At 52.8% G+C, this 144,179-nt stretch overlaps 1 protein-coding gene across 1 annotated transcript; it reads right to left on the bottom strand.

Annotated features, from left to right (window-relative positions):
* Window positions 1-46,100: 46,100 nt before the first annotated feature.
* FAM221B (family with sequence similarity 221 member B) lies at window positions 46,101-128,770 on the bottom strand (the record flags this gene model as incomplete). Its single annotated transcript, XM_075585090.1, has 6 exons — window positions 46,101-46,662; window positions 62,866-62,985; window positions 65,397-65,600; window positions 101,692-101,802; window positions 123,750-123,895; window positions 128,523-128,770. Coding segments are annotated over 6 exons (1,023 nt in total), but the record flags the coding sequence as incomplete, so codon positions are not given.
* Window positions 128,771-144,179: the final 15,409 nt, after the last annotated feature.

The following is a 144,179-nucleotide window of genomic DNA, read 5'->3' as shown; positions in this document are numbered from 1 at the left end:
CTATGTTACTGTAGCGAGCGCTGTAATAACGTCACACCCGCTATGTTACTGTAGCGAGCGCTGTAATAACGTCACACCCGCTATGTTACTGTAGCGAGCGCTGTAATAACGTCACACCCGCTATGTTACTGTAGCGAGCGCTGTAATAACGTCACACCCGCTATGTTACTGTAGCGAGCGCTGTAATAACGTCACACCCGCTATGTTACTGTAGCGAGCGCTGTAATAACGTCACAGCCCGCTATGTTACTGTAGCGAGCGCTGTAATAACGTCACACCCGCTATGTTACTGTAGCGAGCGCTGTAATAACGTCACACCCGCTATGTTACTGTAGCGAGCGCTGTAATAACGTCACACCCGCTATGTTACTGTAGCGAACGCTGTAATAACGTCACACCCGCTATGTTACTGTAGCGAGCGCTGTAATAACGTCACACCCGCTATGTTACTGTAGCGAGCGCTGTAATAACGTCACACCCGCTATGTTACTGTAGCGAGCGCTGTAATAACGTCACACCCGCTATGTTACTGTAGCGAGCGCTGTAATAACGTCACACCCGCTATGTTACTGTAGCGAGCGCTGTAATAACGTCACACCCGCTATGTTACTGTAGCGAGCGCTGTAATAACGTCACACCCGCTATGTTACTGTAGCGAGCGCTGTAATAACGTCACACCCGCTATGTTACTGTAGCGAGCGCTGTAATAACGTCACACCCGCTATGTTACTGTAGCGAGCGCTGTAATAACGTCACACCCGCTATGTTACTGTAGCGAGCGCTGTAATAACGTCACACCCGCTATGTTACTGTAGCGAGCGCTGTAATAACGTCACACCCGCTATGTTACTGTAGCGAGCGCTGTAATAACGTCACACCCGCTATGTTACTGTAGCGAGCGCTGTAATAACGTCACACCCGCTATGTTACTGTAGCGAGCGCTGTAATAACGTCACACCCGCTATGTTACTGTAGCGAGCGCTGTAATAACGTCACACCCGCTATGTTACTGTAGCGAGCGCTGTAATAACGTCACACCCGCTATGTTACTGTAGCGAGCGCTGTAATAACGTCACACCCGCTATGTTACTGTAGCGAGCGCTGTAATAACGTCACACCCGCTATGTTACTGTAGCGAGCGCTGTAATAACGTCACACCCGCTATGTTACTGTAGCGAGCGCTGTAATAACGTCACACCCGCTATGTTACTGTAGCGAGCGCTGTAATAACTTCACACCCGCTATGTTACTGTAGCGAGCGCTGTAATAACTTCACACCCGCTATGTTACTGTAGCGAGCGCTGTAATAACGTCACACCCGCTATGTTACTGTAGCGAGCGCTGTAATAACGTCACACCCGCTATGTTACTGTAGCGAGCGCTGTAATAACGTCACACCCGCTATGTTACTGTAGCGAATGCTGTAATAACGTCACACCCGCTATGTTACTGTAGCGAGCGCTGTAATAACGTCACACCCGCTATGTTACTGTAGCGAGCGCTGTAATAACGTCACACCCGCTATGTTACTGTAGCGAACGCTGTAATAACGTCACACCCGCTATGTTACTGTAGCGAGCGCTGTAATAACATCACACCCGCTATGTTACTGTAGCGAGCGCTGTAATAACGTCACACCCGCTATGTTACTGTAGCGAGCGCTGTAATAACGTCACACCCGCTATGTTACTGTAGCGAGCGCTGTAATAACTTCACACCCGCTATGTTACTGTAGCGAGCGCTGTAATAACGTCACACCCGCTATGTTACTGTAGCGAGCGCTGTAATAACGTCACACCCGCTATGTTACTGTAGCGAGCGCTGTAATAACGTCACACCCGCTATGTTACTGTAGCGAATGCTGTAATAACGTCACACCCGCTATGTTACTGTAGCGAGCGCTGTAATAACGTCACACCCGCTATGTTACTGTAGCGAGCGCTGTAATAACTTCACACCCGCTATGTTACTGTAGCGAGCGCTGTAATAACGTCACACCCGCTATGTTACTGTAGCGAGCGCTGTAATAACGTCACACCCGCTATGTTACTGTAGCGAGCGCTGTAATAACGTCACACCCGCTATGTTACTGTAGCGAGCGCTGTAATAACTTCACACCCGCTATGTTACTGTAGCGAGCGCTGTAATAACTTCACACCCGCTATGTTACTGTAGCGAGCGCTGTAATAACTTCACACCCGCTATGTTACTGTAGCGAGCGCTGTAATAACGTCACACCCGCTATGTTACTGTAGCGAGCGCTGTAATAACGTCACACCCGCTATGTTACTGTAGCGAGCGCTGTAATAACGTCACACCCGCTATGTTACTGTAGCGAGCGCTGTAATAACGTCACACCCGCTATGTTACTGTAGCGAATGCTGTAATAACGTCACACCCGCTATGTTACTGTAGCGAGCGCTGTAATAACTTCACACCCGCTATGTTACTGTAGCGAGCGCTGTAATAACGTCACACCCGCTATGTTACTGTAGCGAGCGCTGTAATAACGTCACACCCGCTATGTTACTGTAGCGAGCGCTGTAATAACTTCACACCCGCTATGTTACTGTAGCGAGCGCTGTAATAACGTCACACCCGCTATGTTACTGTAGCGAGCGCTGTAATAACTTCACACCCGCTATGTTACTGTAGCGAGCGCTGTAATAACGTCACACTCCCGCTATGTTACTGTAGCGAGCGCTGTAATAACGTCACACTCGCTATGTTACTGTAGCGAGCGCTGTAATAACGTCACACCCGCTATGTTACTGTAGCGAGCGCTGTAATAACGTCACACTCGCTATGTTACTGTAGCGAGCGCTGTAATAACGTCACACCCGCTATGTTACTGTAGCGAGCGCTGTAATAACTTCACACCCGCTATGTTACTGTAGCGAGCGCTGTAATAACGTCACACCCGCTATGTTACTGTAGCGAGCGCTGTAATAACGTCACACCCGCTATGTTACTGTAGCGACGCTGTAATAACGTCACACCCGCTATGTTACTGTAGCGAGCGCTGTAATAACGTCACACCCGCTATGTTACTGTAGCGAATGCTGTAATAACGTCACACCCGCTATGTTACTGTAGCGAGCGCTGTAATAACGTCACACCCGCTATGTTACTGTAGCGAGCGCTGTAATAACGTCACACCCGCTATGTTACTGTAGCGAGCGCTGTAATAACGTCACACCCGCTATGTTACTGTAGCGAGCGCTGTAATAACGTCACACCCGCTATGTTACTGTAGCGAGCGCTGTAATAACATCACACCCGCTATGTTACTGTAGCGAGCGCTGTAATAACGTCACAGCCGCTATGTTACTGTAGCGAGCGCTGTAATAACGTCACACCCGCTATGTTACTGTAGCGAGCGCTGTAATAACTTCACACCCGCTATGTTACTGTAGCGAGCGCTGTAATAACGTCACACCCGCTATGTTACTGTAGCGAATGCTGTAATAACGTCACACCCGCTATGTTACTGTAGCGAACGCTGTAATAACGTCACACCCGCTATGTTACTGTAGCGAGCGCTGTAATAACGTCACACCCGCTATGTTACTGTAGCGAACGCTGTAATAACGTCACACCCGCTATGTTACTGTAGCGAGCGCTGTAATAACGTCACACCCGCTATGTTACTGTAGCGAGCGCTGTAATAACGTCACACCCGCTATGTTACTGTAGCGAGCGCTGTAATAACGTCACACCCGCTATGTTACTGTAGCGAGCGCTGTAATAACGTCACACCCGCTATGTTACTGTAGCGAGCGCTGTAATAACGTCACACCCGCTATGTTACTGTAGCGAGCGCTGTAATAACTTCACACCCGCTATGTTACTGTAGCGAGCGCTGTAATAACGTCACACCCGCTATGTTACTGTAGCGAGCGCTGTAATAACGTCACACCCGCTATGTTACTGTAGCGAGCGCTGTAATAACGTCACAGCCGCTATGTTACTGTAGCGAGCGCTGTAATAACGTCACACCCGCTATGTTACTGTAGCGAGCGCTGTAATAACTTCACACCCGCTATGTTACTGTAGCGAGCGCTGTAATAACGTCACACCCGCTATGTTACTGTAGCGAATGCTGTAATAACGTCACACCCGCTATGTTACTGTAGCGAACGCTGTAATAACGTCACACCCGCTATGTTACTGTAGCGAGCGCTGTAATAACGTCACACCCGCTATGTTACTGTAGCGAACGTTGTAATAACGTCACACCCGCTATGTTACTGTAGCGAGCGCTGTAATAACGTCACACCCGCTATGTTACTGTAGCGAGCGCTGTAATAACGTCACACCCGCTATGTTACTGTAGCGAGCGCTGTAATAACGTCACACCCGCTATGTTACTGTAGCGAACGCTGTAATAACGTCACACCCGCTATGTTACTGTAGCGAGCGCTGTAATAACTTCACACCCGCTATGTTACTGTAGCGAGCGCTGTAATAACTTCACACCCGCTATGTTACTGTAGCGAGCGCTGTAATAACGTCACACCCGCTATGTTACTGTAGCGAGCGCTGTAATAACGTCACACCCGCTATGTTACTGTAGCGAGCGCTGTAATAACGTCACACCCGCTATGTTACTGTAGCGAGCGCTGTAATAACGTTACACCCGCTATGTTACTGTAGCGAGCGCTGTAATAACGTCACTACCCGCTATGTTACTGTAGCGAGCGCTGTAATAACGTCACACCCGCTATGTTACTGTAGCGAGCGCTGTAATAACGTCACACCCGCTATGTTACTGTAGCGAGCGCTGTAATAACGTCACACCCGCTATGTTACTGTAGCGAGCGCTGTAATAACGTCACACCCGCTATGTTACTGTAGCGAGTGCTGTAATAACGTCACACCCGCTATGTTACTGTAGCGAGCGCTGTAATAACGTCACACCCGCTATGTTACTGTAGCGAGCGCTGTAATAACGTCACACCCGCTATGTTACTGTAGCGAGCGCTGTAATAACGTCACACCCGCTATGTTACTGTAGCGAGCGCTGTAATAACTTCACACCCGCTATGTTACTGTAGCGAGCGCTGTAATAACGTCACACCCGCTATGTTACTGTAGCGAGCGCTGTAATAACGTCACACCCGCTATGTTACTGTAGCGAGCGCTGTAATAACGTCACACCCGCTATGTTACTGTAGCGAGCGCTGTAATAACGTCACACCCGCTATGTTACTGTAGCGAGCGCTGTAATAACGTCACACCCGCTATGTTACTGTAGCGAGCGCTGTAATAACGTCACACCCGCTATGTTACTGTAGCGAACGCTGTAATAACGTCACACCCGCTATGTTACTGTAGCGAGCGCTGTAATAACGTCACACCCGCTATGTTACTGTAGCGAGCGCTGTAATAACGTCACACCCGCTATGTTACTGTAGCGAGCGCTGTAATAACGTCACACCCGCTATGTTACTGTAGCGAGCGCTGTAATAACGTCACACCCGCTATGTTACTGTAGCGAGCGCTGTAATAACGTCACACCCGCTATGTTACTGTAGCGAGCGCTGTAATAACTTCACACCCGCTATGTTACTGTAGCGAGCGCTGTAATAACTTCACACCCGCTATGTTACTGTAGCGAACGCTGTAATAACGTCACACCCGCTATGTTACTGTAGCGAACGCTGTAATAACGTCACACCCGCTATGTTACTGTAGCGAGCGCTGTAATAACGTCACACCCGCTATGTTACTGTAGCGAGCGCTGTAATAACGTCACACCCGCTATGTTACTGTAGCGAACGCTGTAATAACGTCACACCCGCTATGTTACTGTAGCGAGCGCTGTAATAACGTCACACCCGCTATGTTACTGTAGCGAACGCTGTAATAACGTCACACCCGCTATGTTACTGTAGCGAGCGCTGTAATAACTTCACACCCGCTATGTTACTGTAGCGAGCGCTGTAATAACGTCACACCCGCTATGTTACTGTAGCGAGCGCTGTAATAACGTCACACCCGCTATGTTACTGTAGCGAGCGCTGTAATAACGTCACACCCGCTATGTTACTGTAGCGAGCGCTGTAATAACGTCACACTCGCTATGTTACTGTAGCGAGCGCTGTAATAACGTCACACCCGCTATGTTACTGTAGCGAGCGCTGTAATAACGTCACACCCGCTATGTTACTGTAGCGAGCGCTGTAATAACGTCACAGCCGCTATGTTACTGTAGCGAGCGCTGTAATAACGTCACACCCGCTATGTTACTGTAGCGAGCGCTGTAATAACTTCACACCCGCTATGTTACTGTAGCGAATGCTGTAATAACTTCACACCCGCTATGTTACTGTAGCGATGCTGTAATAACTTCACACCCGCTATGTTACTGTAGCGAGCGCTGTAATAACTTCACACCCGCTATGTTACTGTAGCGAGCGCTGTAATAACGTCACACCCGCTATGTTACTGTAGCGAGCGCTGTAATAACGTCACACCCGCTATGTTACTGTAGCGAGCGCTGTAATAACGTCACACCCGCTATGTTACTGTAGCGAGCGCTGTAATAACGTCACACCCGCTATGTTACTGTAGCGAGCGCTGTAATAACGTCACACCCGCTATGTTACTGTAGCGAGCGCTGTAATAACTTCACACCCGCTATGTTACTGTAGCGAACGCTGTAATAACGTCACACCCGCTATGTTACTGTAGCGAGCGCTGTAATAACGTCACACCCGCTATGTTACTGTAGCGAGCGCTGTAATAACGTCACACCCGCTATGTTACTGTAGCGAGCGCTGTAATAACGTCACACCCGCTATGTTACTGTAGCGAGCGCTGTAATAACGTCACACCCGCTATGTTACTGTAGCGAGCGCTGTAATAACGTCACACCCGCTATGTTACTGTAGCGAGCGCTGTAATAACGTCACACCCGCTATGTTACTGTAGCGAGCGCTGTAATAACTTCACACCCGCTATGTTACTGTAGCGAACGCTGTAATAACGTCACACTCGCTATGTTACTGTAGCGAGCGCTGTAATAACGTCACACCCGCTATGTTACTGTAGCGAGCGCTGTAATAACGTCACACCCGCTATGTTACTGTAGCGAACGCTGTAATAACGTCACACCCGCTATGTTACTGTAGCGAACGCTGTAATAACGTCACACCCGCTATGTTACTGTAGCGAGCGCTGTAATAACGTCACACCCGCTATGTTACTGTAGCGAGCGCTGTAATAACGTCACACCCGCTATGTTACTGTAGCGAGCGCTGTAATAACTTCACACCCGCTATGTTACTGTAGCGAGCGCTGTAATAACGTCACACCCGCTATGTTACTGTAGCGAGCGCTGTAATAACGTCACACCCGCTATGTTACTGTAGCGAGCGCTGTAATAACGTCACACCCGCTATGTTACTGTAGCGAGCGCTGTAATAACGTCACACTCGCTATGTTACTGTAGCGAGCGCTGTAATAACGTCACACCCGCTATGTTACTGTAGCGAGCGCTGTAATAACGTCACAGCCGCTATGTTACTGTAGCGAACGCTGTAATAACGTCACAGCCGCTATGTTACTGTAGCGAGCGCTGTAATAACGTCACACCCGCTATGTTACTGTAGCGAGCGCTGTAATAACTTCACACCCGCTATGTTACTGTAGCGAGCGCTGTAATAACGTCACACCCGCTATGTTACTGTAGCGAGCGCTGTAATAACGTCACACCCGCTATGTTACTGTAGCGAGCGCTGTAATAACGTCACACCCGCTATGTTACTGTAGCGAGCGCTGTAATAACGTCACACCCGCTATGTTACTGTAGCGAGCGCTGTAATAACGTCACACCCGCTATGTTACTGTAGCGAGCGCTGTAATAACTTCACACCCGCTATGTTACTGTAGCGAATGCTGTAATAACTTCACACCCGCTATGTTACTGTAGCGAATGCTGTAATAACTTCACACCCGCTATGTTACTGTAGCGAGCGCTGTAATAACGTCACACCCGCTATGTTACTGTAGCGAGCGCTGTAATAACGTCACACCCGCTATGTTACTGTAGCGAACGCTGTAATAACGTCACACCCGCTATGTTACTGTAGCGAACGCTGTAATAACGTCACACCCGCTATGTTACTGTAGCGAGCGCTGTAATAACGTCACACCCGCTATGTTACTGTAGCGAACGCTGTAATAACGTCACACCCGCTATGTTACTGTAGCGAGCGCTGTAATAACTTCACACCCGCTATGTTACTGTAGCGAGCGCTGTAATAACGTCACACCCGCTATGTTACTGTAGCGAGCGCTGTAATAACGTCACACCCGCTATGTTACTGTAGCGAGCGCTGTAATAACGTCACACCCGCTATGTTACTGTAGCGAGCGCTGTAATAACGTCACACTCGCTATGTTACTGTAGCGAGCGCTGTAATAACGTCACACCCGCTATGTTACTGTAGCGAGCGCTGTAATAACGTCACAGCCGCTATGTTACTGTAGCGAACGCTGTAATAACGTCACAGCCGCTATGTTACTGTAGCGAGCGCTGTAATAACGTCACACCCGCTATGTTACTGTAGCGAGCGCTGTAATAACTTCACACCCGCTATGTTACTGTAGCGAGCGCTGTAATAACGTCACACCCGCTATGTTACTGTAGCGAGCGCTGTAATAACGTCACACCCGCTATGTTACTGTAGCGAGCGCTGTAATAACGTCACACCCGCTATGTTACTGTAGCGAGCGCTGTAATAACGTCACACCCGCTATGTTACTGTAGCGAGCGCTGTAATAACGTCACACCCGCTATGTTACTGTAGCGAGCGCTGTAATAACTTCACACCCGCTATGTTACTGTAGCGAATGCTGTAATAACTTCACACCCGCTATGTTACTGTAGCGAATGCTGTAATAACTTCACACCCGCTATGTTACTGTAGCGAGCGCTGTAATAACTTCACACCCGCTATGTTACTGTAGCGAGCGCTGTAATAACTTCACACCCGCTATGTTACTGTAGCGAATGCTGTAATAACTTCACACCCGCTATGTTACTGTAGCGAGCGCTGTAATAACTTCACACCCGCTATGTTACTGTAGCGAATGCTGTAATAACTTCACACCCGCTATGTTACTGTAGCGAATGCTGTAATAACTTCACACCCGCTATGTTACTGTAGCGAGCGCTGTAATAACTTCACACCCGCTATGTTACTGTAGCGAGCGCTGTAATAACGTCACACCCGCTATGTTACTGTAGCGAGCGCTGTAATAACGTCACACCCGCTATGTTACTGTAGCGAGCGCTGTAATAACGTCACACCCGCTATGTTACTGTAGCGAGCGCTGTAATAACGTCACACTCGCTATGTTACTGTAGCGAGCGCTGTAATAACGTCACACCCGCTATGTTACTGTAGCGAGCGCTGTAATAACGTCACAGCCGCTATGTTACTGTAGCGAACGCTGTAATAACGTCACAGCCGCTATGTTACTGTAGCGAGCGCTGTAATAACGTCACACCCGCTATGTTACTGTAGCGAGCGCTGTAATAACTTCACACCCGCTATGTTACTGTAGCGAGCGCTGTAATAACGTCACACCCGCTATGTTACTGTAGCGAGCGCTGTAATAACGTCACACCCGCTATGTTACTGTAGCGAGCGCTGTAATAACGTCACACCCGCTATGTTACTGTAGCGAGCGCTGTAATAACGTCACACCCGCTATGTTACTGTAGCGAGCGCTGTAATAACGTCACACCCGCTATGTTACTGTAGCGAGCGCTGTAATAACGTCACACCCGCTATGTTACTGTAGCGAGCGCTGTAATAACGTCACACCCGCTATGTTACTGTAGCGAGCGCTGTAATAACTTCACACCCGCTATGTTACTGTAGCGAATGCTGTAATAACTTCACACCCGCTATGTTACTGTAGCGAATGCTGTAATAACTTCACACCCGCTATGTTACTGTAGCGAGCGCTGTAATAACTTCACACCCGCTATGTTACTGTAGCGAGCGCTGTAATAACTTCACACCCGCTATGTTACTGTAGCGAATGCTGTAATAACTTCACACCCGCTATGTTACTGTAGCGAGCGCTGTAATAACTTCACACCCGCTATGTTACTGTAGCGAGCGCTGTAATAACGTCACACCCGCTATGTTACTGTAGCGAGCGCTGTAATAACGTCACACCCGCTATGTTACTGTAGCGAGCGCTGTAATAACGTCACACCCGCTATGTTACTGTAGCGAGCTCTGTAATAACGTCACACTCGCTATGTTACTGTAGCGAGCGCTGTAATAACGTCACACCCGCTATGTTACTGTAGCGAGCGCTGTAATAACGTCACAGCCGCTATGTTACTGTAGCGAACGCTGTAATAACGTCACAGCCGCTATGTTACTGTAGCGAGCGCTGTAATAACGTCACACCCGCTATGTTACTGTAGCGAGCGCTGTAATAACTTCACACCCGCTATGTTACTGTAGCGAGCGCTGTAATAACGTCACACCCGCTATGTTACTGTAGCGAGCGCTGTAATAACGTCACACCCGCTATGTTACTGTAGCGAGCGCTGTAATAACGTCACACCCGCTATGTTACTGTAGCGAGCGCTGTAATAACGTCACACCCGCTATGTTACTGTAGCGAGCGCTGTAATAACGTCACACCCGCTATGTTACTGTAGCGAGCGCTGTAATAACGTCACACCCGCTATGTTACTGTAGCGAGCGCTGTAATAACTTCACACCCGCTATGTTACTGTAGCGAATGCTGTAATAACTTCACACCCGCTATGTTACTGTAGCGAATGCTGTAATAACTTCACACCCGCTATGTTACTGTAGCGAGCGCTGTAATAACTTCACACCCGCTATGTTACTGTAGCGAGCGCTGTAATAACTTCACACCCGCTATGTTACTGTAGCGAATGCTGTAATAACTTCACACCCGCTATGTTACTGTAGCGAGCGCTGTAATAACTTCACACCCGCTATGTTACTGTAGCGAGCGCTGTAATAACGTCACAGCCGCTATGTTACTGTAGCGAGCGCTGTAATAACGTCACACCCGCTATGTTACTGTAGCGAATGCTGTAATAACGTCACACCCGCTATGTTACTGTAGCGAGCGCTGTAATAACTTCACACCCGCTATGTTACTGTAGCGAGCGCTGTAATAACGTCACACCCGCTATGTTACTGTAGCGAGCGCTGTAATAACGTCACACCCGCTATGTTACTGTAGCGAGCGCTGTAATAACGTCACACCCGCTATGTTACTGTAGCGAGCGCTGTAATAACGTCACACCCGCTATGTTACTGTAGCGAGCGCTGTAATAACGTCACACCCGCTATGTTACTGTAGCGAGCGCTGTAATAACGTCACACCCGCTATGTTACTGTAGCGAGCGCTGTAATAACTTCACACCCGCTATGTTACTGTAGCGAATGCTGTAATAACTTCACACCCGCTATGTTACTGTAGCGAATGCTGTAATAACTTCACACCCGCTATGTTACTGTAGCGAGCGCTGTAATAACTTCACACCCGCTATGTTACTGTAGCGAGCGCTGTAATAACTTCACACCCGCTATGTTACTGTAGCGAATGCTGTAATAACTTCACACCCGCTATGTTACTGTAGCGAGCGCTGTAATAACTTCACACCCGCTATGTTACTGTAGCGAGCGCTGTAATAACGTCACACCCGCTATGTTACTGTAGCGAGCGCTGTAATAACGTCACACCCGCTATGTTACTGTAGCGAGCGCTGTAATAACGTCACACCCGCTATGTTACTGTAGCGAGCGCTGTAATAACGTCACACTCGCTATGTTACTGTAGCGAGCGCTGTAATAACGTCACACCCGCTATGTTACTGTAGCGAGCGCTGTAATAACGTCACAGCCGCTATGTTACTGTAGCGAACGCTGTAATAACGTCACACCCGCTATGTTACTGTAGCGAGCGCTGTAATAACTTCACACCCGCTATGTTACTGTAGCGAGCGCTGTAATAACGTCACACCCGCTATGTTACTGTAGCGAGCGCTGTAATAACGTCACACCCGCTATGTTACTGTAGCGAGCGCTGTAATAACGTCACACCCGCTATGTTACTGTAGCGAGCGCTGTAATAACGTCACACCCGCTATGTTACTGTAGCGAGCGCTGTAATAACGTCACACCCGCTATGTTACTGTAGCGAGCGCTGTAATAACGTCACACCCGCTATGTTACTGTAGCGAGCGCTGTAATAACTTCACACCCGCTATGTTACTGTAGCGAATGCTGTAATAACTTCACACCCGCTATGTTACTGTAGCGAATGCTGTAATAACTTCACACCCGCTATGTTACTGTAGCGAGCGCTGTAATAACTTCACACCCGCTATGTTACTGTAGCGAGCGCTGTAATAACTTCACACCCGCTATGTTACTGTAGCGAGCGCTGTAATAACTTCACACCCGCTATGTTACTGTAGCGAGCGCTGTAATAACGTCACAGCCGCTATGTTACTGTAGCGAGCGCTGTAATAACGTCACACCCGCTATGTTACTGTAGCGAATGCTGTAATAACGTCACACCCGCTATGTTACTGTAGCGAGCGCTGTAATAACTTCACACCCGCTATGTTACTGTAGCGAGCGCTGTAATAACGTCACACCCGCTATGTTACTGTAGCGAGCGCTGTAATAACGTCACACCCGCTATGTTACTGTAGCGAGCGCTGTAATAACGTCACACCCGCTATGTTACTGTAGCGAGCGCTGTAATAACGTCACACCCGCTATGTTACTGTAGCGAGCGCTGTAATAACGTCACACCCGCTATGTTACTGTAGCGAGCGCTGTAATAACTTCACACCCGCTATGTTACTGTAGCGAATGCTGTAATATCTTCACACCCGCTATGTTACTGTAGCGAATGCTGTAATAACTTCACACCCGCTATGTTACTGTAGCGAGCGCTGTAATAACTTCACACCCGCTATGTTACTGTAGCGAGCGCTGTAATAACTTCACACCCGCTATGTTACTGTAGCGAATGCTGTAATAACTTCACACCCGCTATGTTACTGTAGCGAGCGCTGTAATAACTTCACACCCGCTATGTTACTGTAGCGAGCGCTGTAATAACGTCACAGCCGCTATGTTACTGTAGCGAGCGCTGTAATAACGTCACACCCGCTATGTTACTGTAGCGAATGCTGTAATAACGTCACACCCGCTATGTTACTGTAGCGAGCGCTGTAATAACTTCACACCCGCTATGTTACTGTAGCGAGCGCTGTAATAACGTCACACCCGCTATGTTACTGTAGCGAGCGCTGTAATAACGTCACACCCGCTATGTTACTGTAGCGAGCGCTGTAATAACGTCACACCCGCTATGTTACTGTAGCGAGCGCTGTAATAACGTCACACCCGCTATGTTACTGTAGCGAGCGCTGTAATAACGTCACACCCGCTATGTTACTGTAGCGAGCGCTGTAATAACGTCACACCCGCTATGTTACTGTAGCGAGCGCTGTAATAACTTCACACCCGCTATGTTACTGTAGCGAATGCTGTAATAACTTCACACCCGCTATGTTACTGTAGCGAGCGCTGTAATAACTTCACACCCGCTATGTTACTGTAGCGAATGCTGTAATAACTTCACACCCGCTATGTTACTGTAGCGAGCGCTGTAATAACTTCACACCCGCTATGTTACTGTAGCGAGCGCTGTAATAACGTCACACCCGCTATGTTACTGTAGCGAGCGCTGTAATAACGTCACACCCGCTATGTTACTGTAGCGAGCGCTGTAATAACGTCACACCCGCTATGTTACTGTAGCGAGCGCTGTAATAACTTCACACCCGCTATGTTACTGTAGCGAGCGCTGTAATAACGTCACAGCCGCTATGTTACTGTAGCGAGCGCTGTAATAACGTCACAGCCGCTATGTTACTGTAGCGAGCGCTGTAATAACGTCACACCCGCTATGTTACTGTAGCGAATGCTGTAATAACGTCACACCCGCTATGTTACTGTAGCGAGCGCTGTAATAACTTCACACCCGCTATGTTACTGTAGCGAGCGCTGTAATAACGTCACACCCGCTATGTTACTGTAGCGAGCGCTGTAATAACGTCACACCCGCTATGTTACTGTAGCGAGCGCTGTAATAACGTCACACCCGCTATGTTACTGTAGCGAGCGCTGTAATAACGTCACACCCGCTATGTTACTGTAGCGAGCGCTGTAATAACGTCACACCCGCTATGTTACTGTAGCGAACGCTGTAATAACGTCACACCCGCTATGTTACTGTAGCGAACGCTGTAATAACGTCACACCCGCTATGTTACTGTAGCGAGCGCTGTAATAACTTCACACCCGCTATGTTACTGTAGCGAGCGCTGTAATAACGTCACACCCGCTATGTTACTGTAGCGAGCGCTGTAATAACTTCACACCCGCTATGTTACTGTAGCGAGCGCTGTAATAACGTCACACCCGCTATGTTACTGTAGCGAGCGCTGTACCAGGGGAAGAAGCGTGCAGTAACCGTTTTATATGACACCTGTTAATGTCTGAAGTCTGTTTTTTTAAGGCGAGCATTATGGATGTGAATAAGCCGCTTGTATGTTTGTACTATTAATGATCTTGGCGCTCATCCTTATTCTATCTGCATATCCACACCTGCACCCACCCAGCACCCTGACCAGGTCTGAGAGACTGAGCCCAGCCTGCACCCACCCAGCACCCTGACCAGGTCTGAGAGACTGAGCCCAGCCTGCACCCACCCAGCACCCTGACCAGGTCTGAGAGACGGAGCCCAGTCTGCACTGACCCAGCACCCTGACCAGGTCTGAGAGGCTGAGCCCAGCCTGCACCCACCCAGCACCCTGACCAGGTCTGAGAGACTGAGCCCAGCCTGCACCCAGCACCCTGACCAGGTCTGAGAGACTGAGCCCAGCCTGCACCCAGCACCCTGACCAGGTCTAAGAGACTGAGCCCAGCCTGCACCCAGCACCCTGACCAGGTCTGAGACGGGGCCCAGCCTGCAATGACCCAGCACCCTGACCAGGTCTGAGACTGGGCCCAGCCTGCACTGACCCAGCACCCTGACCAGGTCTGAGAGACTGAGCCCAGCCTGCACCCACCCAGCACCCTGACCAGGTCTGAGACTGGGCCCAGCCTGCACTGACCCAGCACCCTGACCAGGTCTGAGACTGAGCCCAGCCTGCACTGACCCAGCACCCTGACCAGGTCTGAGACTGGGCCCAGTCTGCAATGACCCAGCACCCTGACCAGGTCTGAGACTGAGCCCAGCTTGCACCGACCCAGCACCCTGACCAGGTCTGAGAGACGGAGCCCAGCCTGCACTGACCCAGCACCCTGACCAGGTCTGAGACTGGGCCCAGCCTGCACCCAGCACCCTGACCAGGTCTGAGACTGAGCCCAGTCTGCACTGACCCAGCACCCTGACCAGGTCTGAGAGACTGAGCCCAGTCTGCACTGACCCAGCACCCTGACCAGGTCTGAGAGGCTGAGCCCAGCCTCCACTGACCCAGCACCCTGACCAGGTCTGAGAGGCTGAGCCCAACCTGCACCCACCCAGCACCCTGACCAGGTCTGAGAGACGGAGCCCAGCCTGCACTGACCCAGCACCCTGACCAGGTCTGAGAGGCTGAGCCCAGCACCCTGACCAGGTCTGAGAGACTGAGCCCAGCCTCCACCCACCCAGCACCCTGACCAGGTCTGAGACTGGGCCCAGCCTGCACTGACCCAGCACCCTGACCAGGTCTGAGACTGGGCCCAGCTTGCACCGACCCAGCACCCTGACCAGGTCTGAGAGACGGAGCCCAGCCTGCACTGACCCAGCACCCTGACCAGGTCTGAGACTGGGCCCAGTCTGCACTGACCCAGCACCCTGACCAGGTCTGAGAGACGGAGCCCAGCCTGCACTGACCCAGCACCCTGACCAGGTCTGAGAGACTGTGTGTGTGTGTTCCTTTTAGAGCAAGGTAAGGAGGGTTGCATTATACTAGTTTCCTGGTTCTCATGCTCACACTTGCCGCCGGAGGCTTTTGGTAACCATGCGTGCAGTATCACGGTAATAGTGTTTTATTTGTTAAAAAGGACTCACCAGACTGCAGTAAATTCCAGGGGGTTCTCAGCCTCTCCTCCTGTAGCTCCATCAGTTGCACCGCGGGTGGTTGCAGCTCAGAGTGCCATGCAGCCGTGCAGCCGTGCAGCCAGGCAGCCGTGCAGCCAGGCAGACCGCAGCAGCGTCTGAGAACACAGTGGTATCAGTGGTGTAGGGACATGGCGTCCACTACTGGACGTGTTGGGTGGCTGCCAGCCGCTCCGCGGTTGGGGCCAGTCCCACGGAAGAGACTGGTCTTGCTGCTGGGGTGCGTGGACCCGGATGGGGGTTGCTGGTACAATGCAAGTCGGGGCAATTCGGGCTTCATATGCCCGGTCCGGTTTCATTGATAGCACCGCTTCTCATGGACAAATTCTGCAGGCTTGGCTGAATTCCCCCCGGTAGAAGACTTTGTCCTCCAGGTTGGGTTTGCAGGGAGAGCCTCCGCTGGCTTACTAGCCCGACTGGCAGGGGCCGCAGTAAGTAGTGCCACCCGCTTCCTATGCTGGGGTCGGGTGGTCCCGAAATCATCTGCCAGGATGGCTGCCTCCTCGTTGTTTGCCAGCTTGTGGTCAATGACCCACTCCCGGACTTCTGGCAAACACCGCTGGTAGAACTGCTTCTGGAAGATGAGGTCGAGCAGTTCCTTGTGGGTAGGGGCTTGGCCTCCCTCTACCCACGAGTACCCCGGTGCACTGACCAGGCCATGAAGTCTGGGTGGGTGTCTCGGGCGGTCTTGTTTTCGGACCTGAACCATTCCCAATAGGTCTTGGGATTGACCCGGTACCGCCTTTGCAGGACCGCTTTAACAAATTCAGAGTTCTCGCCCTGCCCCGAACTTGATCTCCTCAAATGCCTCCTGTGCCCGTCCGCTCGGGGCAGGTTCTTTATCGGTCAGGCTCTCGCATGTCAGGACATAAGACAAATAATAATGACTTATTCATACAAGCCGGACATTACAGACAGGAAATTCTTAAAAGCCTCCTAAAGAAATATATATATATATATATACAGAACTAGACAAATACATAAATATCAAAAACCTTTGGAATATCCACCTCCCATTAAACCAGGTTTCACTTGCACCTCATGTTAAGTACCACTAACTTAAAAGGGCATAATTAAAAAATAATAAAGTTTTATTTATCTTCACCAACTGGTTTATTGATGGCCGAGAGCCACCATCCATGCCACGCTATCAACCATACGGCTGTCGGCCAATTCCTCAGACTAAGAAGAAATTGCTCTACCACTAAGTGTAATGGTGAAGGGGTTAACCAGGCTCACTAATAAAGGTACAGCCCACCTGGTTACCCCTGATCTGTGTGTTGAGGTCCTAGAGTGTCAGCTCTTGGATGCAGATGTCCTAAATGCATTGCTGTGACTGTGCAAATTATGCGACATTAAAGATTTCTCTGTGTTTTGCCTTTCCTGGGGTGCTGGGACCGGGAGATTTCTAGGCTGTAATTCAGGGTGGGTTTGTTAGACACATTCTGTAAAGACTTTCTCCATGTATCGGGGTTCTAGAGCTATGGGGTACCCCAGAAGTTGGATCTGGGAATCGAGTGAGATTCTCGGCTGCAGCCAAGCACATTGCTCCGCCAAACTCTGACTCTGAAAACGCTCTTGCGACTCAGCGCCAGGATTCCTGCTGCAGCATCGTCCAGACACGGTAACCGGGCATGAAGGGGTTAATGTATACCTTCCATCATACACGGGGTCCCTAGAATAAAGAGAGGACCCTAGTATAAGGAGAGGTGCCCAGGTACCCTGGACATTGTATAGGGGTTCTGGGGGGACTCCAGCTATGTGATAAAGCTGAGAGTACTTTCTTGTGTGTAAAAGTTGTTTGTCATTTTTAAAGTGTGCCCAGAATGAGGCGAGTGAGTGTAGGTAATATACACTCTCACTCCCTCCCTGACACCAGAAAAGGGGCTTATATATTTTACCACACATAAGACAGAACATAGTATAATCTATTCAAGAGTTATGTTTAATATAGCCCTGTGTAATTTTGGGTTACATGCCTCTCTCCTTTTGTGCAGTAATCCCTGTTAAGAGAGCAGGTTTGCCAGAAGTTATCATGAGGATTTGCCTCACCCCCTTGTGATGTGTAAGGTGTAGCAAAGGAAGTGACAGCATGCTCTGTGTCCACTAACAGTGACACAGGGGTGGGCCTTCTGGAAGCTATATATTATGCATCACTTCCTAAAGTTGGTGTGTTATGTCTGGGTCAAGTGTCTGGTGCAAGAGCTGTGAGTCTGTGCAGCTCAATTGTCAGTATTTATTTATTTATTTATTTATTTATAAAATATTTTACCAGGAAGTAATACATTGAGAGTTACCTCTCGTTTTCAAGTATGTCCTGGGCACAGAGTAAAACAAATAATACATGGTTACAAATACAGTTACATAAATGAACAAGGTATACATTTATATACAAGACATTGCATGCACAGTTAAAGAAAATATATATTATGAGCGTATGAAACAGTTACAGACCAGATTAAAGTGTGAGACAGCCTTAGATTTGAAAGAACTTAAGCTGGTGGTGGATATGAGAGTCTCTGGTAGGTTGTTCCAGTTTTGGGGTGCACGGAAGGAGAAGGAGGAACGTCCGGATACTTTGTTGAGTCTTGGGACCATGAATAGTCTTTTGGAGTCTGATCTCAGGTGATAGGTACTGCATGTGGTAGGGGTGAGGAGCTTGTTCAGGTAGCTGGGTAGCTTGCCCAGAAAGTATTTGAGGGTGAGACAGGAAAGGTGAACTTTGCGCCTAGACTCTAGTGATGACCAATCTAGTTCTTTGAGCATTTCGCAGTGATGTGTGTTGTAGTTGCATTGGAGAACAAAACGACAAATTGAATTGTAGAGGGTGTCAAGTTTGCTAAGGTGGGTTTGAGGAGCCGAGCCATATACTATGTCTCCATAGTCAATAATTGGCATTAGCATCTGCTGTGCAATACGCTTTCTGACCAGGAGACTTAGGGAGGATTTGTTCCTGTAAAGTACCCCTAGTTTGGCATAGGTCTTGGTTGTCAGGGTATCAATGTGCATCCCGAATGTTAAGTGGGAGTCAAACCATAAGCCCAGGTATTTAAAACTAGTGACAGGTGTTAGGGTGGTTTTAGCGTTGGTTCTAATCAGGAGCTCAGTCACTGGAAGCTTTACAAATTTAGTCTTGGTCCCAAATACCATTGTTACAGTCTTGTCAGTGTTTAAAAACAGTTTGTTTTGGGAAATCCAGTTTTCGAGTCTCAAAAAGTCAGACTGAAGTATGTGTTGAAGGTCAGAGAGGCTATGGCTGTGTGCATATAGGATTGTGTCATCTGCATACATGTGTATTGAGGCTTCCTTACAAGCTGTGGGAAGATCATTAATGAACACTGAGAAGAGTAGGGGCCCCAGAACAGAGCCTTGCGGGACACCACAGGTGATATCCAGGGGGTTGGAGTTAGAGCCTGAGATGGACACATGTTGGGATCTTCCTGATAGGTAGGACTGAAACCAGTTTAAAGCATGTTTCCCTATTCCAGAGCTCTGGAGTTTGTTAAGCAGGATAGCATGATCAACTGTGTCAAAAGCCTTTGCAAAATCTAGGAATACTGCACCAGTGAGTTGTCCCCGTTCCATTCCACACTGGATTTCATTGCAAACTTTTAGCAGGGTAGTTACGGTGGAGTGTTTGGGACGAAACCCAGACTGGAATTGGCTAGGGAAATTTGTCTTGGTGTAGAACTCGCTTAATTGGGAGTGGACACATTTTTCCATAACTTTGGATAGAATTGGGAGAAGTGAGATTGGCCTGTAGTTTGAGACAGTGTTTTTGTCCCCACTTTTGAAGATTGGGACAACTCTGGCAGTTTTCCAGGTCTTAGGGATATGGCCTGCAGACAGGATAGAGTTGACTATGGACGCAATTGGTTTGGCAATGGCTGGGGCACCAAGTCGTAGGAACCTAGATTGTAGTAAGTCGGGTCCACATTGGCTGCTTAGTTTTAGTTTGAGGAGCGCTTGTGTAATCTCCTCTTCAGATACTGGGCTAAATTGAAAATTGTGGGCAGTGTTGGGAGGGGGTGGGACTATAGGGGTACTCCCAGGATGAGATTCAGGTTTGGGGTTTGTGCTGCGTTTCGCTAATAAGTTAGTGGCACACCCCACAAAGTAATCATTGAATGCATTTGCAATGTCAGTGGGGTTTGTCAGAGTAATATCCCCCTTAGTGATATTACTTGGTTGTTGATGGTTAGGAGGCTGGAATATATTGTTGATAACCTTCCAGAAATTAGCTGGGTTTGATGTATTCTGGAGGAGATTGTCAGAGTAATATTGTGCTTTTGCATGCCTTGTTTGCCTTGTGCACACGTTCCGCAGGCATCTGTAGTGATTGAGATCCTTGGTAGTGCCAGTTACTTTGTAGCTTTTCCACAAGGCATCCCTGAACTGGTAGAGTGCTATAAGGTCAGGTGTAACCCATGGAAGGTGGGCCCCCCGTTCCCTTATTTTGCGTAGTGGAGCATGGGTATCGCAGAGTTTTAAGAACTCGGATTGGAAATAGTCGAGCGCAGAATCAGGGTCGGGAATTAAATCGATTCTGTGCCATGGGCAGTTGGTAAGGTCATCCAGAAACTGTTGTGGGTTAAAGTTTTTAAATGTTCTAGTGAGGAGAACTTTGGGGCTTGAATGGGGCGGTTTAATTTTCCTTACACAGTACACTATTGCATGGTCACTGAAAATGTCAGGAAGGATGCCAGAGGATTGGATTCTGCTGGGGTTTGAGGAGAGAATCCAGTCTAGCAAGGAATGGTTATGCGACTTCAGGTTTATTCGTGTGGGTTGGGAAATGAGTTGCGATAGGTTAAGTGACTTGAGTTGTATCTGGATTTTGTGGTTTTTAGGGTCAAGCCAATTGAAGTTGAAATCCCCAAGAACTAGCAGCTCACTCTTCTCATTCAGAGAGGAAATGGAGGCAAGAAATTGGGTGATATCAGTCAAGGATTGTAGAAGGGCTTTAGGGGGGCGGTAGATGCCAGCAAGCAAGATGGGCTTAGAAAAGGGGAGGCAGATTTTGCCAACTAGAGTTTCAAAAGAGGGTGGACTTGGTGGGCAATGTAGCAGTGTAAATTGTAAGGTGTCTGCAATATAAAATAACACCCCTCCTCCTCTCTTTGACCTATCTCTCCTAAAAATGGAGTATCCCTGAATGGTGATATTTGCATCAGGGGTTTTAGAGGATAGCCATGTTTCTGTAAGAACGATGGCTTTGGGTTTATGCATAAGGCACCATGCCCTTAGTTCGTCTAGTTTGGGCAGCAGGCTCCGGATGTTTATATGGGCGACAGATAGCCCTTTTTGGAATTTAAAGGTGGAATTCTCAGGGGCATGGGACAGAGCTGAAATGGGAGGACCTGGGTTAGTTTCAATATCACCTGCTAGAGAGAGTAATAGTATGAGAAGAAATTTGGGTAGTTGTTTACAAGTTGTAAATTTGTGGTGTTTTCCATTAGAGTGAGCAGTGGTTGGTGTGCTGGTTTTTAGAGTTCTCCACCAACATTCAGTAGATAGTGCAAGGCTTTTGAGTAGTCCAGGGTGTATGGTGATGTTGGGTGTGGGCCAGGATGGAGGAGTTTGTAGTGGATAGAGGGAGTAACATCTCCATGAGGCCAGGAGAAAGAAAAAAGTTAAAATACATAGCAGGTTCATGATGCCAGAGGTAGGCAGTGTTGCATGGAGCTGTTGTGAGCAGAGAGAGTGTGTGCAGACTAAACAGCAGGGGTGAACCTGTACCTTGTCATGTGTTTTGCTGCATTGCAATGCTAGGGTCAAGTCAGGGTTTCGGTGTTTTGTGCAGTCAGTTTTGGGAGAGGCTGCAGTGAAAGAAGTTGTAAAGGGGTGGGGGGTTAAACTATGCAGGCTAACAAGCATGGGATCATAGTGTGATCTGAATAGCTTACCGTTTGTTGTCTTGAGTTAAAGAGTGTGCAGTCCCCAGTCACCACTAGTCAAACTGTAGTCTAACTGTATCACTTAAAAACCTCACTTTAAATGCCTCACTGCCTAATGCAGTTCCTGCCCAATGCAGCTGAGCTGTTCGTATTATACACAAAAAAAAAGGTCACATGACCCTCCCCCTCCCCAATCAGTCACCTTGTTCCATTTGTTCAATTAACAGCACAGAGTTAAGAGGAAAGGAAAAAAAAAAAAAAAATACTTTTTACATTCAAACATACTAACTTATATATCAATTCAACAAGGCCAGATTCAGTCTTATACAGAGAGTTTCAACATCAGGAACATACCTGTGAAGAGAATGCAATTAGATCCATGTCATATCAGCTGAGGTTATTGGTTATTGGTCTTGCATGAAGAAGGTGAGTATATTAACTATATATATATATAGTAGTTGCAGAGGGACAAGCTGACCCCACACTGTGTCAGGACTCTGGCACAGATGGTGGCCCTCCCTTAGGGGAGAGGTGGCAGAGATGTCCCTGTCTCTATTACAGAGTCAGGAGGGAACTTCCTTGAGGTGTGCAACAATGCTGATGTGCCGCTATGATGGGCAGTCTGCCATGCATGATGCCAATAAAGATGCCCTTGATTCAAAGACCCTTCTTGCCTGAGACTGGAGTTAATCAGGAAGAAGATGCACCCAGGGGTTCTCCTCCAGATACTCCTCCCTGCAGTCGTGGGGACCTGGAAGAGATGGAGGCGCTGTACCAACTGTGAGTAGAACTCAGCACTACCTCATGAGCCAGTCCTGGTGACATCCCCACTACCATCAAGCGGGAGACTCAGGAGTCCTGTGATCCAGCAGGTGCACCACATAACATGACACATAATGGGGGGGCAGTTTCTCACATAGGGGTCAGGATCAGAAGGGCCCTGGGAAACACTGTTACAATTGGAGGCACTGCTAAGATCATCAGGACAGGCTTTGCTAGGCTGACTAGGAAACAGGCAATGTATGCTACCAGTAATGTGCTGCGGAATGGAAGGAAGCCTAGGGGTAGTCAGGAGTACAGGAGTACCATGGTCACTCGCAAAGCACACCCTAGGGCCTGATATGGAGTAGGTAGATCTGGAGACAGGGCTATAGCTGTTCTAGTCACCTTGAGGCAGCTAGTTGTAGGATGCCTTAAGGGGTAGCCTGGTTAACACAGGTCAGGAACTCCTGGGAGGGTCTGCGCTAGGTGTAGCCAACAGTAGGTTACGCCCTAAGTACTGCATGGAGAAGCCAGAGTACTCTAGCCAGTAACCAGACTACTAACCACAGAGCACATACACTGGCGACACACTTTATTCGAGCTCGGCTAGTCCCACGAATTCGGGTATACCCGGGTGTATTGAGGTTTGTGACTGTTTTCTGCCCGAGTGCATTGAGGTATTTTCCAGACAGGGATTGAAGCATTTTATTCCCACTGGCTGCAATACTGCACAGTATATATATATATATATACTGCATTAAAATTCATGAATTTATGCCATCTGGTAGACACGCGAAGCATTGCAGCCTATTAAATCCTAATCATTATCATTTAACAGATCAGCCGCCCGTCAGCCAGGCATGAACCCAGGCTGGGAAAGCAAACGCAACGGGGCTTGTCAGAGGTGAGGAGCGGCGCATTCCAGGTATCTGCCAGGTACATACTGGGTATTTGCTCGAATAAAGTGTGTCGGTGCAGTACTGGAGGTTATCGTGTACAGCATACAGAGAGAGGGTTAGACTAGCCTGAGGTAGTGCATACATGAGTAAGACACACATGAGATACATGTAGAGGTGCACTGGCATACTTTATTGCATCGAAATGGCGACTGCCCAGCAGAGAGGAGCACCATGTGCGATTATAACAGAAGTGAAAAGATGACGGCAAGTAATGATGTCCCGCGCGGTGCAGGGAGTCCAAGATGGCAGCTCGCGTCTGATGGAGAGAGTGCACGTGGTGTGTGTACCACGGAGGTAGCAGGGACAGAAATGACTTTCACTAGTTTGCTATGGAGTGGCGCAAAAGCTGTGGCCGCGCCGTTCTTGTCCTGCATAAATTCCCGGGGTGCTACCCTGGAAGATAGCTGTGAGCACATTGTAATTACTTGTGTGAGTGATGGAGTATCTGATTGCCAGACGGTGATCACTACACAAGTCACCCCTGTTGCTAATGTGGATTGCAGCATGATCCAAAATGGCGGCTCCCGTTTCCCTAGGAGACCGCGTGGGCTGTGTGCAAACAGTGATGTTGCAAGAAGTTGGCCAGGAGAGGCGCGAAAGAGAAAACCCCACCCTGATAGGGGAAGTGGCCGCACCCTCCTGGACTGTGACAGGCTCAGAGCCGATTCTGGGTCATGATGTGCAGCTGTGGGACCCTCCTAATATCTACCAGAGGGAGGGGTCCTTGCATCTGCCAATGGAGAACTGAGCTGACTGAGGGAGGAGCTAGATGTGCGCTTCCTGTCCCTCAGTTGCGAGGAGCTGGTGAACAAGAGAGATTGCTGTGCCGTGTGTCTTCCTTGCTAAACAACACTACCAATTGTGTCATGGACAATATTGAAATACACCCCTACCAACTGCCAGGAGGCTTCCTGGTGGTGAAGGCGGGTGGAAAAGAGGTACTGCGGTGCCTGTGTATGCAGTGCCGGCTGCCGGGTGGAGAAGCCAGCACCACTGCAAGATGCCCCCAATGTGGCATCCATTACTTATGGGCCGTGGAGCCGTTCATGCCTGGGCACGCCGCAGAGGCGGGAGGAGATACAGCCATGCTGACGGCTGGAGCCTCGCCCAGAGTGAAGAGAGAGAAGGTCGATCCCGGAGAATGGGGATCGCTGCTGATGACGGTACCTGAAAAGAATGGAGCTGGGGCCTGCAACCGCAGCGAGAACCCGGAACCTCACTGTTGGTCCCCTGCGGAGGTACCCTTACCGGCATCGGAGTCTGCCTCGTCGGACGACAAGCAGGGAAGTCCTACGTCAGTGGTGATGCGCCTACCGGCGGGCCACTACAGCGGTGCTGAAAGCAAAGAAAAGCGACTTACCGGTGATCCTGAGGAGCTGAGCCTCGACATTCCCCGACAACCTGCGCTGGTGCGGCCGGAGCAGCGGACGAGTCCCATGGCCGTGGCGACTCCCAGCGTGTCGGGAGAAGAGGACCTCATCGCAAGCCAGCGGAGTGGTGAGATACCCTCTTACCTCCCACAGGCCCCGATGGAGGCGGCCAAGGAGAAAGGCCCGACCAAGGCCCAAGTGAAGCTGAGGAGCAACCTTCTGTATCCGGCGCTGGATGTCGAAATGGTGGAAGAAGTTCCGATGGGGGACCCCACCCAAGATGGCGTCTCATCCCGCGATAACGATGACGTCACTTCCGGTGGCCACTGCGGAGCCGACCGGAAGCAACTGTCGCTGCCGATGATCAGCACCAGCCTGTCTAAGGAAGATATGGACAGATACCGGGGAGCAGTGAAGAGTCGGGGAGGTAGGAAGACGGGTGAGCCTGATCTGCCCAACGTTGCCATGGGCCGCGGCATCGCCAAATTGCGGATCATAATCCCGCAGCGTAAGAACACTTCCCCCTGCCCAAGGCCACTGCCCAATCCCCTGCCCCTGTCACATCTTCCTCTGGGTCCCAATCAAGCCAAGGGTGGTCTGTGGAGTCACGGGACACGTCGGAGGAACGGCCTGGGTCGGCCATGGACAGGGGTGAATGTTTTACATCTGATGAGGGGTCGGGGAGGGAAATGATTCCTGCTAGGACATCCCCGAAAATGAACCCTGCTGTCTATAATAATTTTGAGAGGGGAAGGCCTAAGCGATATGGGTCGGCCTCTAGGTCAACCAATACCTCAGGTGTCTCTTCTGGGGGAGAGACTGAGGAGAGTGAGACTGTCTTGGCGGTGAAGGAGCAGTCTGTGGAGCATAGCACCAAATGGTGGGCTCCAATGTATGAGGGATATTCGGAGTGGTTAGACCGCACCCGGTTTGTACTAATGAGGGGAGATGTGGTTGACCACTGGTGGGATGTGGGCGAGTACACAGGAGGAGGAACGCCAGGAAGAACTAGCTAGACGGTGGCATGATATACAGCATGGAATAGTTACCCCCAGGGGATCCTCTATCCTGTATGATGTAATTGCCCCTGAAGAGCCCCTGTCTTGGGTCCTGCCAGGCAAAGCAGGAAATAAGAAATTGATTAGAATCAGCAGGGCTGAGAGGGCCATAGTTGCACGCTATAAACAGTCGCATGGTTTGGAGTACCCCTATGTTCCAGAACCTCTGATGCAGGAAATAGAGGACAATAGGGATACCTGGTTAAGGGAGGCAGTGGAGGATTACATTAAGTCCAAATCTAGCCACTCGGAGCATAGAACAGAGGCTAGAATCTGTTACTTAATGAGGATTTGGAGTGTTGGACGCAACATCTATATGCACAAGATGGAATATCGACCAGAAAATGCACCCCCTAGATCCTACAGCATAACAGCGCTTGATGCTAATGGGAGGGAGGTAAAGAAGCCTGACCCCAGGCATTATTACTGATGTTTAGATTCTCCTAGGGAGTAGTCTATTAAGTGTAATTCTGGTTACAGTAATTATGTACAGTGTGGGAAGATGTATTCCTGTATTGATATTCTTGTTTTTGTGTCTTTTGCAGTTGCCCATTTGAAGGAAGGTTCTGCAAATTTAGGTCCAAGCGGTGTCGTTGGATTCCACCAGGGGGAGATTGTAGCCCTGTATAATTTTGGGTTTACATGCCTCTCTCCTTTTGTGCAGTAATCCCTGTTAAGAGGGCAGGTTTGCCAGAAGTTATCATGAGGATTTGGTACTGTTCTGAATACCAAATTCATCTTCCTACTAATATTTGAATAAACAGTAAAAACAGGAAAAACACCCTCCAAGTACTGCACATATATATAATAAAAGATACATCCATAATGCTTTAATTAACATCTTCCACCTTATTCATACAGTTCGTACATTCGTACAGAGTCACAGGAATTAACATTAACATTAACATCACAACCTCCAAAGATATTATGGACTCAATTTCAAATGATAGAAATTATACCAAATCAATTTCCAAATTAAGTCCTAGGGGTGCTAATGTCTTAAGTTTAAAGACAGTTTAGTTTAAGTTTAGGACTCAATTTGGAAATATATTTGGTATTATTTCTATGAGGTATTGGCAAACCTTGATAATAGGTGGGATGCGTTGTTCCCACGCAGTGACTGGCTGCACATTATACCGATAGGACTGGTGTGGTTTTAAAAGTCCATGCAGCCGATCGGGATATAGATTCATCATGCAGTGAAAGATTCATCTAAGATTTCATCTAAGCTTCAGCGTGCGGTACAAAGACTTTAACATCAGAACCAACATTTGTATCCAGCTTCCAGTATTCGTTAGGACTAAGTATTTGCTAACCAATCCTGTATTGGGGGAATGAAAAGATTACTTTCGGTAAGTGATGTTGCGAGAAGCGCCACTAGCCAAAGACTGTTTCGCGGCTCTGTTTTGCACACCAGCCCCGCTCCTGGGAATTGGTGCCTAGAGACTTTATTTCTGTGAAGTTCGTTCCGGGAACATTTTGTTTCATTTTGCCCTGTCCCAGTGAGTGTTATTTCGCAGTATTTTCTAGATCAAGCTGTGTATGTTCATTCTGTTAATAAATCACAATTTATTTTATCTCTCGCTTTGCTCAATCAAAGGATCCGGGTTATTAGGATGTTAAAAGTTCTGGTCTCCCGTGACAATCGGGTCCTACTCTACCCTGCTGAAAATGATGAAACCGCAGAAGTTTCCACCTGCGAGGACCAAAACTAATGGGATTTGGGCACTCAGAGCTTGAGACATTTACACTAAAAATCAGTGAGACGGACAGGAAATCGGAACAGTGGTCACCTCTCATTCATACAGAGGCAGCGCAAGCACGTGGAAGAAGTCATTCCTTCCTGGGAGGGAGGTCTCTTATATTTATCGTACTACTGGTGGAGAGGACACAGTCACAGCTGGTAGCACCTCGATTTAATCACTGGTGTGAGTTTCTCTGACACAGCTTCTGATCTAGCTGTAAAATCTAGACCTGGAGAGGTTAATGGAGCTCCCTGATAGACCGCTGACAAGACACAAAGACCCAGGAGAGGAGCATAAAGCTCAAGAGGAGTAAAGTGAGAGTTCAACATTTGTAGAACTACAAGAAGAATTCCAACTGTTTGAATTTATTTCACTATTTGTATTCCCATTCTTCTTCTCGCTCTCCCAATTAATCCCTGGATCGACCCACGGCGCCCAAGAGAACCATCTACACACAGACACCGAGTCAATCTCACAGGTTTTATTTTAATTTAGCATCGGCGTTTAACAGACTTCAATGGAGTCTCCCTTACCCAAAACACAGGATTTTATGATAAAATGTGTGACCAGGAATAAAGAGAGACAGTGAATGCTACAGAACATGCCTGACAGTGAATGCTACAGAACATGCCTGACAGTGAATGCTACAGAACATGCCTGACAGTGAATGCTACAGAACATGCCTGACAGTGAATGCTACAGAACATGCCTGACCGTGAATGCTACAGAACATGCCTGACAGTGAATGCTACAGAACATGCCTGACAGTGAGTGCTACAGAACATGCCTGACAGTGAACGCTACAGAACATGCCTGACAGTGAACGCTACAGAACATGCCTGACAGTGAATGCTACAGAACATGCCTGACAGTGAATGCTACAGAACATGCCTGACAGTGAATGCTACAGAACATGCCTGACAGTGAATGCTACAGAACATGCCTGACAGTGAATGCTACAGAACATGCCTGACAGTGAATGCTACAGAACATGCCTGACAGTGAGTGCTACAGAACATGCCTGACAGTGAATGCTACAGAACATGCCTGACAGTGAGTGCTACAGAACATGCCTGACAGTGAGTGCTACAGAACATGCCTGACAGTGAGTGCTACAGAACATGCCTGACAGTGAACGCTACAGAACATGCCTGACAGTGAACGCTACAGAACATGCCTGACAGTGAACGCTACAGAACATGCCTGACAGTGAACGCTACAGAACATGCCTGACTGAATGCTACAGAACATGCCTGACAGTGAGTGCTACAGAACATGCCTGACAGTGAATGCTACAGAACATGCTTGACAGTGAGTGCTATAGAACATGCCTGACAGTGAACGCTACAGAACATGCCTGACAGTGAACGCTACAGAACATGCCTGACAGTGAGTGCTACAGAACATGCCTGACAGTGAATGCTACAGAACATGCCTGACAGTGAATGCTACAGAACATGCCTGACAGTGAATGCTACAGAACATGTCTGACTGTATGTAACTGCCTCAAAGAAAGGACTCTTCTTCTTCCCGCGTTAGAATAAAATCACCATTTTTTTAACAAATCCCACCATATTGTTTACAAAATAATCTTGGAATGACGAGGCAGACAGATTGTGGATTTCATAGCAGTAATGTGCTCTGCGGGACAAACCTTCACATGTAATAACTGCTTTCCTTTGACCCTGCTGTTCCTGCACTGGAACGCGTTGGGGAAGGTCCTGGTTTCCGCCCATGTGCTGGCAGGCTGTAACGTGTCTTGTATCTGGCAAAATATGTTATCACATTGCTGAATTCATTTACTAGTTCCAATACCAAGTATCAATCCAGTACTAAGACATTGCATGTACGGTGCCTGAACACGGCGTGTACATGCGTACGCTCCCTGCCATATACAGAAGCACGCAGGCACAGACCACTCTGCTCAACGCACCAGCTAGTGACCACTCATGAAAGGTCCATATGGGACCTGAAACGTGGTCTTGCCACTGTTCTGTGCTGTCACATTAAGTGGAGAGCTTCATTATGAACTTGTGAGTAGAGCTCTACTTTGTACATCTGTCCCAGAGGAGACCTGCACTGTGTATCTCTGTCCCAGAGGAGACCTGCACTTTGTACCTCTGTCTCAGAGGAGACCTGCACTGTGTAACTCTGTCACAGAGGAGACCTGCACTGTGTATCTCTGTCCCAGAGGAGACCTGCACTGTGTATCTCTGTCCCAGAGGAGACCTGCACTGTGTATCTCTGTCCCAGAGGAGACCTGCACTGTGTATCTCTGTCCCAGAGGAGACCTGCACTTTGTATCTCTGTCCCAGAGGAGACCTGCACTTTGTATCTCTGTCCCAGAGGAGACCTGCACTGTGTGTCTCTGTCCCAGAGGAGACCTGCACTGTGTATCTCTGTCCCAGAGGAGACCTGCACTGTGTGTCTCTGTCCCAGAGGAGACCTGCACTAGGTATCTCTGTCCCAGAGGAGACCTGCACTGTGTATCTCTGTCCCAGAGGAGACCTGCACTTTGTATCTCTGTCCCAGAGGGGACCTGCACTGTGTGTCTCTGTCCAAGAGGAGACCTGCACTGTGTATCTCAGTCCCAGAGGAGACCTGCACTGTGTATCTCTGTCCCAGAGGAAACCTGCACTTTGTATCTCTGTCCCAGAGGAGACCTGCACTTTGTATCTCTGTCCCAGAGGAGACCTGTATATCTGTCCCAGAGGAGACCTGCACTGTGTATCTCTGTCCCAGAGGAGACCTGCACTTTGTACCTCTGTCTCAGAGGAGACCTGCACTGTGTAACTCTGTCACAGAGGAGACCTGCACTGTGTATCTCTGTCCCAGAGGAGACCTGCACTTTGTACCTCTGTCTCAGAGGAGACCTGCACTGTGTAACTCTGTCACAGAGGAGACCTGCACTGTGTATCTCTGTCCCAGAGGAAACCTGCACTTTGTATCTCTGTCCCAGAGGAGACCTGCACTTTGTATCTCTGTCCCAGAGGAGACCTGTATATCTGTCCCAGAGGAGACCTGCACTGTGTATCTCTGTCCCAGAGGAGACCTGCACTTTGTACCTCTGTCTCAGAGGAGACCTGCACTGTGTAACTCTGTCACAGAGGAGACCTGCACTGTGTATCTCTGTCCCAGAGGAGACCTGCACTGTGTATCTCTGTCCCAGAGGAGACCTGCACTGTGTTTCTCTGTCCCAGAGGAGACCTGCACTGTGTATCTCTGTCCCAGAGGAGACCTGCACTTTGTATCTCTGTCCCAGAGGAGACCTGCACTTTGTATCTCTGTCCCAGAGGAGACCTGCACTGTGTGTCTCTGTCCCAGAGGAGACCTGCACTGTGTATCTCTGTCCCAGAGGAGACCTGCACTGTGTGTCTCTGTCCCAGAGGAGACCTGCACTAGGTATCTCTGTCCCAGAGGAGACCTGCACTGTGTATCTCTGTCCCAGAGGAGACCTGCACTGTGTCTCTGTCCCAGAGGGGACCTGCACTGTGTATCTCTGTCCCAGAGGAGACCTGCACTTTGTATCTCTGTTCCAGAGGGGACCTGCACTGTGTGTCTCTGTCCCAGAGGAGACCTGCACTGTGTATGTCAGTCCCAGAGGAGACCTGCACTGTGTATCTCTGTCCAAGAGGAAACCTGCACTTTGTATCTCTGTCCCAGAGGAGACCTGCACTTTGTATCTCTGTCCCAGAGGAGACCTCTTTATCTGTCCCAGAGGAGACCTGCACTGTGTATCTCTGTCCCAGAGGAGACCTGCACTGTGTGTCTCTGTCCCAGAGGAGACCTGCACTGTGTATCTCTGTCCCAGAGGAGACCTGCACTGTGTGTCTCTGTCCCAGAGGAGACCTGCACTGTGTATCTCTGTCCCAGAGGAGACCTGCACTGTGTATCTCTGTCCCAGAGGAGACCTGCACTTTGTATCTCTGTCCCAGAGGAGACCTGCACTGTGTATCTCAGTCCCAGAGGAGACCTGCACTGTGTATCTCTGTCCCAGAGGAAACCTGCACTTTGTATCTCTGTCCCAGAGGAGACCTGCACTTTGTATCTCTGTCCCAGAGGAGACCTGTATATCTGTCCCAGAGGAGACCTGCACTGTGTATCTCTGTCCCAGAGGAGACCTGCACTGTGTATCTCTGTCCCAGAGGAGACCTGCACTTTGTATCTCTGTCCCAGAGGAGACCTGCACTTTGTATCTCTGTCCCAGAGGAGACCTGCACTGTGTATCTCTGTCCCAGAGGAGACCTGCACTTTGTATCTCTGTCCCAGAGGAGAACTGCACTGTGTATCTCTGTCCCAGAGACCTGCACTTTGTATCTCTGTCCCAGAGGAGACCTGCACTTTGTACCTCTGTCTCAGAGGAGACCTGCACTGTGTAACTCTGTCACAGAGGAGACCTGCACTGTGTATCTCTGTCCCAGAGGAGACCTGCACTGTGTGTCTCTGTCCCAGAGTAGACCTGCACTAGGTATCTCTGTCCCAGAGGAGACCTGCACTTTGTATCTCTGTCCCAGAGGGGACCTGCACTGTGTGTCTCTGTCCCAGAGGGGACCTGCACTGTGTATCTCAGTCCCAGAGGAGACCTGCACTGTGTATCTCTGTCCCAGAGGAAACCTGCACTTTGTATCTCTGTCCCAGAGGAGACCTGCACTTTGTATCTCTGTCCCAGAGGAGACCTGTATATCTGTCCCAGAGGAGACCTGCACGGTGTATCTCTGTCCCAGAGGAGACCTGCACTGTGTGTCTCTGTCCCAGAGGAGACCTGCACTGTGTATCTCTGTCCCAGAGGAGACCTGCACTGTGTGTCTCTGTCCCAGAGGAGACCTGCACTGTGTATCTCTGTCCCAGAGGAGACCTGCACTGTGTATCTCTGTCCCAGAGGAGACCTGCACTTTGTATCTCTGTCCCAGAGGAGACCTGCACTGTGTATCTCTGTCCCAGAGGAGACCTGCACTGTGTATCTCTGTCCCAGAGGAAACCTGCACTTTGTATCTCTGTCCCAGAGGAGACCTGCACTTTGTATCTCTGTCCCAGAGGAGACCTGTATATCTGTCCCAGAGGAGACCTGCACTGTGTATCTCTGTCCCAGAGGAGACCTGCACTGTGTATCTCTGTCCCAGAGGAGACCTGCACTGTATGTCTCTGTCCCAGAGGAGACCTGCACTATGTATCTCTGTCCCAGAGGAGACCTGCACTGTGTATCTCTGTCCCAGAGGAGACCTGCACTTTGTATCTCTGTCCCAGAGGAGACCTGCACTGTGTATCTCTGTCCCAGAGGAGACCTGCACTGTGTATCTCTGTCCCAGAGGAGACCTGCACTTTGTATCTCTGTCCCAGAGGAGACCTGCACTGTGTATCTCTGTCCCAGAGACCTGCACTTTGTATCTCTGTCCCAGAGGAGACCTGCACTGTGTATCTCTGTCCCAGAGGAGACCTGCACTGTGTATCTCTGTCCCAGATGAGACCTGCACTGTGTATCTCTGTCCCAGAGGAGACCTGCACTGTGTATCTCTGTCCCAGAGGAGACCTGCACTGTGTATCTCTGTCCCAGAGGAGACCTGCACTGTGTATCTGTGTCCCAGAGGAGACCTGCACTGTGTGTCTCTGTCCCAGAGGAGACCTGCACTGTGTATCTCTGTCCCAGAGGAGACCTGCACTGTGTCTCTGTCCCAGAGGAGACCTGCACTGTGTATCTCTATCCCAGATGAGACCTGCGCTGTGTATCTCTGTCCCAGAGGAGACCTGCGCTGTGTATCTCTGTCCCAGAGGAGACCTGCGCTGTGTGTCTCTGTCCTAGAGGTGACCTGCACTGTGTACCTCTGTCCCAGAGGAGACCTGCACTGTGTACCTCTGTCCCAGAGGAGACCAGCACTGTGTATCTCTGTCCCAGAGGAGACCTGCACTGTGTATCTCTGTCCCAGAGGAGACCTGCCCTGTGTATCTCTGTCCCAGAGGAGACCTGCACTGTGTATCTCTGTCCCAGAGGAGACCTGCACTGTGTACCTCTGTCCCAGAGGAGACCTGCACTGTGTATCTCTGTCCCAGAGGAGACCTGCGCTGTGTATCTCTGTCCCAGAGGAGACCTGCACTGTGTACCTCTGTCCCAGAGGAGACCTGCGCTGTGTATCTCTGTCCCAGAGGCGACCTGCACTGTGTATCTCTGTCCCAGAGGAGACCTGCACTGTGTGTCTCTGTCCCAGAGGAGACCTGCACTAGGTATCTCTGTCCCAGAGGAGACCTGCACTGTGTATCTCTGTCCCAGAGGAGACCTGCACTTTGTATCTCTGTCCCAGAGGAGACCTGCACTTTGTATCTCTGTCCCAGAGGAGACCTGCACTGTGTGTCTCTGTCCCAGAGGAGACCTGCACTGTGTATCTCTGTCCCAGAGGAGACCTGCACTGTGTGTCTCTGTCCCAGAGGAGACCTGCACTAGGTATCTCTGTCCCAGAGGAGACCTGCACTGTGTATCTCTGTCCCAGAGGAGACCTGCACTTTGTATCTCTGTCCCAGAGGGGACCTGCACTGTGTGTCTCTGTCCAAGAGGAGACCTGCACTGTGTATCTCAGTCCCAGAGGAGACCTGCACTGTGTATCTCTGTCCCAGAGGAAACCTGCACTTTGTATCTCTGTCCCAGAGGAGACCTGCACTTTGTATCTCTGTCCCAGAGGAGACCTGTATATCTGTCCCAGAGAAGACCTGCACTGTGTATCTCTGTCCCAGAGGAGACCTGCACTTTGTACCTCTGTCTCAGAGGAGACCTGCACTGTGTAACTCTGTCACAGAGGAGACCTGCACTGTGTATCTCTGTCCCAGAGGAGACCTGCACTTTGTACCTCTGTCTCAGAGGAGACCTGCACTGTGTAACTCTGTCACAGAGGAGACCTGCACTGTGTATCTCTGTCCCAGAGGAAACCTGCACTTTGTATCTCTGTCCCAGAGGAGACCTGCACTTTGTATCTCTGTCCCAGAGGAGACCTGTATATCTGTCCCAGAGGAGACCTGCACTGTGTATCTCTGTCCCAGAGGAGACCTGCACTTTGTACCTCTGTCTCAGAGGAGACCTGCACTGTGTAACTCTGTCACAGAGGAGACCTGCACTGTGTATCTCTGTCCCAGAGGAGACCTGCACTGTGTATCTCTGTCCCAGAGGAGACCTGCACTGTGTTTCTCTGTCCCAGAGGAGACCTGCACTGTGTATCTCTGTCCCAGAGGAGACCTGCACTTTGTATCTCTGTCCCAGAGGAGACCTGCACTTTGTATCTCTGTCCCAGAGGAGACCTGCACTGTGTGTCTCTGTCCCAGAGGAGACCTGCACTGTGTATCTCTGTCCCAGAGGAGACCTGCACTGTGTGTCTCTGTCCCAGAGGAGACCTGCACTAGGTATCTCTGTCCCAGAGGAGACCTGCACTGTGTATCTCTGTCCCAGAGGAGACCTGCACTGTGTCTCTGTCCCAGAGGGGACCTGCACTGTGTATCTCTGTCCCAGAGGAGACCTGCACTTTGTATCTCTGTTCCAGAGGGGACCTGCACTGTGTGTCTCTGTCCCAGAGGAGACCTGCACTGTGTATGTCAGTCCCAGAGGAGACCTGCACTGTGTATCTCTGTCCAAGAGGAAACCTGCACTTTGTATCTCTGTCCCAGAGGAGACCTGCACTTTGTATCTCTGTCCCAGAGGAGACCTGTATATCTGTCCCAGAGGAGACCTGCACTGTGTATCTCTGTCCCAGAGGAGACCTGCACTGTGTGTCTCTGTCCCAGAGGAGACCTGCACTGTGTATCTCTGTCCCAGAGGAGACCTGCACTGTGTGTCTCTGTCCCAGAGGAGACCTGCACTGTGTATCTCTGTCCCAGAGGAGACCTGCACTGTGTATCTCTGTCCCAGAGGAGACCTGCACTTTGTATCTCTGTCCCAGAGGAGACCTGCACTGTGTATCTCAGTCCCAGAGGAGACCTGCACTGTGTATCTCTGTCCCAGAGGAAACCTGCACTTTGTATCTCTGTCCCAGAGGAGACCTGCACTTTGTATCTCTGTCCCAGAGGAGACCTGTATATCTGTCCCAGAGGAGACCTGCACTGTGTATCTCTGTCCCAGAGGAGACCTGCACTGTGTATCTCTGTCCCAGAGGAGACCTGCACTTTGTATCTCTGTCCCAGAGGAGACCTGCACTTTGTATCTCTGTCCCAGAGGAGACCTGCACTGTGTATCTCTGTCCCAGAGGAGACCTGCACTTTGTATCTCTGTCCCAGAGGAGAACTGCACTGTGTATCTCTGTCCCAGAGACCTGCACTTTGTATCTCTGTCCCAGAGGAGACCTGCACTTTGTACCTCTGTCTCAGAGGAGACCTGCACTGTGTAACTCTGTCACAGAGGAGACCTGCACTGTGTATCTCTGTCCCAGAGGAGACCTGCACTGTGTGTCTCTGTCCCAGAGGAGACCTGCACTAGGTATCTCTGTCCCAGAGGAGACCTGCACTTTGTATCTCTGTCCCAGAGGGGACCTGCACTGTGTGTCTCTGTCCCAGAGGGGACCTGCACTGTGTATCTCAGTCCCAGAGGAGACCTGCACTGTGTATCTCTGTCCCAGAGGAAACCTGCACTTTGTATCTCTGTCCCAGAGGAGACCTGCACTTTGTATCTCTGTCCCAGAGGAGACCTGTATATCTGTCCCAGAGGAGACCTGCACGGTGTATCTCTGTCCCAGAGGAGACCTGCACGGTGTATCTCTGTCCCAGAGGAGACCTGCACTGTGTGTCTCTGTCCCAGAGGAGACCTGCACTGTGTATCTCTGTCCCAGAGGAGACCTGCACTGTGTGTCTCTGTCCCAGAGGAGACCTGCACTGTGTATCTCTGTCCCAGAGGAGACCTGCACTGTGTATCTCTGTCCCAGAGGAGACCTGCACTTTGTATCTCTGTCCCAGAGGAGACCTGCACTGTGTATCTCTGTCCCAGAGGAGACCTGCACTGTGTATCTCTGTCCCAGAGGAAACCTGCACTTTGTATCTCTGTCCCAGAGGAGACCTGCACTTTGTATCTCTGTCCCAGAGGAGACCTGTATATCTGTCCCAGAGGAGACCTGCACTGTGTATCTCTGTCCCAGAGGAGACCTGCACTGTGTATCTCTGTCCCAGAGGAGACCTGCACTGTGTGTCTCTGTCCCAGAGGAGACCTGCACTATGTATCTCTGTCCCAGAGGAGACCTGCACTGTGTATCTCTGTCCCAGAGGAGACCTGCACTTTGTATCTCTGTCCCAGAGGAGACCTGCACTGTGTATCTCTGTCCCAGAGGAGACCTGCACTGTGTATCTCTGTCCCAGAGGAGACCTGCACTTTGTATCTCTGTCCCAGAGGAGACCTGCACTGTGTATCTCTGTCCCAGAGACCTGCACTTTGTATCTCTGTCCCAGAGGAGACCTGCACTGTGTATCTCTGTCCCAGAGGAGACCTGCACTGTGTATCTCTGTCCCAGATGAGACCTGCACTGTGTATCTCTGTCCCAGAGGAGACCTGCACTGTGTATCTCTGTCCCAGAGGAGACCTGCACTGTGTATCTCTGTCCCAGAGGAGACCTGCACTGTGTATCTGTGTCCCAGAGGAGACCTGCACTGTGTGTCTCTGTCCCAGAGGAGACCTGCACTGTGTATCTCTGTCCCAGAGGAGACCTGCACTGTGTCTCTGTCCCAGAGGAGACCTGCGCTGTGTATCTCTATCCCAGATGAGACCTGCGCTGTGTGTCTCTGTCCCAGAGGAGACCTGCGCTGTGTATCTCTGTCCCAGAGGAGACCTGCGCTGTGTGTCTCTGTCCCAGAGGTGACCTGCACTGTGTACCTCTGTCCCAGAGGAGACCTGCACTGTGTACCTCTGTCCCAGAGGAGACCAGCACTGTGTATCTCTGTCCCAGAGGAGACCTGCACTGTGTATCTCTGTCCCAGAGGAGACCTGCCCTGTGTATCTCTGTCCCAGAGGAGACCTGCACTGTGTATCTCTGTCCCAGAGGAGACCTGCACTGTGTACCTCTGTCCCAGAGGAGACCTGCACTGTGTATCTCTGTCCCAGAGGAGACCTGCACTGTGTATCTCTGTCCCAGAGGAGACCTGCACTGTGTACCTCTGTCCCAGAGGAGACCTGCGCTGTGTATCTCTGTCCCAGAGGAGACCTGCACTGTGTATCTCTGTCCCAGAGGAGACCTGCACTGTGTGTCTCTGTCCCAGAGGAGACCTGCACTAGGTATCTCTGTCCCAGAGGAGACCTGCACTGTGTATCTCTGTCCCAGAGGAGACCTGCACTTTGTATCTCTGTCCCAGAGGGGACCTGCACTGTGTGTCTCTGTCCCAGAGGAGACCTGCACTGTGTATGTCAGTCCCAGAGGAGACCTGCACTGTGTATCTCTGTCCAAGAGGAAACCTGCACTTTGTATCTCTGTCCCAGAGGAGACCTGCACTTTGTATCTCTGTCCCAGAGGAGACCTGTATATCTGTCCCAGAGGAGACCTGCACTGTGTATCTCTGTCCCAGAGGAGACCTGCACTGTGTGTCTCTGTCCCAGAGGAGACCTGCACTGTGTATCTCTGTCCCAGAGGAGACCTGCACTGTGTGTCTCTGTCCCAGAGGAGACCTGCACTGTGTATCTCTGTCCCAGAGGAGACCTGCACTGTGTATCTCAGTCCCAGAGGAGACCTGCACTTTGTATCTCTGTCCCAGAGGAGACCTGCACTGTGTATCTCAGTCCCAGAGGAGACCTGCACTGTGTATCTCTGTCCCAGAGGAAACCTGCACTTTGTATCTCTGTCCCAGAGGAGACCTGCACTTTGTATCTCTGTCCCAGAGGAGACCTGTATATCTGTCCCAGAGGAGACCTGCACTGTGTATCTCTGTCCCAGAGGAGACCTGCACTTTGTACCTCTGTCTCAGAGGAGACCTGCACTGTGTAACTCTGTCACAGAGGAGACCTGCACTGTGTATCTCTGTCCCAGAGGAGACCTGCACTGTGTATCTCTGTCCCAGAGGAGACCTGCACTGTGTTTCTCTGTCCCAGAGGAGACCTGCACTGTGTATCTCTGTCCCAGAGGAGACCTGCACTTTGTATCTCTGTCCCAGAGGAGACCTGCACTGTGTGTCTCTGTCCCAGAGGAGACCTGCACTGTGTATCTCTGTCCCAGAGGAGACCTGCACTGTGTGTCTCTGTCCCAGAGGAGACCTGCACTAGGTATCTCTGTCCCAGAGGAGACCTGCACTGTGTATCTCTGTCCCAGAGGAGACCTGCACTGTGTCTCTGTCCCAGAGGGGACCTGCACTGTGTATCTCTGTCCCAGAGGAGACCTGCACTTTGTATCTCTGTTCCAGAGGGGACCTGCACTGTGTGTCTCTGTCCCAGAGGAGACCTGCACTGTGTATGTCAGTCCCAGAGGAGACCTGCACTGTGTATCTCTGTCCAAGAGGAAACCTGCACTTTGTATCTCTGTCCCAGAGGAGACCTGCACTTTGTATCTCTGTCCCAGAGGAGACCTGTATATCTGTCCCAGAGGAGACCTGCACTGTGTATCTCTGTCCCAGAGGAGACCTGCACTGTGTGTCTCTGTCCCAGAGGAGACCTGCACTGTGTATCTCTGTCCCAGAGGAGACCTGCACTGTGTGTCTCTGTCCCAGAGGAGACCTGCACTGTGTATCTCTGTCCCAGAGGAGACCTGCACTGTGTATCTCTGTCCCAGAGGAGACCTGCACTTTGTATCTCTGTCCCAGAGGAGACCTGCACTGTGTATCTCAGTCCCAGAGGAGACCTGCACTGTGTATCTCTGTCCCAGAGGAAACCTGCACTTTGTATCTCTGTCCCAGAGGAGACCTGCACTTTGTATCTCTGTCCCAGAGGAGACCTGTATATCTGTCCCAGAGGAGACCTGCACTGTGTATCTCTGTCCCAGAGGAGACCTGCACTGTGTATCTCTGTCCCAGAGGAGACCTGCACTTTGTATCTCTGTCCCAGAGGAGACCTGCACTTTGTATCTCTGTCCCAGAGGAGACCTGCACTGTGTATCTCTGTCCCAGAGGAGACCTGCACTTTGTATCTCTGTCCCAGAGGAGAACTGCACTGTGTATCTCTGTCCCAGAGACCTGCACTTTGTATCTCTGTCCCAGAGGAGACCTGCACTTTGTACCTCTGTCTCAGAGGAGACCTGCACTGTGTAACTCTGTCACAGAGGAGACCTGCACTGTGTATCTCTGTCCCAGAGGAGACCTGCACTGTGTGTCTCTGTCCCAGAGGAGACCTGCACTAGGTATCTCTGTCCCAGAGGAGACCTGCACTTTGTATCTCTGTCCCAGAGGGGACCTGCACTGTGTGTCTCTGTCCCAGAGGGGACCTGCACTGTGTATCTCAGTCCCAGAGGAGACCTGCACTGTGTATCTCTGTCCCAGAGGAAACCTGCACTTTGTATCTCTGTCCCAGAGGAGACCTGCACTTTGTATCTCTGTCCCAGAGGAGACCTGTATATCTGTCCCAGAGGAGACCTGCACGGTGTATCTCTGTCCCAGAGGAGACCTGCACTGTGTGTCTCTGTCCCAGAGGAGACCTGCACTGTGTATCTCTGTCCCAGAGGAGACCTGCACTGTGTGTCTCTGTCCCAGAGGAGACCTGCACTGTGTATCTCTGTCCCAGAGGAGACCTGCACTGTGTATCTCTGTCCCAGAGGAGACCTGCACTTTGTATCTCTGTCCCAGAGGAGACCTGCACTGTGTATCTCTGTCCCAGAGGAGACCTGCACTGTGTATCTCTGTCCCAGAGGAAACCTGCACTTTGTATCTCTGTCCCAGAGGAGACCTGCACTTTGTATCTCTGTCCCAGAGGAGACCTGTATATCTGTCCCAGAGGAGACCTGCACTGTGTATCTCTGTCCCAGAGGAGACCTGCACTGTGTATCTCTGTCCCAGAGGAGACCTGCACTGTGTGTCTCTGTCCCAGAGGAGACCTGCACTATGTATCTCTGTCCCAGAGGAGACCTGCACTGTGTATCTCTGTCCCAGAGGAGACCTGCACTTTGTATCTCTGTCCCAGAGGAGACCTGCACTGTGTATCTCTGTCCCAGAGGAGACCTGCACTGTGTATCTCTGTCCCAGAGGAGACCTGCACTTTGTATCTCTGTCCCAGAGGAGACCTGCACTGTGTATCTCTGTCCCAGAGACCTGCACTTTGTATCTCTGTCCCAGAGGAGACCTGCACTGTGTATCTCTGTCCCAGAGGAGACCTGCACTGTGTATCTCTGTCCCAGATGAGACCTGCACTGTGTATCTCTGTCCCAGAGGAGACCTGCACTGTGTATCTCTGTCCCAGAGGAGACCTGCACTGTGTATCTCTGTCCCAGAGGAGACCTGCACTGTGTATCTGTGTCCCAGAGGAGACCTGCACTGTGTGTCTCTGTCCCAGAGGAGACCTGCACTGTGTATCTCTGTCCCAGAGGAGACCTGCACTGTGTCTCTGTCCCAGAGGAGACCTGCACTGTGTATCTCTATCCCAGATGAGACCTGCGCTGTGTATCTCTGTCCCAGAGGAGACCTGCGCTGTGTATCTCTGTCCCAGAGGAGACCTGCGCTGTGTGTCTCTGTCCTAGAGGTGACCTGCACTGTGTACCTCTGTCCCAGAGGAGACCTGCACTGTGTACCTCTGTCCCAGAGGAGACCAGCACTGTGTATCTCTGTCCCAGAGGAGACCTGCACTGTGTATCTCTGTCCCAGAGGAGACCTGCCCTGTGTATCTCTGTCCCAGAGGAGACCTGCACTGTGTATCTCTGTCCCAGAGGAGACCTGCACTGTGTACCTCTGTCCCAGAGGAGACCTGCACTGTGTATCTCTGTCCCAGAGGAGACCTGCACTGTGTATCTCTGTCCCAGAGGAGACCTGCACTGTGTACCTCTGTCCCAGAGGAGACCTGCGCTGTGTATCTCTGTCCCAGAGGAGACCTGCACTGTGTATCTCTGTCCCAGAGGAGACCTGCACTGTGTGTCTCTGTCCCAGAGGAGACCTGCACTAGGTATCTCTGTCCCAGAGGAGACCTGCACTGTGTATCTCTGTCCCAGAGGAGACCTGCACTTTGTATCTCTGTCCCAGAGGGGACCTGCACTGTGTGTCTCTGTCCCAGAGGAGACCTGCACTGTGTATGTCAGTCCCAGAGGAGACCTGCACTGTGTATCTCTGTCCCAGAGACCTGCACTTTGTATCTCTGTCCCAGAGGAGACCTGCACTGTGTATCTCTGTCCCAGAGGAGACCTGCACTGTGTATCTCTGTCCCAGATGAGACCTGCACTGTGTATCTCTGTCCCAGAGGAGACCTGCACTGTGTATCTCTGTCCCAGAGGAGACCTGCACTGTGTATCTCTGTCCCAGAGGAGACCTGCACTGTGTATCTGTGTCCCAGAGGAGACCTGCACTGTGTGTCTCTGTCCCAGAGGAGACCTGCACTGTGTATCTCTGTCCCAGAGGAGACCTGCACTGTGTCTCTGTCCCAGAGGAGACCTGCACTGTGTATCTCTATCCCAGATGAGACCTGCGCTGTGTATCTCTGTCCCAGAGGAGACCTGCGCTGTGTATCTCTGTCCCAGAGGAGACCTGCGCTGTGTGTCTCTGTCCTAGAGGTGACCTGCACTGTGTACCTCTGTCCCAGAGGAGACCTGCACTGTGTACCTCTGTCCCAGAGGAGACCAGCACTGTGTATCTCTGTCCCAGAGGAGACCTGCACTGTGTATCTCTGTCCCAGAGGAGACCTGCCCTGTGTATCTCTGTCCCAGAGGAGACCTGCACTGTGTATCTCTGTCCCAGAGGAGACCTGCACTGTGTACCTCTGTCCCAGAGGAGACCTGCACTGTGTATCTCTGTCCCAGAGGAGACCTGCACTGTGTATCTCTGTCCCAGAGGAGACCTGCACTGTGTACCTCTGTCCCAGAGGAGACCTGCGCTGTGTATCTCTGTCCCAGAGGAGACCTGCACTGTGTATCTCTGTCCCAGAGGAGACCTGCACTGTGTGTCTCTGTCCCAGAGGAGACCTGCACTAGGTATCTCTGTCCCAGAGGAGACCTGCACTGTGTATCTCTGTCCCAGAGGAGACCTGCACTTTGTATCTCTGTCCCAGAGGGGACCTGCACTGTGTGTCTCTGTCCCAGAGGAGACCTGCACTGTGTATGTCAGTCCCAGAGGAGACCTGCACTGTGTATCTCTGTCCAAGAGGAAACCTGCGCTTTGTATCTCTGTCCCAGAGGAGACCTGCACTTTGTATCTCTGTCCCAGAGGAGACCTGTATATCTGTCCCAGAGGAGACCTGCACTGTGTATCTCTGTCCCAGAGGAGACCTGCACTGTGTCTCTGTCCCAGAGGAGACCTGCACTGTGTATCTCTGTCCCAGAGGAGACCTGCACTGTGTGTCTCTGTCCCAGAGGAGACCTGCACTGTGTATCTCTGTCCCAGAGGAGACCTGCACTGTGTATCTCTGTCCCAGAGGAGACCTGCACTTTGTATCTCTGTCCCAGAGGAGACCTGCACTGTGTATCTCAGTCCCAGAGGAGACCTGCACTGTGTATCTCTGTCCCAGAGGAAACCTGCACTTTGTATCTCTGTCCCAGAGGAGACCTGCACTTTGTATCTCTGTCCCAGAGGAGACCTGTATATCTGTCCCAGAGGAGACCTGCACTGTGTATCTCTGTCCCAGAGGAGACCTGCACTGTGTATCTCTGTCCCAGAGGAGACCTGCACTGTGTGTCTCTGTCCCAGAGGAGACCTGCACTGTGTATCTCTGTCCCAGAGGAGACCTGCACTGTGTATCTCTGTCCCAGAGGAGACCTGCACTTTGTATCTCTGTCCCAGAGGAGACCTGCACTGTGTATCTCTGTCCCAGAGGAGACCTGCACTTTGTATCTCTGTCCCAGAGGAGACCTGCACTGTGTATCTCTGTCCCAGAGACCTGCACTTTGTATCTCTGTCCCAGAGGAGACCTGCACTTTGTACCTCTGTCTCAGAGGAGACCTGCACTGTGTAACTCTGTCACAGAGGAGACCTGCACTGTGTATCTCTGTCCCAGAGGAGACCTGCACTGTGTGTCTCTGTCCCAGAGGAGACCTGCACTAGGTATCTCTGTCCCAGAGGAGACCTGCACTTTGTATCTCTGTCCCAGAGGGGACCTGCACTGTGTGTCTCTGTCCCAGAGGGGACCTGCACTGTGTATCTCAGTCCCAGAGGAGACCTGCACTGTGTATCTTTGTCCCAGAGGAAACCTGCACTTTGTATCTCTGTCCCAGAGGAGACCTGCACTTTGTATCTCTGTCCCAGAGGAGACCTGTATATCTGTCCCAGAGTAGACCTGCACTGTGTATCTCTGTCCCAGAGGAGACCTGCACTGTGTGTCTCTGTCCCAGAGGAGACCTGCACTGTGTATCTCTGTCCCAGAGGAGACCTGCACTGTGTGTCTCTGTCCCAGAGGAGACCTGCACTGTGTATCTCTGTCCCAGAGGAGACCTGCACTGTTTATCTCTGTCCCAGAGGAGACCTGCACTTTGTATCTCTGTCCCAGAGGAGACCTGCACTGTGTATCTCAGTCCCAGAGGAGACCTGCACTGTGTATCTCTGTCCCAGAGGAAACCTGCACTTTGTATCTCTGTCCCAGAGGAGACCTGCACTTTGTATCTCTGTCCCAGAGGAGACCTGTATATCTGTCCCAGAGGAGACCTGCACTGTGTATCTCTGTCCCAGAGGAGACCTGCACTGTGTATCTCTGTCCCAGAGGAGACCTGCACTGTGTGTCTCTGTCCCAGAGGAGACCTGCACTGTGTATCTCTGTCCCAGAGGAGACCTGCACTGTGTATCTCTGTCCCAGAGGAGACCTGCACTTTGTATCTCTGTCCCAGAGGAGACCTGCACTGTGTATCTCTGTCCCAGAGGAGACCTGCACTTTGTATCTCTGTCCCAGAGGAGACCTGCACTGTGTATCTCTGTCCCAGAGACCTGCACTTTGTATCTCTGTCCCAGAGGAGACCTGCACTGTGTATCTCTGTCCCAGAGGAGACCTGCACTGTGTATCTCTGTCCCAGAGGAGACCTGCACTGTGTATCTCTGTCCCAGAGGAGACCTGCACTGTGTATCTCTGTCCCAGAGGAGACCTGCACTGTGTATCTGTGTCCCAGAGGAGACCTGCACTGTGTGTCTCTGTCCCAGAGGAGACCTGCACTGTGTATCTCTGTCCCAGAGGAGACCTGCACTGTGTCTCTGTCCCAGAGGAGACCTGCACTGTGTATCTCTATCCCAGATGAGACCTGCTCTGTGTATCTCTGTCCCAGAGGAGACCTGCGCTGTGTATCTCTGTCCCAGAGGAGACCTGCGCTGTGTGTCTCTGTCCTAGAGGTGACCTGCACTGTGTACCTCTGTCCCAGAGGAGACCTGCACTGTGTACCTCTGTCCCAGAGGAGACCAGCACTGTGTATCTCTGTCCCAGAGGAGACCTGCACTGTGTATCTCTGTCCCAGAGGAGACCTGCCCTGTGTACCTCTGTCCCAGAGGAGACCTGCACTGTGTATCTCTGTCCCAGAGGAGACCTGCACTGTGTACCTCTGTCCCAGAGGAGACCTGCACGGTGTATCTCTGTCCCAGAGGAGACCTGCACTGTGTATCTCTGTCCCAGAGGAGACAGAGACTGTGTATCTCTGTCCCAGAGGAGACCTGCACTGTGTGTCTCTGTCTGAGAGGAGACCTGCACTTTGTATCTCTGTCCCAGAGGAGACCTGCACTGTGTACCTCTGTCCCAGAGGAGACCTGCGCTGTGTATCTCTGTCCCAGAGGAGACCTGCACTGTGTATCTCTGTCCCAGAGGAGACCTGCACTGTGTATCTCTGTCCCAGAGGAGAGCTGCACTGTGTATTTCTGTCCCAGAGGAAAACTGCGCTGTGTATCTCTGTCCCAGAGGAGACCTGCACTGTGTATCTCTGTCCCAGAGGAAACCTGCGCTGTGTATCTCTGTCCTAGAGGTGACCTGCACTTTGAAGACATTGTTGGTCTGTGTTGTGTTTGTGGCCCGGGTGGAATTGCACTCATGGTGATCATCGTGCTTATTTTCAGCTGAACCTTTTCACTACATCACACGTTATTGTATTTTGAAATATCTCGTAAACATACCATGTTTAATGTGCTCTAACTCACTGACGAGTACAATAACGAGAGATACATCCGTTCTGGTGACACGCAGTCACAGTTGGGCAGGTCACTGACGGATGGACACAATGCCTAGTGGCTCTCATGCTTTTATTCGGTCCTGTGCTCAGGGGGTGTCTGATGTCTCATTCCCCCGGGTGGTGGGAGGGTGGAGCGGCGTTCCCTCTGGGTGGTGGGAGGGGGAGAGGGGCGTTCCCTCCGGGTGGTGGGAGGGGAGGGGGGCGTTTCCTCTGGGTGGTGGGAGGGGGAGAGGGGCGTTCCCTCCGGGTGGTGGGAGGGGAGGGGGTGTTCCCTTCGGCCCTAACTGCTCTTCCCATTCTTTTTGTGAGTCATGTTGCAGGGACCAAGAGAGGGGCGAGGCACAGGGTGTGAGCTGGGGGGGAGTGCTTGCCGACCCCCATATTGGGACAAATCTTCACATGGGTCCTCCTCGCAGCCCCTCAGCGCTGCGTTCTGCAAGTGGGGCATCTCCGTGAAGGGCATGTAGTCTTCCCCTGGGGACAGAGAGGAACAGAGCAGCTCATCAGCTGGCAGGAGGGTAAATGCCTTACTACTCCTGTGCCAGGAGGCAGAGCGGGAAGTCACATTAACGGGCAGGCTGTGGGGTAGAGACAGGACGGCTTTGTGCAAGTTCAGGTATCGGGAAAATAACCAGCTGACAACATATTTGTGAATATCTGAATTTATTGTAACTATGGGGAATATTTGGGGATTTTCACAAGAAATTGTAAAATTAAGTCAACGATGGCTAATTTGTGATACATCTGTAAATCAACAAATACAAAAGCTGCAAATATCCGGCATGAGAGCAACTATTGCTAATATTTAGAGGATAACTGGGGTTTGGGAATGTGGGGCAAATGTGTTGGTTTTATATAAATAGCCTGAAAATGGTTCATTTTTAATATCTGTGAATGAACAGATATCCTCCTTTTCTTCATTTCAAAAAGGTATTCGATATCTGAAGGAACTGTTAGGGAGAGAGCTGAGACAGGATGTCACTACTTGTATATTTCTATCCCCATCACCTCATCTCATTCTCTCTATCTCGCTTCTCCCCTTCTCCATCTCCATCTCCATCTACCCCTCGCTTCTAGAGAAACCTGCACTCTACTAACCTACCAGCTTTTGATTCCGCTTTACGCTCCTCCCTCTCCTCTCTCAGTTCTGCTTCAGACCCTGACAACTTGGTCAGGAACTACAACTCTGCCTTATCCTCCTCTCTTGATATACATGCCCCGCTTTCTCTCTGCCGCCCTCGCCCTTCTAACCCTAGACCCTGGCTAAATTCCCACACTCGCATGCTGCGTTCCTCCACTCGTTCCTCTGAACGCCTCTGGAGTAAATCTCAGACTCTTGCAGACTTCCTTCACTACAAATTTATGCTATCCTGTTTCAACTCGGCCCTCTCTCAGGCTAAACAAGCCTACTTTACTTCATTAATCAACACACAAGTCTAACCCACGCCGACTCTTCTCTGTCTTTGACTCTCTACTCAAACCACCCTCAGCTGCCTCTTCTTCCTCCATTTCTCCTCAGGACTTTGCTGACTATTTCAAGGAAAAGGTGGAATCCATTTGTCAGAACATCCCCTGTGTTTCCTCCTCCCATCCCACACCTCTTCCTAACTCTCCTCCTGCCTTCCTTGACAATTTTCCGCTGTCACAGAGTAGGATGTATCACTACTGATCTCCTCTTCTCTCTCTACCACTTGCCCTCTTGACCCCATTCCCTCCATCTCCTAACATCTTGTTCCTACTATAACCCCTATGCTCACACACATATTTAACACCTCCCTCTACTCTGGTACCTTTCCCTCCTCCTTGAAACATGCAACCGTTACACCATTACTCAAAAACAGCAAGCTTGACCCTACCTGTCTTTCTAACTATCGACCTGTCTCCCTCCTGCCTTTTGCCTCCAAACTCCTTGAACGTCTTGTTTTCTCTCGCTTGCTCCACTTTCTCAACACCCATTCTCTCCTAGACACTCTACAATCTGGCTTCCGCACTGCTCACTCGACTGAAACAGCCCTCACTAAAATAACTAATGACCTCCATGCTGCCAAAGACAGAGGTCATTACACTCTGCTCATATTGCTTGACCTCGGGTTTAAATATCACCTCTATGCTGACGACACACAAATTTACTTTTCAACACTCGACCAAACTTTCTGAATGTCTCTCTGCGATATCATCTTGGATGGCCCTCCGCTGACTTAAATTTAACATGTCAAAAACAGAACTCCTTATACTGCTGCGGCCGAGTTTATTCGAGCATTTGCCCGTTCTCGGCCGCAGCAGTAACCTGGCACGCACCGGAGGGTGCCGGGCGCGCGCCGAAGCAGCGGAGGAGCGCCCTCCGATCGGGGCTTTCTTCCTCCCGCTGCCGGGTCCCCCGGAACCCCCTGCCACTGTCCCCCACATCGCGGGACACCAGGGCTCCCTCGGGGAGCCCTGGACGCGCGTGCAGGGGGCGCAGGCACCCGATGACGCGTGACCGCGCATCGGTGACGCGCGGCACGCCGAGGGGATGCCACTAGCAAGCCGGGAAATCTCCCGGCTTGCGGAACCGGCCGCACTTCAATAAAACGTGTCGCCAGTGTACTTCCTCCCAAACCTGGCCTCACTACCTCCTTCCACATTACTGTTGGAACTACGATCATACACCCAGTAGCCCAAGCACGCTGCCTAGGGGTCACACTCTACTTCTCTCTCACATTTGCCCCTCACATTCAAAACATTTCTAAAACCTGTCGCTTTTTCCTCCGCAATATAACAAAGATACGCCCTTTCCTCTGTTGCTCGACTGCTAAAACTCTGACTCAGGCCCTCATTCTCTCCCGTCTTGATTACTGTAACCTCCTGCTGTCCGGCCTTCCTGCCTCTCACCTGTCTCCCCTACAATCTATCCTAAATGCTGCTGCCAGAATCACTCTACTCTTTCCTAGATCTGTCTCAGCAGCTCCCCTCATGAAATCCCTCTCCTGGCTTCCGATCAAATCCCGCATCTCACACTCCATTCTTCTCCTCACTTTTAAAGCTTTACACTCTTCTGCCCTGTGACAGGGTGAATGAACGTCACCAGCCATATACCTGGCAAACCTATGTTTAGGCTTGCAGTGCAGCAGTGACGAGGTTAAGTTTCAGTTGAGAAGGGCTGCTTAATTAGTCTGACCCCAGCTGCATAATCAAGTGTGTTTTAAAACCCCCAGGCTGTACACACATGTAGGCTAGCTGGTCAGGAGACAGGACTGAAATACTGAAGAGATTACTGCTATAAGGTCTGTTTTTCAAAGTACATTTGTGTTGAACTGTCTGTCTCCTTCATGCTGAAGAGAAGCTGCCTTGTTTCCTATGCTGAAGAGAAGCTATTTTGTTTTTGTCTGCTGAAGAGAAGCTATTTTGTTTTTGTATGCTGAAGAGAAGCTATTTTGTTTTGTGTGCTGTATGTTTTTAAGGCTCAATAAATAAGCCTTATCAAGAGAACCCACGTGTGTGGTTGCATGTACCCTGCAACATATGGTGTCAGAAGTGCCGGAATTTTGAGGGGCCCCTGCAGTTGAAGGGCCACACACACACACAAAAATGAGAAAAATGGAAGAACTTTTAAAAGAAATCTACGTAAGTACCAGCACTCACTGTCTAATAGCTAAATGATGAAAACAGTTGTAATGCAGAATAAACATTTAATAATAAAACGAACCAGAAATAAATCAAATGTGTTTGCAGAAACCAGTATCACAAATGGGCATGTCACAAAGTGAGGGGTGGGGGGGGGGGGGGGGAAGGAAAAAACATGAAACACAAGGAATATACAAAAAAAACGGAGAACGGCAAGTATGCCCCCCTAGCATACTTGCCGTTCTCCGTTTTTTGTGTATATTCCTTGTGTTTCATGTTTTCTCCCCTTTTCCGAAGATTTAACCGAACTCTAAAAGGGATGCTGCGAAAATTTGTAGATTCAGAGAAGAGAGCCTGGGATGAACTTCTCCCTTTTCTGCTGTTTGCAGTGCGGGAAGTTCCCCAGGCCTCTACGGGATTCTCTCCATTTGAATTGCTCTATGACCGCCAACCCCGGGGTATCTTAGACCTTCTAAAGGAGTCCTGGGAGGAACAGCAGTCCCCTTCTAAGAATACCCTGCAATATGTACTAGACCTTAGGAAGCGCCTAGATGTGGTCGGCCATTTTGCCAGGGAGAATCTTAGATCAGCCCAGGACAGTCAGGAGAGACATTACAATCAGAATGCTCGTATGAGAGTGTTTCACCCGGGAGACCAGGTGATGTTATTGTTACCCAGTTGTGAGAGTAAACTCCTGGCCAAATGGCAGGGCCCATTCGAAGTACTCCGCTGCACGGGTGATGTGGATTATGAGATCGCTCAACCAGGGTCCAGGAAGGGTAAACAAATTTACCATGTGAACTTGCTGAAACCCTGGAAGATGCAGCGGTCTCTATTCATCCACCCGGTGGAGGAGGAAACGGACTTGGGTCCTCAGCCCCCACGGGAGAACATCGTGGGTGATGATAAAATCCCAATGGGTAGACAGTTGTCCTCTGAACAAAAAGGGGACTTGTTAGAAATAATTACACAATTCCATGATGTTTTTTCTGAATTGCCAGGGCAAACTAATTTAATTTCAAATGTGATCGAGACAGCACCGGGGTAAAGGTACGTTCCCGTCCTTATAGGTTGCCTGAAAGTCGTAGGGCTCTGGTAGAGAAGGAGGTACAAGAAATGTTACACTTAGGAGTGATTGAGGAATCATGCAGTGAGTGGTGTAGTCCAGTAGTTATGGTCCCTAAACTCGATGGGAAGGTAAGATTTTGTGTGGACCTCCGAAAGGTCAATGCGGTATCCAAATTTGACACATATCCGATGCCAAGGGTGGACGAGTTAATTGACGCCCTTGGTAGCAAGGAATATATATCCACGCTGGACTTAACAAAAGGATACTGGCAAATACCCATAGAGGAAAAGTCCAAGTGCAAAACAGCCTTTGCCACTCCCATGGGTTTATACCAGTTTGTGACAATGCCATTTGGACTGCATGGAGCCCCAGCCACATTTCAGAGACTCATGGATAAGGTGCTGAGACCCCATAGGGCTTATGCCACAGCCTACCTAGATGACATTGTCATTTATAGTAAACACTGGCGGGCCAATCTAAATAGGCTGAAAGCGGTCCTCAAATCTCTAAGAGAGACAGGGCTCACAGCCAACCCTAAGAAATGTGCCTTGGGTAAGGCGGAAACCAAATACTTAGGGTATGCAGTGGGAGGTGTAAAAGTAAGGCCACTAGCCGACAAGGTAGTTGCCCTGAAAGAAGTTCCGACCCCCCAAACAAAAACGCAGGTACGCTCAATGCTGGGTTTGGCAGGGTACTATCGGCGGTTCATCCCCAACTACTCGGAAGTTGCAGCCCCATTAACAGACCTCACAAAAAAGTGTGCCCCTACACAAGTGGTATGGTCAAGGGAGTGTCAGAGAGCCTTTGAGGACATAAAAAGGTGTCTATCAGAGGGTCTCATCCTTAGAAGCCCAGACTTCAATAGGCCTTTTGTAGTACAAACCGATGCATCAGAGATAGGGCTAGGGGCAGTGCTGTCACAACAGTTTTAGGGAGTGGAACATCCAATCCTTTTTCTGAGTAGGAAATTGTTCCAGAGGGAAAAAAACTACTCAGTGATTGAGAAGGAGTGCCTCGCAGTAAAGTGGGCAATCGAGGCTTTGAGGCATTACCTGGCAGGAGTCCATTTTAAACTGGTGATGGATCATGCTCCACTGAAGTGGTTAAATAGTATGAAGGATTCCAATGCTAGGTTGACCAGGAGGTATATGGCCCTCCAACCCTTCTCATTTGAGATTCAGCACAGGCCTAAAAAAGAAAATGCAAATGCTGACTTCTTTTCTAGAGAAGGGGTGGATGGTCGGGCTTCAGCCGTGCATAGCCCCAGCCACACACTAACTGGGGAGGAATGTGACAGGGTGAATGAACGTCACCAGCCATATACCTGGCAAACCTATGTTTATGCTTGCAGTGCAGCAGTGACGAGGTTACGTTTCAGTGGAGAAGGGCTGTTTAATTAGTCTGACCCCAGCTGCATCAAGTGTGTTTTAAAACCCCCAGGCTGTACACACATGAAAGCTAGCTGGTCAGGAGTCAGGACTGAAATACTGAAGAGATTACTGCTATAGGTCTGTTTTTCAAAGTACATTTGTGATGAACTGTCTGTGTCCTGCATGCGGAAGAGAAGCTGCCTTGTTTCCTATGCTGAAGAGAAGCTATTTTGTTTTTGTCTGCTGAAGAGAAGCTATTTTGTTTTTGTATGCTGAAGAGAAGCTATTTTGTTTTGTGTGCTGTATGTTTTTAAGGCTCAATAAATAAGCCTTATCAAGAGAACCCACGTGTGTGGTTGCATGTACCCTGCAACATGCCCCTACTTACATCTCATCCCTAATTTCTCGCTATGCAGCATCCCGATTCTTGCATTCTGCTCAAGCATGTCTTCTTTCTACCCCCTTTGTAATTAAAGCCCTCTCCCGCCTTAAACCTTTCTCACTGACTGCCCCACACCTCTGGAATGCCCTTCCCCTCAGTACTTGACTAGCACCCTCTCTATCCACCTTTAAGACCCACCTTAAGACACACTTGCTTAAAGAAGCATATGAATTGCACTGTGAATATTCTGAACACATGATACATAAAGCTTGGTCCCCTGCAGACGCACTTACCAGAACTCCCTCCTACTGTCTCTGTACGTTCTCCCTACCTACCAATTAGACTGTAAGCTCCTCGGGGCAGGGACTCCTCTTCCTAAATGTTACGTTTGTCTGAAGCTACTGTGACGCGCTATGTACATTAATGGTGCTATATAAATAAAGACATACAATGCAATACATACAATGCAATACATACAATGCAAGACATGCAATGCAAGACATGCAATGCAAGACATGCAATGCAAGACATGCAATGCAAGACATGCAATGCAAGACATGCAATGCAAGACATGCAATGCAAGACATGCAATGCAAGACATGCAATGCAATACAATGCAATACATGCAATGCAATACATGCAATGCAATACATGCAATGCAATACATGCAATGCAATACATGCAATGCAATACAATTCCAAGAATCCGCTGCTTTATTTACACACACAATTATATCAAGAGTGTCTCTCTTGTCCGTAAATGCTGCTTAAAATAAAGGCAGGTACAGTATGCAGGTACAGTATGCAGGTACAGTATGCAGGTATGTATGTAACCAGGTCCCCTGATGGCTACTATTCCACCCTTGGGCTGGCAGTAAGCCCTGGTACAATCAGGTTGCCAATAATTGATATGGGGTTTTCCCCCTCCGAGGAGCTGCACTTGAGTGACAGCGGGAGGCGGTGACATCAGGTCTGGGCAGGACCAATCATGAGCCAGACCTGGTGCCCTCCTCCTGGCAGTACTTAAGCGCAGGAACCCCGTAAATTTAGAAGTGCCTCTACCCACTTGAGAGGGGCAGGTCACACATCCCAGAGCCTGACTATTGGGCATACTTGGGTCCTCTTCCCTCCGGGGGAGAGTGAGTGTGGATCATACCTCTGCCCCTGCTAGGGAGGTAGGGAAGAGCTAGGGTGGCTGCGGGTGCCCTTGGCCTGTAGTGAAGGTCCAGGGACCATCTCCAGTGATAGCTGTGAGACTGCATCGGGTAGAACCCTGCCTAGCAACTGCGCTGTACAGAAGAGACAATAAACTGTTCCTGTTGTTATATACCTCCTGCCTGCAGCGTGACCTTACTGGGGAGAGGTAATCGTTCTACCGTGGGAGATCACCTTCAGTTCCCTGGAGCCTACGGCAGATGGAGGCGCTGCTCTGCTAATGAATATGTAGGGTATTAACCCCAGAAGCCTAGTCCTGTGTCCCCACTACCACTGGTGGATGACTCAGCCCTCCTGCTACCAGCAGGTATCATGCACCATACACCGTAGTAATGGCCAAATCTCCCACCGGGTGGGGGAAACACCGGTACTTTTGGAGGCGCTGCTGAGATCATCAGGAAAGGCTTTCAGCAGAACAAGGCTGGAAGTAACAAGGTACGCTTCCAGAGCAAGTGCTACAGCAAGAGGGAGGCTAGGTATAGTGCACAGGGGGAGCGCAAAAGAGAAAAGAACCATCAGTCAATATTCCAAAGCTTTATAAATTTACTCAAAATAACAATATCACATAAAATACATGAATTAATAAAAAATATCACATAGGATCTGTAAACCCACACAGTCTATGCACAATGATGAATTCTCAATTCAAAACCCACATAACTACAACTAGGTAAGTACAGGGTGCTGAGGATGGTATTACTGCTTACATATGAAGGAGAACACCCCCAGTGCTAGACTGCTGGGTATCCGCAGCAGGTTGGGCTTCCATCGTCACGTTCGCTCCCCGCTGCGTGATGACGTCACCTCTACGCGTTTCGCGTCATATGACGCTTCTTCAGGAGGTACGGGTGGTTCTTTTCTCTTTTGCGCTTCCTTTTTGGGTATATGTTCCGGTTTGACCCCGCTGATCACGGGAGAGTGGGAGCAGCAGAGGGATAAAGACATCTTTTTATGGATACAAATGGAATCTTGGGACTGCGGATACTATTTCTTTTTATAGTGTCCAGGGGGATATCGCTCCCTGCAAGGAGCTATGACCTAGACGGCCCTATCAGGTGAATGGTCTAGGGACAAGATGGCTATAGCTGTTCTAAGTCACCCTGAGGCGGGTAGTCGGGATGCCTAAAAGGGGTGCTCAGGTTAACTGAGTCCCAGAGACCTCTGGAGAGTGTTCGCGATGCTGGCAGCCAATAGGAGGCGGCACCCGGTACTGATAGGGAGTATCTTAGGAGGAGTGCCTGAAGTACAAGGTGTCTAGACCCCTCGGTTGGAAGAAGCCCAGAGTACCACTAGCCAGTAGCCAGACTATGGAACCCCAGAGTGCTTGCAATGGACTGTAATCATGTGCAGCGTATCGAGATGGAACTGTGCTAGCCGGGGGTTTAACCTACTCTTGGTAGACCACAACCATGTGCTGTACAGATCCACAGGACATGGATTCCCATCAGAATTGCGTGTCCTATACAGTTAGAGAACGGACTGTGCTCAAAATGGAGGTTCCCTTGCCAGGGAATGCACCACGTGAGTTGCACAATACAAAATGGCGGTTCCCACTGAGAATGGGAACCACGTGGAAGGCTTGCAAACAGTCTGTATGCATCTTTGCAAAGTTCTGCAAGGGTGTGGCGTGAAAGCCAGGACCCCACCCAAGCGATTTGACTGGCTCAGCCCGGAGTCAGAGTCACGCCCCATCTATGCTAATGGTTGCCCCTTCTCTAATCTCCACCAGAGGGAGGGGACATGCTGGTAGCCAATGCCTGAAGACTTGGGAGAACAAGGGAAGTCTTGGAAGCAGCGGACCGCACCCTCAGTTCTTCTGTTTGTGAGTGAAAGGAGTGACCATGTCGAAGGAGATTGAGTTTACCCACTATCAACTACCAGGATGACTCCTGGTGGTAAAGGTTGGAGGGAAGAGGTATCTGAATTGCCTTTGCCCCAAATGCGACTTCCCAGGGAGCGACCTGGTCTGGGGAGCCCAGTGTGCCCGTTGCAGAGCACAATTCCTGAAGCAAACACTGCTGCGACCTATGGACTTCGGCAACAAAGATGCGACCAACCCCGCCACCTAGGGTGGTCGATGCTGCTAAAGCACCATCTACCTCAACTATGGAGGCTTCGGAGGGCCTGTGTGCCCCAGAAGAGGCACAAGGGGATTCGAGTATCCCGATGACTACAGAGCAGGCTGAAACGGTTCCAGACCCGGTCCCCGCAGAGGAACCAGAGATGGTCGGTGAGCCAGAACAAGCCCAAGAGATGCCGGGTAAGGTGACTGCCTGGGGTGATGAGGCACCGTTGTTCTCAGAGGCGCAACAGCGGCAAATTCAAAGATGCTCTGTACTGAATAGACGCGAGCCGGCTTCAAAGATTTTGAGTCAGAACATTTTCCAAGTCCTGCTTTATGAGACGTAGCGGTCGCGGCTGGCATTGCATGTCGAAATCAGTACCAGGACTTTCGTGAGTACCTCCCCGGTTATTGGAAAGGGCTCCTACAGAGGTCATTTTTGTGAATTTCGTTTAAAGGAGAAGTTTATTCGTTAGCCCCGTTCCCAGTAAGTGTGTTAACTGTGCAAATTGTCTGTCTTTTCCTGAAATAAATTACAATTTATTTTACCTCCTTGCTTTGCTCAATCAATGATCCCGGTACAAAAAGGTGTTGATAAACCTGGTTGTGACGGTAGGGCTTAGCCAGCCTTCATTAATAAAGGTGGAGCCCGGCTGGCTGCCCCTGAAACCGTATGGCAAGGGCTGAAAGTGTCAGCTCTTGGGTCTAATATTGTACCTTACTGTGTTGCCCTGTAATTTTGGGGATGCGGGGAGTGAGGGTCGGGTGATGGGTGGGGATGCGGGGAGTAAGGGTCGGGTGATGGGCGGGGAGTAAGGGTCGGGTGATGGGTGGGGATGCGGGGAGTGAGGGTCAGGTGATGGGTGGGGATGCGGGGAGTAAGGGTCGGGTGATGGGCGGGGAGTAAGGGTCGGGTGATGGGTGGGGATGCGGGGAGTGAGGGTCGGATGATGGGTGGGGATGCGGGGAGTAAGGGTCGGGTGATGGGTGGGGATGCGGGGAATGAGGGTCAGGTGATGGGTGGGGATGCGGGGAGTGAGGATCGGGTGATGGGTGGGTATGCCGGGAGTGAGCGTCGGGTGATGGGTGGTGAGTGAGGGTCGGGTGATGGCTGGGGATGCGGGGAGTGAGGGTCGGGTGATGGGTGGGGATGCGGGGAGTGAGGGTCGGGTGATGGGTGGGGATGCAGGGAGTGAGGGTTGGGTGATGGGTGGGGATGCGGGGAGTGAGGTTCAGGTGATGGGTGGGGATGCGGGGAATGAGGGTCGGGTGATGGGTGGGGATGGGGGGAGTGAGGGTTGGGTGATGGGTGGGGATGGGGGGAGTGAGGGTTGGGTGATGGGTGGGGATGCAGGGAATGAGGGTTGGGTGATGGGTGGGGATGCAGGGAATGAGGGTCGGGTGATGGGTGGGGATGCGGGGAGTGAGGGTCGGGTGATGGGTGGGGATGCGGGGAATGAGGGTCGGGTGATGGGTGGGGATGCGGGGAGTGAGGGACGGGTGATTGGGTGGGGATGCGGGGAGTGAGGGACGGGTGATTGGGTGGGGATGCGGGGAGTGAGGGTCAGCTGATGGGTGGGGATGCGGCGAGTGAGGGTCGGGTGATGGGTGGGGATGCGGGGAGTGAGGGTCGGGTGATGGGTGGGGATGCGGGGAGTGAGGGTCGGGTGATGGGTGGGGATGCGGGGAGTGAGGGTCAGGTGATGGGTGGGGATGGGGGGAGTGAGGGTTGGGTGATTGGGTGGGGATGCGGGGAGTGAGGGTCGGGTGATGGTGGGGATGCGGGGAGTGAGGGTCAGGTGATGGGTGGGGATGGGGGGAGTGAGGGATGGGTGATGGGCGGGGAGTGAGGGTCGGGTGATGGGTGGGGATGCGGGGAGTGAGGGTCAGGTGATGGGTGGGGATGGGGGGAGTGAGGGTTGGGTGATGGGTGGGGATGGGGGGAGTGAGGGTTGGGTGATGGGTGGGGATGCAGGGAATGAGGGTTGGGTGATGGGTGGGGATGCAGGGAATGAGGGTCGGGTGATGGGTGGGGATGCGGGGAGTGAGGGTCGGGTGATGGGTGGGGATGCGGGGAATGAGGGTCGGGTGATGGGTGGGGATGCGGGGAGTGAGGGACGGGTGATTGGGTGGGGATGCGGGGAGTGAGGGACGGGTGATTGGGTGGGGATGCGGGGAGTGAGGGTCAGGTGATGGGTGGGGATGCGGCGAGTGAGGGTCGGGTGATGGGTGGGGATGCGGGGAGTGAGGGTCGGGTGATGGGTGGGGATGCGGGGAGTGAGGGTCGGGTGATGGGTGGGGATGCGGGGAGTGAGGGTCAGGTGATGGGTGGGGATGGGGGGAGTGAGGGTTGGGTGATTGGGTGGGGATGCGGGGAGTGAGGGTCGGGTGATGGTGGGGATGCGGGGAGTGAGGGTCGGGTGATGGGTGGGGATGCAGGGAGTGAGGGTCGGATGATGGGTGGGGATGCGGGGAGTGAGGTTCAGGTGATGGGTGGGGAGTGAGGGTCGGGTGATTGGGTGGGGATGCGGGGAGTGAGGGTCAGGTGATGGGTGGGGATGGGGGGAGTGAGGGTTGGGTGATGGGTGGGGATGCGGGGAGTGAGGGTCGGATGATGGGTGGGGATGCGGGGAGTGAGGTTCAGGTGATGGGTGGGGATGCGGGGAGTGAGGGTCGGGTGATGGGTGGGGATGTGGGGAGTGAGGGTCGGGTGATTGGGTGGGGGTGCGGGGAGTGAGGGTCAGGTGATGGGTGGGGATGCGGCGAGTGAGGGTCGGGTGATGGGTAGGGATGCGGGGAGTGAGGGTCGGGTGATGGGTGGGGATGCGGGGAGTGAGGGTCGGGTGATGGTGGGGATGCGGCGAGTGAGGGTCGGGTGATGGGTAGGGATGCGGGGAGTGAGGGTCGGGTGATGGGTAGGGATGCGGGGAGTGAGGGTCGGGTGATGGGTAGGGATGCGGGGAGTGAGGGTCGGGTGATGGGTGGGGATGCGGGGAGTGAGGGTCAGGTGATGGGTGGGGATGCGGCGAGTGAGGGTCGGGTGATGGGTAGGGATGCGGGGAGTGAGGGTCGGGTGATGGGTGGGGAGTGAGGATCGGGTGATGGGTGGGGATGCAGGGAGTGAGGGTCGGGTGATGGGTAGGGATGCGGGGAATGAGGGTCGGGTGATGGGTGGGGAGTGAGGGTCGGGTGATGGGTGGGGATGCGGGGAGTAAGGGTCGGGTGATGGGCGGGGAGTGAGGGTCGGGTGATGGGTGGGGATGCAGGGAGTGAGGGTTGGGTGATGGGTGGGGATGCGGGGAGTGAGGGTCAGATGATGGGTGGGGATGCGGCGAGTGAGGGTCGGGTGATGGGTAGGGATGCGGGGAATGAGGGTCGGGTGATAGGTGGGGATGCGGGGAGTGAGGGTCGGGTGATGGGTGGGGATGCGGGGAGTGAGGGTCGGGTGATGGGTGGGGATGCGGGGAATGAGGGTCGGGTGATGGGTGGGGATGCGGGGAGTAAGGGTCGGGTGATGGGTGGGGATGCGGGGAGTGAGGGTCAGGTGATGGGTGGGGATGCGGCGAGTGAGGGTCGGGTGATGGGTGGGGAGTGAGGGTCGGGTGATTGGGTGGGGATGCGGGGAGTGAGGGTCGGGTGATGGGTGGGGATGCGGGGAGTGAGGGTCAGGTGATGGGTAGGGATGCGGGGAGTGAGGGTCGGGTGATGGGTGGGGATGCGGGGAGTGAGGGTCAGGTGATGGGTGGTGAGTGAGTGTCGGGTGATGGCTGGGTATGCGGGGAGTGAGGGTCGGGTGATGGGTGGGGATGCGGGGAGTGAGGGTCGGGTGATGGTGGGGATGGGGGGAGTGAGGGTCGGGTGATGGGTGGGGATGCGGCGAGTGAGGGTCGGGTGATGGGTGGGGATGCGGGGAGTGAGGGTCGGGTGATGGGTGGTGAGTGAGTGTCGGGTGATGGCTGGGTATGCAGGGAGTGAGGGTCGGGTGATGGTGGGGAAGCGGGGAGTGAGGGTCGGGTGATGGGTGGGTATGCCGGGAGTGAGGGTCAGGTGATGGGTGGTGAGTGAGTGTCGGGTGATGGCTGGGTATGCAGGGAGTGAGGGTCGGGTGATGGTGGGGAAGCGGGGAGTGAGGATCGGGTGATGGGTGGGTATGCCGGGAGTGAGCGTCGGGTGATGGGTGGTGAGTGAGGGTCGGGTGATGGGTGGGGATGCAGGGAGTGAGGGTCGGGTGATGGGTGGGGATGCGGGGAATGAGGGACGGGTGATGGGTGGGGATGCGGGGAGTGAGGGACGGGTGATGGGTGGGGATGCGGGGAGTGAGGGTCGGGTGATAGGTGGGGATGCGGGGAGTGAGGGTTGGGTGATGGGTGGGGATGCGGGGAATGAGGGTCGGGTGATGGGTGGGGATGCGGGGAGTGAGGTTCAGGTGATGGGTGGGGATGCGGGGAGTGAGGGTCGGGTGATGGGTGGGGATGCAGGGAGTGAGGGTCGGGTGATGGGTGGGGATGCGGGGAGTGAGGGTCGGGTGATGGGTGGGGATGGGGGGAGTGAGGGTCGGGTGATGGGTGGGGATGCGGGGAATGAGGGTCGGGTGATGGGTGGGGATGGGGGGAGTGAGGTTCAGGTGATGGGTGGGGATGCGGGGAGTGAGGGTCGGGTGATTGGGTGGGGATGGGGGGAGTGAGGGTCGGGTGATGGGTGGGGATGCAGGGAGTGAGGGTCGGGTGATGGGTGGGGATGGGGGGAGTGAGGGTCGGGTGATGGGTGGAGATGCGGGGAGTGAGGGTCAGGTGATGGGTGGGGATGCGGGGAATGAGGGTCGGGTGATGGGTGGGGATGCGGGGAGTGAGGGTCGGGTGATGGGTGGGGATGCGGGGAGTGAGGGACGGGTGATGGGTGGGGTGGATACAGGGAGTGAGTGTTGGGTTATGGGCGGGTGTGAGGGTTGGGTGACAGATGTGGGGAGGGGAGTCGGGTGATGGGTGGGGAGTGAGGGTCGGGTGATTGGGTGGGGATGTGGGGAGCGGGTGTCATGTGACGGTTGGGGAATCGGAGAGTGAGGGTTGGGTGATGGGTGGGGATGCGGGGAGTGAGGGTCGGATGATGGGTGGGGATGCGGGGAGTGAGGGTCGGGTGATGGGTGGGGGTGCAGGGAGTGAGGGTCGGGTGATGGGTGGAGATGCGGGGAGTGAGGGTCGGGTGATGGGTGGGGATGCAGGGAGTGAGGGTCGGGTGATGGGTGGGGATGCAGGGAGTGAGGGTCGGGTGATGGGTGGGGATGTGGGGAGTGAGGGTCGGGTGATGGATGGGGATGGGGGGAGTGAGGGTCGGGTGATGGGTGGAGATGCGGGGAGTGAGGGTCGGGTGATTGGGTGGGGATGTGGGGAATGAGGGTTGGGTGATGGGTGGGGATGCAGGGAGTGAGGGTCGGGTGATGGGTGGGGATGCAGGGAGTAAGGGTCGGGTGATGGGTGGGGATGCGGGGAGTGAGGGTCGGGTGATGGGTGGGGATGTGGGGAGTGAGGGTCGGGTGATTGGGTGGGGATGCGGGGAATGAGGGTTGGGTGATGGGTGGGGATGTGGGGAGTGAGGGTCGGGTGATGGGTGGGGATGCGGGGAGTGAGGGTCGGGTGATTGGGTGGGGATGCGGGGAGTGAGGGTCGGGTGATGGGTGGGGAGTGAGGGTCGGGTGATTGGGTGGGGATGCGGGGAATGAGGGTCGGGTGATGGGTGGGGATGCGGGGAATGAGGGTCGGGTGATGGGTGGGGAGTGAGGGTCGGGTGATTGGGTGGGGATGCGGGGAATGAGGGTCGGGTGATGGGTGGGGATGCGGGGAGTGAGGGTCGGGTGATGGGTGGGGATGCGGGGAGTGAGGGTCGGGTGATGAGTGGGGAGTGAGGGTCGGGTGATTGGGTGGGGATGCGGGGAATGAGGGTCGGGTGATGGGTGGGGATGCGGGGAGTGAGGGTCGGGTGATGGGTGGGGGTGCGGGGAGTGAGGGTCGGGTGATGGGTGGGGATGCGGGGAGTGAGGGTCGGGTGATGGGTGGGGTGGATACAGGGAGTGAGTGTTGGGTTATGGGCGGGTGTGAGGGTTGGGTGACAGATGTGGGGAGGGGAGTCGGGTGATGGGTGGGGAGTGAGGGTCGGGTGATTGGGTGGGGATGTGGGGAGCGGGTGTCATGTGACGGTTGGGGAATCGGAGAGTGAGGGTCGGGTGATGGGTGGGGATGCGGGGAGTGAGGGTCGGGTGATGGGTGGGGATGCGGGGAGTGAGGGTCGGGTGATGGGTGGAGATGCAGGGAGTGAGGGTCGGGTGATGGGTGGGGATGCGGGGAGTGAGGGTCGGGTGATTGGGTGGGGATGCGGGGAGTGAGGGTCAGGTGATGGGTGGGGAGTGAGGGTCGGGTGATTGGGTGGGGATGCGGGGAATGAGGGTCGGGTGATGGGTGGGGAGTGAGGGTCGGGTGATTGGGTGGGGATGCGGGGAATGAGGGTCGGGTGATGGGTGGGGATGCGGGGAGTGAGGGTCGGGTGATGGGTGGGAGATGCGGGGAGTGAGGGTCGGGTGATGAGTGGGGAGTGAGGGTCGGGTGATTGGGTGGGGATGCGGGGAATGAGGGTCGGGTGATGGGTGGGGATGCGGGGAGTGAGGGTCGGGTGATAGGTGGGGATGCGGGGAGTGAGGGTCGGGTGATGGGTGGGGATGCGGGGAGTGAGGGTCGGGTGATGGGTGGGGATGCGGGGAGTGAGGGTCGGGTGATGGGTGGGGATGCGGGGAATGAGGGTCGGGTGATGGGTGGGGATGCGGGGAGTGAGGGTCGGGTGATTGGGTGGGGATGCGGGGAGTGAGGGACGGGTGATAGGTGGGGTGGATACAGGGAGTGAGTGTTGGGTTATGGGCGGGTGTGAGGGTTGGGTGACAGATGTGGGGAGGGGAGTCGGGTGCGTGATGTAAGGGAAGTAGGGTGACTCACCGTATGGCAGGTTGCCCTGCTTCCTCAGCTCGGTGGTCTCAAAGTAAGTCTGATGAGCCTCCCACTTGCGGTCACAGGCAGCACACAGGAATCCGGACTCAAAGGAAAGACAGCGACACCCTGTGTGAGGGAGGAGAGGGAACCGGAGACTGTCACCATGCAGGCTGTATCTGGGTGTCACCTCTCACCCTGCGGGCTGTCAGGGCGTCACCTCTCACCCTGCAGGCTGTGTCACGGGGTCACCTTGTGACAGTAGGGGGTAACCAGGCTCTCAAATTAAGGTTAAGCCCGTTTTAGTTACTCCTGATCTGTGTATAAGGGTCCAGGAGAGTAACATTGTATCTTTACCATGTGTTACCTGTAATAAAAGTATTTTGTGTGTTTTTACCTTTCCGGGCGTGCCAGCGAGCAGAGATTTCCGGGTGTGCCAGCGAGCAGAGATTTCCGGGCGTGCCAGCGAGCAGGGATTGCCGGGCGTGCCAGCGAGCAGGGATTGCCGGGCGTGCCAGCGAGCAGAGATTACTGGGGGATGAGTTTCAGGGGGGTTTTGCAAAGGATCTGTTAACAGAATGTGCCCAGGAGGTCGGGGTCCAGAGTTGTAGGTTCCCCTATAAATGTACCCGGGAATAATGCCCTTATTCTCGGATACATGTAGGCACATTGTCCCGGCAACACCTCCCCTTGAAAACGCAACTCACCACTAGGGTACCCTGCTTCAGCACAGCCCAGAAAGGAGAATGAGGCACAGGGATAAAATATGTATTCTTGTAACTGAGTGAATCCCTAGGGTAAGGGGGGTACCCCAGCTAGTGCCAAGGTGTCCCAGAACCTGTATTGGGTTTGTGGGTGCCCCAACCAAATATGAGCTACCCCAAAATGTATGCTGTAATAAAGTATGACTTATGGTGTTTTTTTACATGTACTATAAGGCGCTATGCAGCCAGCCTGGGCGTATGGTTAAGGTGCCAGCTAGTCTGCATAGAATTCATAGATGAAAGAGGAGACGGGATGTTGAGAGGTGTCGGGGAGCTAAGTGGACGGGGCAGGGTGGAGTACTGGGTCCGGAAAACAGAAACCTCTTTCCCTATTTGCCAGAACATATGTTCCGCCCACAGGGCGTACCGAGCCGGCTCAACACGCCCCAGCATCTGACAGCAGCCAGATGAGTCCCGCTCTGATTGGCTGATGGGACATGTTCCTACGCTCTGAGTGGCTGAAAGGCTGTGTCCATGTTAACACATATGTAGCCCTGTGTGGTTTGGGGCTATATTTCTACCCTCCTCCTGGCAGTAATCCCTGTGTAAAGGCAGGTTTGCCAGGAGTTATCATGGGTTTCCCCCACCTCAAGCAATTGCACTGAGGAAGTGAAGGCAGGTCACCTGACTCTGTGTCCAATCAAGAGACACAGGGGCGGTGCCTGTTGAAACTACGTAGGGCATTGCACTTCCTATTTAGGAGTCAGTAAGAAATGAGGTAGCAGTAGAGTTAGGAGAAGGAGTTTGAGTAGGGAGAGTTAGAGTGTAATAGGTGGACCATATCCCTCCTACCCTGCATAGGGGATAGGGGAAGAGGTAGACCCACTTTGGGTGGCCCTAGGCCCAGAGTGGAGTCAGGGGTCATCCTAAAGGAGGACAGCTGGCTGTGATAGAGACAACAAAGAGACGGCACTTTTTCTACAAGCTCCTGCCTGAGAGTGGAGTGTATCAGGAGGAGGGGGAGACAATTCTTCTACAGGTACTCCACCCCATACTGCTGGGGGCTGAAGGAGATGGAGGCGCTGCACCAGTGAGGAGAATGGAGGCACAACCTCAGAAACCTGTCCTGTCTTCCCCCATGTCACCGCGGGAGACTCAGGGGCCCCTGTTGCTAGCAGGTACGCACCACACTGAGACATGTAGCCTGAGCTTGAGACACCCTAGGACACCCTATGTGAGATTGTGGGGGGGGGGGGGGGGGGTAAACGGGTTACACATAGGATACAGTAGTCTCTAAAAGGGGCTGCTGCAGATCAGAGTTCTCCCTCTCTCTCAGACTTATAGATAGTCTTGGGACTGGTCCAGTGAAGCGCCGCTAACGTTTCTCAGGGGCATTGAGGTACCAGGGTCTCCTGGCCAGACTGAGGTCTGGTCCCCAGGAGTAAAGTTACCTTTTCCAGGTTTTTTTCCAGTGATGTGGAGTGAACAAGGTCAGCCTGTGCTGAAGCAGGCGTCTTGCACCTAGAAAGGCCTAGTTTTACCCCCAGACCCCAGTAAGTGTGTATATTCTCTGTATTTTATATTTCTCTTATCCAAATAATTCTCATTTTATTTCACTGCCTGCGGGCTGTGTCACGGGGTCACCTCTCACCCTGCGGGCTGTGTCATGGGGTCACCTCTCACCCTGTGGGCTGTGTCACGGGGTCACCTCTCACCCTGCGGGCTGTGTCACGGGGTCACCTCTCACCCTGCGGGCTGTGTCACGGGGTCACCTCTCACCCTGCGGGCTGTGTCACGGGGTCACCTCTCACCCTGCGGGCTGTGGAATGGAATTACCTCCTATCCTGCAGCGGTGGCTGCCTTTGGGCAGGTGATCCTCATGGGAATGTTTGCAGCGACACTTCGCCCTCCAGTTCTTGGAGTCAAATCCAATCCTCCTCTTCAGCCACATCTCCCCCACCTCCTCAGGGCAGGATGGGATGAAGATGAAGGATGGGCAGCAGCAGTGCTCAGCTAGACAGCGCACACTCACTCCATGCCCTGTCAGAGAGAGAGAGAGAGAGAGAGAGAGAGGGTCAGGCTGTACCCATCACCGCAAGGGACACTGAAACAGGGGACATGTCTTGCAATCTGTCCATCCAGCCACACAGGGGACACCGTGATACAGAGAGGAGACATGTCCTGCAATCTGTCCATCCAGCCACACAGGGGACACCGTGATACAGAGAGGGGACACATCCTGCAATCTGTCCATCCAACCACACAGGGGACACCGTGATACAGAGAGGGGACACATCCTGCAATCTGTCCATCCAGCCACACAGGGGACACCGTGATACAGAGAGGGGACACATCCTGCAATCTGTCCATCCAGCCACACAGGGGACACCGTGATACCGAAGGGACATATCCTGCAATCTGTCCATCCAGCCACACAGGGGACACCGTGATACAGAGAGGGGACACATCCTGCAATCTGTCCATCCAACCACACAGGGGACACCGTGATACAGAGAGGGGACACATCCTGCAATCTGTCCATCCAGCCACACAGGGGACACCGTGATACAGAGAGGGGACATATCCTGCAATCTGTCCATCCAGCCACACAGGGGACACCGTGATACAGAGAGGGGACACATCCTGCAATCTGTCCATTCAACCACACAGGGGACACCGTGATACAGAGAGGGGACATATCGTGCAATCTATCCATCCAGCCACACAGGGGACACCGTGATACCGAGGGGACATGTCCTGCAATCTGTCCATCCAGCCACACAGGGGACACCGTGATACAGAGAGGGGACATGTCCTGCAATCTGTCCATCCAGCCACACAGGGGACACCGTGATACAGAGAGGGGACATATCCTGCAATCTGTCCATCCAGCCACACAGGGGACACCGTGATACAGAGAGGGGACATATCCTGCAATCTGTCCATCCAGCCACACGGGACACCGTGATACAGAGAGGGGACACATCCTGCAATCTGTCCATCCAGCCACACAGGGGACACCATGATACAGAGAGGGGACATATCCGGCAATCTGTCCATCCAGTCACACAGGGGACACCGTGATACAGAGAGGGGACACATCCTGCAATCTGTCCATTCAGCCACACAGGGGACACCGTGATACAGAGAGGGGACATATCCTGCAATCTGTCCATCCAGCCACACAGGGGACACCGTGATACAGAGAGGGGACATATCCTGCAATCTGTCCATCCAGCCACACAGGGGACACCGTGATACAGAGAGGGGACATATCGTGCAATCTATCCATCCAGCCACACAGGGGACACCGTGATACAGAGAGGGGACATATCCTGCAATCTGTCCATCCAGCCACACAGGGGACACCGTGATACAGAGAGGGGACATATCCTGCAATCTGTCCATCCAGCCACACAGGGGACACCGTGATACCGAGGGGACATATCCTGCAATCTGTCCATCCAGCCACACAGGGGACACCGTGATACAGAGAGGGGACACATCCTGCAATCTGTCCATCCAGCCACACAGGGGACACCGTGATACAGCGAGGGGACATATCCTGCAATCTGTCCATCCAGCCACACAGGGGACACCGTGATACAGAGAGGGGGCATATCCTGCAATCTGTCCATCCAGCCACACAGGGGACACCGTGATACAGAGAGGGGACATATCCTGCAATCTGTCCATCCAGCCACACAGGGGACACCGTGATACAGAGGGGACATATCCTGCAATCTGTCCATCCAGCCACACAGGGGACACCGTGATACAGAGAGAGGACATATCCTGCAATCTGTCCATCCAGCCACACAGGGGACACCGTGATACAGAGAGGGGACATATCCTGCAATCTGTCCATCCAGCCACACAGGGGACACCGTGATACAGAGAGGGGACATGTCCTGCAATCTGTCCATCCAGCCACACAGGGGACACCGTGATACAGAGAGGGGACATATCCTGCAATCTGTCCATCCAACCACACAGGGGACACCGTGATACAGAGAGGGGACACATCCTGCAATCTGTCCATCCAGCCACACAGGGGACACCGTGATACAGAGAGGGGACATATCCTGCAATCTGTCCATCCAGCCACACAGGGGACACCGTGATACAGAGAGGGGACACATCCTGCAATCTGTCCATCCAACCACACAGGGGACACCGTGATACAGAGAGGGGACACATCCTGCAATCTGTCCATCCAGCCACACAGGGGACACCGTGATACAGAGAGGGGACATATCCTGCAATCTGTCCATCCAGCCACACAGGGGACACCGTGATACAGAGAGGGGACACATCCTGCAATCTGTCCATTCAACCACACAGGGGACACCGTGATACAGAGAGGGGACATATCGTGCAATCTATCCATCCAGCCACACAGGGGACACCGTGATACCGAGGGGACATGTCCTGCAATCTGTCCATCCAGCCACACAGGGGACACCGTGATACAGAGAGGGGACATGTCCTGCAATCTGTCCATCCAGCCACACAGGGGACACCGTGATACAGAGAGGGGACATATCCTGCAATCTGTCCATCCAGCCACACAGGGGACACCGTGATACCGAGGGGACATGTCCTGCAATCTGTCCATCCAGCCACACAGGGGACACCGTGATACAGAGAGGGGACATGTCCTGCAATCTGTCCATCCAGCCACACAGGGGACACCGTGATACAGAGAGGGGACATATCCTGCAATCTGTCCATCCAGCCACACAGGGGACACCGTGATACAGAGAGGGGACATATCCTGCAATCTGTCCATCCAGCCACACGGGACACCGTGATACAGAGAGGGGACACATCCTGCAATCTGTCCATCCAGCCACACAGGGGACACCATGATACAGAGAGGGGACATATCCTGCAATCTGTCCATCCAGTCACACAGGGGACACCGTGATACAGAGAGGGGACACATCCTGCAATCTGTCCATCCAGCCACACAGGGGACACCGTGATACAGAGAGGGGACATATCCTGCAATCTGTCCATCCAGCCACACAGGGGACACCGTGATACAGAGAGGGGACATATCCTGCAATCTGTCCATCCAGCCACACAGGGGACACCATGATACCAAGGGGACATGTCCTGCAATCTGTCCATCCAGCCACACAGGGGACACCGTGATACAGAGAGGGGACATATCGTGCAATCTGTCCATCCAGCCACACAGGGGACACCGTGATACAGAGAGGGGACATATCCTGCAATCTGTCCATCCAGCCACACAGGGGACACCGTGATACAGAGGGGACATATCCTGCAATCTGTCCATCCAGCCACACAGGGGACACCGTGATACAGAGAGAGGACATATCCTGCAATCTGTCCATCCAGCCACACAGGGGACACCGTGATACAGAGAGGGGACATGTCCTGCAATCTGTCCATCCAGCCACACAGGGGACACCGTGATACAGAGAGGGGACATATCCTGCAATCTGTCCATCCAGCCACACAGGGGACACCGTGATACAGAGAGGGGACACATCCTGAAATCTGTCCATTCAGCCACACAGGGGACACCGTGATACAGAGAGGGGACATATCCTGCAATCTGTCCATCCAGCCACACAGGGGACACCGTGATACAGAGAGGGGACACATCCTGCAATCTGTCCATCCAGTCACACAGGGGACACCGTGATACAGCGAGGGGACATATCCTGCAATCTGTCCATCCAGCCACACAGGGGACACCGTGATACAGAGAGGAGACATGTCCTGCAATCTGTCCATCCAGCTACAAAGGGGACACCGTGATACAGAGAGGGGACATATCCTGCAATCTGTCCATCCAGCCACACAGGGGACACCGTGATACAGAGAGGGGACATATCCTGCAATCTGTCCATCCAGCCACACAGGGGACACCGTGATACAGAGAGGGGACATATCCTGCAATCTGTCCATCCAGCCACACAGGGGACACCATGATACAGAGAGGGGACACATCCTGCAATCTGTCCATCCAGCCACACAGGGGACACCGTGATACAGAGAGGGGACATATCCTGTAATCTGTCCATCCAGCCACACAGGGGACACCGTGATACAGAGAGGGGACATATCCTGCAATCTGTCCATCCAACCACACAGGGGACACCGTGATACAGAGAGGGGACATATCCTGCAATCTGTCCATCCAGCCACACAGGGGACACCGTGATACAGAGAGGGGACATATCCTGCAATCTGTCCATCCAGCCACACAGGGGACACCGTGATACAGAGAGGGGACATATCCTGCAATCTGTCCATCCAACCACACAGGGGACACCGTGATACAGAGAGAGGACATATCCTGCAATCTGTCCATCCAGCCACACAGGGGACACCGTGATACAGAGAGGGGACATGTCCTGCAATCTGTCCATCCAGCCACAAAGGGGACACCGTGATACAGAGAGGGGACATGTCCTGCAATCTGTCCATCCAGGACCACACAGGGGACACCGTGATACAGAGAGGGGACATGTCCTGCAATCTGTCCATCCAGCCACACAGGGGACACCGTGATACAGAGAGGGGACACATCCTGCAATCTGTCCATCCAGCCACACAGGGGACACCGTGGTACAGAGAGGGGACATATCCTGCAATCTGTCCATCCAGCCACACAGGGGACACCGTGATACAGAGAGGGGACACATCCTGCAATCTGTCCATCCAGCCACACAGGGGACACCGTGATACAGAGAGGGGACATGTCCTGCAATCTGTCCATCCAGCCACACGGGACACCGTGATACAGAGAGGGGACATGTCCTGCAATCTGTCCATCCAGCCACACGGGGGACACCGTGATACAGAGAGGGGACATGTCCTGAAATCTGTCCATCCAGGACCACACAGGGGACACCGTGATACAGAGAGGGGACATGTCCTGCAATCTGTCCATCCAGCCACACAGGGGACACCGTGATACAGAGAGGGGACACATCCTGCAATCTGTCCATCCAGCCACACAGGGGACACCGTGGTACAGAGAGGGGACATATCCTGCAATCTGTCCATCCAGCCACACAGGGGACACCGTGATACAGAGAGGGGACACATCCTGCAATCTGTCCATCCAGCCACACAGGGGGCACCGTGATACAGAGAGGGGACATATCCTGCAATCTGTCCATCCAGCCACACAGGGGACACCGTGATACAGAGAGGGGACATATCCTGCAATCTGTCCATCCAGCCACACAGGGGACACCGTGATACAGAGAGGGGACATATCCTTCAATCTGTCCATCCAACCACACAGGGGACACCGTGATACAGAGAGGGGACATGTCCTGCAATCTGTCCATCCAACCACACAGGGGACACCGTGATACAGAGAGGGGACACATCCTGCAATCTGTCCATCCAGCCACACAGGGGACACCGTGGTACAGAGAGGGGACACATCCTGCAATCTGTCCATCCAGCCACACAGGGGACACCGTGGTACAGAGAGGGGACACATTTTGCAATCTGTCCATCCAGCCACACAGGGGACACCGTGATACCGAGGGGACATATCCTGCAATCTGTCAATCCAGCCACACAGGGGACACCGTGATACAGAGGGGGGACATATCCTGCAATCTGTCCATCCAACCACACAGGGGACACCGTGATACAGAGAGGGGACATATCCTGCAATCTGTCCATCCAACCACACAGGGGACACCGTGATACAGAGAGGGGACATATCCTGCAATCTGTCCATCCAGCCACACAGGGGACACCGTGATAATAAGAGGGGACATATCCTGCAATCTGTCCATCCAGCCACACAGGGGACACCGTGATACAGAGAGGGGACACATCCTGCAATCTGTCCATTCAACCACACAGGGGACACCGTGATACAGAGAGGGGACATATCGTGCAATCTATCCATCCAGCCACACAGGGGACACCGTGATACCGAGGGGACATGTCCTGCAATCTGTCCATCCAGCCACACAGGGGACACCGTGATACAGAGAGGGGACATATCCTGCAATCTGTCCATCCAGCCACACAGGGGACACCGTGATACAGAGAGGGGACACATCCTGCAATCTGGCCATCCAGCCACACAGGGGACACCGTGATACAGAGAGGGGACACATCCTGCAATCTGTCCATCCAGCCACACAGGGGACACCGTGATACAGAGAGGGGACACATCCTGCAATCTGTCCATCCAACCACACAGGGGACACCGTGATACAGAGAGGGGACACATCCTGCAATCTGTCCATCCATCCACACAGGGGACACCGTGATACAGAGAGGGGACATATCCTGCAATCTGTCCATCCAGCCACGCAGGGGACACCGTGATACAGAGAGGGGACACATCCTGCAATCTGTCCATCCAGCCACACAGGGGACACCGTGATACAGAGAGGGGACACATCCTGCAATATGTCCATCCAGCCACACAGGGGACACCGTGATACAGAGAGGGGACATATCCTGCAATCTGTCCATCCAGCCACACAGGGGACACCGTGATACAGAGAGGGGACACATCCTGCAATCTGTCCATCCAACCACACAGGGGACACCGTGATACAGAGAGGGGACATATCCTGCAATCTGTCCATCCAGCCACACAGGGGACACCATGATACCAAGGGGACATGTCCTGCAATCTGTCCATCCAGCCACACAGGGGACACCGTGATACAGAGAGGGGACATATCGTGCAATCTGTCCATCCAGCCACACAGGGGACACCGTGATACAGAGGGAACATATCCTGCAATCTGTCCATCCAGCCACACAGGGGACACCGTGATACAGAGAGGGGACATGTCCTGCAATCTGTCCATCCAGCCACACAGGGGACACCGTGATACAGAGGGGACATATCCTGCAATCTGTCCATCCAGCCACACAGGGGACACCGTGATACAGAGAGAGGACATATCCTGCAATCTGTCCATCCAGCCACACAGGGGACACCGTGATACAGAGAGGGGACATGTCCTGCAATCTGTCCATCCAGCCACACAGGGGACACCGTGATACAGAGAGGGGACACATCCTGAAATCTGTCCATTCAGCCACACAGGGGACACCGTGATACAGAGAGGGGACACATCCTGCAATCTGTCCATCCATCCACACAGGGGACACCGTGATACAGAGAGGGGACATATCCTGCAATCTGTCCATCCAGCCACGCAGGGGACACCGTGATACAGAGAGGGGACACATCCTGCAATCTGTCCATCCAGCCACACAGGGGACACCGTGATACAGAGAGGGGACACATCCTGCAATATGTCCATCCAGCCACACAGGGGACACCGTGATACAGAGAGGGGACATATCCTGCAATCTGTCCATCCAGCCACACAGGGGACACCGTGATACAGAGAGGGGACACATCCTGCAATCTGTCCATCCAACCACACAGGGGACACCGTGATACAGAGAGGGGACATATCCTGCAATCTGTCCATCCAGCCACACAGGGGACACCATGATACCAAGGGGACATGTCCTGCAATCTGTCCATCCAGCCACACAGGGGACACCGTGATACAGAGAGGGGACATATCGTGCAATCTGTCCATCCAGCCACACAGGGGACACCGTGATACAGAGGGAACATATCCTGCAATCTGTCCATCCAGCCACACAGGGGACACCGTGATACAGAGAGGGGACATGTCCTGCAATCTGTCCATCCAGCCACACAGGGGACACCGTGATACAGAGGGGACATATCCTGCAATCTGTCCATCCAGCCACACAGGGGACACCGTGATACAGAGAGAGGACATATCCTGCAATCTGTCCATCCAGCCACACAGGGGACACCGTGATACAGAGAGGGGACATGTCCTGCAATCTGTCCATCCAGCCACACAGGGGACACCGTGATACAGAGAGGGGACATATCCTGCAATCTGTCCATCCAGCCACACAGGGGACACCGTGATACAGAGAGGGGACACATCCTGAAATCTGTCCATTCAGCCACACAGGGGACACCGTGATACTGTACAGAGAGGGGACATATCCTGCAATCTGTCCATCCAGCCACACAGGGGACACCGTGATACAGAGAGGGGACACATCCTGCAATCTGTCCATCCAGTCACACAGGGGACACCGTGATACAGCGAGGGGACATATCCTGCAATCTGTCCATCCAGCCACACAGGGGACACCGTGATACAGAGAGGAGACATGTCCTGCAATCTGTCCATCCAGCTACAAAGGGGACACCGTGATACAGAGAGGGGACATATCCTGCAATCTGTCCATCCAGCCACACAGGGGACACCGTGATACAGAGAGGGGACATATCCTGCAATCTGTCCATCCAGCCACACAGGGGACACCGTGATACAGAGAGGGGACATATCCTGCAATCTGTCCATCCAGCCACACAGGGGACACCATGATACAGAGAGGGGACACATCCTGCAATCTGTCCATCCAGCCACACAGGGGACACCGTGATACAGAGAGGGGACATATCCTGTAATCTGTCCATCCAGCCACACAGGTGACACCGTGATACAGAGAGGGGACATATCCTGCAATCTGTCCATCCAACCACACAGGGGACACCGTGATACAGAGAGGGGACATATCCTGCAATCTGTCCATCCAGCCACACAGGGGACACCGTGATACAGAGAGGGGACATATCCTGCAATCTGTCCATCCAGCCACACAGGGGACACCGTGATACAGAGAGGGGACATATCCTGCAATCTGTCCATCCAACCACACAGGGGACACCGTGATACAGAGAGAGGACATATCCTGCAATCTGTCCATCCAGCCACACAGGGGACACCGTGATACAGAGAGGGGACATGTCCTGCAATCTGTCCATCCAGCCACAAAGGGGACACCGTGATACAGAGAGGGGACATGTCCTGCAATCTGTCCATCCAGGACCACACAGGGGACACCGTGATACAGAGAGGGGACATGTCCTGCAATCTGTCCATCCAGCCACACAGGGGACACCGTGATACAGAGAGGGGACACATCCTGCAATCTGTCCATCCAGCCACACAGGGGACACCGTGGTACAGAGAGGGGACATATCCTGCAATCTGTCCATCCAGCCACACAGGGGACACCGTGATACAGAGAGGGGACACATCCTGCAATCTGTCCATCCAGCCACACGGGGGACACCGTGATACAGAGAGGGGACATATCCTGCAATCTGTCCATCCAGCCACACAGGGGACACCGTGATACAGAGAGGGGACATATCCTGCAATCTGTCCATCCAGCCACACAGGGGACACCGTGATACAGAGAGGGGACACATCCTGCAATATGTCCATCCAACCACACAGGGGACACCGTGATACAGAGAGGGGACATGTCCTGCAATCTGTCCATCCAGCCACACGGGGGACACCGTGATACAGAGAGGGGACATGTCCTGCAATCTGTCCATCCAGGACCACACAGGGGACACCGTGATACAGAGAGGGGACACATCCTGCAATCTGTCCATCCAACCACACAGGGGACACCGTGATACAGAGAGGGGACACATCCTGCAATCTGTCCATCCAGCCACACAGGGGACACCGTGGTACAGAGAGGGGACATATCCTGCAATCTGTCCATCCAGCCACACAGGGGACACCGTGGTACAGAGAGGGGACATATCCTGCAATCTGTCCATCCAGCCACACAGGGGACACCGTGATACAGAGAGGGGACACATCCTGCAATCTGTCCATCCAGCCACACAGGGGGCACCGTGATACAGAGAGGGGACATATCCTTCAATCTGTCCATCCAACCACACAGGGGACACCGTGATACAGAGAGGGGACATGTCCTGCAATCTGTCCATCCAACCACACAGGGGACACCGTGATACAGAGAGGGGACACATCCTGCAATCTGTCCATCCAGCCACACAGGGGACACCGTGGTACAGAGAGGGGACACATCCTGCAATCTGTCCATCCAGCCACACAGGGGACACCGTGGTACAGAGAGGGGACACATTTTGCAATCTGTCCATCCAGCCACACAGGGGACACCGTGATACAGAGGGGGGACATATCCTGCAATCTGTCCATCCAGCCACACAGGGGACACCGTGATACAGAGAGGGGACATATCCTGCAATCTGTCCATCCAACCACACAGGGGACACCGTGATACAGAGAGGGGACATATCCTGCAATCTGTCCATCCAGCCACACAGGGGACACCGTGATACAGAGAGGGGACATATCCTGCAATCTGTCCATCCAGCCACACAGGGGACACCGTGATACAGAGAGGGGACATATCCTGCAATCTGTCCATCCAGCTCCCACACAGGGGACACCGTGATACAGAGAGGGGACATATCCTGCAATCTGTCCATCCAACCACACAGGGGACACCGTGATACAGAGAGGGGACATATCCTGCAATCTGTCCATCCAGCCACACAGGGGATACCGTGATACAGAGGGGGGACATATCCTGCAATCTGTCCATCCAACCACACAGGGGACACCGTGATACAGCGAGGGGACATATCCTGCAATCTGTCCATCCAGCCACGCAGGGGACACCGTGATACAGAGAGGGGACATATCCTGCAATCTGTCCATCCAGCCACGCAGGGGACACCGTGATACAGAGAGGGGACACATCCTGCAATCTGTCCATCCAGCCACACAGGGGACACCGTGATACCGAGAGGGGACACATCCTGCAATCTGTCCATCCAGCCACACAGGGGACACCGTGATACAGAGAGGGGACACATCCTGCAATCTGTCCATCCAGCCACACAGGGGACACCGTGATACAGAGAGGGGACACATCCTGCAATCTGTCCATCCAACCACACAGGGGACACCGTGATACAGAGAGGGGACATATCCTGCAATCTGTCCATCCAGCCACACAGGGGACACCGTGATACAGAGAGGGGACATATCCTGCAATCTGTCCATCCAGCCACACAGGGGACACCGTGATACAGAGAGGGGACATATCCTGCAATCTGGCCATCCAGCCACACAGGGGGCACCGTGATACAGAGAGGGGACACATCCTGCAATATGTCCATCCAGCCACACAGGGGACACCGTGATACAGAGAGGGGACATATCCTGCAATCTGGCCATCCAGCCACACAGGGGACACCGTGATACAGAGAGGGGACACATCCTGCAATCTGGCCATCCAGCCACACAGGGGACACCGTGATACAGAGAGGGGACACATCCTGCAATCTGTCCATCCAGCCACACAGGGGACACCGTGATACAGAGAGGGGACACATCCTGCAATCTGTCCATCCAACCACACAGGGGACACCGTGATACAGAGAGGGGACATATCGTGCAATCTATCCATCCAGCCACACAGGGGACACCGTGATACCGAGGGGACATGTCCTGCAATCTGTCCATCCAGCCACACAGGGGACACCGTGATACAGAGAGGGGACATATCCTGCAATCTGTCCATCCAGCCACACAGGGGACACCGTGATACAGAGAGGGGACACATCCTGCAATCTGGCCATCCAGCCACACAGGGGACACCGTGATACAGAGAGGGGACACATCCTGCAATCTGTCCATCCAGCCACACAGGGGACACCGTGATACAGAGAGGGGACACATCCTGCAATCTGTCCATCCAACCACACAGGGGACACCGTGATACAGAGAGGGGACACATCCTGCAATCTGTCCATCCATCCACACAGGGGACACCGTGATACAGAGAGGGGACATATCCTGCAATCTGTCCATCCAGCCACGCAGGGGACACCGTGATACAGAGAGGGGACACATCCTGCAATCTGTCCATCCAGCCACACAGGGGACACCGTGATACAGAGAGGGGACACATCCTGCAATATGTCCATCCAGCCACACAGGGGACACCGTGATACAGAGAGGGGACATATCCTGCAATCTGTCCATCCAGCCACACAGGGGACACCGTGATACAGAGAGGGGACACATCCTGCAATCTGTCCATCCAACCACACAGGGGACACCGTGATACAGAGAGGGGACATATCCTGCAATCTGTCCATCCAGCCACACAGGGGACACCATGATACCAAGGGGACATGTCCTGCAATCTGTCCATCCAGCCACACAGGGGACACCGTGATACAGAGAGGGGACATATCGTGCAATCTGTCCATCCAGCCACACAGGGGACACCGTGATACAGAGGGAACATATCCTGCAATCTGTCCATCCAGCCACACAGGGGACACCGTGATACAGAGAGGGGACATGTCCTGCAATCTGTCCATCCAGCCACACAGGGGACACCGTGATACAGAGGGGACATATCCTGCAATCTGTCCATCCAGCCACACAGGGGACACCGTGATACAGAGAGAGGACATATCCTGCAATCTGTCCATCCAGCCACACAGGGGACACCGTGATACAGAGAGGGGACATGTCCTGCAATCTGTCCATCCAGCCACACAGGGGACACCGTGATACAGAGAGGGGACATATCCTGCAATCTGTCCATCCAGCCACACAGGGGACACCGTGATACAGAGAGGGGACACATCCTGAAATCTGTCCATTCAGCCACACAGGGGACACCGTGATACAGAGAGGGGACATATCCTGCAATCTGTCCATCCAGCCACACAGGGGACACCGTGATACAGAGAGGGGACACATCCTGCAATCTGTCCATCCAGTCACACAGGGGACACCGTGATACAGCGAGGGGACATATCCTGCAATCTGTCCATCCAGCCACACAGGGGACACCGTGATACAGAGAGGAGACATGTCCTGCAATCTGTCCATCCAGCTACAAAGGGGACACCGTGATACAGAGAGGGGACATATCCTGCAATCTGTCCATCCAGCCACACAGGGGACACCGTGATACAGAGAGGGGACATATCCTGCAATCTGTCCATCCAGCCACACAGGGGACACCGTGATACAGAGAGGGGACATATCCTGCAATCTGTCCATCCAGCCACACAGGGGACACCATGATACAGAGAGGGGACACATCCTGCAATCTGTCCATCCAGCCACACAGGGGACACCGTGATACAGAGAGGGGACATATCCTGTAATCTGTCCATCCAGCCACACAGGGGACACCGTGATACAGAGAGGGGACATATCCTGCAATCTGTCCATCCAACCACACAGGGGACACCGTGATACAGAGAGGGGACATGTCCTGCAATCTGTCCATCCAACCACAAAGGGGACACCGTGATACAGAGAGGGGACACATCCTGCAATCTGTCCATCCAGCCACACAGGGGACACCGTGGTACAGAGAGGGGACACATCCTGCAATCTGTCCATCCAGCCACACAGGGGACACCGTGGTACAGAGAGGGGACACATCCTGCAATCTGTCCATCCAGCCACACAGGGGACACCGTGGTACAGAGAGGGGACACATTTTGCAATCTGTCCATCCAGCCACACAGGGGACACCGTGATACAGAGGGGGGACATATCCTGCAATCTGTCCATCCAGCCACACAGGGGACACCGTGATACAGAGAGGGGACATATCCTGCAATCTGTCCATCCAACCACACAGGGGACACCGTGATACAGAGAGGGGACATATCCTGCAATCTGTCCATCCAGCCACACAGGGGACACCGTGATACAGAGAGGGGACATATCCTGCAATCTGTCCATCCAGCCACACAGGGGACACCGTGATACAGAGAGGGGACATATCCTGCAATCTGTCCATCCAGCTCCCACACAGGGGACACCGTGATACAGAGAGGGGACATATCCTGCAATCTGTCCATCCAACCACACAGGGGACACCGTGATACAGAGAGGGGACATATCCTGCAATCTGTCCATCCAGCCACACAGGGGATACCGTGATACAGAGGGGGGACATATCCTGCAATCTGTCCATCCAACCACACAGGGGACACCGTGATACAGCGAGGGGACATATCCTGCAATCTGTCCATCCAGCCACGCAGGGGACACCGTGATACAGAGAGGGGACATATCCTGCAATCTGTCCATCCAGCCACGCAGGGGACACCGTGATACAGAGAGGGGACACATCCTGCAATCTGTCCATCCAGCCACACAGGGGACACCGTGATACCGAGAGGGGACACATCCTGCAATCTGTCCATCCAGCCACACAGGGGACACCGTGATACAGAGAGGGGACACATCCTGCAATCTGTCCATCCAGCCACACAGGGGACACCGTGATACAGAGAGGGGACACATCCTGCAATCTGTCCATCCAACCACACAGGGGACACCGTGATACAGAGAGGGGACACATCCTGCAATCTGTCCATCCAGCCACACAGGGGACACCGTGATACAGAGAGGGGACATATCCTGCAATCTGTCCATCCAGCCACACAGGGGACACCGTGATACAGAGAGGGGACATATCCTGCAATCTGGCCATCCAGCCACACAGGGGGCACCGTGATACAGAGAGGGGACACATCCTGCAATATGTCCATCCAGCCACACAGGGGACACCGTGATACAGAGAGGGGACATATCCTGCAATCTGGCCATCCAGCCACACAGGGGACACCGTGATACAGAGAGGGGACACATCCTGCAATCTGGCCATCCAGCCACACAGGGGACACCGTGATACAGAGAGGGGACACATCCTGCAATCTGTCCATCCAGCCACACAGGGGACACCGTGATACAGAGAGGGGACACATCCTGCAATCTGTCCATCCAACCACACAGGGGACACCGTGATACAGAGAGGGGACATATCGTGCAATCTATCCATCCAGCCACACAGGGGACACCGTGATACCGAGGGGACATGTCCTGCAATCTGTCCATCCAGCCACACAGGGGACACCGTGATACAGAGAGGGGACATATCCTGCAATCTGTCCATCCAGCCACACAGGGGACACCGTGATACAGAGAGGGGACACATCCTGCAATCTGGCCATCCAGCCACACAGGGGACACCGTGATACAGAGAGGGGACACATCCTGCAATCTGTCCATCCAGCCACACAGGGGACACCGTGATACAGAGAGGGGACACATCCTGCAATCTGTCCATCCAACCACACAGGGGACACCGTGATACAGAGAGGGGACACATCCTGCAATCTGTCCATCCATCCACACAGGGGACACCGTGATACAGAGAGGGGACATATCCTGCAATCTGTCCATCCAGCCACGCAGGGGACACCGTGATACAGAGAGGGGACACATCCTGCAATCTGTCCATCCAGCCACACAGGGGACACCGTGATACAGAGAGGGGACACATCCTGCAATATGTCCATCCAGCCACACAGGGGACACCGTGATACAGAGAGGGGACATATCCTGCAATCTGTCCATCCAGCCACACAGGGGACACCGTGATACAGAGAGGGGACACATCCTGCAATCTGTCCATCCAACCACACAGGGGACACCGTGATACAGAGAGGGGACATATCCTGCAATCTGTCCATCCAGCCACACAGGGGACACCATGATACCAAGGGGACATGTCCTGCAATCTGTCCATCCAGCCACACAGGGGACACCGTGATACAGAGAGGGGACATATCGTGCAATCTGTCCATCCAGCCACACAGGGGACACCGTGATACAGAGGGAACATATCCTGCAATCTGTCCATCCAGCCACACAGGGGACACCGTGATACAGAGAGGGGACATGTCCTGCAATCTGTCCATCCAGCCACACAGGGGACACCGTGATACAGAGGGGACATATCCTGCAATCTGTCCATCCAGCCACACAGGGGACACCGTGATACAGAGAGAGGACATATCCTGCAATCTGTCCATCCAGCCACACAGGGGACACCGTGATACAGAGAGGGGACATGTCCTGCAATCTGTCCATCCAGCCACACAGGGGACACCGTGATACAGAGAGGGGACATATCCTGCAATCTGTCCATCCAGCCACACAGGGGACACCGTGATACAGAGAGGGGACACATCCTGAAATCTGTCCATTCAGCCACACAGGGGACACCGTGATACAGAGAGGGGACATATCCTGCAATCTGTCCATCCAGCCACACAGGGGACACCGTGATACAGAGAGGGGACACATCCTGCAATCTGTCCATCCAGTCACACAGGGGACACCGTGATACAGCGAGGGGACATATCCTGCAATCTGTCCATCCAGCCACACAGGGGACACCGTGATACAGAGAGGAGACATGTCCTGCAATCTGTCCATCCAGCTACAAAGGGGACACCGTGATACAGAGAGGGGACATATCGTGCAATCTGTCCATCCAGCCACACAGGGGACACCGTGATACAGAGGGAACATATCCTGCAATCTGTCCATCCAGCCACACAGGGGACACCGTGATACAGAGAGGGGACATGTCCTGCAATCTGTCCATCCAGCCACACAGGGGACACCGTGATACAGAGGGGACATATCCTGCAATCTGTCCATCCAGCCACACAGGGGACACCGTGATACAGAGAGAGGACATATCCTGCAATCTGTCCATCCAGCCACACAGGGGACACCGTGATACAGAGAGGGGACATGTCCTGCAATCTGTCCATCCAGCCACACAGGGGACACCGTGATACAGAGAGGGGACATATCCTGCAATCTGTCCATCCAGCCACACAGGGGACACCGTGATACAGAGAGGGGACACATCCTGAAATCTGTCCATTCAGCCACACAGGGGACACCGTGATACAGAGAGGGGACATATCCTGCAATCTGTCCATCCAGCCACACAGGGGACACCGTGATACAGAGAGGGGACACATCCTGCAATCTGTCCATCCAGTCACACAGGGGACACCGTGATACAGCGAGGGGACATATCCTGCAATCTGTCCATCCAGCCACACAGGGGACACCGTGATACAGAGAGGAGACATGTCCTGCAATCTGTCCATCCAGCTACAAAGGGGACACCGTGATACAGAGAGGGGACATATCCTGCAATCTGTCCATCCAGCCACACAGGGGACACCGTGATACAGAGAGGGGACATATCCTGCAATCTGTCCATCCAGCCACACAGGGGACACCGTGATACAGAGAGGGGACATATCCTGCAATCTGTCCATCCAGCCACACAGGGGACACCATGATACAGAGAGGGGACACATCCTGCAATCTGTCCATCCAGCCACACAGGGGACACCGTGATACAGAGAGGGGACATATCCTGTAATCTGTCCATCCAGCCACACAGGGGACACCGTGATACAGAGAGGGGACATATCCTGCAATCTGTCCATCCAACCACACAGGGGACACCGTGATACAGAGAGGGGACATATCCTGCAATCTGTCCATCCAGCCACACAGGGGACACCGTGATACAGAGAGGGGACATATCCTGCAATCTGTCCATCCAGCCACACAGGGGACACCGTGATACAGAGAGGGGACATATCCTGCAATCTGTCCATCCAACCACACAGGGGACACCGTGATACAGAGAGAGGACATATCCTGCAATCTGTCCATCCAGCCACACAGGGGACACCGTGATACAGAGAGGGGACATGTCCTGCAATCTGTCCATCCAGCCACAAAGGGGACACCGTGATACAGAGAGGGGACATGTCCTGCAATCTGTCCATCCAGGACCACACAGGGGACACCGTGATACAGAGAGGGGACATGTCCTGCAATCTGTCCATCCAGCCACACAGGGGACACCGTGATACAGAGAGGGGACACATCCTGCAATCTGTCCATCCAGCCACACAGGGGACACCGTGGTACAGAGAGGGGACATATCCTGCAATCTGTCCATCCAGCCACACAGGGGACACCGTGATACAGAGAGGGGACACATCCTGCAATCTGTCCATCCAGCCACACGGGGGACACCGTGATACAGAGAGGGGACATATCCTGCAATCTGTCCATCCAGCCACACAGGGGACACCGTGATACAGAGAGGGGACATATCCTGCAATCTGTCCATCCAGCCACACAGGGGACACCGTGATACAGAGAGGGGACACATCCTGCAATATGTCCATCCAACCACACAGGGGACACCGTGATACAGAGAGGGGACATGTCCTGCAATCTGTCCATCCAGCCACACGGGGGACACCGTGATACAGAGAGGGGACATGTCCTGCAATCTGTCCATCCAGGACCACACAGGGGACACCGTGATACAGAGAGGGGACACATCCTGCAATCTGTCCATCCAACCACACAGGGGACACCGTGATACAGAGAGGGGACACATCCTGCAATCTGTCCATCCAGCCACACAGGGGACACCGTGGTACAGAGAGGGGACATATCCTGCAATCTGTCCATCCAGCCACACAGGGGACACCGTGGTACAGAGAGGGGACATATCCTGCAATCTCTCCATCCAGCCACACAGGGGACACCGTGATACAGAGAGGGGACACATCCTGCAATCTGTCCATCCAGCCACACAGGGGGCACCGTGATACAGAGAGGGGACATATCCTTCAATCTGTCCATCCAACCACACAGGGGACACCGTGATACAGAGAGGGGACATGTCCTGCAATCTGTCCATCCAACCACACAGGGGACACCGTGATACAGAGAGGGGACACATCCTGCAATCTGTCCATCCAGCCACACAGGGGACACCGTGGTACAGAGAGGGGACACATCCTGCAATCTGTCCATCCAGCCACACAGGGGACACCGTGGTACAGAGAGGGGACACATTTTGCAATCTGTCCATCCAGCCACACAGGGGACACCGTGATACAGAGGGGGGACATATCCTGCAATCTGTCCATCCAGCCACACAGGGGACACCGTGATACAGAGAGGGGACATATCCTGCAATCTGTCCATCCAACCACACAGGGGACACCGTGATACAGAGAGGGGACATATCCTGCAATCTGTCCATCCAGCCACACAGGGGACACCGTGATACAGAGAGGGGACATATCCTGCAATCTGTCCATCCAGCCACACAGGGGACACCGTGATACAGAGAGGGGACATATCCTGCAATCTGTCCATCCAGCTCCCACACAGGGGACACCGTGATACAGAGAGGGGACATATCCTGCAATCTGTCCATCCAACCACACAGGGGACACCGTGATACAGAGAGGGGACATATCCTGCAATCTGTCCATCCAGCCACACAGGGGATACCGTGATACAGAGGGGGGACATATCCTGCAATCTGTCCATCCAACCACACAGGGGACACCGTGATACAGCGAGGGGACATATCCTGCAATCTGTCCATCCAGCCACGCAGGGGACACCGTGATACAGAGAGGGGACATATCCTGCAATCTGTCCATCCAGCCACGCAGGGGACACCGTGATACAGAGAGGGGACACATCCTGCAATCTGTCCATCCAGCCACACAGGGGACACCGTGATACCGAGAGGGGACACATCCTGCAATCTGTCCATCCAGCCACACAGGGGACACCGTGATACAGAGAGGGGACACATCCTGCAATCTGTCCATCCAGCCACACAGGGGACACCGTGATACAGAGAGGGGACACATCCTGCAATCTGTCCATCCAGCCACACAGGGGACACCGTGATACAGAGAGGGGACATATCCTGCAATCTGTCCATCCAGCCACACAGGGGACACCGTGATACAGAGAGGGGACATATCCTGCAATCTGTCCATCCAGCCACACAGGGGACACCGTGATACAGAGAGGGGACATATCCTGCAATCTGGCCATCCAGCCACACAGGGGGCACCGTGATACAGAGAGGGGACACATCCTGCAATATGTCCATCCAGCCACACAGGGGACACCGTGATACAGAGAGGGGACATATCCTGCAATCTGGCCATCCAGCCACACAGGGGACACCGTGATACAGAGAGGGGACACATCCTGCAATCTGGCCATCCAGCCACACAGGGGACACCGTGATACAGAGAGGGGACACATCCTGCAATCTGTCCATCCAGCCACACAGGGGACACCGTGATACAGAGAGGGGACACATCCTGCAATCTGTCCATCCAACCACACAGGGGACACCGTGATACAGAGAGGGGACACATCCTGCAATCTGTCCATCCAACCACACAGGGGACACCGTGATACAGAGAGGGGACACATCCTGCAATCTGTCCATCCAGCCACACAGGGGACACCGTGATACAGAGAGGGGACATATCCTGCAATCTGTCCATCCAGCCACGCAGGGGACACCGTGATACAGAGAGGGGACACATCCTGCAATCTGTCCATCCAGCCACACAGGGGACACCGTGATACAGAGAGGGGACACATCCTGCAATCTGTCCATCCAGCCACACAGGGGACACCGTGATACAGAGAGGGGACACATCCTGCAATATGTCCATCCAGCCACACAGGGGACACCGTGATACAGAGAGGGGACATATCCTGCAATCTGTCCATCCAGCCACACAGGGGACACCGTGATACAGAGAGGGGACACATCCTGCAATCTGTCCATCCAACCACACAGGGGACACCGTGATACAGAGAGGGGACACATCCTGCAATCTGTCCATCCAGCCACACAGGGGACACCGTGATACAGAGAGGGGACACGTCCTGCAATCTGTCCATCCAACCACACAGGGGACACCGTGATACAGCGAGGGGACACATCCTGCAATCTGTCCATCCAGCCACACAGGGGACACCGTGATACAGAGAGGGGACATATCCTGCAATCTGTCCATCCAGCCACACAGGGGACACCGTGATACAGAGAGGGGACATATCCTGCAATCTGTCCATCCAACCACACAGGGGACACCGTGATACAGAGAGGAGACATGTCCTGCAATATGTCCATCCAGCCACACAGGGGACACCGTGATACAGAGAGGGGACATATCCTGCAATCTGTCCATCCAGCCACACAGGGGACACCGTGATACAGAGAGGGGACACATCCTGCAATCTGTCCATCCATCCAGCCACACAGGGGACACCGTGATACAGAGAGGGGACATATCCTGTAATCTGTCCATCCATCCACACAGGGGACACCGTGATACAGAGAGGGGACACATCCTGCAATCTGTCCATCCATCCACACAGGGGACACCGTGATACAGAGAGGGGACACATCCTGCAATCTGTCCATCCAGCCACGCAGGGGACACCGTGATACAGAGAGGGGACACATCCTGCAATCTGTCCATCCAGCCACACAGGGGACACCGTGATACAGAGAGGGGACACATCCTGCAATCTGTCCATCCATCCAGCCACACAGGGGACACCGTGATACAGAGAGGGGACACATCCTGCAATCTGGCCATCCAGCCACACAGGGGACACCGTGATACAGAGAGGGGACATATCCTGCAATCTGTCCATCCAGGACCACACAGGGGACACCGTGATACAGAGAGGGGACACATCCTGCAATCTGTCCATCCAGCCACACAGGGGACACCGTGATACAGAGAGGGGACACATCCTGCAATCTGTCCATCCAACCACACAGGGGACACCGTGATACAGAGAGGGGACATATCCTGCAATCTGTCCATCCATCCACACAGGGGACACCGTGATACAGAGAGGGGACACATCCTGCAATCTGTCCATCCAGCCACACAGGGGACACTGTGATACAGAGAGGGGACACATCCTGCAATCTGTCCATCCAGCCACACAGGGGGCACCGTGATACAGAGGGGACATATCCTGCAATCTGTCCATCCAGCCACACAGGGGACACCGTGATACAGAGAGGGGACATATCCTGCAATCTGTCCATCCAACCACACAGGGGACACCGTGATACAGAGAGGGGACATATCCTGCAATCTGTCCATCCAACCACACAGGGGACACCGTGATACAGAGAGGGGACATATCCTGCAATCTGTCCATCCAACCACACAGGGGACACCGTGATACAGAGAGGGGACATATCCTGCAATCTGTCCATCCAGCCACACAGGGGACACCGTGATACAGAGAGGGGACATATCCTGCAATCTGTCCATCCAACCACACAGGGGACACCGTGATACAGAGAGGGGACATATCCTGCAATCTGTCCATCCAACCACACAGGGGACACCGTGATACAGAGAGGGGACATATCCTGCAATCTGTCCATCCAGCCACACAGGGGACACCGTGATACAGAGAGGGGACATATCCTGCAATCTGGTCATCCAGCCACACAGGGGACACCGTGATACAGAGAGGGGACACATCCTGCAATCTGTCCATCCAGCCACACAGGGGACACCGTGATACAGAGAGGGGACACATCCTGCAATCTGTCCATCCAGCCACGCAGGGGACACCGTGGTACAGAGAGGGGACATATCCTGCAATCTGTCCATCCATCCACACAGGGGACACCGTGATACAGAGAGGGGACATATCCTGCAATCTGTCCATCCAACCACACAGGGGACACCGTGATACAGAGAGGGGACACATCCTGCAATCTGTCCATCCAGCCACGCAGGGGACACCGTGATACAGAGAGGGGACATATCCTGCAATCTGTCCATCCATCCACACAGGGGACACCGTGATACAGAGAGGGGACATATCCTGCAATCTGTCCATCCAGCCACACAGGGGACACCGTGATACAGAGAGGGGACATATCCTGCAATCTGTCCATCCAGCCACACAGGGGACAGCGTGATACAGAGAGGGGACACATCCTGCAATCTGTCCATCCAGCCACACAGGGGGCACCGTGATACCGAGGGGACATGTCCTGCAATCTGTCCATCCAGCCACACAGGGGACACCGTGATACAGAGAGGGGACATATCCTGCAATCTGTCCATCCAACCACACAGGGGGCACCGTGATACAGAGAGGGGACATATCCTGCAATCTGTCCATCCAACCACACAGGGGGCACCGTGATACAGAGAGGGGACACATCCTGCAATCTGTCCATCCAACCACACAGGGGACACCGTGATACAGCGAGGGGACATATCCTGCAATCTGTCCATCCAACCACACACGGGACACCGTGATACAGAGAGGGGACACATCCTGCAATCTGTCCATCCAGCCACACAGGGGACACCGTGATACAGAGAGGGGACATATCCTGCAATCTGTCCATCCAGCCACACAGGGGACACCGTGATACAGAGGGGGGACATATCCTGCAATCTGTCCATCCAGCCACACAGGGGACACCGTGATATAGAGAGGGGACATATCCTGCAATCTGTCCATCCAGCCACACAGGGGACACCGTGATACAGAGAGGGGACACATCCTGCAATCTATCCATCCAGCCACACAGGGGACACCGTGATACAGAGAGGGGACATATCCTGCAATCTGTCCATCCAGCCACGCAGGGGACACCGTGATACCGAGGGGACATATCCTGCAATCTGTCCATCCAGCCACACAGGGGACACCGTGATACAGAGAGGGGACATATCCTGCAATCTGTCCATCCAGCCACACAGGGGACACCGTGATACAGAGAGGGGACTTATCCTGCAATCTGTCCATCCAGCCACACAGGGGACACCGTGATACAGAGAGGGGACACATCCTGCAATCTGTCCATCCAGCCACACAGGGGACACCGTGATACAGCGAGGGGACATATCCTGCAATCTGTCAATCCAGCCACACAGGGGACACCGTGATACAGAGAGGGGACACATCCTGCAATCTGTCCATCCAGCTCCCACACAGGGGACACCGTGATACAGAGAGGGGACACATCCTGCAATCTGTCCATCCAGCCACACAGGGGACACCGTGATACAGAGAGGGGACACATCCTGCAATCTGTCCATCCAGCCACACAGGGGACACCGTGATACAGAGAGGGGACATATCCTGCAATCTGTCCATCCAGCCACACAGGGGACACCGTGGTACAGAGAGGGGACATATCCTGCAATCTGTCCATCCAGCCACACAGGGGACACCGTGATACAGAAAGGGGACACATCCTGCAATCTGTCCTTCCAACCACACAGGGGACACCGTGATACAGAGAGGGGACATGTCCTGCAATCTGTCCATCCAGCTCCCACACAGGGGACACCGTGATACAGAGAGGGGACACATCCTGCAATCTGTCCATCCAGCCACACAGGGGACACCGTGATACAGAGAGGGGACATGTCCTGCAATCTGTCCATCCAGCCACACAGGGGACACCGTGATACAGAGAGGGGACACATCCTGCAATCTGTCCATCCAGCCACACAGGGGACACCGTGATACAGAGAGGGGACATGTCCTGCAATCTGTCCATCCAGCCACACAGGGGACACCGTGATACAGAGAGGGGACATATACTGCAATCTGTCCATCCAGCCACACAGGGGACACCGTGATACAGAGAGGGGACACATCCTGCAATCTGTCCATCCAGCCACACAGGGGACACCGTGATACAGAGAGGGGACTTATCCTGCAATCTGTCCATCCATCCACACAGGGGGCACCGTGATACAGAGAGGGGACACATCCTGCAATCTGTCCATCCAGTCACACAGGGGACACCGTGATACAGAGAGGGGACATGTCCTGCAATCTGTCCATCCAGTCACACAGGGGACACCGTGATACAGAGAGGGGACATATCCTGCAATCTGTCCATCCATCCACACAGGGGACACCGTGATACCGAGGGGACATATCCTGCAATCTGTCCATCCAGCCACACAGGGGACACCGTGATACAGAGAGGGGACATATCCTGCAATCTGTCCATCCAGCCACACAGGGGACACCGTGATACCGAGGGGACATATCCTGCAATCTGTCCATCCAGCCACACAGGGGACACCGTGATACAGAGAGGGGACATATCCTGCAATCTGTCCATCCAACCACACAGGGGACACCGTGATACAGAGAGGGGACACATCCTGCAATCTGTCCATCCAGCCACACAGGGGACACCGTGATACAGAGAGGGGACATATCCTGCAATCTGTCCATCCAGCCACACAGGGGACACCGTGATACAGAGAGGGGACACATCCTGCAATCTGTCCATCCAACCACACAGGGGACACCGTGATACAGAGAGGGGACATATCCTGCAATCTGTCCATCCAACCACACAGGGGACACCGTGATACAGAGAGGGGACATATCCTGCAATCTGTCCATCCAGCCACACAGGGGACACCGTGATACAGAGAGGGGACATATCCTGCAATCTGTCCATCCAGCCACACAGGGGACACCGTGATACAGAGAGGGGACACATCCTGCAATCTGTCCATCCAACCACACAGGGGACACCGTGATACAGAGAGGGGACACATCCTGCAATCTGTCCATCCAGCCACACAGGGGACACCGTGATACAGAGAGGGGACATATCCTGCAATATGTCCATCCAGGACCACACAGGGGACACCGTGATACAGAGAGGGGACATGTCCTGCAATCTGTCCATCCAGCCACACAGGGGACACCGTGATACAGAGAGGGGACATGTCCTGCAATCTGTCCATCCAGCCACACAGGGGGCACCGTGATACAGAGAGGGGACATATCCTGCAATCTGTCCATCCAGCCACACAGGGGACACCGTGATACAGAGAGGGGACACATCCTGCAATCTGTCCATCCAGCCACACAGGGGACACCGTGATACAGAGAGGGGACATATCCTGCAATCTGTCCATCCATCCACACAGGGGACACCGTGATACAGAGAGGGGACATATCCTGCAATATGTCCATCCAGGACCACACAGGGGACACCGTGATACAGAGAGGGGACATGTCCTGCAATCTGTCCATCCAGCCACACAGGGGACACCGTGATACAGAGAGGGGACATGTCCTGCAATCTGTCCATCCAGCCACACAGGGGGCACCGTGATACAGAGAGGGGACATATCCTGCAATCTGTCCATCCAGCCACACAGGGGACACCGTGATACAGAGAGGGGACACATCCTGCAATCTGTCCATCCAGCCACACAGGGGACACCGTGATACAGAGAGGGGACATATCCTGCAATCTGTCCATCCATCCACACAGGGGACACCGTGATACAGAGAGGGGACACATCCTGCAATCTGTCCATCCAGCCACACAGGGGACACCGTGATACAGCGAGGGGACATATCCTGCAATCTGTCCATCCAGCCACACAGGGGACACCGTGATACAGAGAGGGGACATATCCTGCAATCTGTCCATCCAACCACACAGGGGACACCGTGATACAGAGAGGGGACATATCCTGCAATCTGTCCATCCAGCCACACAGGGGACACCGTGATACAGAGAGGGGACACATCCTGAAATCTGTCCATTCAGCCACACAGGGGACACCGTGATACAGAGAGGGGACATATCCTGCAATCTGTCCATCCAGCCACACAGGGGACACCGTGATACAGAGAGGGGACATATCCTGCAATCTGTCCATCCAGCCACACAGGGGACACCGTGATACAGAGAGGGGACACATCCTGCAATCTGTCCATTCAACCACACAGGGGACACCGTGATACAGAGAGGGGACATATCGTGCAATCTATCCATCCAGCCACACAGGGGACACCGTGATACCGAGGGGACATGTCCTGCAATCTGTCCATCCAGCCACACAGGGGACACCGTGATACAGAGAGGGGACATGTCCTGCAATCTGTCCATCCAGCCACACAGGGGACACCGTGATACAGAGAGGGGACATATCCTGCAATCTGTCCATCCAGCCACACAGGGGACACCGTGATACAGAGAGGGGACATATCCTGCAATCTGTCCATCCAGCCACACGGGACACCGTGATACAGAGAGGGGACACATCCTGCAATCTGTCCATCCAGCCACACAGGGGACACCATGATACAGAGAGGGGACATATCCTGCAATCTGTCCATCCAGTCACACAGGGGACACCGTGATACAGAGAGGGGACACATCCTGCAATCTGTCCATTCAGCCACACAGGGGACACCGTGATACAGAGAGGGGACATATCCTGCAATCTGTCCATCCAGCCACACAGGGGACACCGTGATACAGAGAGGGGACATATCCTGCAATCTGTCCATCCAGCCACACAGGGGACACCGTGATACAGAGAGGGGACATATCGTGCAATCTATCCATCCAGCCACACAGGGGACACCGTGATACAGAGAGGGGACATATCCTGCAATCTGTCCATCCAGCCACACAGGGGACACCGTGATACAGAGAGGGGACATATCCTGCAATCTGTCCATCCAGCCACACAGGGGACACCGTGATACCGAGGGGACATATCCTGCAATCTGTCCATCCAGCCACACAGGGGACACCGTGATACAGAGAGGGGACACATCCTGCAATCTGTCCATCCAGCCACACAGGGGACACCGTGATACAGCGAGGGGACATATCCTGCAATCTGTCCATCCAGCCACACAGGGGACACCGTGATACAGAGAGGGGACATATCCTGCAATCTGTCCATCCAGCCACACAGGGGACACCGTGATACAGAGAGGGGACATATCCTGCAATCTGTCCATCCAGCCACACAGGGGACACCGTGATACAGAGGGGACATATCCTGCAATCTGTCCATCCAGCCACACAGGGGACACCGTGATACAGAGAGAGGACATATCCTGCAATCTGTCCATCCAGCCACACAGGGGACACCGTGATACAGAGAGGGGACATATCCTGCAATCTGTCCATCCAGCCACACAGGGGACACCGTGATACAGAGAGGGGACATATCCTGCAATCTGTCCATCCAGCCACACAGGGGACACCGTGATACAGAGAGGGGACATGTCCTGCAATCTGTCCATCCAGCCACACAGGGGACACCGTGATACAGAGAGGGGACATATCCTGCAATCTGTCCATCCAACCACACAGGGGACACCGTGATACAGAGAGGGGACACATCCTGCAATCTGTCCATCCAGCCACACAGGGGACACCGTGATACAGAGAGGGGACATATCCTGCAATCTGTCCATCCAGCCACACAGGGGACACCGTGATACAGAGAGGGGACACATCCTGCAATCTGTCCATCCAACCACACAGGGGACACCGTGATACAGAGAGGGGACACATCCTGCAATCTGTCCATCCAGCCACACAGGGGACACCGTGATACAGAGAGGGGACATATCCTGCAATCTGTCCATCCAGCCACACAGGGGACACCGTGATACAGAGAGGGGACACATCCTGCAATCTGTCCATTCAACCACACAGGGGACACCGTGATACAGAGAGGGGACATATCGTGCAATCTATCCATCCAGCCACACAGGGGACACCGTGATACCGAGGGGACATGTCCTGCAATCTGTCCATCCAGCCACACAGGGGACACCGTGATACAGAGAGGGGACATGTCCTGCAATCTGTCCATCCAGCCACACAGGGGACACCGTAATACAGAGAGGGGACATATCCTGCAATCTGTCCATCCAGCCACACAGGGGACACCGTGATACAGAGAGGGGACATATCCTGCAATCTGTCCATCCAGCCACACGGGACACCGTGATACAGAGAGGGGACATATCCTGCAATCTGTCCATCCAGCCACACGGGACACCGTGATACAGAGAGGGGACACATCCTGCAATCTGTCCATCCAGCCACACAGGGGACACCATGATACAGAGAGGGGACATATCCTGCAATCTGTCCATCCAGTCACACAGGGGACACCGTGATACAGAGAGGGGACACATCCTGCAATCTGTCCATTCAGCCACACAGGGGACACCGTGATACAGAGAGGGGACACATCCTGCAATCTGTCCATCCAGCCACACAGGGGACACCGTGATACAGAGAGGGGACATATCCTGCAATCTGTCCATCCAGCCACACAGGGGACACCGTGATACAGAGAGGGGACATATCCTGCAATCTGTCCATCCAGCCACACAGGGGACACCGTGATACAGAGAGGGGACACATCCTGCAATCTGTCCATCCAGCCACACAGGGGACACCGTGATACAGCGAGGGGACATATCCTGCAATCTGTCCATCCAGCCACACAGGGGACACCGTGATACAGAGAGGGGACATATCCTGCAATCTGTCCATCCAGCCACACAGGGGACACCGTGATACAGAGAGGGGACATATCCTGCAATCTGTCCATCCAGCCACACAGGGGACACCGTGATACAGAGGGGACATATCCTGCAATCTGTCCATCCAGCCACACAGGGGACACCGTGATACAGAGAGAGGACATATCCTGCAATCTGTCCATCCAGCCACACAGGGGACACCGTGATACAGAGAGGGGACATATCCTGCAATCTGTCCATCCAGCCACACAGGGGACACCGTGATACAGAGAGGGGACATGTCCTGCAATCTGTCCATCCAGCCACACAGGGGACACCGTGATACAGAGAGGGGACATATCCTGCAATCTGTCCATCCAACCACACAGGGGACACCGTGATACAGAGAGGGGACACATCCTGCAATCTGTCCATCCAGCCACACAGGGGACACCGTGATACAGAGAGGGGACATATCCTGCAATCTGTCCATCCAGCCACACAGGGGACACCGTGATACAGAGAGGGGACATATCCTGCAATCTGTCCATCCAACCACACAGGGGACACCGTGATACAGAGAGGGGACATATCCTGCAATCTGTCCATCCAGCCACACAGGGGACACCGTGATACAGAGAGGGGACATATCCTGCAATCTGTCCATCCAGCCACACAGGGGACACCGTGATACAGAGAGGGGACACATCCTGCAATCTGTCCATCCAACCACACAGGGGACACCGTGATACAGAGAGGGGACATATCCTGCAATCTGTCCATCCAGGACCACACAGGGGACACCGTGATACAGAGAGGGGACATGTCCTGCAATCTGTCCATCCAGCCACACAGGGGACACCGTGATACAGAGAGGGGACATGTCCTGCAATCTGTCCATCCAGCCACACAGGGGGCACCGTGATACAGAGAGGGGACATATCCTGCAATCTGTCCATCCAGCCACACAGGGGACACCGTGATACAGAGAGGGGACACATCCTGCAATCTGTCCATCCAGCCACACAGGGGACACCGTGATACAGAGAGGGGACATATCCTGCAATCTGTCCATCCATCCACACAGGGGACACCGTGATACAGAGAGGGGACACATCCTGCAATCTGTCCATCCAGCCACACAGGGGACACCGTGATACAGAGAGGGGACACATCCTGCAATCTGTCCATCCAACCACACAGGGGACACCGTGATACAGAGAGGGGACATATCCTGCAATCTGTCCATCCAACCACACAGGGGACACCGTGATACAGAGAGGGGACATATCCTGCAATCTGTCCATCCAGCCACACAGGGGACACCGTGATACCGAGGGGACATATCCTGCAATCTGTCCATCCAGCCACACAGGGGACACCGTGATACAGAGAGGGGACATATCCTGCAATCTGTCCATCCAACCACACAGGGGACACCGTGATACAGAGAGGGGACACATCCTGCAATCTGTCCATCCAGCCACACAGGGGACACCGTGATACAGAGAGGGGACATATCCTGCAATCTGTCCATCCAGCCACACAGGGGACACCGTGATACAGAGAGGGGACACATCCTGCAATCTGTCCATCCAACCACACAGGGGACACCGTGATACAGAGAGGGGACATATCCTGCAATCTGTCCATCCAACCACACAGGGGACACCGTGATACAGAGAGGGGACATATCCTGCAATCTGTCCATCCAGCCACACAGGGGACACCGTGATACAGAGAGGGGACATATCCTGCAATCTGTCCATCCAGCCACACAGGGGACACCGTGATACAGAGAGGGGACACATCCTGCAATCTGTCCATCCAACCACACAGGGGACACCGTGATACAGAGAGGGGACACATCCTGCAATCTGTCCATCCAGCCACACAGGGGACACCGTGATACAGAGAGGGGACATATCCTGCAATATGTCCATCCAGGACCACACAGGGGACACCGTGATACAGAGAGGGGACATGTCCTGCAATCTGTCCATCCAGCCACACAGGGGACACCGTGATACAGAGAGGGGACATGTCCTGCAATCTGTCCATCCAGCCACACAGGGGGCACCGTGATACAGAGAGGGGACATATCCTGCAATCTGTCCATCCAGCCACACAGGGGACACCGTGATACAGAGAGGGGACACATCCTGCAATCTGTCCATCCAGCCACACAGGGGACACCGTGATACAGAGAGGGGACACATCCTGCAATCTGTCCATCCAGCCACACAGGGGACACCGTGATACAGAGAGGGGACATATCCTGCAATCTGTCCATCCAGCCACACAGGGGACACCGTGATACAGAGAGGGGACATATCCTGCAATCTGTCCATCCAACCACACAGGGGACACCGTGATACAGAGAGGGGACATATCCTGCAATCTGTCCATCCAGCCACACAGGGGACACCGTGATACAGAGAGGGGACACATCCTGAAATCTGTCCATTCAGCCACACAGGGGACACCGTGATACAGAGAGGGGACATATCCTGCAATCTGTCCATCCAGCCACACAGGGGACACCGTGATACAGAGAGGGGACATATCCTGCAATCTGTCCATCCAGCCACACAGGGGACACCGTGATACAGAGAGGGGACACATCCTGCAATCTGTCCATTCAACCACACAGGGGACACCGTGATACAGAGAGGGGACATATCGTGCAATCTATCCATCCAGCCACACAGGGGACACCGTGATACCGAGGGGACATGTCCTGCAATCTGTCCATCCAGCCACACAGGGGACACCGTGATACAGAGAGGGGACATGTCCTGCAATCTGTCCATCCAGCCACACAGGGGACACCGTGATACAGAGAGGGGACATATCCTGCAATCTGTCCATCCAGCCACACAGGGGACACCGTGATACAGAGAGGGGACATATCCTGCAATCTGTCCATCCAGCCACACGGGACACCGTGATACAGAGAGGGGACACATCCTGCAATCTGTCCATCCAGCCACACAGGGGACACCATGATACAGAGAGGGGACATATCCTGCAATCTGTCCATCCAGTCACACAGGGGACACCGTGATACAGAGAGGGGACACATCCTGCAATCTGTCCATTCAGCCACACAGGGGACACCGTGATACAGAGAGGGGACATATCCTGCAATCTGTCCATCCAGCCACACAGGGGACACCGTGATACAGAGAGGGGACATATCCTGCAATCTGTCCATCCAGCCACACAGGGGACACCGTGATACAGAGAGGGGACATATCGTGCAATCTATCCATCCAGCCACACAGGGGACACCGTGATACAGAGAGGGGACATATCCTGCAATCTGTCCATCCAGCCACACAGGGGACACCGTGATACAGAGAGGGGACATATCCTGCAATCTGTCCATCCAGCCACACAGGGGACACCGTGATACCGAGGGGACATATCCTGCAATCTGTCCATCCAGCCACACAGGGGACACCGTGATACAGAGAGGGGACACATCCTGCAATCTGTCCATCCAGCCACACAGGGGACACCGTGATACAGCGAGGGGACATATCCTGCAATCTGTCCATCCAGCCACACAGGGGACACCGTGATACAGAGAGGGGACATATCCTGCAATCTGTCCATCCAGCCACACAGGGGACACCGTGATACAGAGAGGGGACATATCCTGCAATCTGTCCATCCAGCCACACAGGGGACACCGTGATACAGAGGGGACATATCCTGCAATCTGTCCATCCAGCCACACAGGGGACACCGTGATACAGAGAGAGGACATATCCTGCAATCTGTCCATCCAGCCACACAGGGGACACCGTGATACAGAGAGGGGACATATCCTGCAATCTGTCCATCCAGCCACACAGGGGACACCGTGATACAGAGAGGGGACATATCCTGCAATCTGTCCATCCAGCCACACAGGGGACACCGTGATACAGAGAGGGGACATGTCCTGCAATCTGTCCATCCAGCCACACAGGGGACACCGTGATACAGAGAGGGGACATATCCTGCAATCTGTCCATCCAACCACACAGGGGACACCGTGATACAGAGAGGGGACACATCCTGCAATCTGTCCATCCAGCCACACAGGGGACACCGTGATACAGAGAGGGGACATATCCTGCAATCTGTCCATCCAGCCACACAGGGGACACCGTGATACAGAGAGGGGACACATCCTGCAATCTGTCCATCCAACCACACAGGGGACACCGTGATACAGAGAGGGGACACATCCTGCAATCTGTCCATCCAGCCACACAGGGGACACCGTGATACAGAGAGGGGACATATCCTGCAATCTGTCCATCCAGCCACACAGGGGACACCGTGATACAGAGAGGGGACACATCCTGCAATCTGTCCATTCAACCACACAGGGGACACCGTGATACAGAGAGGGGACATATCGTGCAATCTATCCATCCAGCCACACAGGGGACACCGTGATACCGAGGGGACATGTCCTGCAATCTGTCCATCCAGCCACACAGGGGACACCGTGATACAGAGAGGGGACATGTCCTGCAATCTGTCCATCCAGCCACACAGGGGACACCGTAATACAGAGAGGGGACATATCCTGCAATCTGTCCATCCAGCCACACAGGGGACACCGTGATACAGAGAGGGGACATATCCTGCAATCTGTCCATCCAGCCACACGGGACACCGTGATACAGAGAGGGGACATATCCTGCAATCTGTCCATCCAGCCACACGGGACACCGTGATACAGAGAGGGGACACATCCTGCAATCTGTCCATCCAGCCACACAGGGGACACCATGATACAGAGAGGGGACATATCCTGCAATCTGTCCATCCAGTCACACAGGGGACACCGTGATACAGAGAGGGGACACATCCTGCAATCTGTCCATTCAGCCACACAGGGGACACCGTGATACAGAGAGGGGACACATCCTGCAATCTGTCCATCCAGCCACACAGGGGACACCGTGATACAGAGAGGGGACATATCCTGCAATCTGTCCATCCAGCCACACAGGGGACACCGTGATACAGAGAGGGGACATATCCTGCAATCTGTCCATCCAGCCACACAGGGGACACCGTGATACAGAGAGGGGACACATCCTGCAATCTGTCCATCCAGCCACACAGGGGACACCGTGATACAGCGAGGGGACATATCCTGCAATCTGTCCATCCAGCCACACAGGGGACACCGTGATACAGAGAGGGGACATATCCTGCAATCTGTCCATCCAGCCACACAGGGGACACCGTGATACAGAGAGGGGACATATCCTGCAATCTGTCCATCCAGCCACACAGGGGACACCGTGATACAGAGGGGACATATCCTGCAATCTGTCCATCCAGCCACACAGGGGACACCGTGATACAGAGAGAGGACATATCCTGCAATCTGTCCATCCAGCCACACAGGGGACACCGTGATACAGAGAGGGGACATATCCTGCAATCTGTCCATCCAGCCACACAGGGGACACCGTGATACAGAGAGGGGACATGTCCTGCAATCTGTCCATCCAGCCACACAGGGGACACCGTGATACAGAGAGGGGACATATCCTGCAATCTGTCCATCCAACCACACAGGGGACACCGTGATACAGAGAGGGGACACATCCTGCAATCTGTCCATCCAGCCACACAGGGGACACCATGATACAGAGAGGGGACATATCCTGCAATCTGTCCATCCAGCCACACAGGGGACACCGTGATACAGAGAGGGGACATATCCTGCAATCTGTCCATCCAACCACACAGGGGACACCGTGATACAGAGAGGGGACATATCCTGCAATCTGTCCATCCAGCCACACAGGGGACACCGTGATACAGAGAGGGGACATATCCTGCAATCTGTCCATCCAGCCACACAGGGGACACCGTGATACAGAGAGGGGACACATCCTGCAATCTGTCCATCCAACCACACAGGGGACACCGTGATACAGAGAGGGGACATATCCTGCAATCTGTCCATCCAGGACCACACAGGGGACACCGTGATACAGAGAGGGGACATGTCCTGCAATCTGTCCATCCAGCCACACAGGGGACACCGTGATACAGAGAGGGGACATGTCCTGCAATCTGTCCATCCAGCCACACAGGGGGCACCGTGATACAGAGAGGGGACATATCCTGCAATCTGTCCATCCAGCCACACAGGGGACACCGTGATACAGAGAGGGGACACATCCTGCAATCTGTCCATCCAGCCACACAGGGGACACCGTGATACAGAGAGGGGACATATCCTGCAATCTGTCCATCCATCCACACAGGGGACACCGTGATACAGAGAGGGGACACATCCTGCAATCTGTCCATCCAGCCACACGGGGGACACCGTGATACAGAGAGGAGACACATCATGCAATCTGTCCATCCAGCCACACAGGGGACACCGTGATACAGAGAGGGGACATATCCTGCAATCTGTCCATCCAGCCACACAGGGGACACCGTGATACAGAGAGGGGACACATCCTGCAATCTGTCCATCCAGCCACACAGGGGGCACCGTGATACCGAGGGGACATGTCCTGCAATCTGTCCATCCAGCCACGCAGGGGACTCCGTGATACAGAGAGGGGACATATCGTGCAATCTGTCCATCCAGCTCCTGCACACTGTGTCCCTGGGACACACACACAGCAGCTCCTGCACACGGTGTACCTGGGACACACACACGGTGTACCTGGGACACACACACGGTGTACCTGGGACACACACGTTGTACCTGGGACACACACACACGGTGTACCTGGGACACACACACGGTGTACCTGGGGGACACACACACACGGTGTACCTGGGACACACACACGGTGTACCTGGTACACACACACACGGTGTACCTGGGACACACACACGGTGTACCTGGGACACACACACGTGTACCTGGGACACACACACACGGTGTACCTGGGACACACACACACGGTGTACCTGGGACACACACACGGTGTACCTGGGACACACACACATGTGTACCTGGGACACACACACACGGTGTACCTGGGACACACACACGGTGTACCTGGGACACACACACGGTGTACCTGGGACACACACACGTGTACCTGGGGGACACACACACGGTGTACCTGTGTAAATCTTGTGCTCTTTCAGCAGGTGACCACAGAAACACTTGGAGTTTTGCCCCACGCGGATGCAGTCCCAAATGTCCTCCGGGCACCGCCAGCCAATGTACAGCCCTGCACACATAACACCTCACAGTTAGCATGGGATGGGCCCTTTATATTAACGGTGTCTGATATAAGTATCATGTACCTCTCCTAGCTTGGATATCACCCGCGGTGTCCCGCAAGGCTCTGTTCTGGGGCCCCTCTGTATCTCCCCACAGCTTATAAGGAACCCTCAGTACACATGTATGCAGACGACAAAATCCTATATGCACACAGCCATAGCCTCTCTGACCTTCAACACATACTTCAGTCTGACTTTTTCAGACTTGAAAATTGGATTTCCCCCCAAAAAACTGTTTTTAAACACTGACAAGACGGTAACAATGGTATTTGGGTCCAAGGCTACATTTCTAAAGCTCCAATGAAGTTGCTACAGATCAGAACCATCAGCTCCTGGACCCGTGTATTGTGCATGCATTACTGTGCCATGTAATAAATATGTTGTACCCTTTCCAGGAGTGCTGGCAAGGGGAGAGGATCAGGCTGTGGGCCAGGAGGGAGTGCTAGCAAGGGGAGAGGACCAGGCTGTGAGCCAGGAGTGCTGGCAAGTGGAGAGGACCAGGCTGTGAGCCAGGAGTGCTGGCAAGGGGAGAGGACCAGGCTGTGAGCCAGGAGTGCTGGCAAGGAGAGAGGACCAGGCTGTGAGCCAGGAGGGAGTGCTAGCAAGGGGAGAGGACCAGGCTGTGAGCCAGGAGTGCTGGCAAGGGGAGAGGACCAGGCTGTGAGCCAGGAAGGAGTGCTAGCAAGGGGAGAGGACCAGGCTGTGAGCCAGGAGGGAGTGCTAGCAAGGGGAGAGGACCAGGCTGTGAGCCAGGAGTGCTGGCAAGGGGAGAGGACCAGGCTGTGAGCCAGGAGTGCTAGCAAGGGGAGAGGACCAGGCTGTGAGCCAGGAGGGAGTGCTAGCAAGGGGAGAGGACCAGGCTGTGGGCCAGGAGGGAGTGCTAGCAAGTGGAGAGGACCAGGCTGTGGGCCAGGAGGGAGTGCTAGCAAGTGGAGAGGACCAGGCTGTGAGCCAGGAGTGCTAGCAAGGGGAGAGGACCAGGCTGTGAGCCAGGAGTGCTAGCAAGAGGAGACGACCAGGCTGTGAGCCAGGAGTGCTAGCAAGTGGAGAGGACCAGGCTGTGAGCCAGGAGTGCTAGAAAGTGGAGAGGACCAGGCTGTGAGCCAGGAGTGCTGGCAAGGGGAGAGGACCAGGCTGTGAGCCAGGAGTGCTGGCAAGGGGAGAGGACCAGGCTGTGAGCCAGGAGTGCTGGCAAGGGGAGAGGACCAGGCTGTGAGCCAGGAGTGCTGGCAAGTGGAGAGGACCAGGCTGTGAGCCAGGAGTGCTGGCAAGGGGAGAGGACCAGGCTGTGAGCCAGGAGTGCTGGCAAGGGGAGAGGACCAGGCTGTGAGCCAGGAGTGCTGGCAAGGGGAGAGGACCAGGCTGTGAGCCAGGAGTGCTGGCAAGTGGAGAGGACCAGGCTGTGAGCCAGGAGTGCTGGCAAGGGGAGAGGACCAGGCTGTGAGCCAGGAGTGCTGGCAAGGGGAGAGGACCAGGCTGTGAGCCAGGAGTGCTAGCAAGGGGAGAGGACCAGGCTGTGAGCCAGGAGTGCTAGCAAGGGGAGAGGACCAGGCTGTGAGCCAGGAGTGCTAGCAAGGGGAGAGGACCAGGCTGTGAGCCAGGAGTGCAAGCAAGGGGAGAGGACCAGGCTGTGAGCCAGGAGTGCTAGCAAGGGGAGAGGACCAGGCTGTGAGCCAGGAGTGCTAGCAAGGGGAGAGGACCAGGCTGTGAGCCAGGAGTGCTAGCAAGGGGAGAGGACCAGGCTGTGAGCCAGGACTGCTAGCAAGGGGAGAGGACCAGGCTGTGAGCCAGGAGTGCTGGCAAGGGGAGAGGACCAGGCTGTGAGCCAGGAGTGCTAGCAAGGGGAGAGGACCAGGCTGTGAGCCAGGAGTGCTGGCAAGTGGAGAGGACCAGGCTGTGAGCCAGGAGTGCTAGCAAGGGGAGAGGACCAGGCTGTGGGCCAGGAGTGCTAGCAAGGGGAGAGGACCAGGCTGTGAGCCAGGAGTGCTAGCAAGGGGAGAGGACCAGGCTGTGAGCCAGGAGTGCTAGCAAGGGGAGACGACCAGGCTGTGAGCCAGGAGTGCTAGCAAGTGGAGAGGACCAGGCTGTGAGCCAGGAGTGCTAGCAAGTGGAGAGGACCAGGCTGTGAGCCAGGAGTGCTGGCAAGGGGAGAGGACCAGGCTGTGAGCCAGGAGTGCTGGCAAAGGGAGAGGACCAGGCTGTGAGCCAGGAGTGCTGGCAAGGGGAGAGGACCAGGCTGTGAGCCAGGAGTGCTGGCAAGTGGAGAGGACCAGGCTGTGAGCCAGGAGTGCTGGCAAGCGGAGAGGACCAGGCTGTGAGCCAGGAGTGCTGGCAAGGGGAGAGGACCAGGCTGTGAGCCAGGAGTGCTAGCAAGGGGAGAGGACCAGGCTGTGAGCCAGGAGTGCTAGCAAGGGGAGAGGACCAGGCTGTGAGCCAGGAGTGCTAGCAAGGGGAGAGGACCAGGCTGTGAGCCAGGAGTGGAAGCAAGGGGAGAGGACCAGGCTGTGAGCCAGGAGTGCTAGCAAGGGGAGAGGACCAGGCTGTGAGCCAGGAGTGCTAGCAAGGGGAGAGGACCAGGCTGTGAGCCAGGAGTGCTAGCAAGGGGAGAGGACCAGGCTGTGAGCCAGGAGTGCTGGCAAGGGGAGAGGACCAGGCTGTGAGCCAGGAGTGCTAGCAAGGGGAGAGGACCAGGCTGTGAGCCAGGAGTGCTGGCAAGTGGAGAGGACCAGGCTGTGAGCCAGGAGTGCTAGCAAGGGGAGAGGACCAGGCTGTGGGCCAGGAGTGCTAGCAAGGGGAGAGGACCAGGCTGTGAGCCAGGAGTGCTAGCAAGGGGAGAGGACCAGGCTGTGAGCCAGGAGTGCTGGCAAGGGGAGAGGACCAGGCTGTGAGCCAGGAGTGCTGGCAAGTGGAGAGGACCAGGCTGTGAGCCAGGAGTGCTGGCAAGGGGAGAGGACCAAGCTGTGGGCCAGGAGGGAGTGCTGGCAAGGGGAGAGGACCAGGCTGTGAGCCAGGAGTGCTAGCAAGGGGAGAGGACCAGGCTGTGAGCCAGGAGGGAGTGCTAGCAAGGGGAGAGGACCAGGCTGTGAGCCAGGAGTGCTAGCAAGGGGAGAGGACCAGGCTGTGAGCCAGGAGTGCTGGCAAGTGGAGAGGACCAGGCTGTGAGCCAGGAGTGCTAGCAAGGGGAGAGGACCAGGCTGTGAGCCAGGAGTGCTGGCAAGAGGAGAGGACCAGGCTGAGCCAGGAGTGCTAGCAAGGGGAGAGGACCAGGCTGTGAGCCAGGAGTGCTAGCAAGGGGAGAGGACCAGGCTGTGAGCCAGGAGTGCTGGCAAGGGGAGAGGACCAGGCTGTGAGCCAGGAGTGCTGGCAAGTGGAGAGGACCAGGCTGTGAGCCAGGAGTGCTGGCAAGGGGAGAGGACCAGGCTGTGAGCCAGGAGTGCTGGCAAGGGGAGAGGACCAGGCTGTGAGCCAGGAGTGCTAGCAAGGGGAGAGGACCAGGCTGTGAGCCAGGAGTGCTAGCAAGGGGAGAGGACCAGGCTGTGAGCCAGGAGTGGAAGCAAGGGGAGAGGACCAGGCTGTGAGCCAGGAGTGCTAGCAAGGGGAGAGGACCAGGCTGTGAGCCAGGAGTGCTAGCAAGGGGAGAGGACCAGGCTGTGAGCCAGGAGTGCTAGCAAGGGGAGAGGACCAGGCTGTGAGCCAGGAGTGCTGGCAAGGGGAGAGGACCAGGCTGTGAGCCAGGAGTGCTAGCAAGGGGAGAGGACCAGGCTGTGAGCCAGGAGTGCTGGCAAGTGGAGAGGACCAGGCTGTGAGCCAGGAGTGCTAGCAAGGGGAGAGGACCAGGCTGTGGGCCAGGAGTGCTAGCAAGGGGAGAGGACCAGGCTGTGAGCCAGGAGTGCTAGCAAGGGGAGAGGACCAGGCTGTGAGCCAGGAGTGCTGGCAAGGGGAGAGGACCAGGCTGTGAGCCAGGAGTGCTGGCAAGTGGAGAGGACCAGGCTGTGAGCCAGGAGTGCTGGCAAGGGGAGAGGACCAAGCTGTGGGCCAGGAGGGAGTGCTGGCAAGGGGAGAGGACCAGGCTGTGAGCCAGGAGTGCTAGCAAGGGGAGAGGACCAGGCTGTGGGCCAGGAGTGCTGGCAAGGGGAGAGGACCAGGCTGTGAGCCAGGAGGGAGTGCTAGCAAGGGGAGAGGACCAGGCTGTGAGCCAGGAGTGCTAGCAAGGGGAGAGGACCAGGCTGTGAGCCAGGAGTGCTGGCAAGTGGAGAGGACCAGGCTGTGAGCCAGGAGTGCTGGCAAGGGGAGAGGACCAGGCTGTGAGCCAGGAGTGCTGGCAAGAGGAGAGGACCAGGCTGAGCCAGGAGTGCTAGCAAGGGGAGAGGACCAGGCTGTGAGCCAGGAGTGCTGGCAAGGGGAGAGGACCAGGCTGTGAGCCAGGAGTGCTGGCAAGTGGAGAGGACCAGGCTGTGAGCCAGGAGTGCTGGCAAGGGGAGAGGACCAGGCTGTGAGCCAGGAGTGCTGGCAAGGGGAGAGGACAAGGCTGAGCCAGGAGTGCTAGCAAGGGGAGAGGACCAGGCTGTGAGCCAGGAGTGCTGGCAAGGGGAGAGGACCAGGCTGTGAGCCAGGAGTGCTGGCAAGGGGAGAGGACCAGGCTGTGAGCCAGGAGTGCTAGCAAGGGGAGACGACCAGGCTGTGAGCCAGGAGTGCTAGCAAGGGGAGAGGACCAGGCTGTGAGCCAGGAGTGCTGGCAAGGGGAGAGGACCAGGCTGTGAGCCAGGAGTGCTGGCAAGTGGAGAGGACCAGGCTGTGAGCCAGGAGTGCTAGCAAGGGGAGAGGACCAGGCTGTGAGCCAGGAGTGCTGGCAAGGGGAGAGGACCAGGCTGTGAGCCAGGAGTGCTAGCAAGGGGAGAGGACCAGGCTGTGAGCCAGGAGTGCTGGCAAGGGGAGAGGACCAGGCTGTGAGCCAGGAATGCTGGCAAGGGGAGAGGACCAGGCTGTGAGCCAGGAGTGCTGGCAAGGGGAGAGGACCAGGCTGTGAGCCAGGAGGGAGTGCTAGCAAGGGGAGAGGACCAGGCTGTGAGCCAGGAGTGCTGGCAAGGGGAGAGGACCAGGCTGTGAGCCAGGAGTGCTGGCAAGTGGAGAGGACCAGGCTGTGAGCCAGGAGTGCTGGCAAGGGGAGAGGACCAGGCTGTGAGCCAGGAGTGCTGGCAAGTGGAGAGGACCAGGCTGTGAGCCAGGAGTGCTGGCAAGGGGAGAGGACCAGGCTGTGAGCCAGGAAGGAGTGCTAGCAAGGGGAGAGGACCAGGCTGTGAGCCAGGAGTGCTAGCAAGGGGAGAGGACCAGGCTGTGAGCCAGGAGTGCTAGCAAGGGGAGAGGACCAGGCTGTGAGCCAGGAGTGCTGGCAAGGGGAGAGGACCAGGCTGTGAGCCAGGAGTGCTAGCAAGGGGAGAGGACCAGGCTGTGAGCCAGGAGTGCTGGCAAGTGGAGAGGACCAGGCTGTGGGCCAGGAGGGAGTGCTAGCAAGGGGAGAGGACCAGGCTGTGAGCCAGGAGTGCTAGCAAGTGGAGAGGACCAGGCTGTGAGCCAGGAGTGCTAGCAAGTGGAGAGGACCAGGCTGTGAGCCAGGAGTGCTAGCAAGTGGAGAGGACCAGGCTGTGAGCCAGGAGTGCTGGCAAGTGGAGAGGACCAGGCTGTGAGCCAGGAGGGAGTGCTAGCAAGGGGAGAGGACCAGGCTGTGAGCCAGGAGTGCTAGCAAGGGGAGACGACCAGGCTGTGAGCCAGGAGTGCTAGCAAGGGGAGACGACCAGGCTGTGAGCCAGGAGTGCTAGCAAGGGGAGACGACCAGGCTGTGAGCCAGGAGTGCTGGCAAGGGGAGACGACCAGGCTGTGAGCCAGGAGTGCTGGCAAGTGGAGAGGACCAGGCTGTGAGCCAGGAGTGCTAGCAAGGGGAGACGACCAGGCTGTGAGCCAGGAGTGCTGGCAAGTGGAGAGGACCAGGCTGTGAGCCAGGAGTGCTAGCAAGTGGAGTGGACCAGGCTGTGAGCCAGGAGTGCTGTCAAGTGGAGAGGACCAGGCTGTGAGCCAGGAGTGCTAGCAAGTGGAGAGGACCAGGCTGTGAGCCAGGAGTGCTGGCAAGTGGAGAGGACCAGGCTGTGAGCCAGGAGTGCTGGCAAGTGGAGAGGACCAGGCTGTGAGCAAGAAGTGCTAGCAAAGGGAGAGGACCAGGCTGTGAGCCAGGAGTGCTAGCAAGTGGAGAGGACCAGGCTGTGAGCCAGGAGTGCTGGCAAGTGGAGAGGACCAGGCTGTGAGCCAGGAGTGCTAGAAAGTGGAGAGGACCAGGCTGTGAGCCAGGAGTGCTAGCAAGTGGAGAGGACCAGGCTGTGAGCCAGGAGTGCTGGCAAGGGGAGAGGACCAGGCTGTGAGCCAGGAGTGCTAGCAAGTGAAGAGGACCAGGCTGTGAGCCAGGAGTGCTAGCAAGTGGAGAGGACCAGGCTGTGAGCCAGGAGTGCTGGCAAGTGGAGAGGACCAGGCTGTGAGCCAGGAGTGCTGGCAAGTGGAGAGGACCAGGCTGTAAGCCAGGAGTGCTGGCAAGGGGAGAGGACCGGGCTGTGAGCCAGGAGTGCTAGCAAGTGGAGAGGACCAGGCTGTGAGCCAGGAGTGCTAGCAAGTGGAGAGGACCAGGCTGTGAGCCAGGAGTGCTGGCAAGGGGAGAGGACCAGGCTGTGGGCCAGGAGGGAGTGCTAGCAAGGGGAGAGGACCAGGCTGTGAGCCAGGAGTGCTAGCAAGGGGAGACGACCAGGCTGTGAGCCAGGAGTGCTAGCAAGGGGAGACGACCAGGCTGTGAGCCAGGAGTGCTGGCAAGGGGAGATGACCAGGCTGTGAGCCAGGAGTGCTGGCAAGTGGAGAGGACCAGGCTGTGAGCCAGGAGTGCTAGCAAGGGGAGACGACCAGGCTGTGAGCCAGGAGTGCTGGCAAGTGGAGAGGACCAGGCTGTGAGCCAGGAGTGCTAGCAAGTGGAGAGGACCAGGCTGTGAGCCAGGAGTGCTGGCAAGTGGAGAGGACCAGGCTGTGAGCCAGGAGTGCTAGCAAGTGGAGAGGACCAGGCTGTGAGCCAGGAGTGCTGGCAAGTGGAGAGGACCAGGCTGTGAGCCAGGAGTGCTAGCAAGTGGAGAGGACCAGGCTGTGAGCCAGGAGTGCTGGCAAGTGGAGAGGACCAGGCTGTGAGCCAGGAGTGCTAGCAAGGGGAGAGGACCAGGCTGTGAGCCAGGAGTGCTGGCAAGTGGAGAGGACCAGACTGTGAGCCAGGAGTGCTAGCAAGTGGAGAGGACCAGGCTGTGAGCCAGGAGTGCTAGCAAGTGGAGAGGACCAGGCTGTGAGCCAGGAGTGCTGGCAAGGGGAGAGGACCAGGCTGTGAGCCAGGAGTGCTAGCAAGTGGAGAGGACCAGGCTGTGAGCCAGGAGTGCTAGCAAGTGGAGAGGACCAGGCTGTGAGCCAGGAGTGCTGGCAAGTGGAGAGGACCAGGCTGTGAGCCAGGAGTGCTGGCAAGTGGAGAGGACCAGGCTGTGAGCCAGGAGTGCTGGCAAGGGGAGAGGACCAGGCTGTGAGCCAGGAGTGCTAGCAAGTGGAGAGGACCAGGCTGTGAGCCAGGAGTGCTAGCAAGGGGAGAGGACCAGGCTGTGAGCCAGGAGTGCTGGCAAGTGGAGACGACCAGGCTGTGAGCCAGGAGTGCTAGCAAGGGGAGACGACCAGGCTGTGAGCCGGGAGTGCTGGCAAGGGGAGAGGACCAGGCTGTGAGCCAGGAATGCTAGCAAGTGGAGAGGACCAGGCTGTGAGCCAGGAGTGCTAGCAAGTGGAGAGGACCAGGCTGTGAGCCAGGAGTGCTAGCAAGTGGAGAGGACCAGGCTGTGAGCCAGGAGTGCTAGCAAGTGGAGAGGACCAGGCTGTGAGCCAGGAGTGCTAGCAAGTGGAGATGACCAGGCTGTGAGCCAGGAGTGCTGGCAAGTGGAGAGGACCAGGCTGTGAGCCAGGAGTGCTGGCAAGGGGAGACGACCAGGCTGTGAGCCAGGAGTGCTAGCAAGGGGAGACGACCAGGCTGTGAGCCAGGAGTGCTAGCAAGGGGAGACGACCAGGCTGTGAGCCAGGAGTGCTGGCAAGGGGAGACGACCAGGCTGTGAGCCAGGAGTGCTGGCAAGGGGAGACGACCAGGCTGTGAGCCAGGAGTGCTGGCAAGTGGAGAGGACCAGGCTGTGAGCCAGGAGGGAGTGCTAGCAAGGGGAGAGGACCAGGCTGAGCCAGGAGTGCTAGCAAGGGGAGAGGACCAGGCTGAGCCAGGAGTGCTGGCAAGTGGAGAGGACCAGGCTGTGAGCCAGGAGGGAGTGCTAGCAAGGGGAGAGGACCAGGCTGTGAGCCAGGAGTGCTAGCAAGTGGGGACGACCAGGCTGTGAGCCAGGAGGGAGTGCTAGCAAGTGGAGAGGACCAGGCTGTGAGTTTCAGGGTAGGGTTGACGGAGAAACTTATTTCAGATTGCGGCTATTTAGCGGGATTCCAAAGTAATTGGAGACCCCAAAACGTACCCAGGGATCCGGGTTAGATTCCCGGCTACGTTGAAGTGCAGTGCTCCGGTATGTAACTATGTAACTATATGTAACTATGTAAATGGGGTATGAATGTGTCCCTGCAACATACACCAGGGTTCCCCAGTGTAATGAGGGGGTGCCAAGTGTTTGCCCAGACCCCCTAAACCCAGTATAAAGGTTTGGGGTTTACTCCAGCCAAGAATAAGAGGGATTTTATTAAGATAAGGCTGTGGGAGTTTTAAATGTAAAGTTAAAATGCTTAAAGATCCAGTTTGCTGTGTGTAAGGGATACAGGCGAGTGTAAGGGGAACAAGCGAGTGTAAGGGATACAGGCGAGTGGAACAGGCGAGTGTAAGAGATACAGGCGAGTGTAAGGGGGAACAGGCGAGTGTAAGAGATACAGGCGAGTGGAACAGGCGAGTGTAAGGGATACAGGCTAGTGTAAGGGGAACAAGCGAGTGTAAGAGATACAGGCGAGTGTAAGGGATACAGGCGAGTGTAAGGGATACAGGCGAGTGGAACAGGCGAGTGTAAGGGATACAGGCGAATGTAAGGGATACAGGCGAGTGGAACAGGCAAGTGTAAGGGATACAGGCGAGTGTAAGGGATACAGGCTAGTGTAAGGGGAACAAGCGAGTGTAAGGGGAACAAGCGAGTGTAAGGGGAACAAGCGAGTGTAAGGGGAACAGGCGAGTGTAAGGGGAACAGGCGAGTGTAAGGGGAACAGGCGAGTGTAAGGGGAACAGACATGTGTAAGGGGAACAAGCGAGTGTAAGGGGAACAAGCGAGTGTAAGGGGAACAGGCGAGTGTAAGGGGAACAGGCGAGTGTAAGGGGAACAGGCGAGTGTAAGGGGAACAGACATGTGTAAGGGATACAGGCATGTGTAAGGGGAACAGACATGTGTAAGGGATACAGGCGAGTGGAACAGGCGAATGTAAGGGATACAGGCGAGTGGAACAGGCGAGTGTAAGGGATACAGGCGAGTGTAAGAGATACAGGCGAGTGGAACAGGCGAGTGTAAGGGATACAGGCGAGTGTAAGAGATACAGGCGAGTGGAACAGGCGAGTGTAAGGGATACAGGCGAGTGGAACAGGCGAATGTAAGGGATACAGGCGAGTGGAACAGGCGAGTGTAAGGGATACAGGCGAGTGTAAGAGATACAGGCGAGTGGAACAGGCGAGTGTAAGGGATACAGGCGAGTGTAAGGGATACAGGCGAGTGGAACAGGCGAATGTAAGGGATACAGGCGAGTGGAACAGGCGAGTGTAAGGGATACAGGCGAGTGTAAGGGGAACAGGCATGTGTAAGGGGAACAGGCGAGTGTAAGGGATACAGGCGAGTGTAAGGGATACAGGCGAGTGTAAGAGATACAGGCGAGTGTAAGGGGAACAGGCATGTGTAAGGGGAACAGGCGAGTGTAAGGGGAACAGACATGTGTAAGGGATACAGGCGAGTGTAAGAGATACAGGCTGTGAGTTTCAGGGTAGGGTTGACGGAGAAACTTATTTCAGATTGCGGCTATTTAGCGGGGTTCCAAAGTAATTGGAGACCCCAAAAACGTACCAAGGGATCCGGTTAGATTCCCGGCTACGTTGAAGTGCAGTGCTCCGGTATGTAACTATGTAACTATATGTAACTATGTAAATGGGGTATGAATGTGTCCCTGCAACATACACCAGGGTTCCCCAGTGTAATGAGGGGGTGCCAAGTGTTTGCCCAGACCCCCTAAACCCAGTAGAAAGGTTTGGGATTTACTCCAGCCAAGAATAAGAGGGATTTTATTAAGATAAGGCTGTGGGAGTTTTAAAAGTAAAGTTAAAATGCTTAAAGATCCAGTTTGCTGTGTGTAAGGGATACAGGCGAGTGTAAGGGGAACAAGCGAGTGTAAGGGGAACAAGCGAGTGTAAGAGATACAGGCGAGTGTAAAGGGGAACAGGCGAGTGTAAGAGATACAGGCGAGTGGAACAGGCGAGTGTAAGGGATACAGGCGAGTGTAAGAGATACAGGCGAGTGGAACAAGCGAGTGTAAGAGATACAGGCGAGTGGAACAGGCGAATGTAAGGGGAACAAGCGAGTGTAAGGGATACAGGCGAGTGGAACAGGCGAGTGTAAGGGATACAGGCGAGTGGAACAGGCGAGTGTAAGGGATACAGGCGAGTGTAAGGGATACAGGCGAGTGGAACAGGCATGTGTAAGGGGAACAGGCGAGTGTAAGGGGAACAAGCGAGTGTAAGGGGAACAGGCGAGTGTAAGGGGAACAGGCGAGTGTAAGGGGAACAGGCGAGTGTAAGGGGAACAGACATGTGTAAGGGGAACAAGCGAGTGTAAGGGGAACAAGCGAGTGTAAGGGGAACAGGCGAGTGTAAGGGGAACAGGCGAGTGTAAGGGGAACAGGCGAGTGTAAGGGGAACAGACATGTGTAAGGGATACAGGCATGTGTAAGGGGAACAGACATGTGTAAGGGATACAGGCGAGTGGAACAGGCGAATGTAAGGGATACAGGCGAGTGGAACAGGCGAGTGTAAGGGATACAGGCGAGTGTAAGAGATACAGGCGAGTGGAACAGGCGAGTGTAAGGGATACAGGCGAGTGTAAGAGATACAGGCGAGTGGAACAGGCGAGTGTAAGGGATACAGGCGAGTGGAACAGGCGAATGTAAGGGATACAGGCGAGTGGAACAGGCGAGTGTAAGGGATACAGGCGAGTGTAAGAGATACAGGCGAGTGGAACAGGCGAGTGTAAGGGATACAGGCGAGTGTAAGGGATACAGGCGAGTGGAACAGGCGAATGTAAGGGATACAGGCGAGTGGAACAGGCGAGTGTAAGGGATACAGGCGAGTGTAAGAGATACAGGCGAGTGTAAGGGGAACAGGCATGTGTAAGGGGAACAGGCGAGTGTAAGGGGAACAGACATGTGTAAGGGATACAGGCGAGTGTAAGAGATACAGGCTGTGAGTTTCAGGGTAGGGTTGACGGAGAAACTTATTTCAGATTGCGGCTATTTAGCGGGGTTCCAAAGTAATTGGAGACCCCAAAATCTTACCCAGGGATCCGGTTAGATTCCCGGCTACGTTGAAGTGCAGTGCTCCGGTATGTAACTATGTAACTATATGTAACTATGTAAATGGGGTATGAATGTGTCCCTGCAACATACACCAGGGTTCCCCAGTGTAATGAGGGGGTGCCAAGTGTTTGCCCAGACCCCCTAAACCCAGTATAAAGGTTTGGGGTTTACTCCAGCCAAGAATAAGAGGGATTTTATTAAGATAAGGCTGTGGGAGTTTTAAAAGTAAAGTTAAAATGCTTAAAGATCCAGTTTGCTGTGTGTAAGGGATACAGGCGAGTGTAAGGGGAACAAGCGAGTGTAAGGGATACAGGCGAGTGGAACAGGCGAGTGTAAGGGATACAGGCGAATGTAAGGGATACAGGCGAGTGGAACAGGCAAGTGTAAGGGATACAGGCGAGTGTAAGGGATACAGGCTAGTGTAAGGGGAACAAGCGAGTGTAAGGGGAACAAGCGAGTGTAAGGGGAACAGGCGAGTGTAAGGGATACAGGCTAGTGTAAGGGGAACAAGCGAGTGTAAGGGGAACAAGCGAGTGTAAGGGGAACAGGCGAGTGTAAGGGGAACAGGCGAGTGTAAGGGGAACAGGCATGTGTAAGGGGAACAGACATGTGTAAGGGATACAGGCATGTGTAAGGGGAACAGACATGTGTAAGGGATACAGGCATGTGTAAGGGATACAGGCGAGTGTAAGAGATACAGGCGAGTGGAACAGGCGAGTGTAAGGGATACAGGCGAGTGTAAGAGATACAGGCGAGTGGAACAGGCGAGTGTAAGGGATACAGGCGAGTGGAACAGGCGAATGTAAGGGATACAGGCGAGTGGAAAAGGCGAGTGTAAGGGATACAGGCGAGTGTAAGGGGAACAGGCGAGTATAAGGGGAACAGGCAAGTGTAAGGGGAACAGGCGAGTGTAAGGGGAACAGGCATGTGTAAGGGGAACAGGCGAGTGTAAGGGGAACAGGCGAGTGTAAGGGGAACAGGCGAGTGTAAGGGGAACATGCGAGTGTAAGGGGAACAGGCGAGTGTAAGGGGAACAGGCGAGTGTAAGGGGAACAGGCGAGTGTAAGGGGAACAGGCGAGTGTAAAGGGAACAGGCGAGTGTAAGGGGAACAGGCGAGTGTAAGGGGAACAGGCATGTGTAAGGGGAACAGGCATGTGTAAGGTATACAGGCGAGTGTAAGGGATACAGGCGAGTGTAAGGGGAACAGGCGAGTGTAAGGGGAACAGGCGAGTATAAAGGGAACAGGCGAGTGTAAGGGGAACAGGCGAGTATAAAGGGAACAGGCGAGTGTAAGGGGAACAGGCGAGTATAAAGGGAACAGGCGAGTGTAAGGGATACAGGCGAGTGTAAGAGATACAGGCGTGTGTAAGGGATACAGGCGAGTGTAAGGGGAACAGGCGAGTGTAAGGGGAACAGGCGAGTATAAAGGGAATAGTTTAGGGTTACACTCTATTTCATACACCAAAAAACAGTAACACATTTTAGCAGCAGAATGTATGAAAGTATATTTTATTAAGCAGCAGAATGTATGAAAGTATATTTTATAAAGCAGCAGTGTTTTAAAATATGTTTGACTTTTATACATGAAGCATAAGGCAGGGTCTTTCATCTCCTAGCCACCAGGGCGTTGGTGCCGGTGAGTCTAACCCTAGGTCCATAGATGAGAGGGACACTAGTTATCAGGGGTGTGTCACGGTGGACTAGTTCTTATTAACACTTTTATATTTTTGGGATTCTCGACAAGGCGAGCAAAATAAATTGTGATTTATTTCCTTGATAGACAAACAAACGACAACCTCAGAGTACACTTAATAAACACTTACTGGGATGGGGAAACAAAATAAATTGTCCTTTGAACGAAAGATGTAAAAACAAAGTCTCTGGGTTAAAATCCTTTTGGCTAGGGCGCAACTTTCCTGCCCAATATCTCGGCCAAATGTAAAAAGTTCATTCTGGTTTGTTGGGGTTCGTTCCGAGATCCCCAGCGCTAACGAATTCCTGAAGTAGGGGTACATCCTTGGTTACGATGTTTTAACCCCTTGTGTTCTGCAACCGCTGCCGCTGTACTTGTACAGGATCTTGTACCGCGCTTGAAGAAATCATGAATCACATAGGGGATAGCTCGGCAGGCAGGTTTATAGGGTTGACAGTCCTATCCCTAACATATGTGCACAATCCCCTCCGTGGGAACATTTAACCCACCAATCCCCGATTTGCCCGAAGTTTGACGAACGGGCAAAAAGGGCTTTCCGGTTTGCAGAGTGCATGTGCCAGCTTGACACCTAGGTGGTTTACCATACCGGGGGTCCACCCCATACCTGGCGACTCTCAGTCTGGGGTTTGGTTCCAAAGTGTGAATGGCTCATGCCGAGTACCGGGATCTGGCACTCAGCAACATCCCGGCCATTTTCACACTTTGTATCTCTTAGGCTTTTCAACCCTGTACTTCACTATACTCGGAGTCTCCCACTTAGCAGGGGCTCTTAGAAGTACTAAGAGAAAAATACCCTCAGCTCATTCACCCTTTGCATATTTGCATACTAAAGGATTTTTCCCGGGCTCACAGAAAAAAGCTTTCCTACCTGCACATTTAAAGCCAACAGTAAAATACATTGTGTTCTGTTTGTGCCACCGGAATAAACTTTATATGTGGGTGCATGGTTTCTTTATTCTGAGCTGCACTCCAAAAATCAGAGTGCTAGCTCCCTCCGTTCACAAGTTAGTGTACTTAATTGAAAGGGCTATGATGTGAGGTCCATAGTTAACCTACTTCCAAGTCAATATATTTCCCCCCTTTCAATTTAAGACGCTAACAAGGAAAGAGATTACATTTTGACAGAATCCACTTCAGTTTAAACCGCCAGCCACTTATTCAATTGGCCTTGCGGTTACGAGGTCTAGTGCTTAGAAATGGATACCTATCTTCAAATCGGCCCTCCCATACACAGCCACGCGTCTTCAATCTGCGCTTGGTTCAGCGCTCACAACGCCATCTTGTGTCTGAAATGCTAACAGCACACTTTGTATTCATTCTTATTACCAGTCAGGGAATAGACTGCAAAACGGGGACAATAAAGGGGGTGCAGGGGAAAACACATCAGGGTAATGCACATGCATTTAACCCCTTCACTCCCAATGCGATATAGGGTTAATCAGCTGGGTATAGTGCCTTTATTAATGGCCTGATTAACCCTTTCATCGCCACCGTGTGAAAGCCATTTAAATAAGATGGTTGTGTAAATACAGGCCATCCTGGCAAACTGTCACCTCCTGAGACAGAGCGGCCCCAGCACTGCAGGAGCTTTGCATGACAACTAAGCAAGATGGCGGTTTTGTCGCACATGCCCAGTGCCACGCTGAAGCTAGAGGTGCCAGGTTTCACAAACCTGGCAAAGTGTGTGAGTGGCTAGAGATGAAGTTCTCACACTGCGGATTGGCTGTAATACTACAGGGATGACTTTGAAAAGGTTATAAAAAAAAGTGAGCAGCCAGCCCAGGGAGCAGCCAGCCCAGGGAGCAGGTTTTCCCCAGTGAGCAGACAGCCCAGGGAGCAGGTTTCCCCCAGTGAGCAGCCAGCCCAGGGAGCAGGTTTTCCCCAGTGAGCAGACAGCCCAGAGAGCAGGTTTTCCCCAGTGATTCAATGGGATTCAATGTTTTTGCCAAGATTTCCAAGTTCTCAAGATCCTAAGTCCTAGGAGTTCTAAGTGACTCCAAGGCCATAGAAGCCTTGCGCAGACAGCAAGGAAACAGGTACTGGACTTTAAGCAGAACATTTCCTACAGTAAGTCAGACTTTCAGCACCATTTGGAGTGAAAAGTGCGGGAGCTGCTGGAGGCTCGGGCTGATTTGATCTTGTAACAGGGTGAATAAACGTCACCAGCACTATGCCTGGCAGACCTATGTTTAAGTCTGTAGTGCAGCAGTGACAGGGTGAATAAACGTCACCAGCCCTATGCCTGGCAGACTTATGTTTAAGTCTGTAGTGCAGCAGTGACAGGGTTAACATTCAGCTGGGAAGGGTTTGTCAATTAGTCTGGTCCCAGCTGCCGCATCAAGGAGCTTTAAAAACCCCAGGCTGCGCACACACATGCAGCCTGTCTGACCCAGTGAGAGATACTGAGGGAAAACTACTGCTAAGGTGTGTCTTCACTATGCATTTTTGATGCACTGTTTTGCTATACTGTTACCCTGGACTTTGAACAGTCCCTGTTGGGAAAGGGCAAAGCCCTTCTCAGGACTTATTCTCTGTTTGCTCTATATGCTGAAAAGAAGCTGTTTTGTTTTTGTGTGCCATATTTTTAAGGCTCAATAAATAAGCCTTTTCAAGAAACCCACATGTGGTTGCATGTACCCTGCAACATATGGTGTCAGAAGTGGGGTGTCCGGAGGCCCCTGCAGTTGAAGGGCCACACACAAAAAAAAAAAAAAAATGGAAGAATGTTTTAAAAAGTTTCTGTGCGAGCAGACCAGACAGCAGGGACTGTTAATGCAGGAGCAGGCCAGACAGCAGGGACTGTTAATGCAGGAGCAGGCCAGACAGCAGGGACTGTTAATGCAGGAGCAGGCCAGACAGCAGGGACTGTTAATGCAGGAGCAGGCCAGACAGCAGGGACAGTTAATGCAGGAGCAGGCCAGACAGCAGAGACTGTTAATGCAGGAGCAGGCCAGACAGCAGGGACTGTTAATGCAGGAGCAGGCCAGACAGCAGGTACTGTTAATGCAGGAGCAGGCAAGACAGCAGGGACTGTTAATGCAGGAGCAGGCCAGACAGCAGGGACTGTTAATGCAGGAGCAGGCCAGACAGCAGGGATTGTTAATGCAGGAGCAGGCCAGACAGCAGGGACTGTTAATGCAGGAGCAGGCCAGACAGCAGGGACTGTTAATGCAGGAGCAGGCCAGACAGCAGGGACTGTTAATGCAGGAGCAGGCCAGACAGCAGGGACTGTTAATGCAGGAGCAGGCCAGACAGCAGGGACTGTTAATGCAGGAGCAGGCCAGACAGCAGGGACTGTTAATGCAGGAGCAGGCCCAACTACAGTCAGAGAGAGATGAAAGACTATTGCAGCAGCAAACCCAGCTCCTAACCCAGCAGCAGGCAGCACAGGATGAGCGGATGGCCAGGTTGCTGACCCAATTCCAAGGGTCTGCCAGTCCAGAACTTGCGAACAAACCCCCCGGTCCTCCTGAGGAAAATGGCTCAGAACGAGGATCCAGAGGCTTTTCTACTGACATTTGACAGGTGTGTCATGTCTGTTATACTATACTAACCGAGGTGTCTGATAGCGCTCACAGGTGTCCTTGTGACGGTCGGGGGAGCCAGCCTCCCATAATAAAGGTGAAGCCCGGCTGGCTGCCCCAATACGGCGTAGTGGCCGCCTGTGTGAGGCTTGTTTTGGCCGCTGTAAGTAATGTTTTGTGTAACTGTGACGGTGAGGGGGTAACCTGGCTCACAAATAATGGTCAAGCCCACTTGGTTGCCCCTGAGTCATGTGGTGGGGTCCTAGAGTGTAAGCTCTTGGACCCGGCTGTTGTGTATGTATTGATATGCATTGTATGAGAATAGGCGACAATAAAGAATGTTTGTGTTTTTGCCTTTCCAGCAGGGGTGCCAGCGAGCAGAGATTGCGGGACTATGAGTTTCAGGGGGGGGGGGGGGTTGTAGAGAAAGTCTTTACAGATTGTGACTATATAGCGGGGTCCCCGAGTTACTGGATACCCCAAACATTTAGCCGGGAATCAGGTGAGATTCTTGGATAAATTGAAGCACAATGCTACGGTCAAAATCCTACCCTGGAAACTTTCTTGCAACTCACCGACAGAACTGGAATCAGTGCCCGCCCAGCTTTAGCACTTCACCGGCAAATCGGTGATAGGCTGGCAGAGAAATTCCCACACTGATTGGTTATAGTGTTTTGTGAATGGGACTGAAACTCCTATAATAAACCCTGCATCCAATCAGGACGTCAGATTGTAAGCGCCAAGACAGCAGCGGCAAATTCAATATCCCAAAAAGACGCTCTGTGAGAAATAGACGCGAGGCGGCTTCAGAGATTTCAAGGCAAGACATTGTCTAAGTACTGCTTTTCAGGGGCCAAGTTCTGAAAACAGAACGTGGCGGTCCCGTCTGGGACTGTGCTGAAGCGAGTTCCAGGACTTTGTGAGAACCTCCCGGTCATTGGAAGGACTTGTAAAGACTGTGTCTTCTGAGCCATTGTACCTAGGAAAGATTAGTTTGATAGCCCAGACCCCCAGTAAGTGTGTTCTCTCCTGTATTTTGTAATCCATTTGTGCGTACGTCTGTTTCTAAGGAATACACGCGATTTATTTTATTCCTCGGTTTTGCTCAGGGATATGATCCCGGTATTAAGGTGTTAAAAGACCTGGCCTCCTGTGACAGTAACCCCTTCCAGGACAGAGCGAATCTCTGTCTGATGTCTGGGAGGGGGAACACTGTATAAAATGGGGGCTGGGGATTGTACATTACAGGAAAGCCCTTTTATCCCCCCTGTTAGGGTGTAGCATGTTCCCCATACAGTCTGTAAGGCAGCCAGTACTGTACATTACGTTATAAGCATTTCTCTGTATGCAGACCCAGTCATTCACTTGGCTGAGCTGCTTACATAGAAATGCCGGATCGGGACAGAGGGCTGGGGGAGGCATGGAGAGTGGGGAAGGGGTGAGTATCAGGTCCCGGGACGGGCTCCCAGCGGGGTAGAGACCTTGTTCCCCGCAGACACTGAGGCGCTTCCCAGCGAGAGGCCAGTTGGAATGATTGTGCTCTGGGTGCAGGGATTGTGTATCTGCTATGCGTGTTCTGGGAACCCTGGGACCCTCTGCACTGATGGAGGTCCTCGTGTTCCCAGAACCCACCCGGGTATCAGAGTAACATTGTGTAAATGGAGTCAGTGACTCCCATAGTGGGTGGGCAGTATCCCAGGTATAAGAGCGTGGCTTTTGGGTTGGGCCCCTAGTGGTTCTGGGGGGGTAACTACTCTGCTAGCAAGGGATGTTTTGGGCACATTTTTGCCCTAGCCCGGGCAGGGACACATTGGCGGTCAGCAGGACCGCGGCACGTACCCAGAGGCGGAGTCTGGATAGACTCAGTATACCGTGTCCCTCTGTTTTGCGTACCGATTGTTTGGCGCTCCAGCGTGACCAGACCTCTCCATGACGGACGTCCGTCACATGGTATATCTCACCCGCGCTGTACCTGTCCTGTGCCCGCGCTGTACCTGCCCTGTGCCCGCGCTGTACCTGTCCTGCGCCCGCGCTGTACCTGTCCTGCGCCCACGCTGTACCTGCCCTGTGCCCGCGCTGTACCTGCCCTGTGCCCGCGCTGTACCTGCCCTGTGCCCGCGCTGTACCTGCCCTGTGCCCGCGCTGTACCTGTCCTGCGCCCGCGCTGTACCTGCCCTGTGCCCGCGCTGTACCTGTCCTGTGCCCGCGCTGTACCTGTCCTGTGCCCGCGCTGTACCTGTCCTGTGCCCGCGCTGTACCTGTCCTGTGCCCGCGCTGTACCTGTCCTGTGCCCGCGCTGTACCTGTCCTGTGCCCGCGCTGTACCTGCCCTGCGCCCGCGCTGTACCTGCCCTGTGCCCGCGCTGTACCTGTCCTGTGCCCGCGCTGTACCTGTCCTGTGCCCGCGCTGTACCTGTCCTGTGCTGTACCTGTCCTGTGCCCGCGCTGTACCTGTCCTGTGCCCGCCCTGTACCTGTCCTGTGCTCGCGCTGTACCTGTCCTGTGCCCGCGCTGTACCTGTCCTGTGCCCGCGCTGTACCTGCCCTGCGCCCGCGCTGTACCTGCCCTGCGCCCGCGCTGTACCTGCCCTGTGCCCGCGCTGTACCTGTCCTGCGCCCGCGCTGTACCTGCCCTGTGCCCGCGCTGTACCTGTCCTGTGCCCGCGCTGTACCTGTCCTGTGCCCGCGCTGTACCTGTCCTGTGCCCGTGCTGTACCTGTCCTGTGCCCGCGCTGTACCTGCCCTGTGCCCGCGCTGTACCTGTCCTGTGCCCGCGCTGTACCTGTCCTGTGCCCGCGCTGTACCTGTCCTGTGCCCGCGCTGTACCTGTCCTGTGCCCGCACTGTTCCTGTTCTTTTCTGTACCTCTTCTCTATGTTCTGTACCTGTGCCCGGATGTTCGGTACTTTACCTGTGTTCTGTACCTCTTCTCCGTGGTCTGCACCTGTCCCTGTGATATGTACCGGTTCCCCAGGTTCTGTATCTGTTCCCTGTGTTCTGTACCTGTTTTGTACTGGTTCCCCAGGTTCTGTACATGTTACTCTGGTTCTGTACCGGTTCCCCAGGTTCTGTATCTGTTCCCCAGGTTCTGTACATGTTACTCTGGTTCTGTACCGGTTCCCCAGGTTCTGTATCTGTTCCCTGTGTTCTGTACCGGTTCCTCAGGTTCTGTATCTGTTCCCTGTGTTCTGTACCGGTGCCCCAGGTTCTGTATCTGTTCCCTGTGTTCTGTATCTGTTCTGTACCGGTTCCCCGGGTTCTGTATCCCTTTCCCGTGTTCTGTATCTGTTCTGTACCGGTTCCCCAGGTTCTGTATCTCTTTCCCGTGTTCTGTACCTGTTTTGTACCGGTTCTCCAGGTTCTGTACATGTTACTCTGGTTCTGTACCGGTTCCCCAGGTTCTGTACATGTTACTCTGGTTCAGTACCGGTACCCCGGGTTCTGTACCTGTTTTCCAGGTTCTGTACATATTACTCTGGTTCTGTGCCTGTTCCCCAGTGTTCTGTACATGTTACTCTGGTTCTGTACCGGTTCCCCAGGTTCTGTGCCTGTTCCCCAGTGTTCTGTACATGTTACTCTGGTTCTGTACCGGTTCCCCAGGTTCTGTACCTGTTCCCAGTGTTCTGTAAATGTTACTCTGGTTCTGTACCGGTTCCCCAGGTTCTGTACCTGTTACTCTGGTTCTGTACCTGTTACTCTGATTCTGTACCGGTTCCCCAGGTTCTGTGCCTTTTCTCCAGGTTCTGCACATGTTACTCTGGTTCTGACCTGTTCCCCGGGTTCTGTACCTGTTACTCTGGTTCTGACCCGGTTCCCCAGGTTCTGTACATGTTACTCTGGTTCTGTACCTGTTCCCCAGGTTCTGTACCTGTTCCCAGTGTTCTGTACATGTTACTCTGGTTCTGTACCGGTTCCCCAGGTTCTGTACCGGTTCCCCAGGTTCTGTACCGGTTCCCCAGGTTCTGTACCGGTTCCCCAGGTTCTGTACCTGTTCCCAGTGTTCTGTACCTGTTCCCCAGGTTCTGTACCGGTTCCCAATGTTCTGTACATGTTACTCTGGTTCTGTACCGGTTCCCAATGTTCTGTACATGTTACTCTGGTTCTGTACCGGTTCCCCAGGTTCTGTGCCTGTTCCCCAGTGTTCTGTACATGTTACTCTGGTTCTGTACCGGTTCCCCAGGTTCTGTACCTGTTCCCAGTGTTCTGTAAATGTTACTCTGGTTCTGTACCGGTTCCCCAGGTTCTGTACCTGTTACTCTGGTTCTGTACCTGTTACTCTGGTTCTGTACCGGTTCCCCAGGTTCTGTGCCTTTTCTCCAGGTTCTGCACATGTTACTCTGGTTCTGACCTGTTCCCCGGGTTCTGTACCTGTTACTCTGGTTCTGACCCGGTTCCCCAGGTTCTGTACATGTTACTCTGGTTCTGTACCGGTTCCCCAGGTTCTGTACCTGTTCCCAGTGTTCTGTACATGTTACTCTGGTTCTGTACCGGTTCCCCAGGTTCTGTACCGGTTCCCCAGGTTCTGTACCTGTTACTCTGGTTCTGTACCGGTTCCCCAGGTTCTGTACCTGTTCCCAGTGTTCTGTACCTGTTACTCTGGTTCTGTACCGGTTCCCCAGGTTCTGTACCTGTTCCCAGTGTTCTGTACATGTTACTCTGGTTCTGTACCAGTTCCCCAGGTTCTGTACCTGTTACTCTGGTTCTGTACCGGTTCCCCAGGTTCTGTACCGGTTCCCCAGGTTCTGTACCAGTTCCCCAGGTTCTGTACCTGTTACTCTGGTTCTGTACCGGTTCCCCGGGTTCTGTACCGGTTCCCCAGGTCCTGTACCGGTTCCCCGGGTTCTGTACCGGTTCACCAGGTTCTGTACTGGTTCCCCAGGTTCTGTACCTGTTCCCTGGGTTCTGTACCGGTTCCCCGGGTTCTGTACATGTTACTCTGGTTCTCTACCTGTTCCCCGGGTTCTGTACCGGTTCCCCGGGTTCTGTACCGGTTCCCCGGGTTCTGTATCGGTTCCCCGGGTTCTGTACCTGTTTGCAGGGCTCTCACTGCAGCGTCAGTCTCAGTTTGGAAGATTTCTTTCACTTTGCCTTTGAAGTACTCGGCGTTCGTGGCTCTTGCCGTGGCTCTTGCCGTGGATGGAAGCTCTGTGCTGGGACGATGCTCCTGGTGTATACTAACAGCAGGGGAGCAAGAGTCAGTATAACATGCACAAAACACCCACCGCAGGGTGACACGGAGACACAGGGACACGGGGACACGGGGACACAGACAGAAGGGACACAGGGACCTTCAGTGTGACATGGACAAGAGCTCTGTGATCCATGTCCTTCTCAACCACACGGGGACACGGGGACACGGGGACACGGAGACAGGGACACAGGGACAGAGAGACACAGGGACAGAGAGACACAGGGACAGAGAGACACAGGAACAGAGAGACACACAGGAACAGAGAGACACACAGGGACAGAGAGACACACAGGGACAGAGAGACACACAGGGACAGAGAGACACACAGGGACAGTGAGACACAGGGACAGAGAGACACACAGGGACAGAGAGACACACAGGGACAGAGAGACACACAGGGACACAGAGACACACAGGGACACAGAGACACACAGGGACACAGAGACACACAGGGACACAGAGACACACAGGGACACAGAGACACACAGGGACACAGAGACACACAGGGACACAGAGACACACAGGGACACAGAGACACACAGGGACACAGAGATACACAGGGACACAGAGACACACAGGGACACAGAGATACACAGGGACACAGAGACACAGGGACAGAGAGACACAGGGACAGAGAGACACAGGGACACAGGGACACAGAGACACAGGGACAGAGAGACACAGGGACACAGGGACACAGAGACACAGGGACAGAGAGACACAGGGACAGAGAGACACAGGGACACAGGGACACAGAGACACAGGGACAGAGAGACACAGGGACAGAGAGACACAGGGACAGAGAGACACAGGGACAGAGAGAAACAGGGACAGAGAGACACAGGGACAGAGGCACAGGGACAGAGAGGCACAGGGACAGAGAGACACAGGGACAGAGAGACACAGGGACAGAGAGACACAGGGACAGAGAGACACAGGGACAGAGAGACACAGGGACAGAGAGACACAGGGACAGAGAGGCACAGGGACAGAGAGGCACAGGGACAGAGAGGCACAGGGACAGAGAGACACAGGGACAGAGAGACACAGGGACAGAGAGACACAGGCACAGAGAGACACAGGGACAGAGATACACAGGGACAGAGAGACACAGGGACACAGATACACAGGGACACAGAGACTCACAGGGACACAGAGACACACAGGGACACAGAGATACACAGGGACACAGAGATACACAGGGACACAGAGATACACAGGGACACAGAGATACACAGGGACACAGAGATACACAGGGACACAGAGATACACAGGGACACAGAGATACACAGGGGCACAGAGATACACAGGGACACAGAGACACGGGAACAGAGAGACACGGGAACAGAGAGACACGGGGACAGAGAGACACGGGGACAGAGAGACTCGGGGACAGAGAGACACGGGGACAGAGAGACACGGGGAAAGAGAGACACAGGGAAAGAGAGACACAGGGACACAGAGACACAGGGACAGAGAGACACAGGGACAGAGAGACACAGGGACAGAGAGACACAGGGACACAGATACACAGGGACAGAGAGACACAGGGACAGAGAGACACAGGGACAGAGAGACACAGGGAACGAGAGACACAGGGAGACAGAGATACACAGGGACACAGAGATACACAGGGACACAGAGATGCACAGGGACACAGAGACACGGGGACACAGAGACACGGGGACAGAGAGACACGGGGACAGAGAGACACAGGGACACAGAGACACAGGGACAGAGAGACACGGGGACAGAGAGACACGGGGACAGAGAGACACAGAGACACAGGGACAGAGAGACACAGGGACAGAGAGACACAGGGACAGTGAGACACAGGGACAGAGAGACACAGGGACAGAGAGACACAGGGACAGAGAGACACAGGGACAGAGAGACACAGGGACAGAGAGACACAGGGACAGAGGGACACAGACACAGAGGGACACACAGAGACAGAGACAGAGGGATACAGACACAGAAGGACACACAGAGACAGAGACAGAGGGACACACAGAGAAAGAGACAGAGGGACAGACAGAGACAGAGGGACACAGACACAGAGGGACACAGACACAGAGGGACACACAGAGACAGAGACAGAGGGACACAGACACAGAGGGACACACAGAGACAGAGACACACAGACACAGAGGGACACAGACACAGAGGGACACAGACACAGAGGGACACACAGAGACAGAGACAGAGGGACACAGAGACAGACACAGAGGGACACAGACACAGACACAGAGACAGAGGGACACACAGAGACAGACACAAAGGGACACAGACACAGACACAGACACAGAGGGACACAGACACAGAGACAGAGGGACACAGACACAGAGGGACACAGAGACAGAGACAGAGGGACACAGACACAGAGGGACACACAGAGACAGAGGGACACAGACACAGAGGGACACACAGAGACAGAGGGACACAGAGGGGGACACAGAGACAGAGGGACACAGAGAGGGACACAGAGAGGGACACAGAGGGGGACACAGAGAGGGACACAGAGGGGGACACAGAGACAGAGACAGAAATGGCTGAATAAGTCTGACCTCTACTTCAGGGAGACACAGGAGGTACCTCTGGCCCATCAAGTATTTTCCCTGCACCCCAGTGACACGGTGACTCCCTGCAACTTCCTGTGCCCCCTGCTATGTTACTCCCTGTGACTTCCTGCAACTCCCTGTGCCCCCGGCTATGTTACTCCCTGTGACTCCCTGCAACTTCCTGTGCCCCCTGCTGTTACTCCCTGTGACTCCCTGCAACTTCCTGTGCCCCCTGCTATGTTACTCCCTGTGACTCCCTGCAACTTCCTGTGCCCCCTGCTATGTTACTCCCTGTGACTCCCTGCGCCCCCTGCTATGTTAATCCCTGTGACTCCCTGCAACTTCCTGTGCCCCCTGCTATGTTACTCCCTGCAACTTCCTGTGCCCCCTGCTATGTTACTCCCTGCAACTTCCTGTGCCCCCTGCTATGTTACTCCCTGTGACTCCCTGCAACTTCCTGTGCCCCCTGCTATGTTACTCCCTGTGACTCCCTGCAACTTCCTGTGCCCCCTGCTATGTTACTCCCTGTGACTCCCTGCAACATCCTGTGCCCCCGGCTATGTTACTCCCTGTGACTCCCTGCAACTTCCTGTGCCCCCTGCTATGTTACTCCCTGTGACTCCCTGCAACTCCCTGTGCCCCCTGCTATGTTTCTCCCTGTGACTCCCTGCAACTTCCTGTGCCCCCTGCTATGTTACTCCCTGTGACTCCCTGCAACTTCCTGTGCCCCCTGCTATGTTACTCCCTGTGACTCCCTGCTATGTTACTCCCTGTGACTCCCTGCGCCCCCTGCTATGTTACTCCCTGTGACTCCCTGCAACTTCCTGTGCCCCCTGCTATGTTACTCCCTGTGACTCCCTGCGCCCCCTGCTATGTTACTCCCTGTGACTCCCTGCAACTTCCTGTGCCCCCTGCTATGTTACTCCCTGTGACTCCCTGCGCCCCCTGCTATGTTACTCCCTGTGACTCCCTGCGCCCCCTGCTATGTTACTCCCTGTGACTCCCTGCAACTCCCTGTGCCCCCTGCTATGTTACTCCCTGTGACTCCCTGCAACTTCCTGTGCCCCCTGCTATGTTACTCCCTGTGACTCCCTGCGCCCCCTGCTATGTTACTCCCTGTGACTCCCTGCAACTTCCTGTGCCCCCTGCTATGTTACTCCCTGAGACTCCCTGCAACTTCCTGTGCCCCCTGCTATGTTACTCCCTGTGACTCCCTGCAACTTCCTGTGCCCCCTGCTATGTTACTCCCTGCAACTCCCTGTGCCCCCTGCTATGTTACTCCCTGTGACTCCCTGCAACTCCCTGTGCCCCCTGCTATGTTACTCCCTGTGACTCCCTGCAACTTCCTGTGCCCCCTGCTGTTACTCCCTGTGACTCCCTGCAACTCCCTGTGCCCCCTGCTATGTTACTCCCTGTGACTCCCTGCAACTTCCTGTGCCCCCTGCTGTTACTCCCTGTGACTCCCTGCAACTTCCTGTGCCCCCGGCTATGTTACTCCCTGTGACTCCCTGCAACTTCCTGTGCCCCCTGCTATGTTACTCCCTGTGACTCCCTGCAACTTCCTGTGCCCCCTGCCCTGTGACTCCCTGTTCCCCTGCCTTGTGACTCCCTGTGCCCCCTACCATGTGACTCCCTGTGACCCTTGCCTTGTGACTCCCTGTGCCCCCTGCCCTGTGACAATCTTCCTGTGCCCCCTGCCCTGTGACTCCCTGTGCCCACTTACCTGTAACTCCCTGTGCCCCCTACTCTGTGATTTCCTGTGACCCCCGCCCTGAAACGGTCCCCCTGTGCCACTGCCCCGTGACTCCCTGTGTCCCCTGTCTTGTGAATCCCTGTGCCCCCTGTCCTGTGCCCCCTGCCTTGTGACTCACTGTGCCCCTGCCCTGTGACTACCTGTGCCCCTGCCCTTTAACTCCCTGTGCCCCCTGCCCTGTGACTCCCTGTGCCCCCTGCCCTGCGACTCCCTGTGCTCCCTGCCCTGTGACTCCCTGTGCCCCCTGCCCTGTGACTCCCTGTGCCCCCTGCCCTGTACAGTTCACGGGTAGTTACCGCTGTTTGCATTGGTTTCTGTTTGTTTCTTGCACACAGACGGCCTGGATTTTGCCCCTGCTTGGGGCTTGTCTGGCCTGGATTTTGCCCCTGCTTGGGGCTTGTCTGGCCTGGATTTTGCCCCTGCTTGGGGCTTGTCTGGTCTGGATTTTGCCCCTCCCGGGGATGGTGTCTTTTTTTCCATTGCGGGGGTCTCTCTCCGCTTTGGAGGGGGTCTCCTTAGATGCTTTTGCCTGCCCTGAAGGTTTTCATGCCCTGGCTGGTGGTATTTCTGGGGCAGTAACTTGATCTTTTTGTACCCCAGCCGGGGGTGACTCCTGAGCAGTTTCTGCCCCTCGGCGGGTGTCCACCCTGGTCTGCAGGGGTCTCCCTCTGTTCCCCAGTGCTGGGCGCGGGGCTGGCATCGGTCCCCGCTGAGTGTCACAGAATGGGACGGACACACAGTCTGTGTACAGGTAACACAGTGTACAGGTAACAGTTACCTGGAGACCAGGCTGGGCTGACACTACTCATTGTGACATTTGGGAGAGAGAGAGGGGGGGGGAGAGACACAGAAAGAGGGGGGCGTGGGGGAGGGAGAGACAGAGAGAGAGGGGGGGGAGAGGGAGGGGGGCGGGGGAGTGAGAGAGACACAGAAAGATAGGGGGGGCGTGGGAGGGAGGGAGAGAGAGAGGAGGGCGGGGAAGGGAGAGAGGGAGGGAGGAGGGGGGCAGGGGAGGGAGAGAGACACAGAGAGAGGGGGCGCGGGGGAGAGAGAGAGAGGGAGGGTGGAGGGGGCGGGGGAGGGAGACAGAGGGAGGGTGGAGGGGGCGGGGGAGGGAGAGAGACGTAGAGAGGAGGGGGCGGAGAAGGGAGACAGAGAGAGAGAGGGAGGGAGGAGGGGGACGGGGGAGTGAGAGACACAGAGACAGAGGGGGTGGAGGGAGGGAGGGGGAGGGAGAGAGACACAGTGTGAGAGAGGGGGGAGAGATGCAGAAAGAGAGTTGGGGCGAGGGAGGGAGAGAGACACAGAGAGATAGGGAGCGCGGGGGAGGGAGACAGAGAGAGAGGGAGGAGGGGGGAGGGGGAGAAACAGACAGAGGGAGGAGGGGGAGAGAGAGAGAGGGAGGGAGGAGGGGGGAGGGGTAGAGACAGACAGGGGTAAGGCGGGGGAGGGAGAGAGACACAGAGAGAGGAGGGGGCGGAGGAGGGAGAGAGACACACAGAGAGAGAGAGAAGTGGGGTGGGGGAGGGAGAGAGACACAGAGAGAGAGGGGGGCGCGGGAGAGAGAGAGACAGAGAGAGGGAAGGAGGAGGGTGGGGCAGGGGAGGGAGAGAGAGAGACAGAGAGGGGGGGTGGGGGAGGGAGAGAGACACAGAGGGAGGAGGGGGCGTGGGAGGGAAAGAGGGAGGGGAGGGAGAGAGACACAGAGAGAGAGGGGTGAGGTGGGGGAGGGAGAGACAAAGAGAGACGAGGGGGGCGGGGGTGTGAGAGAGACAGAAAGATAGGGGGGTGCGGGGGAGGGAGAGAGAGAGAGAGGAAGGAGGAGGGCGGGGAAGGGAGAGAGGGAGGAGGGGGCAGGGGAGGGAGAGAGACACAGAGAGAGAGAGGTGGGCGCGGGGGAGAGAGAGAGAGACAGAGAGAGGGGGGGGGAGAGAGTCAGAGGAGACATTCACTGTGTATCTCTGTCCTAGAGGAGACCTGCACTTTGTATCTCTGTCCCAGAGGAGACCTGCACTTTGTATCTCTGTCCCAGAGGAGACCTGCACTGTGTATCTCTGTCCCAGAGGAGACCTGCACTGTGTGTCTCTGTCCCAGAGGAGACCTGCACTGTGTGTCTCTGTCCCAGAGGAGACCTGCACTGTGTGTCCCTGCCCCAGAGGAGACCTGCACCGTGTATCTCTGTCCCAGAGGAGACCTGCACTGTGTGTCTCTGTCCCAGAGGAGACCTGCACCGTGTATCTCTGTCCCAGAGGGGACCTGCACTTTGTATCTCTGTCCCAGAGGAGACCTGCACTTTGTATCTCTGTCCCAGAGGAGACCTGCACTTTGTATCTCTGTCCCAGAGGAGACCTGCACTGTGTATCTCTGTCCCAGAGGAGACCTGCACTTTGTATCTCTGTACCAGAGGAGACCTGCACTGTGTATCTCTGTCCCAGAGGAGACCTGCACTGTGTATCTCTGTCCCAGAGGGGACCTGCACTTTGTATCTCTGTCCCAGAGGAGACCTGCACTGTGTATCTCTGTCCCAGAGGAGACCTGCACTTTGTATCTCTGTCCCAGAGGAGACCTGCACTGTGTATCTCTGTCCCAGAGGAGACCTGCACTTTGTATCTCTGTCCCAGAGGAGACCTGCCCTGTGTATCTCTGTCCCAGAGGAGACCTGCACTGTGTATCTCTGTCCCAGAGGAGACCTGCACTGTGTATCTCTGTCCCAGAGGGGCCCTGCACTTTGTATCTCTGTCCCAGAGGAGACCTGCACTGTGTATCTCTGTCCCAGAGGAGACCTGCACTGTGTATCTCTGTCCCAGAGGGGACCTGCACTTTGTATCTCTGTCCCAGAGGAGACCTGCACTGTGTATCTCTGTCCCAGAGGAGACCTGCACTGTGTATCTCTGTCCCAGAGGGGACCTGCACTTTGTATCTCTGTCCCAGAGGGGACCTGCACTGTGTATCTCTGTCCCAGAGGAGACCTGCACTGTGTATCTCTGTCCCAGAGGGGACCTGCACTTTGTATCTCTGTCCCAGAGGGGACCTGCACTGTGTGTCTCTGTCCCAGAGGAGACCTGCACTTTGTATCTCTGTCCCAGAGGAGACCTGCACTGTGTGTCTCTGTCCCAGAGGAGACCTGCACTGTGTATCTCTGTCCCAGAGGAGACCTGCACTTGGTATCTCTGTCCCAGAGGAGACCTGCACTGTGTGTCTCTGTCCGAGAGGAGACCTGCACTGTGTATCTCTGTCCCAGAGGAGACCTGCACTGTGTATCTCTGTCCCAGAGGAAACCTGCACTGTTTATCTCTGTCCTAGAGGAGACCTGCACTGTGTATCTCTGTCCCAGAGGGGACCTGCACTTTGTATCTCTGTCCCAGAAGAGACCTGCACTGTGTATCTCTGTCCTAGAGGAGACCTGCACTGTGTATCTCTGTCTGAGAGGAGACCTGCACTGTGTATCTCTGTCCCAGAGGAGACCTGCAATGTGTATCTCTGTCCCAGAGGAGACCTGCACTGTGTACCTCTGTCCCAGAGGAGACCTGCACTGTGTATCTCTGTCCCAGAGGAGACCTGCACTGTGTATCTCTGTCCCAGAGGAGACCTGCACTGTGTATCTCTGTCCTAGAGGAGACCTGCACTCTGTATCTCTGTCCTAGAGGAGACCTGCACTGTGTATCTCTGTCACAGAGGAGACCTGCACTGTGTATCTCTGTCACAGAGGAGACCTGCACTGTGTATCTCTGTCCCAGAGGAGACCTGCACTGTGTATCTCTGTCCTAGAGGAGACCTGCACTGTGTATCTCTGTCCCAGAGGAGACCTGCACTGTGTATCTCTGTCCTAGAGGAGACCTGCACTGTGTATCGCTGTCCCAGAGGAGACCTGCACTGTGTATCTCTGTCCCAGAGGAGACCTGCACTGTGTATCTCTGTCCCAGAGGAGACCTGCACTTTGTATCTCTGTCCCAGAGGAGACCTGCACTGTGTATCTCTGTCCTAGAGGAGACCTGCACTGTGTATCTCTGTCCCAGAGGAAACCTGCACTGTGTGTCTCTGTCCCAGAGGAGACCTGCACTGTGTATCTCTGTCCCAGAGGAGACCTGCACTGTGTATCTCTGTCCCAGAGGAGACCTGCACTGTGTATCTCTGTCCCAGAGGAGACCTGCACTGTGTATCTCTATCCCAGAGGAGACCTGCACTTTGTATCTCTATCCCAGAGGAGACCTGCACTTTGTATCTCTGTCCCAGAGGAGACCTGCACTGTGTATCTCTGTCCCAGAGGAGACCTGCACTGTGTATCTCTGTCCCAGAGGAGACCTGCACTGTGTATCTCTGTCCCAGAGGAGACCTGCACTGTGTATCTCTGTCCCAGAGGAGACCTGCACTGTGTATCTCTGTCCCAGAGAAGAAGGCCTGTAAGTCTCTGAGGCAGAAATCAATGCGGTTCAGCTCAGGGGACCCCCTGCTCCCGCACACTATTATTAAAATGTACATTAATGCAGCTTCATTACCTTAGCGGCTATCCGCTACGGTAATGAATTATTGTTTATTGATATGTGTGTTTTGACAGTAGTGTAGATGTGTAGGGGGTCTCCAGAGCTGAACCGCATTGGTTTCAGGTCCGGGGACCCCCTACTTCAGGAGATACAGGCCCTGTTATGGGGTGCCGGTATCCCCTGCAGAATTGAAATGTCCCGGTCACATGACGCGGAAGCTTTAAAGTGCAGGGGATACCGGCACCCCATAACGGGGCCTGTATCTCCTGAAGTAGGGGGTCCCCGGACCTGAAACCAATGCGGTTCAGCTCCGGAGACCCCCTGCTCATGTACACTATTATTAAAATGTATTTATTTAGTGTACGATCGCCTGTAACAGCCTTGCATGGAGATGCAGAATCTCCATGCAAATGGTACATGCGGCTTTTTTTTCTATCAGCTATCGTACAGTACGTGAAGTTTCAGTGCGCTAGCAGAGGGGAAAAACATTGCACGCACGATAAGCCAGTTTTGGGCACGTCCGATAGAAAATGGGTTCAAGGCCTTAGGGAATCGCGCCTCCGGCTTCACTTTTTAACAGACGTGCAATTTTTTTGTTCAGGCCAGCGCAAAAGCTCGGAGCTTAGTGCATAACCCCCATGGTATCAAATTCTCCCGGCAGCAAAACGGAGGCAAAAAAAAACCCCCATATAGCACAAAAACGCCCATGGAAACGTTATTTTATTATTTTGACACATTTGGTTGTATTTTGCAACGTGTGTAAACATATTTATACAATCTAAGGGGTTTATCCACTAAGGACTATTGTGGGTTAACGCATCCGACTCACTCAGCGTTAACTGTCATTGACTTGAATGTATGGACAGATGGAGGGACGGACGGATGTATGGATGGACAGATAGGATGGATGGGCGTATGGAGGGGCATATCGAGGGACCGATGTATGTAGGGATGGACAGATGGACGAACGGGTGTATGGACACACAGATCGAGGGATGGACAGATGAAGGGATGGATGGCTGTAAGGATGGACAGACGGGTGTATGAATGGACAGATGGATGGACGGATAGATGGAGGGAGGGACGGATGTATTGATGGACAGATGGGGGGAGAGACGGACGGATGTATGGATGGACAGATGGACGGACAGATGTATGGATGGACAGATGGAGGGAAGGACAGATGTATGGATGAACAGATGGAGGGATGATGTATGGATGGACAGATGGAGGGATGTATGTATGTATGGAGGGACGGATAGATGGAGGGAGAGATGGATGTATGGATGGACAGATGGATGTATGGATGGACAGATGGAGGGATGGTTGGACAGATGGACGGATATATGGATGGACAGATGGAGGGACAGATGGATGAATGGATGGACAGATGGAGGGATGGTTGGAAAGATGGGTGGATGTATGTATGGACAGATGGAGTGACGGACGGATGTATGGACAGATGTATGGATGGACAGATAGGATGGATGGGCGTATGGAGGGGCATATCGAGGGACGGATATATGTAGGGATGGACAGATGGACGAACGGGTGTATGGACAGACAGATGGACGGATGGATGGATGTAAGGATGGACAGATGAAGGGATGGATGGATGTAAGGATGGACAGATGGGTGTATGGATGGACAGATGGATGGATGGATAGATGGAGGGAGGGACGGATGTATTGATGGACAGATGGGGGAGAGACGGACGGATGTATGGATGGACAGATGGACGGACAGATGTATGGATGGACAGATGGAGGGAAGGACAGATGTATGGATGGACAGATGGAGGGATGTATGTATGTATGGAGGGACGGATAGATGGAGGGAGGGATGGATGTATGGATGGACAGATGGATGTATGGATGGACAGATGGATGTATGGATGGACAGATGGATGAATGGATGGACAGATGGAGGGATGGTTGGACAGATGGGTGGATGTTTGGATGGACAGATGGAGGGATGTATGGAGGGACCGATAGATACAGTAGAGGTAGGGACAGATGTATGAGGGACGGATAGATGGAAGGAGGGATGGACGTATGAATGGGCAGATGGAGGGACGGAAAGATGGAGGGAGGGACGAACGTATGTATGGATGGACAGATTGAGGGCAGGACGGATGTATGGATGGACAGATGGAGGGACGATGTATGGATGGACAGATGGAGGGACGATGTATGGATGGACAGATGGAGAGACGGAAAGATGGAGGGAGGGACGGACGTATGTATGGATGGACAGATGGAGGGAAGGACGGATGTATGGATGGACAGATGGAGGGAAGGACGGATGTATGGATGGACAGATGGAGGGACGATATATGGATGGACAGATGGAGGGACGATGTATGGATGGACAGATGGAGAGACGGAAAGATGGAGGGAGGGACGGACGTATGTATGGATGGACAGATGGAGGGAAGGACGGATGTATGGATGGACAGATGGAGGGAAGGACGGATGTATGGATGGACAGATGGAGGGAAGGACGGATGTATGGATGGACAGATGGATAGATAGAGGAAAGAATAGGGATAACTTCCTCGAGGTGTCAGTATCAGATGAAGCGCAGACTGATACATATTCCTATGACAAGAACACCTTAGTGAATTTCATTGTGCAAAAAGCAACAACATTTGGAAAGTATTTTTGCTCTTTCCCCCTTTCTATGCTTGTTATCAGATCTCCTGGACACAGACACACAGTATGTGGTGTGACAGAACCGGAAGAGGTAGAGATCCTGAGATATATGCCCCTATTCAGAATGCTGTTGAGATATTTTCCTTATGTCAATAGGGCTCTGGGCTCCATTTAAATGAGCTCCACAGCATATTAAATAAGGGATGTGATGGAGACTGGTCTCGGAGCACATGACACGGAGCCTGGTATTATATAGCACTGGGAGAGATACAGATTGGTCTCGGTGATATATACTGTATATAGCAAAGCCTGGTATTATATAGCATTGGGAGAGATACAGATTGGTCTCAGTGATATATACTGTATATAGCAAAGCCTGGTATTATATAGCACTGGGAGAGATACAGATTGGTCTCAGTGATATATACTGTGTATAGCAAAGCCTGGTATTATATAGCATTGGAAGAGATACATATTGGTCTCAGTGATATATACTGTATATAGCAAAGCCTGGTATTATATAGCATTGGGAGAGATACAGATTGGTCTCGGTGATATATACTGTATATAGCAAAGCCTGGTATTATATAGCATTGGGAGAGATACAGATTGGTCTCAGTGATATATACTGTATATAGCAAAGCCTGGTATTATATAGCACTGGGAGAGATACAGATTGGTCTCAGTGATATATACTGTATATAGCAAAGCCTGGTATTATATAGCATTGGGAGAGATACAGATTGGTCTCAGTGATATATACTGTGTATAGCAAAGCCTGGTATTATATAGCATTGGGAGAGATACAGATTGGTCTCGGTGATATATACTGTATATAGCAAAGCCTGGTATTATATAGCATTGGGAGAGATACAGATTGGTCTCAGTGATATATACTGTATATAGCAAAGCCTGGTATTATATAGCATTGGGAGAGATACAGATTGGTCTCAGTGATATATACTGTATATAGCAAAGCCTGGTATTATATAGCATTGGGAGAGATACAGATTGGTCTCGGTGATATATACTGTATATAGCAAAGCCTGGTATTATATAGCATTGGGAGAGATACAGATTGGTCTCAGTGATATATACTGTATATAGCAAAGCCTGGTATTATATAGCACTGGGAGAGATACAGATTGGTCTCAGTGATATATACTGTATATAGCAAAGCCTGGTATTATATAGCACTGGGAGAGATACAGATTGGTCTCAGTGATATATACTGTATATAGCAAAGCCTGGTATTATATAGCACTGGGAGAGATACAGATTGGTCTCAGTGATATATACTGTATATAGCAAAGCCTGGTATTATATAGCATTGGGAGAGATACAGATTGGTCTCAGTGATATATACTGTATATAGCAAAGCCTGGTATTATATAGCACTGGGAGAGATACAGATTGGTCTCAGTGATATATACTGTATATAGCAAAGCCTAGTATTATATAGCATTGGGAGAGATACAGATTGGTCTCAGTGATATATACTGTATATAGCAAAGCCTGGTATTATATAGCACTGGGAGAGATACAGATTGGTCTCAGTGATATATACTGTATATAGCAAAGCCTGGTATTATATAGCACTGGGAGAGATACAGATTGGTCTCAGTGATATATACTGTATATAGCAAAGCCTGGTATTATATAGCACTGGGAGAGATACAGATTGGTCTCAGTGATATATACTGTGTATAGCAAAGCCTGGTATTATATAGCATTGGGAGAGATACAGATTGGTCTCGGTGATATATACTGTATATAGCAAAGCCTGGTATTATATAGCACTGGGAGAGATACAGATTGGTCTCAGTGATATATACTGTATATAGCAAAGCCTGGTATTATATAGCACTGGGAGAGATACAGATTAGTCTCAGTGATATATACTGTATATGGCAAAGCCTGGTATTATATAGCACTGGGAGAGATACAGATTGGTCTCGGTGATATATACTGTATATAGCAAAGCCTGGTATTATATAGCACTGGGAGAGATACAGATTGGTCTCAGTGATATATACTGTATATAGCAAAGCCTGGTATTATATAGCATTGGGAGAGATACAGATTGGTCTCAGTGATATATACTGTATATAGCAAAGCCTGGTATTATATAGCACTGGGAGAGATACAGATTGGTCTCAGTGATATATACTGTATATAGCAAAGCCTGGTATTATATAGCATTGGGAGAGATACAGATTAGTCTCAGTGATATATACTGTATATAGCAAAGCCTGGTATTATATAGCATTGGGAGAGATACAGATTGGTCTCAGTGATATATACTGTATATAGCAAAGCCTGGTATTATATAGCATTGGGAGAGATACAGATTGGTCTCAGTGATATATACTGTATATAGCAAAGCCTGGTATTATATAGCACTGGGAGAGATACAGATTGGTCTCAGTGATATATACTGTATATAGCAAAGCCTGGTATTATATAGCATTGGGAGAGATACAGATTGGTCTCAGTGATATATACTGTATATAGCAAAGCCTGGTATTATATAGCATTGGGAGAGATACAGATTGGTCTCGGTGATATATACTGTATATAGCAAAGCCTGGTATTATATAGCATTGGGAGAGATACAGATTGGTCTCGGTGATATATACTGTATATAGCAAAGCCTGGTATTATATAGCACTGGGAGAGATACAGATTGGTCTCAGTGATATATACTGTATATAGCAAAGCCTGGTATTATATAGCATTGGGAGAGATACAGATTGGTCTCAGTGATATATACTGTATATAGCAAAGCCTGGTATTATATAGCACTGGGAGAGATACAGATTAGTCTCAGTGATATATACTGTATATAGCAAAGCCTGGTATTATATAGCATTGGGAGAGATACAGATTGGTCTCAGTGATATATACTGTATATAGCAAAGCCTGGTATTATATAGCATTGGGAGAGATACAGATTGGTCTCGGTGATATATACTGTATATAGCAAAGCCTGGTATTATATAGCATTAGGAGAGATACAGATTGGTCTCGGTGATATATACTGTATATAGCAAAGCCTGGTATTATATAGCACTGGGAGAGATACAGATTGGTCTCAGTGATATATACTGTATATAGCAAAGCCTGGTATTATATAGCATTGGGAGAGATACAGATTGGTCTCAGTGATATATACTGTATATAGCAAAGCCTGGTATTATATAGCACTGGGAGAGATACAGATTGGTCTCAGTGATATATACTGTATATAGCAAAGCCTGGTATTATATAGCATTGGGAGAGATACAGATTGGTCTCAGTGATATATACTGTATATAGCAAAGCCTGGTATTATATAGCACTGGGAGAGATACAGATTGGTCTCAGTGATATATACTGTATATAGCAAAGCCTGTTATTATATAGCATTGGGAGAGATACAGATTAGTCTCAGTGATATATACTGTGTATAGCAAAGCCTGTTATTATATAGCATTGGGAGAGATACAGATTGGTCTCAGTGATATATACTGTATATAGCAAAGCCTGGTATTATATAGCATTGGGAGAGATACAGATTGGTCTCGGTGATATATACTGTATATAGCAAAGCCTGGTATTATATAGCATTGGGAGAGATACAGATTGGTCTCAGTGATATATACTGTGTATAGCAAAGCCTGGTATTATATAGCATTGGGAGAGATACAGATTGGTCTCAGTGATATATACTGTATATAGCAAAGCCTGGTATTATATAGCATTGGGAGAGATACAGATTGGTCTCAGTGATATATACTGTATATAGCAAAGCCTGGTATTATATAGCACTGGGAGAGATACAGATTGGTCTCAGTGATATATACTGTATATAGCAAAGCCTGGTATTATATAGCACTGGGAGAGATACAGATTGGTCTCAGTGATATATACTGTATATAGCAAAGCCTGGTATTATATAGCATTGGGAGAGATACAGATTGGTCTCAGTGATATATACTGTATATAGCAAAGCCTGGTATTATATAGCACTGGGAGAGATACAGATTGGTCTCAGTGATATATACTGTATATAGCAAAGCCTGGTATTATATAGCACTGGGAGAGATACAGATTGGTCTCAGTGATATATACTGTATATAGCAAAGCCTGGTATTATATAGCACTGGGAGAGATACAGATTGGTCTCAGTGATATATACTGTATATAGCAAAGCCTGGTATTATATAGCACTGGGAGAGATACAGATTGGTCTCAGTGATATATACTGTATATAGCAAAGCCTGGTATTATATAGCACTGGGAGAGATACAGATTGGTCTCAGTGATATATACTGTATATAGCAAAGCCTAGTATTATATAGCACTGGGAGAGATACAGATTGGTCTCAGTGATATATACTGTATATAGCAAAGCCTGGTATTATATAGCACTGGGAGAGATACAGATTGGTCTCAGTGATATATACTGTATATAGCAAAGCCTGGTATTATATAGCATTGGGAGAGATACAGATTGGTCTCAGTGATATATACTGTATATAGCAAAGCCTGGTATTATATAGCATTGGGAGAGATACAGATTGGTCTCAGTGATATATACTGTATATAGCAAAGCCTGGTATTATATAGCATTGGGAGAGATACATATTGGTCTCAGTGATATATACTGTATATAGCAAAGCCTGGTATTATATAGCACTGGGAGAGATACAGATTGGTCTCAGTGATATATACTGTATATAGCAAAGCCTGGTATTATATAGCATTGGGAGAGATACAGATTGGTCTCAGTGATATATACTGTATATAGCAAAGCCTGGTATTATATAGCACTGGGAGAGATACAGATTAGTCTCGGTGATATATACTGTATATAGCAAAGCCTGGTATTATATAGCATTGGGAGAGATACAGATTGGTCTCGGTGATATATACTGTATATAGCAAAGCCTGGTATTATATAGCACTGGGAGAGATACAGATTGGTCTCGGTGATATATACTGTATATGGCAAAGCCTGGTATTATATAGCACTGGGAGAGATACAGATTGGTCTCAGTGATATATACTGTATATAGCAAAGCCTGGTATTATATAGCATTGGGAGAGATACAGATTGGTCTCAGTGATATATACTGTATATAGCAAAGCCTGGTATTATATAGCACTGGGAGAGATACAGATTGGTCTCAGTGATATATACTGTATATAGCAAAGCCTGGTATTATATAGCATTAGGAGAGATACAGATTGGTCTCAGTGATATATACTGTATATAGCAAAGCCTGGTATTATATAGCATTGGGAGAGATACAGATTGGTCTCAGTGATATATACTGTATATAGCAAAGCCTGGTATTATATAGCATTGGGAGAGATACAGATTGGTCTCAGTGATATATACTGTATATAGCAAAGCCTGGTATTATATAGCACTGGGAGAGATACAGATTAGTCTCGGTGATATATACTGTATATAGCAAAGCCTGGTATTATATAGCATTAGGAGAGATACAGATTGGTCTCGGTGATATATACTGTATATAGCAAAGCCTGGTATTATATAGCATTGGGAGAGATACAGATTGGTCTCAGTGATATATACTGTATATAGCAAAGCCTGGTATTATATAGCATTAGGAGAGATACAGATTGGTCTCAGTGATATATACTGTATATAGCAAAGCCTGGTATTATATAGCACTGGGAGAGATACAGATTGGTCTCAGTGATATATACTGTATATAGCAAAGCCTGGTATTATATAGCATTGGGAGAGATACAGATTGGTCTCAGTGATATATACTGTATATAGCAAAGCCTGGTATTATATAGCATTGGGAGAGATACAGATTGGTCTCAGTGATATATACTGTATATAGCAAAGCCTGGTATTATATAGCACTGGGAGAGATACAGATTGGTCTCAGTGATATATACTGTATATAGCAAAGCCTGGTATTATATAGCATTGGGAGAGATACAGATTGGTCTCGGTGATATATACTGTGTATAGCAAAGCCTGGTATTATATAGCATTGGGAGAGATACAGATTGGTCTCAGTGATATATACTGTATATAGCAAAGCCTGGTATTATATAGCACTGGGAGAGATACAGATTGGTCTCAGTGATATATACTGTATATAGCAAAGCCTGGTATTATATAGCACTGGGAGAGATACAGATTGGTCTCAGTGATATATACTGTATATAGCAAAGCCTGGTATTATATAGCATTAGGAGAGATACAGATTGGTCTCAGTGATATATACTGTATATAGCAAAGCCTGGTATTATATAGCACTGGGAGAGATACAGATTGGTCTCAGTGATATATACTGTATATAGCAAAGCCTGGTATTATATAGCACTGGGAGAGATACAGATTGGTCTCAGTGATATATACTGTATATAGCAAAGCCTGGTATTATATAGCACTGGGAGAGATACAGATTGGTCTCAGTGATATATACTGTATATAGCAAAGCCTGGTATTATATAGCACTGGGAGAGATACAGATTGGTCTCAGTGATATATACTGTATATAGCAAAGCCTGGTATTATATAGCACTGGGAGAGATACAGATTGGTCTCAGTGATATATACTGTATATAGCAAAGCCTGGTATTATATAGCATTGGGAGAGATACAGATTGGTCTCAGTGATATATACTGTATATAGCAAAGCCTGGTATTATATAGCATTGGGAGAGATACAGATTGGTCTCGGTGATATATACTGTGTATAGCAAAGCCTGGTATTATATAGCATTGGGAGAGATACAGATTGGTCTCAGTGATATATACTGTATATAGCAAAGCCTGGTATTATATAGCACTGGGAGAGATACAGATTGGTCTCAGTGATATATACTGTATATAGCAAAGCCTGGTATTATATAGCATTGGGAGAGATACAGATTGGTCTCGGTGATATATACTGTATATAGCAAAGCCTGGTATTATATAGCATTGGGAGAGATACAGATTGGTCTCAGTGATATATACTGTATATAGCAAAGCCTGGTATTATATAGCATTGGGAGAGATACAGATTGGTCTCAGTGATATATACTGTATATAGCAAAGCCTGGTATTATATAGCACTGGGAGAGATACAGATTGGTCTCAGTGATATATACTGTATATAGCAAAGCCTGGTATTATATAGCATTGGGAGAGATACAGATTGGTCTCAGTGATATATACTGTATATAGCAAAGCCTGGTATTATATAGCACTGGGAGAGATACAGATTGGTCTCAGTGATATATACTGTATATAGCAAAGCCTGGTATTATATAGCACTGGGAGAGATACAGATTGGTCTCAGTGATATATACTGTATATAGCAAAGCCTGGTATTATATAGCACTGGGAGAGATACAGATTGGTCTCAGTGATATATACTGTATATAGCAAAGCCTGGTATTATATAGCATTGGGAGAGATACAGATTGGTCTCAGTGATATATACTGTATATAGCAAAGCCTGGTATTATATAGCACTGGGAGAGATACAGATTGGTCTCAGTGATATATACTGTATATAGCAAAGCCTGGTATTATATAGCATTGGGAGAGATACAGATTGGTCTCAGTGATATATACTGTATATAGCAAAGCCTGGTATTATATAGCACTGGGAGAGATACAGATTGGTCTCAGTGATATATACTGTATATAGCAAAGCCTGGTATTATATAGCATTGGGAGAGATACAGATTAGTCTCGGTGATATATACTGTATATAGCAAAGCCTGGTATTATATAGCACTGGGAGAGATACAGATTGGTCTCAGTGATATATACTGTATATAGCAAAGCCTGGTATTATATAGCACTGGGAGAGATAGAGATTGGTCTCAGTGATATATACTGTATATAGCAAAGCCTGGTATTATATAGCACTGGGAGAGATAGAGATTGGTCTCAGTGATATATACTGTATATAGCAAAGCCTGGTATTATATAGCATTGGGAGAGATACAGATTGGTCTCAGTGATATATACTGTATATAGCAAAGCCTGGTATTATATAGCACTGGGAGAGATAGAGATTGGTCTCAGTGATATATACTGTATATAGCAAAGCCTGGTATTATATAGCACTGGGAGAGATACAGATTGGTCTCAGTGATATATACTGTATATGGCAAAACCTGGTATTATATAGCATTGGGAGAGATACAGATTGGTCTCAGTGATATATACTGTATATAGCAAAGCCTGTATTATATAGCACTGGGAGAGATACAGATTGGTCTCAGTGATATATACTGTATATAGCAAAGCCTGGTATTATATAGCACTGGGAGAGATACAGATTGGTCTCAGTGATATATACTGTATATAGCAAAGCCTGGTATTATATAGCACTGGGAGAGATACAGATTGGTCTCAGTGATATATACTGTATATAGCAAAGCCTGGTATTATATAGCATTGGGAGAGATACAGATTGGTCTCAGTGATATATACTGTATATAGCAAAGCCTGGTATTATATAGCATTAGGAGAGATACAGATTGGTCTCAGTGATATATACTGTATATAGCAAAGCCTGGTATTATATAGCATTGGAGAGATACAGATTGGTCTCAGTGATATATACTGTATATAGCAAAGCCTGGTATTATATAGCATTGGGAGAGATACAGATTGGTCTCAGTGATATATACTGTATATGGCAAAGCCTGGTATTATATAGCACTGGGAGAGATACAGATTGGTCTCAGTGATATATACTGTATATAGCAAAGCCTGGTATTATATAGCACTGGAGAGATACAGATTGGTCTCAGTGATATATACTGTATATAGCAAAGCCTG

This window comes from Ascaphus truei, unplaced genomic scaffold (assembly GCF_040206685.1).
Source record: "Ascaphus truei isolate aAscTru1 unplaced genomic scaffold, aAscTru1.hap1 HAP1_SCAFFOLD_926, whole genome shotgun sequence".
NCBI classification, from domain to species: domain Eukaryota; kingdom Metazoa; phylum Chordata; class Amphibia; order Anura; family Ascaphidae; genus Ascaphus; species Ascaphus truei.
Note: the sequence above shows the minus strand (reverse complement) of the source record. Positions and strands in the feature narration are given on the sequence as shown.